This window comes from Platichthys flesus, chromosome 19 (assembly GCF_949316205.1).
Source record: "Platichthys flesus chromosome 19, fPlaFle2.1, whole genome shotgun sequence".
NCBI classification, from domain to species: Eukaryota; Metazoa; Chordata; class Actinopteri; order Pleuronectiformes; family Pleuronectidae; genus Platichthys; species Platichthys flesus.
In genome coordinates, this window is record NC_084963.1 from 10,824,612 (window position 1) to 10,968,790 (window position 144,179).

A 144,179-nucleotide genomic window follows, 5' to 3' on the forward strand; every position below is an offset into this window, starting at 1 on the left:
TCTTTCATTTATCCCCAAGTCTCAGCCTCGTTCTCTCTGCTCTGTGAATTGGTGGCCATTTAATATGCTGCACTATTGTTAAAACAGAATGAGGTAATGATAATAAACTTTATTTCAAACAATAGAACAAGCCTTAAAAGTTATGAAATATAGTGAAGAAATATCTATAGTTGGAGTTTATGAAAATACTGGTGGTGAGAACACAAAGCAAGTGAAGGTACACACTGGTCACATAATCGGCTGAAGAGATCTGACAACTGTATCTTTGTCCAAATATCATACTCATACCATTTTTAAATGTCTTTGACTAATGTTTTAAAAAAGTGACACAAATAAAGTGAACTCCAGGATGTATGCACAATATATATGCATAATATATGAAGGCTCTAAGAAATGTAAGAACTAGAAAAAGCGCCAAAGCTCCAAGAACGTATATGGAGAGAGAAAAATACGTAGTTTTTAGAGAAGCTATTTATTCTCAGGATATACATTTTGCTTTGATTTGTGAAGTTTCTGGACTTGTTTACTGCTTCTGATCAACATTTTTTTATTACCAGGTTAAACTGTGGGCAACCGAAACCATCTCCAAATACCATTAGCGTTAAGTATTAAACTCATCTCATCATTTTAGATGACTGAATGCAAATTTTACTGCTCTGCAGAAAAACCCTCATCTCATCCTCAGATGTGAACAACCTGAACAGGCAAGCACTCGCACACACACACTCAGTCATACACTCATACAGACGTGTCACATTGTGTATCCTTCAAGGCCAAAGGCTTCCAACATGTATTGTGTGCCTTGGCTCCGGTCCTGAAAATGTGATTGAATTTTGTATCTAAAACAGACGACTTGAAACCTGAGGAAAAGCTGCAGCGAGAGAAAGAAAATACCATTACGTTCATCATTGCACCCAACAATAAGGGTTACATACATATGACTCATAACACAAATGCATAATGATGTTTTCTACTCGATGAGCCCATTGTTTCAGGTTAGTCAGGAGTCAAGCTCTGCTGAATCAGATGGAAGTCATAATAAGACTTGAATTCGCGACATTATTATAACATTGGAAAAACAGGATTTCACAGAAAAAGACAGATGACACATTCATTTTTAAACTACTTCACTATTCGTGATGACAAGGAGAAATACCCACACAATAATAGGCTAGGTAATTATACTTGAGTATTTTTCATTTTATATGCGACTCCTTTGGGGAAATTATTTGAGATTCACCAACTGCTATTAGTTTATTTGCAAATGAAGCGATTATACCCAAACCTAAAATAATTTTCTAATATACAGCGCATATACAGCTGCATAAAGCTGATAAGATAAGATAAATCAATTCAGAAGGAAGTACACAGGGAATCATTTATTTAAAAAGATATACAGAGATTGTGTACATAATATTCTCCTTTCACTACGGAAATATTATATAGATGTACTTGAGTAAAGTGCTGTAACAAAGGAGGATTGCATGAAGATGTATCAGTATTTGGTAGTATATGGTATATTCTATAACTATATTGACGTATATATATATATATATACAAAGGAGGATTGCATGAAGATGTATCAGTATTTGGTAGTATATGGTATATTCTATAACTATATTGACATATATATATATATATATATGTATATACTATATAATATAATAGTATACAATATACAATATGCCAAGAATATAAAATGCTGCGCAAGTATATTAATGGTGAATTTTTTCACAGTGAGTGAAATGTGGATTAATACAATATCATATATTAGGTAGTTGTGCGGAAATTGTTCAAGACGACAGCAATGTACAAAAAAGTCTAATCTTGTTTCATCATATAGCATCAAAATCAGCGATGCTCGATGTTGCTAATATTATGAAATGTCTCTTCACATTGCCAGTACAAATGTAGAAGTGTCAAATCAAAACACAGACATGGTTATGATGGAAGTCACCAATCACATAAGACAAACCACCTACAGAATAAACACAGTATAATTCTCACTCTTCCTATAATCCACTGCTGCTATCGATGGGTTCTGGACTTTGTAGTATTTCAACAGCAACACCAGGAAACCCAAAGAGGAAGGTTTGTCATATTCACTTTATTAGGATTATTCCAGACAAATCGAATACAGTATTTGGTTCGGAGACAATATAAAAATACATGACATCAGTTGAATACTATCTCAACACATATTGGACCCATTTTAAATGGTAAAAGGCTGCACATTGGCAGAAAAATAACGCTGCATTTTATACTTTATAAAATCAAATCAGACATTCAGACTTATTGTGTGGGCTTCATAGTTTTTTTTGTTGTAAAAATTCTGGATTTCAAACATCTAGAAAAGAGACTAGGGGACGATTATTCTGACAGAAATGTTGGCATACAGTACACCTACACACAGACACTCACACAATTGAGCATGCACATAGAAACGTGGTACATATACCATGTACATGCACACAAACACACACGCATATATTTCAGTAACTCTGTGTGGATCGCCTGAGGAGGAAGCCGTGGTCAGAGGCAACGAAGGGATTTGCAGGATTAACATTTGATTTAACTGACAGCCTGATTTTATATTCATGTATACCTACTCGAATACCTGACCTTTGGAAAAAATATATAAAGAATGGGTCTAATTTGCAGCATTTTATATCTTTAATGGAAAAATCTGTACTTGCTGCATTTTCACTTAAAGTAAAAAAAACAACAACAGGATATTTAACTGCGATGCTACTTTATGGTGAAATAATCAAAATTCTCTGTCTCCATTACTTCCACTGAGGATACCACGATGCACACAACACAATGTCAGGATGTCAGCATCACCGGAGATACGCTGTGTTCTTGGGGTACGGGGGGGGGGGGGGGGGTCTGACAGGGAGGCCATAACAGGTCAAACAGGGGGTAAAAGCAACAAACCACATGTAATGTCTGTGACATGTGCTGTGACACGCACTGCCTGCTGTATAATTGGGAAAAAACACAGATCAATATGAGGATTTGAAAAAACTATACAAAACAAATCTTGTGCATTTGATAAGTGCCTTGATTTAGAGATTGTCCCACTTCTTCAAATACATAAGCGAGGGAAGCAGGTTAAGAAAAATAGGAGTATCATACAACACTTACAAAACCCCAAAAAACCTTATTAAAACTACATATAGACACTAGATACAAGTTAACCTCATCATATTGCACAAACACTCAAGTGGCATTTTGTACTGGCCCTCTTTGTTCGGTCTCTACGCGGATACACAAGACAATCTGCCGTGTACGGAGAAAACGTACACACATGCACATACGGGTGGGGGGGGCAAGCTACAGAGCTCAGATACATACAATGAGGGGACATTTCTAAAATGTCGTTGGTCTGGAAAACACTGAAATGTTTTAAGGTTAGCTTGGAAGATGAATAAATTATTCAAACAATCAAAAAAAAGAGGAGGTGATTAACTATAATGGCATGTAAATATATATCAGTATATGAAATGTATATAAAGAAAAATTTTAAATCACAATTCTGGTGCCTCTTGTATTGTAGATAGTATTTGAAAGGATGCCTGCTGAATCAAGAGGTTTGACATGTGATGGGAATATTTTCTAAGAGTGGCAGTAAAAATATGTAAAAATACATTTACACAGTGGAAGAAACAGTGGGACTCACGGATCAACGGTCACTCTAATTCCCCCATCACGCTACTATCATGCATGTAAGTGATCACATGTAGCAAGAAAAGCTGATATTTTTTACATCAAACTCATCTTTCTCAATTATTTCCATATAATTACAAAAAACTCAGTATAGCTGAAAGATAAAGCAGGAATTTCAAAGGTAGTTGTCATTGGGTTAGAGCGGTTATGTTTACTGACTTATGTATTGTTGCAAACAGAACATAAAAAATTTAGTTTTATTCTATTGTTGCTTGTGATTATACCATCGAGTGCTTATGAGCTGTATCCAGAGCTGGGGACGGACTTACAGCTTACAGAAAAGCGGGGGAAGGTTAAACTCAATATGGCAAATTTATTTATTGAAAGAAAAAAATAATTGCACAGATTCATTCTCCTAATTCATAAGAAATGCTAAATAATCAATCATAGAATATCACAGCCCTTCGTTTGTACCTATACTTTTTCCAGGAGTCGGGGTGGCGACTCTTCAGCCTGTGTCAACGTGTGCTTGTTTGTCAAAGCGAGGTGATCGATAACGTCCATTAGAGGTCTAAAAATTATTTTTCCCTTCCGCGGACTCGTCTCCGATCGCGAGACAGAGCAGAGCATTAGCGGCAATTAGTGGCACAGCGACATTGAACATGAGCAAGGAGGTTGGACGGTTTATACCACATTTAATATCAGAGTCTTTCCTTTTTAAATAAGCAGAAGAGAGATGCTTTATGTAGCATAAACAGCTGCACCTCAGAGGGCAGTTCAGGCTGGTGATTAAATTGGCCTGAAAACACTTAAACGCAACACGTAAAGCATCTATTTTTGTATTGTGTGTTGTCACAGGCTTGAGTTTTTTTACGGTTGCAACAAATCATCAGGAAGTGGTGATGGACTGATCCTGACGAGACCGGACAATGTGCAGAGGAAAAGTACTGGAATTCAACCTCCAGACAGACTATTTTAGGGAAACTCCACCCAGTGGGTGCAGCTGCATTAGTCCACATATAAACCTGAAAACCGATGTGCTAACTCCTCCTCATGGGCACATTACTCAGCTCTGAAAACAACCATACATCTCCATACTGCACATTACATGAGGGATTATTTCAAAGCTCTTTTTCCTAATGGTTTATCTCTGCCTTTTGGCCATAAACAACATTTTAGATTGGTTTTGTTGGGTGATTAGACAATCAAGACTGTTCCTCCAGCTTTCCAAAAAAAGCTATGGGGTTACTATTTCTACATGGAGGCCCCCGAGACCGCTATTGCATAGCATGAAAATGGCACCATAGCTTTTTGTTTTTGAGCTACAAATGACCCAGCGGGTCTGCTGCAAAGTTAAACAGATAAAAGACAACATGAAAAAGGCAGAGAGTAAGATTCAATTCACCAGAGAAATCCAGTGGTAAGTTTAAACTTAGCCCCGGACTTCTTAGCAATAGGAGGTAGCTGGTAACTCCGGACCTCGAACTCCAATTAGGACAAATACCCCTAAAAGTGAGCATTTAATTGGCCGAGAGATCCGAACACGTCAAGCTCCTCAGTCCCCCGAGGTGTTGTTGATAACTTTTTGGACTGACCTAACTAAAGGCCTTTGTATTTTTTGGGGTGGCTTAGATGTGAACACAAAACAGCTTTTCATCTGTTTTTCAAAGTCAATTCTTGTGACTGGTTTGTCTCCTGTCTGACTATTATTGTGCTGCCGTCACACAAGCACAATTCGTTGAAAGGAATGCGGTGAATTTCCTGTTAGCTCTTGGGGGATGTGGTTTGTTTTTCCTGTTGCTCGGAGCCTTTTTTCCTCTCTCTTGCCCTCTTTAACTTCCTGTCCAGGAGCTTGACAGAGAAGCTACAGAGGTGAGCGTCAGAAAGCACAGATTAGACTTCTGTTTATCTGTCACCTCGGCCCTGTGGGTTGTGCTTTTTTTTTTATTTATTTACGTGAATTTAAAGAGATGGTAGGATAGGGGATGAATGCTTCTCAAGCATTGTTGAAGAAAACAAAAGCACAAAACCCATGTAGGTGACTTTGAGGGGAGACGGCGGCCCTGCTGGTGGTGCAGATTAGCATAATCTCATGCCATGCTGCTGGTTGGTGTGCTTTGGGTGCTTCCGATGCTAGCGTTAGCGCTGCTGTTCTCAGAGGGGGAAGGGTTGTTCGAAACTGGTTGTCGTTTGGCTCCCGAGCAGGGGCATCCTGAAGAAAGAGGCCAGAAAGACTATGAGAACATGATAACAAGGATAGAACTGATGAAAAGACAAGAAAAGAGATTAAAAAAAATATGTCCTCACCTGAAAGACTTGCTGCAGTTGTGCTCATGTCTAGTCCAGCTGGGTATCCTGAATCAAGCGGAATCAGCAGATGGGAAATTCAGACGAATATAAAACGAGATCTGCTGCATCTTCACGAACAGACCCTTCGGAGTGAATCGTACATTTACCTGTTTTAATTTTGATGAACCACAGCGCTCCAATAAGTAAAACTCCAATCAGGAACCCTCCGAATGCAATGCCCAGGACACCAGGTAGACCGAAATCAAAGCACGGTGGGGCTGAAACATACACATAAAAAAGAACACAATGTATGCAAGCTTCAGTGACACAACCGCAACTGATAGTTACTGCTATCGACAAAATGCATTTGCAGAAACTTAAAATGATCATGATGTGGCCTGTCAATCACATCCTTTGTGTTGTGTATTAAAGTATTGTTGTGTGGTGATCCAGTTGCAATTTGTCAATGTAGGACCAAGGAAGTGTTTAGGTATAATTTCAAATACTTTCAAGAGAAATATGATTGGAGACATTTTTCCCTAATACTAGCATAACAGATTTTAAGATTATCGAACTTACTCCTGCGGAAACCTTACAATCGTTTTATGGCGGTTCTTGAGAGTAGTGGTACTTCTGCCTATGGCTTGTATTTGCTGCGTTTTAAGGAGATAAGTCCATTTCAAATCACTGCCCACATGCTTCCACGCATCTCTCATGTTGACATGGTTGCTAAGCAATATTGCCACTAGAGGGCAGCGCACAGTCGACAGTTTACAACAGAACAGCTAGTGGAGGTGGAGATAATACATCTCTTACGAAAGAGGCGAAAGTGGCCACGTCGTGAATGGCAGCGGTCTGCGTTGCTTCTTTTAGACGGTGAATTCTTTGGTGAATTGATCATCTTGCTTTAACAATTAGGAACACTGCCCCCCCACCCCCCATTTTTCTGGTCAAACTGCTCCGTTGCATCAGTTTCATCCATATCCTTAAGCTTTCAGAAGACGTGCACAAATGTTCCCTCAGTTTCCCTATCAAACATTGGAAGTTGAATTCTAAAAAAAAAATGGAAATTTTCTTATTTCTGACTTTTGAGGAAATAATGCTGGACTGTGATGGACGGTTAACACCACAGCTTTACGCCCCCACAGACAGATTTTGTTGCAAGCTGAAGCCAACAGCTGCCTCCGCGGTTAGTTAAAAGATTCATGATACCGATTTTGCGAATGATGTTACGTCAAATACTATAGGATGTGTACAAGCTGGAGAGGCGGTGGACTAGTGGCAGAAAAAATTGGACTATGGGCAGAAAATTGGGAAGACATCAGACTGGAAGGTCTCTGGTTCGACTCCACAGAGTAACAACAACAAAAAAAAAAAAAACCTACCTGGACTTAGTAACAACAAAAAACTAACCTGGATGGACAAAAATCCATTCTCCCTACCCCACTGTCTAGTGCCCCTGAGCAGGGCACCTTACTCCCCAACATCTGCTCCCCGGGCGCCGTACATGGCTGCCCACTGCTCTGTGTGTCCTGCACCAGATGGGTTAAAAGCAGAGGATACATTTCCCTCAATTGCATGAGTGTGTCTGTGCATGTGTTTGGGATAAATAAATGTATCTTGTATCTTGTAAGCTGAAGCGTGGCCCTTTAACACTGCCTCCCTCCCATCTCCTCGTTACCATGACAGCACAAGCAAGGCCCTTGTAGAAAAAATATAACAGTCATTACTTTTGCAGGGTGACCTCAACCCAACAGAAATAAAAAAAAGAGTACATTTGTACTTTATCATTTCCCCTTTTCTAATTTAATGATACAAATTTCACTTTACAATCAAGTTATGCATTTGGCTATGTTCTTTGGGCTGGGCTCTGTGCTGGCTCGCCTTGCACAATGTGCTTCTCTGCTAACAGAGTTAATAGAAAGCATAAAACTCAGAGCCAGGGGCCATAAAAAAATCACTTTCCCTCGGAGCAGCTCTGAAAGAGAAAGAGAACAGGGCACCAACACTAAAACTTGATCAAGCCTCTGACATACAACACAGTGGCACAGACAGACTGTATTAGGCGGGCAAGGCCAACCCGCAATTCGGCTCCACTCATTGTGGTCCGGCGAGGCCGTGGACGGATCACCTTGAGACGCACGTCATTTCGAGAAGGCTGTACAATAGATCATTGACAGTTTTCCCCTTCACTCAGACATCACCTAAAACTGCTCCGACATCTGATCGTACAAACAAACCACTCACTTGGCACCTATTGATCGCTGCTTCCAATTTCTAAGCTGAAAAAAAAATAACATACGCACACGCCAGAAAAATTCTTTGAAAAAGTCCTTGAAAAATCATTTTCAAATAATTTCTTTGAAATAATTTTGACCAAGATCTGATCTAAACTTTGCTGCATCTGTATTCCTGTATGGAAACAGGCTGATAAATTGTCTCCAGACTTGAATCTGTACTTAAGGAGCTGCACACTCACACAACTTTTTCTCTTAGCACCCCAGCAAGCAGTCCACAGTCCCCACCGGAACATAATCCACGTGTGCATGCCATGGAATGCATGTTAAGGAAAAAAGAGATGGCATGCAAAGCTCTCTCCCCTTCTCCAGGTGCCTGTAGAGATGCTCCCACAAGTATCAGCAACGTTGGTAAGAAACTAATCATCACCTTTGCATGAGTTTCTCTCACCTGCCTCTACTGCCTCCTGCCTCCCAGTGGAAAGTGTGAGTCTAAGTACAACACTGAGCATCGCACAATAAAGCTCTCCATTACTGATAACGACAGAGGGTTTGTTTTGTAGAAACATGCCAGCGCTGTGCATCATGCACATTTGAATAACTGACGCATGTAGTGCCACAGCCACTGCTGTGTGAGTTTATAGAAAACATCATTTCATACTAATATATGAACATTCATCATTGAGAACGGAGGTACAAAGAGTAATGTTGCACATGTCACTCATTAGAAGAATTTAATTGTTTCAGTTAATTGAATAACAATAATATGCTTGTTTGATAAAAACCAATGAAAATACCAACTGCATCAAACACGACTCAGAGCACTGAAACAGGGACATCCTGTGGCCGTTGGAACTAACTACATCTCCAACCGTCAACCCGGGTTGTTGTCGTGTCAGTGAGGAACATTCCTTGACCCTGACTGGGATAAAACATCACAGATGCGTGATCGTGCTTTTCCTCTTGAGACTTTTTCTCTCCAGGCAATCAGTTGCTGTGTTAGTTTGTACAAGTGAGCCTTTGACAGCAAAGCTGAATAAACAGGAGCAGGAAGCAGAAGCTCCAGTGCAGGTGGACAGGAGGAGACAGGCAGCAGGTCTGTGCCGTGGCTCCCTGGAGCCCCCTTTATGGAAGCTACCAAACAGGAAGGATCGCTGAATGGAGCGCTCAGTCCTGCCCAGTGAAGGCAGAACACAACCCGCGTGCTCTGCTGATATAACCCTTGAATCTCTGACACCGGCAAAAGAATGAAGCCACGTAAGCAGAGCGACCGGACCAGCATTTTTCCTTAACAGCTAATTCCATTCCTGTGTTTCAGCCGCGCCAGAAAAACATTTCTTACTGTACACAACAGGACACAGGAAGGTAGGGATGAGTGGTTTAGTCAGCTTCCTCACAACACACACACACAGCAACACTGACACACCAGCCTCTGTGCGTGCAGAATAAAGAAAGCTTATAAATAAACAATCCCTTTATCATTTTTACAAAGACCAAACTCCAGGTGTTCTTCTGAGCAGCGTCGACTCTCTCGCGCTATTTTGCTTGAAATTTATTTTTCCTGGAGATTAATCACCCGTCTGGGGACTTCTGTCTTCAGTCAAAAAGCATCTCTCCCTGTTTGAGAGGACTGGGTTGAATGGTCCGACAATAGCACCAGGCCGGCTGTGTTTGGACAGCAGCGCAGTCAGGCCCCACTTGGAAACACAAAGGCCTTCACCTCCCTCCCCTGACGACCATTACTTCTGATTGTGGTCACAAGGTCATTCTGCAGACCTTCCTAAAGGACGAGGCTCTGCCCCGAAACCCCCCCTCGCCGGCTTCACCGCATATCCTGAGTCCACTGCTATGACAACCGCCATGCGCAGCGTTTGTTGTGCACCGACAGCAACAATATGCATGACAATGTAAGCAGCGGGCAGCAATGTACTGGCTGAGCATCGGACTCAGCAATTAAGTCCTGAAGGCAGGAAAGGGAAAATTCTAAAGTGTGTCTTTTTTCTTTTGAGAGTTGGGAGACTTTGTTGTTAGAGAATAAAATATGAAACATTCATCCTCATAGGGACGATTTGCCAAAAATGTGAAACTTGAACTCAAGCTCCCCATCAAGACAACATCACGTGGAGACAACATTTCACAGAGAGGAACTTTATGTATTTGTTTGGTGCAGTTTCATTATTCTGAAAGCAATTAGGTTTCTGTGTTAGTGTTTGTTCGAGAAGTACTAATTCCAAAGAAGATTATATTTATATATATAATAAATGTATAATTCATAACCCTTTAAGGTCAGTTTTAGTAAGTATGATTCTATTAGAGGAAATGTTTAGTTTTCATACAAAATATAATAGATCTAAGGAGATTATTATAAAACATACTGTATTTGATAAAACTGCTTAAGATTGAATAAAGACAGAATGCTGCCCCCAATGTGGATCAAAGTATCATCTGCTTCCAAGAGCACAATTAAAAAAGTAAGAGAAAAAATGAACTGGTTTATATTTTGGAGTTTAAACTGAACTCACTTGGTGGTTGCAGACACGGCTTCGTAACCTCCACCTTCACTTTTCCTCCTTCTCCACATGTCTAGTGAGGTGGTAAGAACAAGATGAAAACAAATTATAAAGAAATACAAACAAAAAATCACATAACAGGGGTTAGGCATATTTTTAATTGCTTTACTAATTCCAATGTAACCTTTTATTTAAGAATAAAAGTATTTTCATCTTGATGAACTCCCACCTCACTGTAGCACAGTTTGACGGAGCACTCCAGGTCCCACGTGGTGGACGTCAGCTCTTCGAGCTGATCCAGTGAGAAGCTGAGTCGAGTGCTGTTGGGGCAGGATTTCGAGGAGCAGTACTCCGGGATGAAGGGCAGTTCTTTTACTACAGGGAACGAACCCTTAGAGTACACGAAGCAGCTGATCACCTTGATGGTCCAGACGATGGTCCCAAAAGTGTGACCTGAAATCTACAGGGGGACAGAGACAACGACATAAACTGTGACAGAATGTAAATTCAAGAATCTGTAGTCTCTGAGTATAGAAACAACTGCCAAAGAGGCCATGTGTTCACATCTGTTCAATTGTCTGTTCATGGAAAGGATTACTCAAAAACTACTGGATGGAATTCTACGAAACTTGACAGTCGAATGCAGTAGAAGTCAGAGAGGAAACTATTCAATTTCCCTTTCTTCTCTGGCTTTTCCAATATTTTCACAAATCCCCAGTGAATAGTTTTGTGATAAATAGACGTTAAATGATTTCTTACCTCTGCGTAAATTCTCTTGTCGCTCTGCACCCTGGTGTTTCCGTCTAGGGGAGAGCGGTAATCTGGGGAGGTGTACAGCTGCATCAGCAGGGGCATCTGGTGAGGAGCAGTGGTTGCGATTGGGTTGATTGGTTCTAGTGTTGATTCTGCAACTGACAGAGGAAGCAAAACAAGAAAATAAACCATATAATATAAACCATTTTGTTCATATACTCTTTTGTGCTAAAAGCCTAAAGGAGTTAGAGTTGCAGCACAACACACAGGGTATGTACAATAATACACTGCATAGCAGTAATAGTGTGATAACAGTAATGATGATGGTGAAAATTACTTTGACTATTATTACAGCAGTCATTATCCTCCTGATTCTCTTCTCGCTGCAGGGATGGTGTCAGAAGTATTATATGCAGAGCCGTGACTTCTCACCATCTGCTCTCAAAACACCTCTAAAAACAATGTATACCTTTCACTGTCTCACCTGCCGGGGCGTCTTTGTTCACAAGGACCAGCAAGATTGTGGAATTCGCAGGTCTGAGCTCAGTGTAGCTGGTGAAAGTGCTGACATTAAAAACTTTTAAAGCCTTCCGTTGCACATCCCTCGCATTGTCGCTGTTCAGCGTGTGCGAGGGCGGGATTCTGATGCTGGGCAGCAGGATGTCATTGTTGGACTGTGGAAAAAGGGAAGACGCGCTCGGATTTAGAGGCAGTGTCGCACAAGCACATCTCTCCATGATTTCCACAGAGGCGGGCAAACTTATTGTGTGTGTAAGAAGTCCGTTAACTCTGTTATCAAGTGAGCGATGTAGCACGTTTGACAACAGTTTTATCACAGACAGCAGATTCTTTGTCCTCTTTATGAAACCTGTCTCACATGTGCTGTTGTGGGACAATACATGTGATAACTCTATGAGCCTTAAGTAATCTTAGTTAGGTTTGGGTAATGTTAGGTGTAGGAAAAGGTTCAGTTTAGGGTTAGGGTTAAAACAAGCATATGTAGTAACTATTGTTAAGTTAAGTTGCAGGAAATGAATGTAAAGTCAATGTTATGTCCTCTGAAGTCATGGACATAAGACGGTCTCTGTGTGTGTGTATGTGTGTGTGTGCGAGAGTGTGTGTGTTTGTGTGTGTGTATGGGTGCTTACACCAAACTGGGTGTACTGTGCATTGAGGACCGTCCACGTCGTTCCCTGAGGTCCCCTGAGGAACACCCTGATCTTCTTTTCGTCAACACGCAGCAAAACATTGCTGCAACACAGACATTACCACACATTACATGGGTGCTCACAAAACCAAACATCAGCAACAAAACAACACTGCACCTGGTGAATTTCCAGTTTTACCTAATGCTCGTATTCTCTGGGATGTTGATGATGTGAAGCTCGGCCCCATCCACTTGGTTTTTCGGCTGCTGCGGCGGCGAGCAAGACGTGAGCGAGGAAGCAAGAGATTCGGCTTTAATCTGCAGGAAGTGCTTCTCGGACGTGTCTTCATTTTCAAGTACACAATCTCGAGACCCAGGTTTGGTTCCTGTACAAAAAAAGAAAAGTTCAATTTGTCTCGTTGTTTATTTGTTGATTGAAACAGAAAAAGGACATTATGGGTAAAAAAGAAGACAACAGCTCCATAAAACTGATTTGCCAGCACTACTCTTTCCTGCGGCAGTGGAGCAGTGATTGCAATAGCTGATAAACAATTATAGCCTGTAATTTGTATTGATTTACTTCTGGTGCTCCTGGAGACCGTTTCCAGTTACACAACTGACATTTAAATTGACGGTTTTGCACTTGTTGGTCGGTGCTTGGGAGTCACAGTCCGACCTGCAGGCGAACAAACTGCTGGGGCAGGCACATAAGCACCTTGCTGCACTGTGTATGGAACAGAAGTCTCATGGGAGAACCCTGTGCTGCGCTCAACTTTTGACCTGGTACACACTCGGCGCAGTGCCCAAACTGCAGTGCTGGAAAGTTGTGGGAGATACAAGTTTCCCGCAGCAGCTCGTATAACCTCCTCACACCGGCAGCAACACACGCAGCAGCGGGAAAATACCCAACAGAATATTTGAGACTTATTCTGCCGGGTTGGGTTTTTCACATCAGAATATTTGAACTGAGTTTGGGAAGTTGTGGAATATGCGGTAGGAGCGGTTTGAGTAAATTCACCCTTCCACAAATATGTAGAAACTTTTATTTTACAGGATAAACAAGGTAGAAAAAATGTGCACTTATAGTTCTTAACTGAGATATTTATTTACATTTTATATTGATAATATAGGTTATGTGTTATGATATTTCTCGCAGTATTACCTCAAGCTCGGCCACTACATAGAAAATGGTTCTTTAAATATGGACTAGCATTTCTCAATTGCACTTAATAACATGATAGCAGTAGCATGTCAGGAATCCCAAATCAAAAGGAACCACGAGGGATATGTACATACTGTATTTTCACCCCACCTATTTTGAAAATCCTCCACTTGGCAGCACACTAGTTGTGTAATCACTGCACACACTTTTCAAACGCCCACAACATCCTACATGACTTCACCTAACACCCCAAAAGAGGCCGAGACGCATGATGAAACAGCGATGTAAACTTCTACTGCAGAAGTTTGAATTCCCCTGCGGACCGTGGGCCTGTTATAGAACGAGCTAAAGCTAAGAGTGGCAGAACAACAAAGTTTATCACAAATGCTATTTAAACAACAAAGATAAAATAGCAAAAAGAGTGATATGGCCTTCAGGGACGTAAACCCATCACCTCAGGCAGTGGTTCCCAACCTAGGGGTTTAGGACCCTGTGGGTCAAAGCTATGATGAAAGATTAATTACAACATCAGTTAAAGCAGAACAATTTACAGCAACAGAGGAAAATAGACAGATGTGCTTTATCTGGGATAATGGGGGTCTCAAGTCTCTGGCATTTTAATGTGGGTGTCAAAGGCTGAACACTTCTTAACCTCTGACCTACAGTGCATCTCTATAATATACATGGAGAAGGACAGGAAATCATGAAGACAGAGATTAAAACCAAAGAGAAACACACAATTGCAGCCTCAAACTATTCCAGCATCAATCGCAACCCATGTCAGAGCTCTGCAATGGCTTCAAACCCCTTTGAGAGGCTTTGCTTGATAATAATTGTGCTTCATGGAGCATCCTGCTGCTACTGCTGCTGGCAAAAAGCCGCCAGTAACATCTTCATGTCCAGACCTGAATGGTCAGCATTGCTGGCTCTTTGTCCATGGTTTCCCTTTTCAAATGTTTCTCATTACGCAATAAGTCTTGTCTTGATATTAACCGAGTCCTCAAACTTTTACATTTCATATACAGGAACTAAAAAAGGTCTAGTCGAGGGCCACAAAGTTTTCTCAACGATTTCATCAGATAATTTTTTTAAGCACAAGTAAGATAAAAGAAGGCAGGTGATTTTATCAAGAACCCTGGAAACCAAACCGCATCCATCCCTGATTGCTGTACAGCAGACTCCCCCGTCGAGTCGTGTAAGGAGGAGATTTATGTTTTGCCGACTGTAATTACTTTGCTCTCTTCAGCATCGAAAAATACGGTTTGAGACCAAACAAAGACGCAGATAGCGGATCCCAGATAAACATCACGGGTGGCAGGGCTGATAAATCTGAAACACTTCAAGGTAGACAAAGTCATATACAGTGATCTGATGGAAATCTATCGTGTTGTCTGGTGTGCTTCCTCATTTCATGTATGGCATGTTAACATGCAATTAACTTCCTACCAAAGACTGCATTTAAAGATAAGTGACATGGCTGATCCCATAAAGTGAAGCCAAAGTTTCTTGATAGCCCCCTGGTGGCTGGCTGCAGTATAGTTGATAAACCCAACCTCCTCCATGTTTGAAAAGGGGACGTGCTATGTACATGTTCTTTTTTTCCCTCAAATATGGTCTGTGTTTACTTACGAGAGTGGTATTCATATTCAGAGCAGGACTTCTCTGACTCGTGGGTCTTTACATGCTGCTCAGTTACTGCAGGTCGCCTTGACAGTTTCCTCACCACAGACCAAACAAACAACCCCTCCCAAACGGACATGTTTTGAACAGCAGTCATCAGCCAGGTTGCACAAACAATTCTCACCTGTTGTTCCTGTTGATGAGATGGATTCCAGGTTCCGGACGGTTGTGAAGGAAGTCACGCCGCCAAACTTCTTACTTGCCCACTTGACCAGCTCGTCATCCTGAGTGGGCATGTCGTGCTTGTAGACAGCCGTCGTGCCATTACGGTGATTAGTGTGCAGGACAATCGATGAGTTATTACTCAGCTGTAAAGCAGAAGTCCATGTCCTGTCAGTTAGTTTCATGAGAAGGCAATTTCCCCGAAAGAAACAGTCATAATCGCCTCGGCCATAAAAAGGCATGAGTGTGTGTGTGTGTCACTCATTGCTACGGTAACACAGGAATGACTGAGACAGCTTTGTTTTTGTTAATATATAAAAATCATGTCTGCGCTGAGTTTGACACATCAAAACTTCTTTACCCATCCCTCTTATTCTCTTTTTTTCCCCCTAAACCTCCACCCGACTCTCCTTCCATTCTCCAAGCGGGGTCCTGTTAAAAAGAAATGTTTATTATGGTTAAGTGTCCACGAGCCCGGTTGCACAACCCTGTTGGAGCCAAGGTCTTTCCTTTGCTTCCTGAGTGGGGCCAGGAAATGGGACCTTTTTTAAGCTTTGTGCGTCACCGCTGTCGGCCTGAAATCTGGCTCCATACATGGTATAAATATATACATCTATCCCGTCGACGAGACACTGCTGCTTCCTCGTCTGGCCCGATGGGAAATAATGGGGGTTTACATTAAGCGTTGCATGATTAAGCAGGCAGGAAAATAGGCCTCCAGACCATTAGTCCCATGTTAAAAAGAAAAAAGACTCAACAAATAACAAACCAGAGCTTTTTTTTTCTGTTTGTCCATTGACGCTCCACCATCAATGGACTTTAATCCACTTGTGTTTGGCCTTCTCTTCTGCAGCAGGGCAGAGGCTGAATTTGTACAGCTCATTTTTATGCCGGCTACTTTCATAGACAATAACAATGAGATGATCGGGCCAAAAATATCCTGTTTCCAATGAGAAGTTCTGCTAAGTTACATTTTGTATTTCATCTTCTTATATTCGTCTTTGTGCTCCCGATTGAATTATTTCATTTTTTTATTCTTGGGCTGAACAATGGGCTGAACACAGACAGTATGATTCATAATTACTGGATTCTGACTCAAATTATTCCGCCTCCTTTGTCTGTGGCAATAAGTAAGGACGGGTAGTGCGATGAGCAATTTTAGAACCTACAGTTTTTTTTGTTTTTTTTATCAAGTCAAGTGTGTGTTTAAAATGATGAGAATCACTCTCCCGACCTGTCGAGTGTGTTCAACTATTTGTGTGATTAGAATGGTGAAAGCCAAGTAAGCCTGAGGGAGTCATCGGTCCTTCTACATGAATATTTGATTGACTCTGGTTCAAAAATAGCAAGATGGAGAACTGGAGGAATAAAAGAAGGAAGGCCAGTCACGACAGGAGGAGGAGGAGGAGGAGGAGGAGGAGGAGGAGGAGGAGGAGGAGGAAGAAGAGGAGGTAAGGGCCTGAACAGCAGGATGGATAGAAGAGGGGAAATACCAATCGTAATCATTTGAGCGATTAAAGTTGAATTAAACTATCTGCAGAATTTTTTTTTTTGATATTCTGCAGGCTCATAGGAAAAGCTGAATGAACCCAGAAGATGTTGTGAGTGGAAACAAGCATCCCTATCCACTGCAGATTACACAAAGCTCTGATTCTTTCCCATCAGCCCGTCCTGGGAGTCCCTGCTGCGCTCACGCTTCATCTTCTCACCAAATCAATAACATTAGATTCATTCTATTCAATACGAATGTCTGCTGCTATTTTCCGACAAGCAAGGTGCTGCACGATGCTCTGAAATAGATGCAAGATTCACAAAACTTTACCGAGACGAAAAATCTTGCTGTCGACGTGCGTTTCATTTGGGAACAACCCCCGTGTGCTGAGGTCAGCTGTGGGAGGCTAACGAGAGCCGCGCCTGTGACAGCGAGCCGAGCTGTCAGAGGTGGTGACGAACTTTCTTTAGACGCAGAACAGATGCTGGGTCTCTCTCGGACTGCAATCTGCGCTAAAACACCATTATCCCCCAGTGATATCGCTCATCCCACGAAAACATCCTCCGGTCACAGGCAACATTGTCCAGGCCCTTGACACGAAGCAGGATGTGGTATCACATCTGCTGTCAGCGTGTCGTCGGCTCATGACATTCCTGATTTATTTTTATTGAGATGTTTTTTTTTACCCCTAAGCTAGATCTGCTGATCATAGCGGGCCTCCAGTGGCTTTAACTCATGTGACTATAGAAAAACATATTAATTCACCTTATTTAATGCCGACCCTAAATTATTTTTGTGTTTTGAAGCACTAAAAATAGGGAAAGGTTTTCCAAGTGATGCATTCAGGCTCAGGGGGAAAGCTCAGACTTATTAAAGTCAACAGCCTTGTGTGTGATGCATTTTTAGTGAACTCAAACGTGGGTTGTGAACACCCCCCTCTCAACCATAGTGAGAAATCCCATGTATTTCATTGGATCTTTTGTTTTCTTCCATTTAGCAAACTGTCAAATCTCAAGTGCACTTCAAAACCATCAATCAAACATTTGAGGAATGCACACGTTTCAAAGCACCATGGTAAAATTTGTGGAAAGAAATTAAGGTGGTAAAATGTGAACTGTAATTCTCCATCTCAGGGAAGTTATAACGTTCATTCTGCATTAATATGAAAGGACACCAGTGACTGAATACATGGTAAAGAAAGGTCGGTGGTTCGATCCCTGACTCCTCCAATCTGCAGTTGATACTGAACACTTGACAGCTGGGCCCGACAGGGTATGAATGGTGGCTGTTAGAAAAGAAGCGCTGAGTGAAGAAGAGCTGTATGAATGTTTGCGTGAATGGTTGAGAACATTGAAAGTGCTACACTCAGGGATTCAGTCATTTGTAAAAAATAAATCTAACTTTTGACATTGGAAACAGATAAATAGATTAAAACTGCTGTAGTGACACAAATGCAGCAATGATCTACCCAATTAGTTAGACAGAATAAAAAAAACAGAATCCATTTACACCTGAAGATGCTTGATTTGTTTCGTTTAATTGATTTGTTATAAATATCCCAGGAGTCGAGACAAAAACGAAAACTAATCAGTTTTGTGATAACAAGTTTGAAAGTAGAGTTTTAGAAAATCTCATTAATTTGGACCCATCAGGTCTTTTGAATAAAATGTCCTTGAAAGACTGTTTAGTTTGATTGTAAAAGAACTTGACACGTTCACATAAGATGTTCTAACAAAGTCAAACTGAAAGACAATGTTTTTAAGGTTCATCACCTACATACAAACACAATTTGACAAACCACAACAAGTGCCACCCGTTATCCTCAGAGAAGAATAATGTCTTCATTTATATAGACACTCGAGCGGCTGCATAAAACGTTTGTGTTCTATGGCCCCTGCAGATTTAATTCACAGATATAATCTGAGAACAGTGTGTTAACGTCAGAATCTCAAAGTTCATTGGGACATTAATTTTACAGCTCGGTGCCGTCAGCCCCTCTCGTCACCGGCCACGCTAAAACTCTTCTCCATTTTTATAGTATAGATAATAAAACACATACACACACAGAACGGGCTTATACAACAGCAGCAGCCAGTACTTATGGAAAAGCAGCGTGGTTCATTGTTTGTGTAAACAGGCTCACAGAGCTGCACAGCTGTGGCAGTTTGACTGTATGCAAACAGCTGGCACCAGACAAGAGCTACATGAGTGGGAAAAGATAAACTTTTATCGTCCCCCTCCGGAGAACTTTGTCCCGGACAAGTACATCTGGAGAAATCCGAAATTGAAACATTACTGACAAAAATAAACACTTACACCCCCCCCCCCCCCCCCCCAAAAAAAAAACTGTTAATTTTTCATGATTGGTTAGTACTTAGCCGCTGTAACAGCACACTGTAACGACAAATGAGCTGGAGCTATAGTGGTCTGTTGCAGGATCAGTGTCTTCGTCTGTTAGCCTGAATGTGATTATGAGGACACAGAGACATTTAACTCACATGAATGCGGACGCCAGCGTTGATGTTGTATAGACCGTAAAGTGTGACGGCCGACGTGAGGATGAGGTCCATTGGCTTGGCGTCCTCCATATTCAGAGAGAACATCGGCAAATGCTGAGGGGTTAGAAAAAAATGTAAACGTTTGTTATTTGAAATGTCACATGAGCAACAACTGACATATTGTAAGCATAGACTTTTTTTTGTCGCCAATTTATCCCACCAACTAGAAAAAACGAACTGTCTTTTGGCGGCTGAGTCTGCACCGTAGAGCCGGGACACCTAACAAGTTACCAAATATCATCTTATACCAAATAACTACTTCATACCAAACTCACCAGAACAATGAGCACTTCAACACACATATCAGAGTGAAACATGTATCATCTGTGCAGCCTTGTAAACTGGAATCATATACTGCCGTCATGGGATCAATAAACGTAGACAGAGAAACAGGCTCCATGACAGGCTCTATTAAAATGCAATATGTTCCAGAGATCCATACGTTACTGCTAGGATTAGAAAAATAAAAACAATCATAAATATGTGATTTAAGCTTTGGATAAAGTGCATGAACATGAAGACGTTTCAGCTACAAATTAACAGGAATTTTTTATGACCTTTCTGAACATATGGGGACGGAAATCCTGATTTAGAGTCAGTATTTATTGTTATACATTTTTGAATCTGCAAAGCCTCTTGATCTGGCGTGGAGCGCCTCCACATGAACAGACATCAGTGAGGGAATGTGACAATGATCCTTGTTTTTGCGTCTGCGAAACGTCAACACATGCGTCTCTCCAGAAAAAGGCAGTGCCACTCATTTGCCAAGGCTGCGAAATAGTTCGGCAGGAAGGAGCCGTCTCTGCGGTCTGTCTCCAGTTTGACACCCACATTAATGCGGTAATGCAACGCCGAGCTATTATTACACCTCCGCGCCAGAACGAAAAAACAAGGTAAACAAGTCGAGAGCAAGTCAAAAGCCATCAAAATTAATTATTAGCCTGATGTGCTAAGAAAGAGCCGTGCTTTTTAATTAAAGATGTTAGTAACATTAAAAAATTGTCTCTAAAATGCGAACAGAAGGAAGCATTGAAAACATTCACGCAAATAACCAGAGGAAGACGAATTTGGAGAAACCTATAGTGGCAGTAAGAGCAATATCAGCTACATCTTAATTTGCAACCCGGTGTATTCCCACTGTCCTGTGCATACTGTACATAAAAGCTCATTAACATCATTTAACACATAATGCAATACCTCATTAAGCACATTTTCAGCTGAGGGTAACAGATTCACTAATCACCACCGCAGTCACTCCATGAATCAGCCCCTAATTAACACGCTCCACACGTGAAAAGCTGTTTCAAGTTGAGCTTTATCCATACAAGTGGTGGTGAGCAAACCTTTTCACAGTATGATATGTTTGTGTTCTAACGACTGAATTAATTCCAATTAATCTTCGCACTAATTAATTTTACTTCCATAACAGCCCCGAAAAACTTCCAAAAGTTCCACTTTATAAATGTATTAGACAAGAACAACAGCTTGGAAATATCACGTCAAACACGTATTTTTTTCCTTTCGCTTTTGAGGATTGATTGTTTTCGGAGCAGAGCCTGTCGAGGAGACAACGAGCATGCTGGGAAAACAGTGTGAATCCCTGATATTAAATTAATTGACTCGCTACCTGATGCTGCAGGAGCCTTATGCGTGGGGATTGGGATGAGCTCTGGTCGGAGCTATGAACCATTTTCAGAGTCGTAAAGAACAACCCGGGTCTGAGTGAAACGTCCAGAGAACAGCTCGGAAAAGAGGGAGGGATCGTAAATTCCACAAATAAAAGCGATAAAAAAAAAGGGAAAGGTGGAGACACTGTGAAAGAATGAGCTACTTGGTGCATATGTTTTCCGTTTTTGTCCGAGCCTGTGCATGTCAACTTGTGTGCGACGCTGTGAACGTAGCCGCGGGTATAATCACATTTTTATAAGACCCTCGCGTTTCATCCTGAGTGCAAAACATCTATTCTAAATAAAGGATATACTGTAGCTCGATTGCCCTGAGGTCACAGGGAACATTAAAGAGACTGGGTTATTATCACAGGCAGAGACTCAGACACACGTCTTCCCAGAAAGGCTGCTTTGTTTTCACCTTGAATCATGTTGCATAGAGTAATTTAATGAATGTCAGTTTCTACAGAGTTCACTGGGAGATAACTCACTGGTGTTTTCCTTATATAATCCTCTAATGAGCTTCATTGTCTCTACTTCTCGACTTTCCCTCCCTTTTCGTTTTCGTTTGTGACTCTCATTCTTTCATTCTGAACCCTGGATCGCAACCGCGGCCGACCCCGATCACTCACCTTTGCTACTTTTGTTCCTGTGCTTACAAGATACAATTGTTTTCCGTTTCAGGCTTTTTATTTTTCTTCCCTGGGAGCAATTTTTTTTCATTTTTCGTTTGACGGGCCTTTGCTGAGGCCGTTTCCAGTTATTCTCTTTGGCTCGCCCCCTCAACTTGAGTTGGCTCCGTTTGGTGGAGTCTCCGCCTCGCGCCAAGAGCCCCGGCCGAACCCGAAGCCAGCGTGTGACATCAATGGCCCCGCGTACCAGCGGCTCCTCCCTATGAATTCTCCCGGCCTGTGCCTGCAGCCCCCTTGATGTCCGTCTATAATTCTCCACACGCTCAAACGGAGTCGACTGGCAGGTTGTAAATCAGCGTGAAAACAAAAGGTTTGGGGGGGGAAGGGGGGAAGAGGGTGATAAGAAAATTTAAAGGACAAATGGGACATGGGAAGCAAACCTCCCATCTGACTGAGCACTTTGGCAAGGGATAAAGATGTGTGTAGTCCCCCCCCCCCCCCCCCCCACACACACACACACACACACACACACACACACACACACTTCACTACCTCTGTGTTTAGAAGAGGAATCTGTTCTAAACAGTCCGGAGCAGATAAGAGGAGTCTGTGCTGAGAGATCTCGTGTCCACTATCTTCTTTCATTCGATAAAACATCTACTCATCATCCCACAGCAGAACAGGATATGCTAACTGTGCGATGTCCAATGCATCACGCAGCTCCAAAGTCAAATGCCTTTCGTGAACTCTCCCAAACCCCCGCACAGACAACTTGCTCCACTCTTCTCGTAAACTATGTGTCAAACTTTTACTGGCACTGAAATATTTATTTATCTCCCACACAGCGTAATGTTCCTGCTTCTTTCGCTTCAGGCTTAATAAGATGACTGAGAGGAGCAATTCCCTGGTAATATACTTTAAATCTATTTTGTCATCAAATAGCGTTTTTCCCTCTGATTTCCACTCCATTAAATATATGATGTAACAGTTCAGTCTATTAAATGGGAGTTAAGACTTAAGATCTCAGCAACATGTCAGTAGACCCTGTTCTCTGAGGCGACCACAGCGATCATCAGCTCGCACACCGTGTAGCTAAGTAAAGTTAGAAATCTGTGTCCATCCTACCTGGTTTATCTGCAATGACTATTTCAAAGCTATGTCAATGTTTTTCATGAAATTAAACTGAATTAGTTTCATTACTATTCATATAAGTAATATGAATCACTGATCTGGTGTCAGTTTGTTCTGTTAAGCAATCGAGAACCTCCTGACCCCAGTTCACACTGTTCCAAAATAAGAGCTCTATAATTCAGATTGATCTAAAGCATTGCAACAACTTAATAAACGTTTTGCTTTTACTTCGTAGACAACCTGTTAAAGAGAAAGTGATTGTACAGAGGTTGCTACCATGACAGAGATCAGCCCCCACACCTCTTTTGAAGGTCTGCCTGTCCAGGATGTAGAATAAAAATAATCAAACGATCTGGCAATGATTTTAGCCCATGGGCTGCAAGTTGCAGAGTCGCTGCTGTAGTTAATTTGAGGAGGTAGAAGACATTTTTTCCCCCCAGTCCGGAATGATGCAGGTTATAGTTTTATCTGGAACATAAAAATGTACCTTTAGAGTCTTAAAATGATAAATTCAGATGAGCGATTTGGCATCCATGCGGTATATGTCAGCTTTAGTTTGTCGGGGAGGTTTTCCCTTCAGAGAAAAACCCCTGACAGGATTTTATTAATTTTATAGAGGTGATGGATTCTGGCAGGCGTTACACTGGTGGGATGGGGCCTTAGCTAGAGAGTGCACACAGCACAAGTGCTTCGCTCCTCATAATCGCCGCCGAATGATTAAGAAAGACGGATGGGGCAAATATAAATAAAAAGACAAGTATACGGCAGTTGCTTAACACAAGTTGTGTGAATGCAAAGCATAAAGAACCCTAACAAACAGGGGAAGCAAACAAACCCTGATAAATAAATGACTAATGTGAGCTGACCGACAACTCTGGACAGTGAAAAATGGAGTCTGGCACAGTAATAACAACATATAGATTAAAAGTTTTCTGGAGCTACTTTTTTTGGGTGTCAGTCCTTTAAAAGTTTGTAAAAATCAAAATGGCCCTTTAGCGTAAGAAAATAATGACCCATCTTTCTGTTATTACTTGCATCTGGTAATTCGTTAGCGGGTTAAATTTTGTCGTGGAGGAAAATAAGTTTTCAGCATATTTGTTTCAGAATCAGGATTGGAGATTAAATGTACAACAATTTACTGTATAAGTCTTGACAGGAGCTTAGAGGCTACCAAGGCTAACTCCCTGTCTTTCCCTGTTAAAGGTAAGGGGGGGGGGGGTCCCCGGATCCACTCCAAAATTTAATGGGGTCTTTGTTGGGTTGTGACATAGCCCTCTACAGAATTTCATGGAAACCGGTTCAGTGGTTTTCGTGTACTCCTGCTGAATAACAAATAAACAGACAAACCCGATGAAAGCATAACCTGCTTTGCAGAGGTACTAAAGGTAAATGTACCAAAATGCTGCATGGAGAGACAGCGGTGGCCTCACAGCAAGAAGGGGTCGTGATTTGGCCGTTGCCTCTCTGTGTGGAGTTTGCTTGTAATCCCATGTGTGGGTTTTCTCTGGGTACTCCTGATTCCTCCTTCTATCCTAAGATATGCAGACTGGGGTAAGGTTGATTGAAGATTGTGTGAGTGTTAATTTTGTTTGTCTCTGTATGTTGGCTCCGAGATTTGTGACCTTTCCGGGGTGCATCCCTCCTGTCAGCTGGGATTGGCTCCAGCTTCCCCCCTCAGACGATAATCGATGACAGATGGATGGATGGACGGATGAATGTTGCTTCGTTCTTCCCTCTTTCCTCTTTCTCTGTTTCAGGTGAGATGTGCACACTAACATCTCATCCTGCCAATCTCTGATGTTAGTGGACCACATTGTACAAGTATAAAAAACACCTACTGCATTTTTTAAGAGATGTGTCATCTCCTTTGCATAGGTCGGCCTCCACAGTTGGGTTTGCTATATTTCAATGTTTGCCAACAGACAGACCCTCCTGCTGTAAAAGTAACCTCGACATAATGCTCCCGACCGATTTCCCCACGTTTGCAAAAGTGAATATCATAGACAGAAAGGTGTAAAGTGCACACAAGGTGAAAACATGTGGAATGCATAGACTTGACACACTGCTTCCTTCTGTTTGGTGTGACTGTGATGGATAAGCACTTTTAAGATGTTAGAAGAAGCTATATTACTACGTAACGGTGACTGCCCACTTTAAGAACGTCTCTTGTTCAGGAAGTACATTTACATTTCATGTCATTTAGCTGACGCTTTTATGCAAAGCGACTGCAAATTAGTGCCAAACTTGCCCAAGGACACTTCGGTATCTACTCCTCAGCAATAGCCGACCATTTATTTTCACCCACCTTGACGTTTTAGAATATCCTTTTAAAAAGAGTTTGTGTCTTGAGCCAGGCCGAGCAGCTACAAGATGAATCGAGACCATAAAACATTTAATTCGCAGCAAAATGAAAAAACTAAAAAAAAGTCGCTATTACGAATAAAACAAGATTTTCTTAAAAGACAGTTGATATCATTCAGACATGTGGCTTCTGCAGGAGCATTTCATAATTTTCACAATGTCCTATCTCATGCTCTTTCTACCTTGGATGGTTAAAATAAAATAGTTTAGATGATCAGAAAATGGGTGTTATTTTTTTTGCTTCCATAATGCCTGTTGAGATCAGCCGAGGATATTTTCCTTTCGCCTGTCGAGCAGATTTTTCACATGTTCACATTTCTCGCACAGGCTCCTCTGCATCTCGTTTGTGTGCGACGTGCTTACCATGGGGCCAAAGTTAAGGATGTGGACCTCTGTCTTGTTCTCTGTGACGAAGCTGGTCCAGCAGCCAGTTACCATCTCCCTTATGTGGAACCACGGGTTGCCGGCACCCTCTTTCGGATCACATGTCTGACTCGAGGCTGGAAGAAATAAAGTACAAATGGTTAAGCAGTGTCAGCGGCATAAATTCAAGTCGCAGTAAATAACAATTCGCGCCTCCAGCCTTAAAACTGGGGAGAACTTTTGTATTATTAAGTCCGATAGTGCAAGTAGTGCCAGATTATTCACAACAATCTGCCATACACCGACACGAGCATCCTACGAATGAAGACTTATTTGCGTGAAAGCCAATATCCGTTTACAGATAGATGAACCCAGCAACGTAACAGATTCCTTGTCTTAAAGGGGCTACGTTTGTTATAAGTCCCCATGAAAGCTGTTCCCTACTCTCAGAGGATGGATGTTAAACGTGTGGGTAGGACATTATTGTTTAAAAAAAGCGGATCATCTGGCTCACGTTTATCAGACGTGACAGGACGCCGTGCTGCAGTCATCAATCAAGCCTGCTCACTACGCTTCCTGCGCCGAGTCGGCTGTTTAACCTGGGGATCTGTGACTCAGGAGTTCTGGATTAATCGAGGTGAGGCGGCGTGGTCATGGATGAGGTTGAGAATAAATGCCTGGTGTTTGACCTGGGCTATGTGTGTGTGTGTGTGTGTGTGTGTGTGTGTTTGTATGTGTGTGTGTGTGTGTGTGTTCTATTGTGTTGGATTGCCCTGAGTGTGTGAGGCGTGTGCACACGCTCACTTTAACCTGCCGAAGGTTAGTTGCGGGGGACAAAATATGCTTCCTCTTTTCTCGGGAAGAACAGTGGAGACAGAATGCAGAGGGTCAAATGTCTTTTCCAGCTCAATCAGAGAACTCTTTCCTGGCCCACCTCCCATCTTTTACTGATTAAACACAAAAGAGTCTGACTGAGCCATTATGACTGTTCTGTGGAATTGAGGGCTTTGTAGTACCCACCGTGGCGGATGGAGGCAACATTCCATACTTCTACATTTTCGTTTGAAGAGCTTTAGAGCTGCTAAAACTGAGAGGTATGGAGATGCTGCTGTCCCCGTTTTACGCAAACACTTGCTTATTGGGTCTTTTCGGTAAAGACGTAAAGCTTTTGCTGATTCGACAGGCTCCTATCACATGACCCCCTTCTAGATGAAAACAACCAGCACTACTCTTGGCTACCAGTGTAGTACACAACATGGATAATCAATTACAAAAGCGTTGGTGACCCTGTTGTCTTTGCAAACAGCTGTTGTGCATTAAACAATATTAACATTCATAGGTGACAAGCTATTATTCAAGAAATCAGCGACAATTCCTTCGTCCTGCGACAAATCGACCAGCACACGCATTCCCAATGTACATCAATAGTCACATAACGTGCATTTTCAGGCATGTAACTGTGGATGGGAATTAAAACTGTTTGAAAACGTAGTATGTGTGTAGCCACACTCTCAAGCATTGACTTAATCCTCAGGAAGAATCTCTTTAAGCCAACCCATCTTCACGATGTACTGGGCCCTCGTGGGCTCAGTCGAAACCACTCCGTCCTGTGCCTAATCACGAGATAAGCATATCTACAGCAAGATGAATACAAGCAATATACGCCTGAGCATCCACCGTGCATGCCTCAATCACACCCAACACTGGTGAGTTATACGAGCAAAGCAAGTGTGATACCATAACAGAAGCATCTAATTTAGTGAGGAAATGCTGCATGACATAGTGCTCCACTGACTTTTATGATATATTTGGTCTGTTTACCCAGCAGGCATCAATCCCTCAGGGGGAGAGAGAGAGAGAGAGAGAGAGAGAGAGAGAGAGAGAGAGGAGGTGTGGAACATAGTGAGTGGGATGAGAGAAGAAAAGAGGAATAGAGAGGGAAGGGTTAATAGGAAATTGCAAAGTTTGGAAGGTCAACAGGATGTGCCCTATTTAGCAGCCGCACTAATCAAAAACCTTGGTCGAGGCAATGTCATCACTGGCAGTGGGGGGGGGGGGGTGGACAGATAAAGTGGGGTAGTAAGCGATGAATGCGCTGACCAACAGCAAAGAAGAGGGCGTGAGAACATGTTACATAATGTGTTCTTTTGTATTTTTCATGGTTTTATGAATATCACTGAGGGAAAGAGACTTTTAATTAGATCGCAGTCATTTGTCTGGTGGTGCTCATTGATTAACGTTTGTCCCAGTTATCACCTGACTACGTTGGCCCTGAGGTGCAGATTACAATGAAAAACAACAACAAATCACAAAACACACACGTTTGTGTACCCAGTTAGATGTTAAAGCCGTTGTGATTTGTTTCTGTGCTTTCTTATTTCTGATTGGTTTTTGTGTTTGTTGTATTCTGGGATTTGTCGTTGCATTAGCTCTTTTATCGTTGTGTTTGGTGATTTGTTGATTTCCATAGTATTTTGCACTTCAGGGCCACCGTACCCCCCTTTATTTTTCCACCATCAAATTAAGGACACATTTGGCACTGATTTGGAACAGGATGTGTGGGGGGGGAGGGGGGGCGAGGGTGTCATTTCTGTTTCTTATTCCTCGGACCACAGCTTTTCTATCGAATCACGACGGAGAGCCATCCATGCTCCTTCGCCGTCTCTCATTCCCTCCCTCACCCCAGAGGTCAAGGCTGGTTTCCTGTTATTTTGGCCCTCTGTGCTAATGTCTGTCGCTCAATATCCACATCCATGAAGTTATTTCTCTCCTGTTCTGCCGTGACAGAGTTAACGGCCCATAACTGCTGCCCGAGAGGTCTGGGCATTAATCACAACTGAATGCGTAAGACTCTGTGTGTGTGTGTTTGTGTGCGTGCATGCGTTTGTCACTAGTCTCCTTTTTACGAGACACCATAGGATATGAAGAACATTCCTTTTGCCCTCTTGACCCCGGAAATGCCAATGGCCTCTCTAAGCGGTTTGCTGGTAAATGAGGTATAGAAGAACCGTTCCATTCCCTGTCCTCTTTATCTACTTATATCAGTCGCCTCCATTTCCCATTCCATGAGAAGACATGTTTATGAATGTTGGCGATCTCCATTTAGATGTTAGGTATGAGAATAGAGACCATTAGGGAATTACAGAGCAAAGAAAATGGGCTCAATCCATGAAAAGTGGGTATTATCAGATTTTGAACTCAAAGTTTGCCTTTAATCTTAATGCAGAATCAATGTCGGCAGATACAGATGTCATGGTTATTAATAAATGTGTATTGGCACAATAGACAACTGCCATTTACCATATTCAAAAACAGCATATGGTCAAATCAAAACACTTAATTGCCACTTTTATTAAACTAGAAAAATACAAAACATATTACACCGAAATGATTGAATGCTTTTATAATTAAGACCAGCAAGTTTGCAGCCAAACTCGATAATGGCCAATTTGCTGTGACTGAAGCCGCCATCGGAGAGAGCAGGGATTTGTGGACTGTGCCAAAGTCGGAGCGTGATGAACAACTTGATGCATTTTTAAATTGCCCTCTGCAGTTCTCCTGGCTGTCTGCAGCACCCCGGAGCCACAATTAACAAGGAGAAGAAACAAAAAGAGAGAGAAACACCGCCTGGTGCCTTCATATGTCCAGGGTCTGTCTGCTCCTGCTTACCCCCGAACCATCAGGGCATTTCTGAAGAAGATAGCAGACGGGCTTGACCAAATCACAGACATCCTTTTCCCGCATCTGTTCAATTATGCATCGTGTCATCAAGCCAGAACCCACTACTGTGACCATTTTAGGACATGTCAGGGTCGGCTCCACACCAACTTTGTTCTGCTTCCATCAGTCCGTTGGCCTGTTTTGTTCAGATTAGCTGCATTTCAGCTGGCTGACGTTTCAATAGTTGTGTTTCGTTGGACCTGTTTTTATGACCATTTTGAAAAACCTGGGTGGGAAATCTTCTATAATCCCCCTAAACCTTTTCAAGTAAAATTAACAAAAGGCAAATTTAAGGCAGATCCAGGATTTTTTTTCCTTTAGTTACATTTTCATACATGCACATTTAAACGACTGATATTAATGAGTGTGTACACGTTGATAAATATCCAAATAAAAATCTGGATCTAGTGAATTTAAATCAAAAAATGGTTTGATATAAGGGAACTGTTGGGCCTTTGCAAAGGTAGGTGCTCTACTGAGGGCCATTCTAGTTGTCCATGGAGTTGTTTTCATATCTTTAATCAAGAGCAGGGTATTTCATTCAGAGGACATTCATTATTCATGTGAAGGGACTCACAATGAGCCAAAGAACATTTCATTGGGTCAATGTCAAGCGTGGCAATCTGTTTGAAGGAGAATTTGGACAGGGTCATTTCATAAAAATCCAAAAGCGAGAGCGAAAATCGGGGAGCAAAGTTGTGGGAATGAGAACAGCTTGACCATGGAGCGGAGAAGGCCTCAAACTAAAGCAATTCTGCATCAACAGCTTATCTGAGTGCAGAAAAACTGTTTTTACAGCATGAGCAGGGATTATTTGAGAGAGAGAGAGAGAGACAGAGACAGAGAGACAGAGAGACAGAGAGACAGAGAGGCAGAGAGACAGAGAGAGAGAGAGAACAGGTCTCTGCAGTCTTGAGGAAAAAGAATTACAAATAAAACCTGAACATTAACTAGAGATAGTATCCTGAGAGTGAAAAAGAGGATGGCATCCCCCATTTCATTCCCTTGCTAATTGGTTACTGATTACAATGCTAACTTTATTGTGGAAGAAGTATACGAAGCTTAGACTGACAAATTAACTACTGCAATACTGATGTTTAAATTTCAACCATTGACAGATTTTAAGAGGAAAGAGTCAAATTACAGATTTGTAGACTGCGGCTATCCGGCCTGCGACCTCCCAGTAATGGACTGTCTCTGAGTGCATTCAAGTGTTATCTCAACTGCTATCTCCATTGTTTCCAGATTTAAATTAAAACACTCAGTAAAAATGTAATTAATTGAAAATGCCAATCTCATCCACCTGCATGTTGCACGGTCCATGAGGGAATCAGTTCAACAAAGCTGAACTGAGGCCAGGAGCTGAGCCTGGGCTGTTTACTGGAGACGTCAGGTGATTTATCATTATCAGGCATCAAAGTAGCCCTAGACACTGTTGTGTTTCCATTTGGTTCTTCTTTGTCTTAATCTGAAAAATAGTTTGAACTCAAAAGCTACAAGTCCCTGATAGCTGATATTAGTGGGAGCACAAGCGCACATAACTTCAGGCTTTCCATCTGCAACCTCACCACGAGATGCCACTAAATCCTGCAGACTGAACCTTTAACCGATCATCACTCTTGTGTATTTTGGTAGAAATGCTCTGCTGGCATTATGTGTCGAGGAAATACACTGTGTCTCCTTGCTGTCCAGTGAAAAGCAGAAGCAGAAAATGTTGATGCTGAGCAAAATAAATTTAGTTACTGGACGTCTAATATCATCACTTCTTGTATCAGACAAAAAGAGTCAGCAGGTCATTTTTCGGTCAAAAGCAGAAGGAAGAAGGGGAAAACTCCTCACTACAGGACAATAATCTTCATAAAAAGTCAAAGTACTGAATGAATTCAAATAGAAGTTTCTTGGACTAACAGATTTGTGCTGAGATTGTGAGCAGAGAGTTTTTTTGAGAGTTTATATTGACACCACACTCCTGCTCATGTTACTCACCCACCTCTGCCAGTAAATTAAAGATCTCAAGAGCTGCTTACCAGTCTCCGACACCGTTCCGTTAACTTTAAGAATCTGCGCTACGCTCGGGACTGACAGGCGCCGACAGAGCCCTTGAATTTTTCATCTCTGTCAGACCTTAGCTAAACGTTGATTTAGATTCAAGGCATTGGGCGTGCCTGGGGGCCGATAACTAGCTGCCTTTTCACTCACCTGAGGCGAGCAGGCAGGCAGGCTTGATTTCATGCCCTGTCTTTCATGTCCTGCCTCATTGTCAGTCACTGTGGCAAAGAGCATCAGCTAGTCGCCTAGAGTGCTCGATGCAAAAAAACGAAACCTCGCAGAACTTTGCAGCTAGAGAGACTGGCTGCGTTTCAAAGAGAGGCAGACAGGGAAGGGGTGAAAAAAACTGGAGGGGAAACCCCCGACAGCAGACAACGTCAAGACCAACTGTCTCCCTCGGTCCCCCGGGGCTGAGTAAACTGTTTGTGTCCAGGGTCGGGCGACGGAGTCATGGTGGGGGAAGGGGGAGGGAGGGGTCAGCGGCCGTATCAGAGTTATGTCTGAGAGGGAAAGGGGAACTTCAAGCCCGGCTCGACTTTCTCTCCCCCTCTCTCTCTCTCACTCGACTCCACATACAGTACACACACATCACGCATATACACACACCTATTGTCCCGGAGTTTCCGCGACTGCAGATTGAGGCCTGACCATCCACAGGAAGGTAAACAAGGTCTTATCAGTGCTCTGCAGGGGCCCGCACTGTCCCCTGGCCTCTCACCCCTGCATACTGCACATTTTACCCACTCAGCCCAAAGCACAGGTTTCCTGACCCATCTCACCTCCCCTCTTCCGAAGTCCCCGAATTGTTCCAAAAAATACAAAATATGGCTGACTGGTCTTGTCTGTTTCATGGATTAAAAAGAGTTTTCTTTGCGTGCCTGTGCGCCAAGTGCTGCAGTGTGTTCGCTGGAGAGGAACAGAGGATGCGATAGCGGGTCTGGAGACAGCCTGTCTTCACACTCGCTCTGTTTACGCCTCTGGGAGCCATTCGCCCGCCGTCTCATCGCTGTCGGAAGCCGGTGGAACAACAAGTCCGACGCTGGCGTACAGAGGGACGGTGGCTCACTTCCTCCGTCGCGCGCCACACTCACTGTACGCCTTGTCGGCTGCTAGTCATTAGCCGTCCCGTATTAATTTCGATGCAGATTAACGGGTTGCGGTTCCCTTTGGGAAAAGCCGCAGCTTGAGTTATGAAAAATATCTCCTCATCCTCTCAGGTGATCTATTATATTACAGATGCATCCTTTCCATTCGCTAACTGTATGTGGTGAGACCCCTACCACCCCACCCCTCCCACCCCCCCCATGATGAAAGAGCAACAGCAAAACACAATTAATCATCTGAGAGTTAATTGGTGGACGGACAGACTAATTTAGCAAGTTTTAGTCCGACTGTGTGCGACGAAAGCAGACTGAAGCGTTCAGGATTCATCGCACAGTGGCTGCTCCCAATCACTCAGGGTTGATGTAGCTTCACACAACATATGGTTCGTGTAGAATCAACAGAGATTAGCTCGTTCTATTTGGCTGATTTTTGCCGGTATTTATTAACGTGTTCTAATATGAGGGTAGAATAGCGATGAAGGCGCTGAGATTTTTCTTGAACTTATTTGATTGAGCCGAAAGTACAAACCATGAAGCGTATGTAAGGAAAAGTAGAGCCCGGTCGATTTGGAGGTTTGTCATTAAGTGTGCTGATAAGAGCCTTTCATCTGCGTTAATGTTTGCCGATGTAGAAATGTATTTAACAGAAGAAACCATGTACGAACAAATTGACATTTCTGTTTATTTTCTTTATTCAGTGTCTATTTGGTGTATTTCTTTAAATCAGGGGCTATTAAAGGGGGCCCCAACTTTCATTCACAACTCCTGACTCAGTCAGGTCCACATTAAAGTCATTGAATGTTGTATTTTGTTTACAATTAATAATTTTCCTTTGTGTACTTCAAAATGAAACAAATTGTCTTTATTGTTTTAAGTGGCTGGTTTTTGTTTAATTTTTAATGAACTAGAAAACTGAGAGGATCACTTCAGGGACCAATCAGGTTTCAACTGGGGCCAGTGCCCCCCTGGCCCCGCTTCTGGATCCGTCCCTGCACCCAACATCTAAATATTGTATTATAATGCAATTAATGTTTGTTGACATATGTAAAATACACCTATATTCTATCATATACAGCTGAGGGACAATTATTTTTTTATTTTCAAGTGATACTTGAGTTAATTTGGCCACGAGGAACAAAGCCTCTAAAAACGTTAAGGTTTTGGAATCCTCTCACAGAGAGAACGATACGAGACAGCTTCTCGTTTATGATTTCATTTTCACATTTAACTTATGGAAATGTCTGGAGTGGGGAGAGTCCACCTGTCTAACCAGGTGTGCTACCAGTATAACTTCCCTCCCTCGAGCATCTGGGAGAAGATTATTAAGTATCTTGAGTTAGACTGGTGGATTTGTTGTAGCTACTGGATGTGAGCAGATTAAAATAGTCTTTGAGTCATATAGTCTGCTTATTTCAAAGAAAGGGGAGGAAATGAAAAATCCGGTGTCCAAATCCATCCCATCATCTGTAAATACAGATTGACCGGTGTGGCACCTGAATCAACAGGAAAACTACCCACCCATGTGCTTGAATGAAGAGCCTCTGCCTTTTTTAACAGCACTCAGCTGGACACTGACCACTTTAGGTTGAAAGCCGGTCTACAGTTCACAGACAGATAGTATCTTCTCCTCGGGAAAAATGCCAAGTGCTTAAAGCAATAACATTAAGTTTCTCTCAAATGCTATATCGGGTAAATATTCATTCCAACAAAGGATGACATTTGTTGGAATTTCCTTTTTATGTCGAGAGAAAAGTTCAAAGCAAAGAGCCTCCATTTGTCACAAAGCATTTTATACCATTTTACCCGGGAACATTTTGTTCAGCCAAAGAAGATTACAAGAGACTGATGCTGCCCTACAAACTAGTTCCGTCGTCAATTAAACCCACAAGAGAGATTTCAGTTCCAGTGAAATGAAGACATATGATGGAGAACGCTGTTATCTGGAGTTTATTTAACCCGACTGGGGGTCCCTGCTGCATTTCTTAAGCTTGTGCAGATCCCATGTTGGACCATGCTCAGACAGATCTGCGGATAAGAGCACATAATGCCATGCCTTATCTGCGTAGACTGCAGGCATGTTGACATGGGCACAAGCGGCCGCCATGCTGACGAGGCGTTTATCTCGCCCGCGACTAATGAGCCATTCAGCGCTCATGCAATATATGCATAAGGAAAACTTTGGGTTCTACGAGACTCGGCAGAGGGCCAGTATCTGGAATCTATACGATGAACGCTCACGATATACTTGCGTCTTCATTGGCTTAACTTGGTTAAGGCTCTGGGAGGTTGTTTGCATAGGAGATTACAATTAAGGCAATTCTGGTTTGCCATTTAGGGTTTAAGACAAGAGGGACCGGGTTGTGTAACATAGAGGTAAAGGCAAAGAGCTACACAAGTGTTTTCAGCCATTTCACTTTTTCACCCAAAAGCAAATTTACATACTTAATACTGGACAGATTACTACGAAACTTGGTGAAAAAAATAACTTTTTGGTGCAGATGCGCATCAGAAGGCAGATCCAAGGTATTATTTTTTTCACTGTCAATTATGATAGGATGTTTTTCATCCTAAGTGGAGTTAGAAACCTCAAACTACCACCAATGTGCAGCCGAGCATAATATGACCTCGGCCCTGGCGGAGGTCATATTATGACCTCCGCCAGGGCCGCTGTTGCTGTTCACGTGATGCATTCGTACATCACGTGAACAGCAACAGCCTGATTTATATTTCTGGTAATAAAAAGTAATAACAAAAATAAAAATGATGACTTGAAAGAGATGCAGAGGATGCAGAGTATGCTGCACAGATTTGTTTTTAATTCGCAAATAGTTGTTCCTTTCTCGAACCATCTTGATAACGAGTGCGAGCTGCAGTGGAGATCACGTGGGAGCTGCAGGGGATGAGAGGAACGCGGCGTTAGGCTCCCTCGCCCGGCTCTCTGCATTCAAACAGAGGAAAAGCGAGGCGGTCAGAAAATGGATTGTTATTTGGGCGGGGCATAACACTGAGGGAGATTGAAATCAGTCTGAGGCAGCGACAAGTGGTCGCGTCTCCCTGCCACCCAGTCTGACTGCAGGCAGAGCTGGCTCACTACAGTCAAACAGGGGAAGTGGACTGTTTTGACTCGCGACGCCATTTTTAACATGAGCGTTTTTTTTCCTATACTTTCTTTTTGTTTTGCCCCTGGCGTATTCTACTGCAGCATGTCTTCTGAGAAATCTTTGTCATCTCTTTCCTTTTCTTTGTTTGTTTTTTCTTATTCTCCCCACCCCCCCGACAGCCCATTTCTTTTAACTGGCAAAGTCCTTTCTTTTTGGTCTTGGTATTATATTCCTTTTTCATCCGACGACTCACAGTCTTGTATTTCCACTCTCTGTCCGACTTGTGATTTAACTCCCCGTCTTTATCTGTGTCTTGTCCTTTTTCTCCTATCTCTCTGTTTCTTTAATCCCATATTTACTTCTCTTTCCCCTGATCTCCCTTCTGAACCACTTATCTGCTCTTTGACAGTCCCAAAAAATTTGACCTCCCACTCCCTAGCTGTCTCCATGAATCAGTCTTTATGAATTCTGTTATCTCCGTCTGTCTGTCTGTCTGTCTCTCTCTCCTTCCCCGGTTGACATCCATTTTCAGACAAGCCCTCCCTCTCCCCCATGCTGCCGCGCTCAGCCTCACTCCCTCCTTCCTCTAGCGGCTCGCTAATCACTTTTGTACTTTTCCTTCAGCCCGTGGAGGGAGACTCTGGGGTAGGCAGAAATGCAAGCAGGCGGTCTGGCAGACAACATCATGATGCCTGGCTCCCACTGGGAAAGTTGTGGCAGCGGGGGGCATATTCAACACCACTTCCCAGGCAGGAAATGTCGCGCACGCAGTGGATGGATATCGCAAAATAGAAAGACTTCAGTCAGATGCGTAGATAATGGATTGTGTGTCAGACGGTTAGAGTCAAATTTAAGTGCTGGCGGTTATTGTGTGTGCCATTAAAAAGTCATCTGGAAAGTAGAAATTTTAAAAAACTTATCAGAAGGACTATACAAGTAAGCTGCTGGTGAGACGTATGCATACGAAAAAATGGGGGGAATATGTCAAACCTTGTGAAGATAAAGTCGTCCTTGTGTCTCAGAACTAAAGAGGAAATAACCCCGCTGATGTCATCCAGGTTATCTCAGCTTGTGCCCGGAATCTATAACTATAAATATATTATATAAACTACATATATAAATATACCTGAAAGCCTGTGTTACAAATTGAGGTTGCGGGGGTCTGTAAGACAAAAGGTGTTTGCCAGGCACATAATCTTTACTAAAAAGATGAGAAATGTAGGCATTTTTGGAGAATCATGCAGCAACTAGAAATTGAAGATATGATATACTTTCTGCTGCTTAATTTTTGACTAATATTGTAATATATTAAGGTCGAAACTGACCGGTACAGGCCTTTTGGTTGAGCCCACGTTTGCAGGCACTGAACCTGCAGAAATTGTTGTGTGAAGTACTCAATTTGAACATAATCGTTTATAGCAGCGGATACGTGGACATACATACCTTTTTGATAAGATGTTTTTTTAAGACATGCTGATAATAATCAAGTCTTGTAATCAATTATTTTAATACTTTTGTAAATGCACTTCATTAGTAGGCAGCGAGTGGCAATAATATAACATGTAACAGCTTAAAGAAGGACAGCAGGTCATTTTAAACAAATCAAAAATTAATACAAAGTCATTGTAGAACCACTTTAAGGGAGATGTGATATATCCTGAAAGGTCTGTGATAGGCTATATTGCCTTTGCATCATCACATCAATAAGGAAAGGTACCAAATTTATCTTCATTATATGCTTTCAAACACAGCTGTCATGACGTTTCAAAGTTTAGTAACAGTGCATAACCAGAAATGAATAAACAAGATTAAGAAAGGAGCAATGTCCAAACTCAAACTGCCGACAGGCACTGACAGAATCCAAACACACGTCCTAAGCATGTTCTGTTAAAGACAAAAGGATCAACATATAAAGGAAGAACAAATTCCACCATTGCAAAGGCATCCTGGCGAAAAACATATTCCCCCCCAGTTAAATGACTGAAAGGGATTCACAGGTGCTCAGGAGATAAACCCACAGGCTGGACCTTCAAAACAAACCACAGCATTTTAAACACAATCAACCACACAGGGAGGCAGCGTAGTGAAACTAAGACGGGGCTATAGCCGTCGGTTCTGTTGGAGCCTGACGGACGGTCTGTTCAGAGATTGTGGATGAGCCACAAACAAGAAAGCCAGGCCTGACTGATCCCAACATGTAGTGAAATTGTAATAATAAGGCTGCGAGGTGAAGGCAGGGATGATGAAACACACGGACAGGGGGTGGATTTTGTTTTTTTTTCCCCTCTATAAATAATCCAGTGAAAACAGAATCTCGTGACAGAATTTATCTGTTTTCATCAAATGTCAGGGTGAGATTAAGATTCCTGTCTGTGTTGGTTCGCCTCTAGCTCGCGAGGACACGGACAGAGAGTCAATGCTGGAACTAAGGCAGTGGAGTCGAGTGGGCTGAACGAGATAACAGTTTTTACCAGCCAGCATTTTAAATCGTCCACATACTCTTAAAAGTGTATTATTAGACAAACTCATGAGCCAATGGGAACATTTAGAATTCGATTAGCTACACAACACCAGTTAATCTGGCATTTGGCCAATCATCACACTCCATATGTCTAAAGGTAAAGTGTACATACGTAAAGATGGACGACAGGGCAGCTCCCTACAAGTGAAGCTAAATCATCTTGATTTCCCCCTGGTGGCTGTCTGCAGTATAGGTCATGAACCCTACCTCCTCCATGTTAGAGGACAGGACAGAATAACATGTCAAACTTTCTTTGTTAAAGGACGGTTCTGTCATTTTAGGTTGGTTCCAATCACACTGATCTATGATTAACAGGTGAGACTGACTCGCAATTGGGCGACAGCATGTATCAGTGGGTCATCGACACTGTGGCTCCACCCCCTGTTCCGACTCAGAAAGACATCACAAGGGCAAGATAGCGGCACATGTAGGTGACTTGGGCTTCATTTTTTTATAAAAGGGAGGAAGCTGAGACGCATTGTCTATTTTAATACAGTCTATGATGTTGATTAGTTTAATAGCTGCCGTATATTCAAACCATGCTTCAGACGTCAGGATTTAACGATCCTTGTAAGGAGTTGTCAGATTGACAAACATATACAAATTTGATATAAAGCTAAAACACATCATATCATGTCTGCCTGCAATAGGCCAGGAGTATCATGGGAATCGTTGCAGGCTTGAGGCTATTTTGGATTTACTTTGACTTTTTCTGTGTTTACTTCTTCTTTCGAGGAACTTTGGCAGTGTCTGCTTTCGCACAGTGACTTGCAGCCGGCATCGACGCTATTAAAAACAAACAGACCTCAAATCGCAGCGTAAATATTAGTTTTCACTGCGCCATATTTAGTCTGAGAAAGTGTCAATTTGATTTCATATAGAGTGTACCGCTGGCCTTAGTGTGTCACGGCTGATGTTTGTGCTTCATCTGTGCGACAACATTGCAGCGCCGAGCCCAGGAGACAGTTTCAGAGAAAATTGACAAATTAATATGACAAATAAACAATGCACCACTGTTTTGATTAATGCTACGACATTCAGCGCACAGAGTCACAGGCTGTCTGAGAACAGTGCCACAGCTCCCTCTGGGCCTCCACATAAAGCAGCTGTAGCAGAAGCAACAAAAAAAGAAAGAGGAAAAAGAAAATTCTCGCAAGCTTCTTCCAAGAAAGAAAAAATTGATAGCGAGAACAGGACTATGTGTCACCGAGGCAATTAAGGCTCCGCCAGCCGACAGCGAGACTGATCCCCTGCAGTGGAAGCTACATGAGGTCAACTCTCCGCAGGTCTGCCAGTTGGCCAAAAAATACTTCTGTTTCTCTGCCACCAGCCCCCCTGCTGAGAGGGTGTTTAGCACTTGTGGCAATATTGTGATTTGTCATACAGCAGGGTCAGCAGCGAAGCCAGATTCAGAGAACAGGCCTGTTTTTCTGGCACTTAATCTTAACGGTGCCTTATTTAAAAGGCAAATTGAAAAAGCCAGTTCATCTTTCTTTTGTGTGTGTGTTTATAGGTCCAGAGGATGAGAAAGGCTATTGGGAGCTTAAGTGTCTGTTTCACCTACAAATATGGCCTTGAATGAATAATGCAGAAGTTATTTCGCTGCGAGGTAACGTTAAAACTGTGTCACATAATGGTAGGGTGCTTTGTGATTTGCATTTGTTCTATTTTTATATGCTGCAAATAGATAAAACAATAACAGATAAAAGTGAAACCTCCAGATCATAGGGTTTAGGTGTGTAGAGATGTTCTGATACCTATATCGGAAATGCTTCCAGCCGAAAAATAGGGCACCTATGAGGACACAAATCTTTGCACCGATCCAACAGCACGTCTTTAAAGAATATAACTTCTTCTTTGTCTCTAAAAAAACAGCAGTGGCGCCCTGCTGCCACTGGCGAGTACCGTTTTTGGTGGGGCGAAGAAAATGGGATATCCGGTGGCGTAGCATTGGAAAAAGTAACTAAAACATCAGCATGATAAATAATATTTCATGCAGGAAATTAAAACAGTGACTTTATAATCGTTGGAATTCAGTTTCGACGGATGACACCAGTGTTGCGAATGACAACACCAGCAAACTCATCAACAATTAAAGAACCATCGAATGAAAGATAGACAAATATTTGTATCTGTATCTTGTTATTTTTATTAGCTATCAAACTACGACTGTCAAACAAGATAAGAAAAGAAGGTCTCTGTCATTCATTCTATGTTGGTTTTGAGTAGTACACTAAATGATATATGTACAAATATTTTCTATAAATTGTTATTAATGTGTGTCTTTCGGCTGATACGCAAAGTTCAGATATTGTGAGTGGTGTCAGAAAACAGAGGGATGTGAAACACAAACATCAGTGCAGGGCATGAAGCTGGATTGAGGCCTGGGGATAGGGGAAGAGGTTTTAGATCCCTAGTAGGGATTACATGTTTGATTTTGATATGGACATGCAGCTATTGGAGAGAGTTGTTCAAAGGAGGCCCTGGGAGGAGGACCACATCATATTTACTGGCTGCTCACATGTTTTCTTGAGTCATTGGTAGATTTTCTTTTTCTCCCTTCATCATATTTATCTCCTCTTCTAATGAAATACTGTACACTGCCGCAGTCAGCATAAACAATCTTTCAGCCCGGAGACGCCACAACAATTAGAACCTCTCTCCACAGACCCGCTGTAAAACTCTGATTTAGCTTGCAAAACATAAGACAGACACAAAAGACAAGAGACACAAGCACAAATAATGCTCTTTTATGTCCTGAGACTCAAACGATGTGAGAACACAAGACAAGATGGACGTCTGCCTTTGAGCTGTGGGCTGCAACTGTTGAAATAAACCCTAGGAGGCCCGTCTTAGGTTATACACTTATAAATAAATTCATGTTTTAGCATGAGCAGCCAGAGATTTTTTTTATTTTTCATAGATGCTGAAAACACTGAACATCGGTGGGTGAGCTTACCGGAGAATGCAGTGGTGATGCAGAGGAGCAGAGCCAGCCTCCCCGTGTGACCCTCCATGTCTGCTGAGTTTAAGTCTGAGGCGCTGGTGTGGGCTGAGTCTGGGTCCCTGGGGGGTGTGGAGGTACTCTTGGGGGGGGGGCAGAGGGTAGTTGCTGAAGCGTCCTTGTCTGGCGGCAGAGCAGAAGTGACTGTGACAGCGGAAGAGCAGACAATTTTTCAGTTTTTAAAAAAAGGTCGAAAGGTCAGAGGGAGAAATTAAAAGAGGCGTGGGATCGATGAGGTGATGTGACTGTGGATAACAAGTGTTGAATCGATCTGAAATCATGAAATAACACAAATATCTGATGCTGATTAATTAATATTAGTGACAACTCCTACATAAATATCATATTCTATGCAAGTAAATAATCAAGAAAACATTTGACACCGAGCAAAATGTTGCTTAAATGCCTTAAATTCCTTCATCGAATCCACCTCACAATATTTCTCTGCGTCTTCCCTCGAGCACAATGAGGAGTCTGAACCCACAGGGTTATCTGCTGGTCACTAGCTTCTGTTTCAGGAAGCACTACACGACATCGCTTTCTTTAAATAATATCACAATGCCCAGATCAGATAAGAGGGAGGGCTTCTCTTGTTATATGATTCATATAGCTGGAGGGGAAAGGAAGAGCCTGTGTAAACTGTTTATGCACTTCCAAAGGGAAAAGATGAAAAAAATCACATTATTTCCCTGGCCTTCAAACTGTAAGTGGGAGAAAATAGCTACAACTTGCAGTGTATTTCATAAAAGAGTACTTTAGAAATAAATGTCACAAAAGTGTGAAAAAGCAACTGTGTCCACTAGGACTGGATGATTAAACAACATCTGTAATTCTCATCATATTAGCTTCCTCAGAGGTGATATTAAAACAGGTTTATATATTCGCTTTCTGTTTTGTATTTGTCTTTGAGGATCATTAGAACCGTGATCAAAATAAAATGTATCATTATTATTATAATTATTATCATTATTATCATTATTATGTACAATTGCTGTGCGATCTTCACGTTGCTGTTACATTCTTTCTTATTATTTGATTTATAACTGTTTAGTATTGTAAAGCACATTGTGACTGTATACAATTATGTAACTTTAAAATAAAAAAGTTGTTATTATTTAATATTATAATCATCTGTATAATGCTTTTGCATAACCTAGCCACAGTGAGGACAACATAACACATTCACTCAGGAACATTATTCAGTCTTTAAACTTTTAACGAGCAATAATTTCACATGTATCGTGATGATTATCGATATCGACCAGTGATGGAATGTATTATTTTTAAATAAATCGAGCAGACCCTGCGTCCTTTTGTAGTAAACTGCTAATTCAATCAATGAGGGGAAATAATCCGCTAAAACGAACAGGAAATATCCCTTAAATAAGAAGAATAGCCTCTTTAGAAACAATCGGGACTTTCTACAACTTTATGACTTCATCAGTAACGGTGCTGATGATTTCATGACGCTCATAGTAAAGTTGAGTGGTCGAGCAGAGAGTTTTCTTACTGTCGTCTCTTCTATCAGAGAAATGCAACAGCCCCCCCCCCCCCCCCCGTCCTCTGGGCTCAGAACGAGTGAAACACACAGTGAAGAATCACACGCACTCACCTTTTCGTGCTTGCAGTATAAGTTGTCGTTGTGGAGTAAGTCAGGCTGAGTAATCCACAGGAGAGGAGGTGACAGCTCTCGGAGGTTTCACGGTGTCAGGACTTGGGCAAAACTTTTTCACTGCAGCCCTGGGCGGCGCACATTTGATTTTATACTCCTCCCACCACCGGCCTCCTCCTCCTCCTGCTGCTCTAGCTGGGGGGGGGGGTCTTGCTGCCCACTGTCGCGCATCGTCCTGTCTGCTCCACAGAGTCCACTGGCTGCGAGTAAATCTGTCAACTTGAACTCAACGACTGATTTGCACTTTTCATCCCTGAAAGTTAGAGGTGTCACAAATATATTGAGCTGCTCCTCGACCTCCAGGCACCGGGCTGCAGAGAGAAGAGAGAACAACACGTGCAACTATTCTGGTAAACCCCCCAAAACACACACAGCTCTGAGGGGAAATCAGATTAGGTAGATGCATAACGTTAGGTAGATGGATTAGATAAGACAGATTTCATCTCGAATGGAAGAGAGAGAGAGAGAGAGAGAGAGAGAGAGAGAGAGAGAGAGAGAGAGAGAGAGGGAGAGTAACATATTAATAGATATGCATGAACACAATCTATAAATCAATATACATACACACATATATATATGTACACACATGCATATGCACACATACATGCCTATAAAAAGCAATGTTCGTCAATATAAGGAAACAAATCATTAAAAAGGAGAAAAGTACTGAATTTAAAATTAAGACTCAAAATGACACATTGATGATGATGATTATTATGGCTGGTTTTACTTTCCCATTATAACATGCATTGAAACTGGTTAATTGTTGTTGCACTCTCCAGATCACAGGAAGAGGGAGGATGAGGGTTTGATCCACAAAGGATCGGATTTGAAACACTTCATAATCACAGTTTTATCTGGCATCTTTTAATCAGTTATCAGGCCGCACCTAGTCTGAATCCCACACCGGTTGCCCAGGAGCTGCTGCAGTCCTTCCAGTGAAGGATGAACCCAGTTTAATGACTCTTGGAGGGGTGATAGTCTTTAATACTAGCAGTTACACCTTTTTTATATGTCACTGTTTGCTGTAAAACAGGTTTATAGATGGATGTGAAAGTGGATTTCAGCCGCCCCTTTTCAGCGATAAGGCCTCTTTGCAGTTTTCATGTTCTCCCTGTGCCTACGTGAGATTTCCTTCCTTGTTTGCGTCTATATGTCCAAACGGATGAGCCGTATAGCGGATGAAAGCATGGAATCCAGACATCGTTTGTTTTCTTGTTTATATCCCTGTGCCTTTCTGAGTGCGACGTGGCGGAATGTTTTCCTTGCAGTGGAGGACGTGCAATAGATTAAAAATAAGTTTGAAAAAAACACTTGTATGTGGAATGTAGACCAACCATTGTGTCTGACTTTCAGTTTCTGGTCAGCAGACAGGAGACCAAAATGGCGAGGCAGGTATGCTTTGTGGATTTTTAAACAAAGGAAACAAGCCAGACAACCTGAAACAGAGAGTAATCCAGGGAAGGCAACTCAACCAAAGGACGAGGAAATCCAGGATGTGATGTGAACAGACCGGCAGAATGGAACCACGAGGAGATGGAGGGATGCTCATAGAGACATTGAGAGAGAAAGACACATTGACTAAAAGAGGCAGCGGTTATTGGACTCAGGTGACACATGACAGCAGGAGCAGATCATGAAGGAGGGAGAGAGGAAGTTAAGCGAGAGAGGACAAAAAAAATCAAAGTAAAAAACAGGCATTGATTAACCCAAAGTGTAAAGAGAGATATAATTAAAAAAATATATATATATATAATGAACCAAAGTCCAAGTCCCAAAATTCCACCAAGATTCCATCTGAAAGTGCTTTTAATTCCTCTTGATCCAGAAACTTAACCTTGAAATGTTAAAGGAGGTGAAACTAAAATTGCATTGGCTTGTTTTGGTCCATGTCCCATTCCTCCACCAAGTTTTGTGGGAATCTACTCAGTAGTTTTGGTGTAATCCTGCAGAACAACAAACAACAAACAAACAGACAGGGGCAGTAACGTCTTTTGGCAGCCGTAAAAAAAAAAGTCACATATTCCGTTTGAATTTGAATCATTTTATCAGTGATTTGTGATTCGATCATTACAACCTGCCAAACCTGAGACGCACTGGGAGGTTTTGAAATCAAATTTGATTTGTATATGCATTTCCTATCATCGTTTGTATCTACTTATTAAATATTGGATATATCTATTTTAGTTTTGTTTAGAGGAGCATTTAATTCTGGCTGGTGCTCCACCACCATCTAATAATTGAAAAATAAACAGGGGAAAGAAAGAGTAGACACAACATCCCTCTGTACAGAGCGGACCCAGATGAGTCATGATCCCATCAAATCAACTCTATGCACAGGAGCAGCAGAGGAGAAAAAAAACAGATCTAGTACAGACTTCAAAAAGGCCACAGACGCATTTAGAATAATTACAGAACGGCCGTAGCAAACAAAATAAATACAAACAGCAAATGTGTCTGTGTCTCTCTCTCTGTGCCTCATGTGTAGATGTCATTTTGTTACCTTTACCAAGGAGGTTATGTTTTCACCCCGGTCTGTTTGTTTCTTGATTTGTTTGTTTGTAAGAAAGATAAATCTAAAAGTGCCAGACGGATTACCAGGGAACTTAGTGAAAGGATGTTAAATGGAAAGGAACTCATTCAATCCTGGTGCAGCGGGATTGAATTCATGGTGACTATGGGTCCTTGGCGGAGGAAGAACTAGAGCAACTTCTTCCTAATTCTGATATTTCAAAAAACAAATAAGTAAACATTGAAATGAAATGATCGATATGACTCATGCAGCATCATCCAATGTTAAGGTGCTCTATGGAGCCTTGAGCTCAGGTCTAACCTTGAGTGCAGATCACAAGCACTGAATGACTAATGGACGTGTTAGTGTATTAAAAAAAACAAGCAGTGGATGTGTCCAAAATCCCTCATTCACTAACACTTACTCACTGTCTAGTGGACTTGTATGAGGAGGACTGCACAGTGAGCTCACTGGCAAAAGGATAAATCACTTTAGGACACTTCTGGCGCAGCAGTTATGTCGTTGTCACAGGATGATGATGCACAAAAATGCACACGTAATATAATACTTAAAAATCAAGTCCAAAGACCATGCTGTGATAAGCTGCTCTCCTCCAATCGCACATTTTTACCGCCACAACTCACAGATCTGTCTCTTGCTGGCCATAAAAAAAATAAAATATGCCATCAAAATATTAGGGACAGCCGCTAAAACAGACCGGTCTGTTAAAATGACGGCAAACATAAACCTGTCTGTCTTTATCCTCACGATAATTCAGATGGTTTTGAGAAGTGAAAGAGGGACTGGAATCCCCAGAGAGACGAGGCCGGTACGACACCTTGAATGCAATGCAGAGAGATACATCGAGTCCACTGTATAGGGTATGAAAAGTGTCTCGTAAATATAAGCCTTGTTTTCTAGGACTCGTTGATATTCTGCGTAGTGACTATGAACTCGCCTCGACCTCCTTCCTTCAGGCAGCGTGAACAAAGAGAAACTGTCTCTAAAAAAAATAAAGACAGTTTTACGCTCCCTGCTTTCTTTGTTAATTAAATACAGCAATCCTCACTTCTGCTTAATGGCCATATGTCATCATTTGGCATTCGTTTTTAGGTGCTGCGTCACATCTCAGGTTGGACAGAGGACGCTGGGTTCCACTGAAGCACTTCTCCTCCTTCAATGGCCTTTCCTTTTCCTTTTTTTCCCCTTTTTTTTTTTTTAAATGGAGCCTGAACCCAGCTCTCCATCCCCGCCCATGAGTGGTGTTTCAATAACAGGAAACAATCGGCCATCGTCTTTCATCGTAAGTTGACGTTGGTTCCCGCACGGTGCCACTGGGTCTCTGTGGTGCCAGCCGGCCGGCCGGCCAGCCAGCCAGCCAGCCAGCCAGCGCGCCACAGTCCGCAGCAGAGGAGAGACAGAGAGAATAAAGTATACGCGCCGGCTCACTTGTTTCCTTATTGTCCTCCAAGGGGATCTGACGCATGGCCCTCGCGGCGGCAATATCCGAGACTGATACAGGGCCGAAGGAGTCCTGTCAGCCTCACAAAACTGTTAAATGTACACACATGGTCCCATAAGGCGACTGATTGAGAGACATTTATTATTCTATTGGTGAAATCACTTTGAAATGTAATTATAGGTTTTTGGCTCAGAGTGAGGAAGTTAGGATTTAATGGAATGAGCAATCCTGGTTGTTTTTACCCCCACCAGGGAAACTATGTTTTCCATTGCGTTCTTTAGTTAGGAGGTTAATGCAAAACATATTTAATGCATTGGTGGGCCCAAGAAAAAACATATTCAATTCTGCAGCGGAATCCCGATCCAGATTATTTTTATTTATTTAATCTACGGCGGTAGCGGAGATGTACACAAAGGTCAAACTTCCGTGCAACAAGTTAAACTACAAACAAAACTGCAGCTGAAACTATGAGGTTGAACTGTCTGCTTGGACAGCGACAACTTTATGGACGATAGCCCGGGGTGGAATGAGGCAAATAGCGCCGAACACGCAATCGTTTCCTTATGAAACAATTAGAATATGGTGGACCAGATAATTCAGTCTAGATAATCAATGGGAAACAATGCTTTGACAGGGCGAGATAGAGCATTAGCCTCTGCAGAGGAGCAAGCTTTGTGACAGGTGCGATATGGGCCTATGAAATACATGTACAATGTTGGAGTGGGTTTGGTTCAGTGTGAAGAATTCAGTGACTTCTAGTGGTGAAGTCGTATATTGCAGCTGAATACCCCTCACTTCACCCTCCCCTTCCAAACACGAAGGAGAACCTGTGGTAGCCTCAAGTTGTCATAAAAACTCAAAAGGTTTAATTCGTCCAGTTTGGACGACCATAAAAAACATGGCCACCTCCGTAGAGAGGAGCCGCTCCCAATGTAAATATAAAGTATTTAAATATGAAGGGCTCATTCTAGGGTAAAGAAAACAACAATTCATACAATTTAAATGATCACACACTGGTGAAAACATCACTAGGAATATTTTATATGAAATTTCTGCAGACTCTTTCACCTAAATCCTATGCGGCCAAAGTTTTTGTGAAATTTTGTGAAGGTTTTGTGAACTAATAACACAGGGAGAAGGATGGTTGCACATGTTGTGCATTTATATATTATTCAGCCTTGCTCGCAGTATTCATGCATTCAGTTTGTCTGTGGCAACCTTTGATTTTCTTTTTGCAGAGGCTGCAGTATGTTTTCCACCTCATCCATTTCTGTTGATACCAAACTGAAATGTGATATTAATAACTGCTCTCCTTGCAATAATGTCACACTCTGCAGCAGCAGCCGCAGCATGAAGAGACCACTGTTATACAAAGTGCACATATTTTTAAGGTTCATCAGGAGGGAGCCTCACGCAGACAGTCACATTTGTGGATATGCAACTTGATTATTAACCCCTCTGAATAATCATTAAGTATCTGTCAAGGACTTAAAACCATGTCTTCTGCAAGAGGGTTAAAAATAAACGATTTACTTAACACCAATCTGCAGGTAAATGAATAAGTGATCCTCACCAGGCTTTTCCCTTTGGGATGTATTTACCTAAAAGTGGTGCACTATATTTGAGGGAACCAAAAATATATATACTTGCACATTCCTTCCTGTATTGTAGGGTTTTGGATTAATTGCCCGGGTTGGCTCGGGTTTGAGAGGAGTATTTATATCAAACATTTTTGGTACAATTCTTTTAAATCCTACCACTGGAGGGCGTCTGAAATTAAAAAATGTTCAAATCCTCCACATAGCGACTTTAAGTGAATTGCCAGCTGTCTTGTCTGCTCCAGTGTTCTGTACTTTAAACATCGAGAGGTGGCCCTTCAAATCCTCATCCTGGGTTCTGATCCTCCAACATGCAGAGCACAGCGACACACGGGCTCACAGTGTCCCTCACGTGTCTCTGCTGTACGTGCTGAGCTCCACCCGCCACCCCCTTTCTTCCACCTTTGTTTTGTACCTTTATTAGGTAAGAGCAGCATTCCCAGCATTCCGGCAGCATCCTCGATGACTTCATGAAAGTGCTTACAGACGCCTTCACTTGATTGACTTTCCGACAGACACATCCTGTCCCGCGCCTCCTCCTTTCAGAAGCCGTTTTCCTCTTCCTCATCCCGACAGCGCACAGTCATGATCAGAGCTCCCCCTGGAGAGTAGTCCGGATACCTGTTGCGCCGTTTGCTCGGCCAGCTGGAAGTGTGTGTGTGTGTGCGTGTGTGTCTGTGTGCGTGTGTGTGGAAGGTGAGAGGTAAAGGGAGACCTGGAGGAGCTGTGACCGTGATGAACTATGGCTGCAGCAGCCTGTCCTGTATCCTGTTGTGTCTACATGATTTCTGAAAAGCGTTTCCTTTTTCAACTTGGAAGGGCTGTTGTGTGTGTGTGTGTGTGTGTGTGTGTGTGTGTGTGTGTGTGTGTGTGTGTGTGTGTGTGTGTGTGTGTGTGTGTGTGTGTGTGTGTGTGTGTGTGTGTGTGTGTGTGTGTGTGTCAGGGTTAAGTATGTCTTTGTTCGTGGTTGCTCACATTGTCAGCAATATGCAGTAGATTGCACGTCACTGGTAACCACAACTAACAAATTAACAAATCCAAATTCTACGTATTTTTCCTATACTTTAATTGTCTTCTTTTACATTCACCACTTTAAAGTTACACATGTACATCTTCATGAAAAACTACAATGTTTCTGTGTTTTAAATACCGGAACAATAAAAATCCACAGTGGCTGCCATCGCTCAACGGCCTGATCTCAGTTCTTTTCCCATGATCTCTTGACACTGGACGAGAGAAGACACAGAGAAAGACACTGTGTGACGTGCACGTTGGCTCCACAGTGAGCAACTTAAAGGTCAGGAGGCGTCTGACCTCCTGCGCACAAGGCGTCACTTAGTTACAGAATGGAGGCGAGACTCTTATGAAGAAACAAATGGATTTTATAGATGCAGCTTTAAGCGGACTCATCGTCGCGTGAGCTCAAAATTGTAGATTCTTATTGCTGGAGTAGAAGTGGAGTTAAGGCATCTTTTCACCCGTCCTGGCCTCCTGTTGTGTTTCGTCAGGTTTTCATGGTTTGTCCTCATGATGTCGACACGGATGGAATAAAAGGAATAAAAAACAACAACCAGACACGGCTCGTCTAGTCGCGTCGTTCTACTACAGTGCATCAACAGCCTTGGACACTTGGCTGAAGACCTCGTCCACGGGCAGCTCAGAGTCAACCTGAGGCGAAACGAGAAGAGATGTAGAAGATAAAGAGCAGTTTATGTCAGATTCTACCATACTTATTTTGTTTTTTTTTAAGATTTCACTGTGACATGGCGGCCACACTCACCTTCCTCACGATACCACGGCTCTCGTAGAAGGAAATGACCGGCTCTGTCGCCTTGTAGTACAGGTCCAGACGCTTCTTGATGGTCTCCTCGTTGTCGTCGGAGCGGCCGCTGGTCTCGCCGCGCTTCAGGAGCCTCTTGACCATCGTCTCGCCTTTGGCGTCGACGTACAGCAGCAGGCAGGGTTTGCCGATCTGGGAATCCAAACAGTTGACTCATTCATGCTCGTTCTTTTTCCTTTGTGCAGTGATTGATTAAAGACAAAACACCTCACGCCCTCCTCCTACCTTCTTCTCGAACTCCTCGCCCTGCTTCACCTCACGGGGGTAGCCATCGATGAGGAAGCCCTTGGAGACGTCAGCCTTGGCGATCATGGCGTCCTTGATCATGTCCAAAACTGTGTCCTGCAAGTAGGCCCGGAATATCATCACAAGCCCTCACAAAGGTATCACAACCCCTTTGACCTATCAATATTATCGAACTAAAGTATTGGTTCCTCACTCACCAGGGGCACGAGCTCTCCCTTCTGCATGATGGCCTGGAGCTGCTTGCCCCTCTCGGAGCCGGAGGCCACCTCAGCCCGGAGCAGGTCCCCAGATGACAGGTGGGTGTAGCCGTACTTTGCCACTATCTTCTCACACTGGGTGCCCTTTCCAGAGCCAGGCCCACCTGAAGAAGAAGAAGAAGAGCAGGAAGCGTTAGTTTAGTGATTTATTGTGGTGCTGCTAAAAAAACGGAGACAAAGCTAATGTCACGTGAACTCACCCACAACGAAGATGATCTTGGCATCTTTAATTTTGTCTGAAAAGAGCAGGTACAGAAGAGGTTGAGTCAAAACTTGTGAACAAACCAGGTTGGGTGAGTCCAGGAGGAAAGTTCCTTTTGAAACGAACCCTCTCGACGGTGAGACGTGGAATCAGTGGTGCAGGTAGTCCCCATGTCTGTCTGTGCTATAGTGCAGGTTTGTGCTATAGCTCAAACAGTGTTGCCATGGCAACTGTTGTCACCTGAGTTACTGCTTACGTGAAACTAAAGGAAAAGTCTGAGCTACATAAAGATCAAATAAATGTTGATAGTGATAGATATATGTATTATATTTAGATTGTTTTTAAATGAAAACACAGAATTATGACTTCTGAGTATTTTTAAAACGATATCCTACCTAGTATTTTACAAGTCTAGAATTCTGAAAGAATACTGTGTCATAATAAAATAACTATGTTGCTAATGAAATGTGATATCATCATTTATTTCTCAGTATAAATGATATAACATATCCAAGTGCAGGATCTTTAAATGTAATATGAGGACAGTGGCAGTGTGGCCTAGTGGGTAAGGTGGGCGTTCCCCAACATGAAGGTTGCTGGTTCAAACCCCATTCTTCCCCATCTGCATGCCGAAGTGTCCTTGGCAAGATACTGTACCCCTAAATGGCCCTTCATAAATGTTGAGTGTTCTAAAAATGTAACTCGCTTTAGACAAAAGCGTCAGCTAAATGACATGCAAAGACAGTCACTGTATTCTCAAAAACGACCAGGAGAGGGCAGTAGAGTCTAAGAAACGAGAGCACTTCAGCTCGTATTACCACTAATAAAAAGCGAAACATTTTCCACACCAGTGAATCTTCATGAACGGAAAATCATTTGAACCAAGCGTGTATTAGTTACCTGCCATTTTGTTGCGTTATCAGAGGACGTTCCTTCAACTAAAAGACACAAAAAGACACAATTAATTTCATTGAGGCAAAAATAATAATTAACATTGGTCACAATTTTGGGGGGTTAGTCCATTATTGTACAGTAAACTGACACAAACAGTATACTATGTGACAGTTGGTATCAGCAAGTGGCCCAATTTTAAGGCTTTACACACTCTCTCTCACACACGCACACCCACCCACACACACACACACACAGCACCACCGAGGGAAGTTACCCGTTTAATCCGGATAATCAGAGAATTGTGAAATGAGAAATACTATCACTTACATCATAATGCAGTGGTCGCCAACCAGTGTCCGCTACTGGCGAAGGAGCTGCTGGTTTGTCGATAACCATCAAAGCCCCGTCAGAACAGACAAAACAGAAAGTGAAAGGCTGGAGGGCTTTTATTTTTAAAATGGGTTCGGGAACTGTTGTTAATACGTAAGTGTCACAGACAGATAAACACGTTTTATCGCATTTCAAATATAACTCCAGCGTTTCTGTCGACGGAATCCTTTTTTTTGTTAAGAAAGTTTTTTTTATTGTGAAGTTTTTGCATGAGCGATGCAACCTTTGATTTTCTTTTTGCAGAGGCTGCAGTATGTTTAAATACAGCCTCTGCAAAAAGGTACTACACATACTGTGTAGTACCTGTATTTATTTGAGTACAGTGGAGTTCTTTCAGACAAGGAAGTAGTCCCATTCATGGCCATATATATTAAAGTCATAGTCCATGTAAAAAACATTGTGCAACTTTCTTTGTGTATGTGTATGCTCGTACATTCAGCCTTTAACAGATATTGCAAAAACTAATAAATCCTTGAATTTAGTAAAAGACCCTCCTCATGGGATTTCTTGGAAGATATCAGGGTGGTAGTTCTCGGCTTACCATTGGATTTAAAAAGTGATCTTGGGCTCGAAAAGGTTGTTGACAACTGATCCAATGTATCAAGAAACACATTTCTTTGACGTATCACCCTTTGGATGATGTAGCACTAGCAGTATTAATAATGTTGATAATGTTATGTCAGTAAGTGCATGAACATAACTAACTATTCTAAGCAGCATTTACAGAGAGTCTCAACACTTATCACGCTTCGCCAGTTTAAAACCTATTAAAATAATCAATAAAAATCTATTATTAAAGCTATGTTCGAATAGAGAAAGACACAGGGGTGGTACATTTAGATATAAAAGAGAAAATAAATAAAAGGCGCTCTTGCTGTGGAACAACTAAACAGCCTTTATTAGTGCAGCTGTAATATGGCAAGGAGGAAAAACCAGGAAACTATTCAGGATGTCTACATACATTTTATTGACTTGCCAATCTTTCCTATTTTTCACGTATTTTGAAAAATAATGTCATTCTTAACCTGATTGGTGTAAATGGTATTTATTTCATGCTCCTAATCCAGAATAAGATCTAGTCCCTTCAACATTTGATCAGCACCGGAGTGTAGTCATGTATTGTTAGTACTGACTTTTTCTCCAGAAACTGTAGCTTCCTGTTTACACGTTTCTTTCAGACTTGGAGACAGAAATGAGGGGAAGGAGGAAGGAGGAAGGCGGCTGGCAGAGTGTAAAAAGATATTGGATCTTCAAGTGGCTGCCCGTGCCTGTGTCATGTGCTCGGGTTGAAAATGAGTGGGTTTGACTTTAAATAACTTGCTTCGACAGGTGCTGCCTGGGCCAAAATAGTTTCTCCACAGGCCGAACACCCCACACCCTGTCATAGAGACTTTCACCTTTCCATTCTGGCACGCTTACCCCAGTTTTGGTTGCTGTGTTAGTTACATCATTTACAGACACGTGTGTACTAATCAAGTAACAAGAGAAGTTGCTGCTCGGACTTTTTGTGAAACCAGAATTGTAACGAGAAGCAAACGGGTGATTTCTTAGTTTAAATGTTAGGGAGAAAAGTTCTTATCGTAATCAAAAATAAATTTGTAGGTTTTGTGTGACAAGAGTTGAATTTGAGCTCGCAGGAATCTGGCTGTTTACTCACTGGCACCTGCCTGCTATACAAACAAATCTGTAACTGCGGTGCCAGACTGATTAATAAGCTGTTACAGTGTTAGAAAGGTGATATGATCCGTGTATGGCTCTACACTGCAGCATAGGACATAAATATGAATTACTGTTGTATTGCACGTGGTCCAGCTGACAGATCTTCTTATAACTCAAACTAATACGTGTTCCCTGGTTTACTGTAATGACACATCACACCAAATGCTCTCCTCTTGTTCTCTGGTTCTCACTCGCTCTGCTCCTCAGCTCTACCGCTGCCACTTCTCAGGTGTCCGGTTCTAATGCGAGCGCCCATTAACCCCGTGGTTCTGTAAATGTCACTCGGAGGCCGGCGTCTGAGTCAGCACAGAGCTGGTTTGGGAATCCCACTCTGGCCTATTATGGTGCCATCTTTTGAGTCCTCCCCTACTTCTTTGGCACTTGAACCCAATACTGGGCTGTGAATTATGGAAGTGAAAACTAGATGCAGTGAAATTGCCCTCATCGGTTTCACAGCTGAGGCCGTATCAGTGCTGGATGCGGGATTTTGTGACATGTGGCCAAAGCCGTTTGAATTTTAGACGGCTATGGCTGAGGGGTTAGAGGGGTCGTCCTCCAACCAGAAGGTCAGCAGTTCGATCCTCAGCTTTTCCCACCTGCATGCCAAAGTGTCCTTGGGCAAGATACTGAACCTTTAAACGGCCCTTCATAGATGTCGCTTTTGATAACAGCTTCCGCCAAATGACATGTAGTAATGTAATAAATACAAGGACTGGCTCTATATTGTTTCCCTTCAAAGTCTTACGGCTGCAGAAATAATGCAATACCATGCAACTGCAGAAAAAGTAACAGAAAGATAAAGTCACACGCTTGATATTTCATCTAAAGATGTAATACATTTTCACCCAAATGTCAAGTGCGTCCCACCCTCATGTCTTATTACACTTTTTTAAACATGCAGCCTGGCTAAAAAAAGACCCTGCCAGTCTGCAGCTGTTCAGGGATAGGGTGTCAAGACGGCTGCATGGAGATGAAGCTCTCACTCACAGCGCCCAGGAAGTACAGAGACAGCAATGTACTGAGCGGTTCAGGTATTTGTACATTCTTCCCATACACCGCTTAGTTACTTAGGAACTCTGCACATTAATTGGGCGCACTGTCTCTTTAAGGGAGAACAGGGGAACCTTTGACGTCAGTGCAGTGGGAGATATTCCATGTTGTTTGTGAAAGGATGGAGCGACATTAATTCATTGTGTGTGTGTGTGTTTGTGTATGTGTGTGTGTGTTGATGTGTGTGCCTTCTAAATTGCAAACTTCCTCTCCCAGGAATCAATAGCACTCAGCCGCCTATCAGCTGTTCATGACCCTTACTGAGGCTAAACGGCATGACAGTGGAATTAGAGTGTGAGAGCAGCTAGTGTGGACTTGTCCTCTAATGTGTGGAGGTGAAGAAGAATGTTTAAATGACATCAGGGTGGAGGCGGAGCGAATAAACAAATGTCTGGAGATGAAAATCCTGTTTTGTATTTTGCATAGCTGTTATGAGTGTAATAACTGTACATGAATCACACACACACAAACACACACACACACACACACACACACACACACACACACACACACACACACACACACACACACACACACACACACACACACACACACACACACACACACACACACACAGACACAAGCTACATGCTCTTCCCTGCACAGAACAATTTGATCCTCTGGCAGTGTCGACCATCTTTAAACAGTGTGACTGGTTAGAGTTTGTCGAGAAGCCAGACGACAGTTTGCCATTACAGTCTTGTGTTATTCTCCGTCCCATCACACAGCTCTGCCCACTCTCACTCCCTCTCCCTGACATCTCTCCATTCCTCTCCTCTCCCTCTGACAGTGTTCACACCCAGCCCCTGCCATTTGCCTGCCGGTTCTTCCTCAGTGGAGCCTTTGTCCTCTGTACTGACCTCTCTCTCGACGTGTGGCTCTAGATCCCAGTGCAAAGGGCTGCTATCCCTGGATCCCCGTGAGTGTGTGTCTGCACAGTTCCTGCTGCACGGCAGCCCTCCCTCCCCCTAGCCATGCCTTTTTATAGCTCAGCTGAGCCTGATCAGGCTGCGTTGCATTCTGGGTGAGAGGGAGGAAGAACTGGCAAAGGGAGGGAGGGAGGCACGGGGACGAGAGGATGAATGACAGGAGGCTGAAATAGTAAGCAGCGGGAGAAGAGGAGAGGGGCTGTGGTAGAGGGTTTTGTTTCAGGTCATTAGGTAATAAATGTCCACATGACTGTATCCCAGCAGCTTCCTTTTGAGAAATGTGATTTTTTTTGGTTGGATTATTATTCGATTGTGTGAACAGAGGATCATAGATGGGGAATCAAACTTCAAGGGAAACAATAATCTGCTGCGACACCACTATGATTTCGCTTGAAACTGGAAATATTATGCAGCAGCTTTGGAGTAGGTGCAATAGGGGAAGAAAAATAAATCACAACAAAGAAAAACAGAAGCTGAATAAAAATCAGTGTGGTTTGACAAATTCTTTACATCCCCTCTCACTCTTGGTCGTGCAAACGGGAAGCTTTGTGGCACTTTGTGCTTTGTTCCACTGGAGACTGTGCTTGAGAAATCCAGTCCAGTGATTTTGGTGCTCTCAGTAGACCCAGGACTTATTTTCTAATACAATGAATGGGATAAAATTCTGTGCCAGTGTTACTCATGTGATTTTCCTAACCTCAAAAAAAGAGGAATTTATACGTAGAGACTTTGCAACCCAAGCACTTGTGGTCTCCATTTTGCGTGCATTTTGTTGATTGCAGGAAGGATAAACATCACTTCCTGTATCCGTCACGCAGCGCTGGACCACACCGACTAATCATGCATTACGGTCTACACCGTCTACACAATGAAAATTATATGTAAATCTTATTAAAGTTGTAAAACAGAGCTTACCTCTTTTGGGCAGGGTGCTATCACTATCACTACATACAGATAAACAGATCTGTTCAGGTCAAAAACACTTGTTTCACTTGAGATCTTATAAATTGTTCATCTCTAACAGATCAAAGGAATCTATGACCACTGGCACTGTGACATTAAAACAAACGGACAAGAAATTCTTTGCTGAATGAATCCCTTGAATTGTTCTTTTATTTAAAGCCTGGGGACATAATTAGTAAGTCACAAACCAGTGTTATTCTTTCATCTTGACCCTGATGAATTTCATCAACCACTATCTTGTTTTTAATTCCACAAATCTTTATTTTCCTTTATCCTTTCTTCCTTTATTAATAAACCTAAACATTTTTATATTTCTACATCACTTTTACACTCAAAAATGACCCATACAGTATGTATTCACTACGGAACACATGTCATTATTTCACACAGCTTCTTTTGCACATCTGATGCATTCAAGTCTTATTTTACAATCCATGATCCAAGAAAGAGAAATATATTCGATACTAACTAGCTGTTAGCTAGCTAGCTTCTTTTCTGGTTGGCTAACCATTGCTAGATCAACAAAATAAAACTTGAAATATAACAGTACTGTATATACTTATTGATATGAAGAATAACCTGGGACTGTAATCATAGGTGAAATGTTGGTCCTTATTGGCAAATGCACAGTGGAGTTAAAAAACACATTTCCTGTTTCATGACAACTAAGTAAATGGACCTGTTCAGGCCGGGATACTGATCATGTGACAGAATTTTGGTGCTGATTGGACAATGCACAGTGGAGTTATGAAAACTTTGTCTCTTTTGGCGAAGGATCAACCTTTAGTGCATCTGAATGTTTAAACGATTTGAGTTAAGTTCACAATTCTGACCATTGTCTTATGACTTGTCTGAGCTCATTTGAGCGGTATATTGTAAAGCAGCCAGGAGCAGTCCATCAAAGTAGAAAACATGTCACTTCCTGTCGCTATTACGTGGCACTGTGACGATGAGTCAATATTGACATATGGATATGTTCAGGGAGGGACTGTGATCATGTGAAAGAGGTTTGATGCGGATTGGACAAAGCACAGAGGAGTTATAATAAATCCACATTTTTGGGTGAATCATCAAACTTTGACAACACGCCACCGTCACAGTGAAGAAAACTCACAATTTGACTTAGTTTTCATCTCCATGGAGTCAAGATGACACTCGCCGTATTCCATGTTAATCAGATTAAAGGATTTTGTTAAAATACACGTGTAAAACAGCAAAAATCCAAAATTGCATGACACGCTTGTGTAACGAATTCCGTCTGGTTAAGATCAGTTTAACCAGACCGAATTGCTGCGTTTTAGGGGGCGCAGTTAGGGCCATTTTGCCACGCCCATTTTGAATCACCCCAGAATATGTACATTTTAATCAGGCCTGACGACTCAAAGTTTGGTGAGTTTTTTCGAGTATGTTCAAACCTTCAAAAATGTGATTCACTTTCCTGAATAATAAAGCGAAAAGCAATAGGTCTTCACACTTTTAGGTGCTCGGGACCAAATCTCTGCCCAGAAGTTGTACGCCTCCATTGACCAGTCCAGTCTCAGCCCACTTACATTTCTTATCCAGACTCATATTAGGTCACCATGACCTTCAACCACTGAAATGTAATCTAGAGTGCAAGTGACAACTGGTAAAAATTTGAGGAGGCAAACTTGAGATACCATGTTCACGAGGCAAAAAATGGGATTTGTGAGGTCACGGTGGCCTTGACCTTTGACCAACTTCACAAAAACAGAGACCAACAAAACATCTGTAACATTTTATTAAAAGCATGAAAGGACATATTCACGTCCTCGAAAAAGAACATAAATACAAAATATATTTATATATACAAATGATGGCAAAGACAAACAGAAGCGTACCGAGTACTTTCTAAAAATGTTAATTCACAAAAAACAGAAAGGAGGACATATTAAATGTATCTCCCAATGTGTTGTTTATCAAAGAGAGGTGAATCAAGTGATGCGTTCTGGTTCAGAACTCAGCAACCCTAAAAGGATTGAGGTACAAAAATGAGGTAAGCACTAACTCTGGGTAAAAAGATTAATTTTTTTTGCTCTGTACATTACATTTTAAAAATGCTATGCAGTTTTCACGTCACTTGCTTTCATAACAACAAATGGATAGAAAGGAAAATGGACTACCTCATTTTGCCTATGTTACTAAGTTACAAGGTAGAAGTTTGCAAAACCTTGCAGCTGAAACCAGATGGAAGTTTTCACAGTTGTCGTACCTGGAGCAGAATATATGCGTTAAAGTGCGGCCCTGCAAACATTCAGGAAAGGAAATGTCCTTCTTCCCCAACACTCTGTAGCTCAACAGAGGTAATACAACATTCAGACCACAGGGGGGCACTGTGCCAGCACCACAAACGAGAACTCAATAATGTTCATGGCATTAGCACCCACCTTTTGCATCAGCTTTTGTTTCTATGTTAGTAAATGCTGAAATAATAACAATGGCAGTAAGTAGTAGTCTGTTATCAGATGTTCAGAACAGTTGGGACATCACTTTTTTGTTTTAAACAAGTAGAGATACGAACCGGATGTTGAATTATCGCACAACTCTAAATCTTAAAATCTATGAAATAAGCAGCTTCTTTCAATCATTTGGCCAGTAACCTTGGTTACTGCATACTGTGTGAAGAGGCTGATGCATTAAAAAAAAAAAATGCATGAATTCACATCATGAACATCGACGTGGATCTTAATCGAGTCCGTCTTGACTTTGTTGGCGGAAGTGAAATGTCGCTTATCGATCCTGTTCACGCTTAGAGAAACAGTTTGTTTTAACACTGGGAGGCCAAGTTTAATACTGTTACTGCTCAAATAACACTAGTTCTCTGGGAGCACTGGGAACCGGACAAATGAAATGATAAAAGCAGCATTGATCTGAGGGATGGAATTGACACAATTTGTTAGAAATCCTCATGTTTCAGTGCAAATCTACATTTTTTCCTCGAAATTTCCCTAAAATCGGCTCAGCTGATTCTCTGTGATTTCCACGACTTGATAAGATACTGCATGTCCGTCATGGGCTTCTAAAAACCACAGCTTACACCAGTGAATACAATCGTGAGTCTGAAGAATGCTGATTAAGGCATTAGATTGAAGACACATTTGCACATTTCAAACTTAACCTTGTGTTGTGTTCATCCCTCAACCACCTCGCATCGTTGTTGTCTCTCTGCTTATATTTACACACATTTAGAGCATAACACACTGAGCAACATTTCATAGGTTACCGCCTATTGCACATGGAATTTTGTCTTGTTGTTAAAAAAAAAACGTGTTAGTTCAGCCTTGGGTGTTGAATGTCGGCCTGTCCTTCTTTGCGTTTTTTCTCCCGCTTTTATTTTTATTATTTTTTTACTTTCTTCGACATAGAGTTGTATAGAGTTATTCACCGAGTCCTAGCTGGCAAACCCGCCAGGCGGCTCCGGATCAGGGGACTCCGGGTCGTCCTGGTCCTCTGAGGGCAGGTGGACGCGCTGCTCGTCCATCCGCTTGGCCTGCACCCTCTGGATCAGACTGAAGAAGTCTTCGTCGGGCACCGTGGGCGCGTGGGGGCCGGCTTCTGGCGCGGAGCAACGCTGGTCATCAATCCTGGAGGACTGCGGGCAGAAAGATCAATACATTTAGGGAGCCGAGTGAAAAATGTGACATAACCCTACAGAGTCCATGTTTGACCTCAACACAAGACCCACTGTTTCCATTGCAACCTTCTCAAAAGTCTATGTAGCTAATAATAAAGAATACAGGAGGATCTTAAACTTGAATTCTTCTCATATGCGAGTGGTGTTCTCACCTGGCACTTGATAAGCATGTTGAAGAAGTCGTCGCTGGGCTCTTGATGATCTCCCTCGCCCACCAGGTGTCCCAGGTTGTTGTGGGTAATCCTCAGGCCCGGGAGGTTACCAACATTTACACGCTGGTCATCGAGGCGGCGGCTCTGGGAGCTGGCGATCAAATCGAACAGCTCCTCAGTCTGGGGGGAGGTGGTGAATGCAGGATCTAATAGGAGAGGGAGGAGCCTGGTTAGTGTTAATCATATACTGCTTATAAAAATTGACCCAGATTCCAAGTCCGAAAAGTGAAACTAATGCAGTAGGGCCTGAAACCTGTGTTCTCTTGAATGCAAACAATTACTCCACAGTTCATGGGTTATGTTGGTTTCATGTTTACTTCACAAAATTCTTTGTCCCATTTTGAGTATAATAGACATAAAGTGCGATATGCATTGGGGCATGGATACCATGTGATTGACAGCTAGTAACATCCAATGGGTAGAGGTCGTAGATGTGGGAGGCCAAAATTCCAAACTCAAGGCTTCAAAACAGCACATAACAATTGGTGACATCACAGGGATTTCAACATGGTGCAAATGAGTTCATGTAACTAAAATTCTAAATGAATTCTAAGTGTTTAACTTAAATTAAAGCTCCACTGACCGATCATGTCGTTCAGCACGGCGTTCCCAGCATCCTCGCCGTTCTGTGCCTCATCAAGGTGGCAGCGCTGGTCGTCCATGCGGCTGCTCTGGAACTTGCTGAGGAGGTCAAAGAAGCAGTCTTCATCGGAGGGGTCACGGCCCAACTTCTAGGAGGAAATCAAAACCATCAGGTGAGCAGAGCCGTCTTTGCGACCATCTTGAAACCCTGTCATTACCTCCTGTTGGTTAGCAGGTGGCACAAAAACTACTGAACGAATTACCACGAAACCGTGTGGAAGGATGTGGTTTTGTATCCAGTTCCAGATTTTATTTCACTTTCTTTACACTTTCAATAGCTCCATTGATTTCTCATAGATTGATCTTGACTGCTATCTGTGAGTGTGAAGAATTTGGTGCAGAAAAGCTAAGAAGTGACACTTGTGTGTACTTCACTCTGCAGCAGGAGCCATTCCCAACTGACTTGGTTTATAAAAAAAAATAAGAATGTGGTTCACCAAATGTTTCCTGGATGACATTGTTATGTCAAAACTTTGCCTTTATCCAAGAAACTAGATCCGCAGGTGAAATCATTAAACTCAATTCCATTACGAGTTGCATAATGAAGATCATGAAGACGGCCAGCTTGTGTGGAGGTGATTAACTCATGAGGGGATGGTTCTTCCTGGTGAGACTACCTTGACCTAGATACTGAAGCTGGGAAATATCCCAACCCATTTACATTTACATTTAAAAAAGGTTCACATGGGGGTAACTTGGAAAATCAGGTGGAAATAGCAAGAGATACAGCTGTAGCTGCTTTTTGAGGTCATGCATGTTGATAAGCAAGAACTTAATATGATGGAAAATTGTGTGTGTTTTCCATCAGAGCTCTGCAGCTGTCGAGCATCCTGCCTGAGGAACTTAAATGAATGAAGTGTATGTCATCTTTTAAATCACGCCTCATACCTTCTGTTTATAGTGAATATAATGTTTGTTGTTCTTATCTTGACTGCAAGTTACATTTTTCACATTTTGTTGTTTTATGAATGGCTGTGTGCTCATCATTCTATATAGACTTTATTTTATGTAACTAATAATAAGTAGTATAAAATAATAAAATATAATATATTGTCATATTTAACTGTTACAATTAAATATTTATATTTAGTTGGGATTTTTTTACAACGATACAACATAAAAGGCTTCCTTTGGTTTTAACTTCCACACATGAGCAGCGAAGCTGTTAAACTCCACCTGTTGTCTTCAGATAAGTTGGCAGAGCCCGTAATGTGCGTGTAACTCTAATTAATGATCAGCTGATCAATTATTCAATCACTGTCAAGCCAAGTAATTAAAGTCCACTTTGTGTTAGTGATGCTCTCACCCACTGTCACGGTCCAAATTATTGTGTTGCAGCTTTGCAACTGAAGGGGATTATTAATTTATCAACAATGATTTGGATTCAAAACACTGAGCTAGAAATGTTGATTTAAAAAAAAATTATGTTCGACCAGGTGATCTGGCAATCAGGTGGCCTGGTCCCATGATGCCGACGGAAAAAACTGCCAACAGAGATCAGATAACAGAGAAAACAATACAATATAAAAATCTTGAATTAAATAATGGTCAATAATACAACAGCAGGTTGAATTATAATGTTAAAAGCTTCTCTTAGAAATCCCTGAGGTCTGTTCCAAGGACCAGGTTTAGTCTCTGGAAAACTGAAGAGTAAAAAGTGGAATATCCTCAAATCTTGAACATGAGCCGTTGACAACAGGAGAGAACCTGTGGCCAGAACATTTGAAAAATATTCAATAAAATCCCCAAAAAAATTGTTCAATCAGTTACAATAATGCAGCATTTGCTAGAATTAAAAGAAAAGTCTTACAATTAGTAAGAAACAAATAACAAATAATCAACTTCTTAGATTCCCTCCAGATTATTTTAAACTATTAGTTACACCCCAGTAACACAGGACGTTTGACAGTGAAATGTTATGAATATAGTTCCATTGTTTTGAAACGGATGACGTGTCTTCTCGTGCATTTCAATTAATTTAGTCCCTCTTTAGCTCAACATATTCCACAAAACAACCTACATCTCGGTGATAACTAACAAACCCACGACACCGTGTTGCAGAGTTGAACAGAAGCAGAAGAGGTTGTGACAGGCTGATCCTCATTAAAAAGACTTTCGGAACGATACCGTCCCTCCCGACCACGCCTCAACAAACTGAACCCGATAACAATGAGGCTATATTGACTCGTTAAAGTGTTCAAATGTGTACGACCAAAACAAAAGAAGATTTAACGGCGACTAGTTGATAAATTGAAAACCACTTTGCCTGGAGCAAAATGTGTCAGCAGACTCCTGATATCAGGCAGCAGAATCTCTGCTTCTCCACGGCTATACGCTTTCTATTCCAAAAATCCCACCATGGTTCAACATTTATTTTACTTATTAAAACAGTGAAATTCCTCTCGACGCAACACACTGTTACTCCACAGAATTAAACGTCTACGGGAGAAAAGTTAGTAACCCCCGGTGTCCTTTGCACCGTCTTGTAATTCAAGCTGTAAAACATAATTGAATCATCTTACCAGCAGCACTTTGTCTTTGTCCTCTATCTTTCCGACTCGCTCTCTCTCTCTCTCCCCCTCGCTCTGTCCGCACACACACACACCTCGCTCACACTCCCCCTGTCTCCCACCACTTTACTCTCTCTCTCTCTCTCTCTGCTCTCCTGCTGTACTCAACTCCCTCCCTCCAATTTCCTCTCCTTGTATATCCCTCTATTTTATCCTTCTTTTGAATCTCTACCATCCCCTCACTCCTCCTCTCCCTCTCCCTCTCTCTCTCTCTGCGGCTCTAGTGCGGGCCATTTTTGTCCCGTCCCGTTCACTGTGGGAAAACAACTCATTATGGGAAGCAAATGAGAGGGGGTGGGGTGGGGGGGGGGGGCTGACCCTGTGGGGAGGTTGGCGGTTCTGTGATCAAGGTCACATTATCAGGAGAGAGGGAGAGCTGCTGGTGGTTGGCGAAAGGGAGAACTGGGGTGTAAAGACGGCTCCATCGATGAGTACACGCCGGAATCGGCCGCCAGCAAGAGACAGTGGCGCCGCATTGAAAAGGCGACACTGTGGTTATTTATTTATTTGGATCAGGTGTGACTTATAGCAGTTGTGTCCTTGTCCCCCCCCCCCCCCCCCACCGGCCTCCGTGCAGATCAACTCACTTTCGTTTTCTGCATTGTCCAATTAATCAAGTAGGCCACAGGGAGAGAACAAGGGGGAGAGGAACACGTGATGATGAGAGAGAAAAGAGACAGGAAGACAGTGACAGAAGAAATATTGCTGTGTGTATGTGTGTGTATGTGTTTCACAGCTACAGTCCTGTGAGGTGATGCCATCATGGATGACAACGGAAGTCATAAGACATTTTTGCTTCTTCTGTGTATTTCTAGCTTTATTCAAAAATTATTTTAAAGTTATTAGATTGTATAATTTAATTTGCAATATTGTCCTTGGCTTAAAACGGCTTAAAATGTCTTGTGATTCAAACACTCTTTGTAGGGCTTCCTTTATTTATCTAAGTCAATATTAAAACTGTAACCTCTTTAACACAAAGATGAACGGGTAAATGCAGGTTTTATAAAAAGTCTCTTTTCCCATTGCCAGTGGAGGACTTCGCCTTTTTCCCCCCGTGAGCCGTGTTCAACATCACAAATGTGTCTGGAATTGAAAAGCACCCCGCTGTCTTGCCAGTGTTGCATCTTGCACGATAGAGAGAAGAAAGAAAATAAAAAGAAATCGCTGTTGTTTGTTCCTCTCAAGATGTAAAAAAACAACATTTCAAATCTAGGCTAGTCAGATCGTTGGATTCTACAAAATCTAGACTGCCAAGATAAAGAAGAAATTAGCCTTTTCATCCAGGTGTCATGTTTCCATCACTGCTGATTGAAGCCAGAGCCGATAAAAAACTAATTTGACCAGGGACCGAACGGTGATTGTCTCCATTCTCACAGCAGACAAAAGCCAGACATTAGTGTGTGTTAGTGGTTTTTTAACCAATGGAAAAGAGGCTTCGGAAAAAACAAGCTCACTTAACTTTTAAGTTGACAAACTTGACAACATAAAGTAAATAAAAAATAAAAATCCTAGAATGTGAACCTAACTTAATCATGATCAAACCTAATCCTCATTTGATGGCTCCACAAAGTTGGTTTACCATTTATTTTAAAAAATATAATTTGATTAGATCTATTTATATGAGGATACAGTAAATCTTGTTGTCATCCAAAGGTGGATTTCTCTGACTTATAGCTTCAGGGAAGAGCAGCCAAAGTTCACAGACCCACAGCTGCTTTTAGAAAATTGGCAGATAAAAAAAAGCGTATACTTCAATTTCCCCTGTGTCCCCCTTGATGAACTATCATCATGCAGCCCAGTAATGTTCTCTCTCTCTCTTCTAGGACGTCAGCCTCCTGATTACAACAATTTGCTTTGTCACAGAAACAGCCATAAGATGCTGTGGGCAACGCTGAATATCAGGGATATAGCAGCTGTGAAACCACATCTTCATTAAGAATCTAGTTCAGAGCGAACAGATCACCGTTGGGCATTTAATAAGACACCTACATAGCCCACATCTTATACAAGCTCATGGGAAATTAAAGGAAACGGTCCCAATTTAAACTCTAATGTCTAATTTTTTTCCTCGCAATTTCTTCAATGCAGAAGCCCTGAAGACGAGTCAGAGAGGGGACGAAGAACAGAGAAAGCGGAAAAGGGAATTCAGCAGTCAGCGTGTCAGATCCCCTCGATACCATCTCCTGTATTTTCTCAGGTGGGCTCTCATGGCTCAAGGATAAATGGCTGGAATATGTTAGATTAAAATGAATTATTATGGTTGCAGATGTTGGTGAGCTGCTACATATTGACTTTGGTCCATGGCTTATCGGCTAACACGGCGGAGGCAGGGTTTATGACCTATACCGCAGCCGGCCACAAGGAGGCGATCATTCATCTTAATGTAGATCTTGTATGATGCTTATAATATGTAATAACTACAACGCTAAAGCCCAAAATAGATTAATATGAAGTTACTGTGAGAAGTGGGTTAGCTTAACTTAGCATAAAGATCAGAGTGACCTGAGAATGAGAGCGTCGCAATGCATCGCAGTAAAGACATGAACAGCCACTCACTGGCACCGGAGGCGGAACTTGCACAGTGATGTCGTCAGAGTCTAGCGGAGAGTCGAACCACGGCCTTTCGTCCGACGACTGACTGTCGGGGTAGCCTTTCCTTTTGCCGGGCTGTGACAGCTGACTCTTGGATCTCCTGGGTATACTCTCCAAGTCGTGGTTCTCACCGTTCTGCAGTAAAAAGGACACATTGTTTTCCGTGAGGGGTCGAGGGCGGTTTGGTTGAGCGGTGCGGGCATCACACGATATACACACAGCTCGCTCCGGACTGAAATGTGAGGGAGAGGAGTCACCTTGTCTGACGAGTACTTCCACAGCTCTACACTGTCCATGCTGTTTCTCTTGGTGAATTTGGGTCTTGCTCCTATTGAAAAAAAAGTAGATGGGTAATTAAACGTTTCAATATCCCACAGCTTTAGAATCTGTCATAGAGTTTATTCTAAAATTGTTCCACTTGCTGATTCAAGCATGCAAGGGGCTCTTTTTTTCTGCAGTGGTCGGTAATGTCAGTAGTGGTCCTGTGACGTGCACGCAGACTGTGAGGTTTAGGGAGAAAAGCGAGCAAACAATCTGAATCAGAGTCTGTTTGCCAGCCTTGCACCAGGGAGGGAAATGTGAGCCATGGGTGTGAGTTTCTGCCTGGAGAAGGGTTCATGAAAGCAAACATCATACAAAAGCCAGGCTGACTGCAGAGATAAAGACCGTTCAGCTCCTCCACGCTTTCACTGTGCAAGTTCTCTCAATTCTGTGAGTGAGTGGATCGCTTGAGGTAGATTTATAATAATCTGCTTTATTTGAGGATAAATATTAGTAGGATGTGTCTCTATGTTGCCTTGAAAATGTGAAAACCACTGTGACACAGAGCTCACATTTACTGTAGTCAAAACACAACATGTGTTAGGTCAGTCTCACCTAAAGTCAGCCCTATATGACAGACACTGACACACACACACACACACACACACACACACACACACACACACACACACACACACACACACACACACACACACACACACACACACACACACACACACACACACACACACACACACACACACACACACACACACACACACACACACACACACACACACACACACACACACACACACACACACATACACACACACACACACACACACACACACACACACACACACACACACACACAGACAGAGTTTGTTATGATTAAGGAAGCTGAGTAACTCGCTTTCATGGCGGTTAAGAAGTCAAGTCACATGAAACACTGACGCAGAGGACAACAGTGGCTGAGTGTATGGGTAATTCCACCTTCAGAGTAAGAGCGGCATGTGATTCTTTTGTTTCCTTATTTGACTGAACATTTTTCATTGTGCAAACATCTACAGCTGAATAAGGCACAAGGAGAAACACAACCACAAAGGTCGTCACAGAATTCAATCTAAAGTAAATTGTTGGAACCTTTAATGCTGAAGGTGACCAGATTCAAGTTTACATTATGACCATATAAGGGTCTAAACATAATTTGTACTGTACCATGATTAAAGAAATTCAAATTTTATTTAATTCAATTGTACAATAGTTATAATTAATACAACTTAAGAACAGGGACCTTCACACTTAAACATGTAAATTAAACTGAACGTCTGCATATCTCATTATATGAACAACTTAAATTAGTGGGAACAGTATTGCAATGTCTCAATGACAAACTAAATAAGTGGTATTAAGTCATTCCATTTATAGCATTCACTAGGTGTACATGACAAAGATTTTTTAAGTTTCTCTTAAATCAAACTCTCTGTGATTTATTATATTCATATGTATACACTCCTGTTTAAAAGGAAAAGTTCCACATTTTGAGAGATACGCTTATTTTGGTTTGGCAGAGTTCAATTAGGATATTAATACCACTATTACGGCTATCCTTAAAATACAAAGCTACGGCCACCTAGCTTATCATTATGACTGGGTATAGTTAAAGCTTGGCTCTGTCCAGAGGTGATCTGCCAGCCCCTCACTTATAAAATACAAATAAGGTAGGAAGAACTTGAAGTGTTACCTTGCATCTCAAACTCGGAGCTGGAGGGCGAGAGGTCGCTCTCATTGACGCCCAGAACCTCCATCAGCTGCTCCACGTTCATCCTGGCTGTCAGTTCCCCATTCCTGTCTCCAATCTGAGGGAGAAATACAAAGACGGGGACGAGGATTAAACTAACTAGCGCAAACACAAGAAGACTTAACTTTTAACTTTTAACGAATACTGTGTCGCACCTCCTTCGAGATGTCCAGGTGCTTTCGTGCATAGTGAAGAGCTTGTTTGTGGTTCGCTAAAGACACGTATGCATTTCCCAGACTCCAGCAGGCACGGCCTTCACCGACCCTATTGAACCACAAACACACATATACACATTCAAAAAACTATTCCAACACTGATGCGTGTTAGTGTATGAGTGCATTAGATGTAGTTTACACAAACTCTACCTGTCCGTCAGCTCCTGGGCGATATACAGGTGTTTCAGGTGGTAGTCTATGGCCTTCTCATACTCCTGCAGAAGAGTGTAGGTGTTTCCCAGGCTGTAGCAGGCCTGAGCCTCCATCACCTGGTCCCTCAGCTGCCTGGACAGCTGCAAAGTTTTCCTGAAGAAAAATAAAAAATTATGATAAAGAGTGAAATGAAAGGAAGTCTTCAAAGTATTTTTCTTCTCTTGTGTTTTAAGAGTTCAAATAACGCATCAGAATCAATTATATTTCATGTTCAATTTAATGTCAGTCCCTTTTCCTTTTTTGCATTTCCTCCAACCTCCACTAGAGGTCACACTGCCCTCTTCCCTCACCTGTAGTATTCAGTGGCTGTGTTGAACTGGCCCAGGAAGATCAGGGCATTGCCCAGGTTACTGTACGCCCGCCGCTCTGCTGCCTTGTCCCCAAATTCTTTGGCAATGGATAATCGCTGTGAACAACACAGCAGCAAGGGTCAAGTCAAACCACAATAACACAATATTATATATCCATTCTGTTTCTTAATTCTGTAAAACACAAAACAGGTAGGTACAACCAATTCACGTCATTTTAATTTTCTTAAGACTAATTTGTAGACTCAATGTACAAGCACAGGCTGTTACGCAAGTTCATGCTGTGAGCTCTGCCGGGCACATCATTTCATCACCAGAGGTGCTGCTGCAGCAGTGGTGCATCAAATCAGCCCCTCTGCTAGGGAAGCAGTATGCTCTCCTCTGTCGCACACTGATAGATCTGTGATGTGGCAACGAGAGCGCCTTCTCCCATGAGCAAACAAGTGGTTTACAAAGCAGGGTGACAGGAAACACATGCGGGGAAGCCTGAAGACATTCTTACCAATGATTCACCAGAAACCAATTTCCTCCTTTTTTGTCCTTTCTACCAGGGGCTATCAATCTCTGCACACAGTGTGATGGTACAGCACGAGATGGATCAGGTTCCACTTACAACCCCGGGAGGTGAAAATCATGGTAGGAGTAGCGGAGCCTGCTATCTTATATTAGCACTGCACTAGGAAATGACACATATTTTGATGAAACACTATGTTGTATTCACACTCTATCCCTGTTCTTGCATTCGCTGCATAGCTGGCAGCAAGCACAAGGACAGTTATTCTCTTATGTAGTTTGCATAAAAATGGATTCAGTAAAATGAAAGTAATCAACACTTTCTATACAAGAGGTCAGTTCCTCCATCTCTCTGGGAACTGAACATTTTGCATGTAGAATCTTATCCAGCTTTGTCAACATGGAGCAAATACATTCAGTCTGCTGCTTCACTGAAACCTTTTCAGTTTAATATGACTTTAGCTTCATCACAAGTGGACTGTGTAAAGTGGAGAGCAGTCATCTTTATAAAAAGGGGCTATTTTATTATTATTATGAAATGCTGATGCTGCGCATCTTCATCATCAAATAAACACGTCATAAAGGATAAAACTCAACTTTTGATCACAAACGCAATCCTCCATCTTTGATCAAAAACTGATTTGAGTAAGTCATAACCTTCTGTTGCTTGGTGGTAGTTATCACTAGTTCAATTCAGTGGGAACCACTTCTGGTCTGCATATGACAGAAGTGAAAGAAGAGAGGGGACAGGTTGATGAACGACACAACGCAAATTAATATGGGATGCTGTGGCTGAAGGAACGACACTTAAAACATCCATGGCCAAGAGGTTTATACAAACCTGCTCAGCATTGTGATATTAAGTTTAAGATTCAATTATCTTTTATTAATATTTTGATGAATACTATGCACTAAAGACAATTCCCCTCTGATCAAGTCCATTTTATACACAATCTGCTGCAGATAATAACACAGCATCTACAAAGACACTGAACAGCTGCAGGATGAACAACCTTGTGTCACTTATAAAAGTTAGGGTGCTGTCCTGCTGACACAGGGTCCCCCGTTCTGTTTTGGCCCATTAACAAGGCAGATATATATCACATGGGGATGCTGCAGTGACATGAACACGATGCTGGTGAACATTGTGTGGGTTTCTCACCTGCCGATGGAACTTGATCGCTTCGACAAAGTTCCCCAGCAGGTAGTGGGTGTTTCCCAGGTTCCCGTAGGCCCTCCCCTGAGCAGCTCGGTCTCCAAGTTCCTTCACCAGACACAAGTTCATCCTGCAGAGGAATGGACACACCACTTAAGTAGCTGAATGTAAATGATAAGTCAATTTAGGATCTTAAATATATGTAGTCAATGTACTTGTCCTATAGATAATCATGCCGTCATTGGAAAGTGATTTAAATGGCAAATTCATGTTCTGCATAAAAAAATGCAAGATGTTAGAGAATAGAAGGGGCAAATCAGCAGTTAAATTAAGAGAAAAACTGAAATCCTGATGTGGTGGACAGTCACAGACGTTAAAGAGTTAAAGTAGTTACCCTCGCCTAATTAAGTGATAATTCACAAAATGCAGTAAAACTCAATTTTCTATGCTGCGACTGCCATTTTCTGTTTTCTGCATATTCTACACACTGTCAGCTTAACTTACTCATAAAATCCAGTGGCCCTTTGCAGTGTGTCTCTGACTTCAGCAGGCAGGTCCCCCGGTTCCTGGGTGCAGCCCCATAACTGCTGTTTGCCCTTTGCATGAAACACATTTCCTATGTTGTAGAGAGCTCGGGCTTCTCCAACCTACAGCCAGAAAATAGAGAGATAAGGAAGAGAAAGATTAAAGTTAGTCGGGTCGGAGCAGATAAACATGCAAAATGTCTCAATGTATTGGTGTGTCCGAAGAGCTTTTAAGGACATGCTATTGAAACAAAATAAAAAATCTGCATGTTACCTTGTCCCCCTGCTCTTGAGAAATATCCAAATGTCTCTGACAGCAAACAACAGCCTCATCGTAGCGCCCCAACACTTTCAACGTGTTCCCGAGGTTCCCACTGGCTTTGCCTTCTCCGATCCTGTCTCCTATTGTTCTGAGAAAGCAAACGAAGACCCCCTGGGTGTTAGGTAACAAAGACCACAGTCGTTTGGTTAAACAGCAGCCATTAAGAAGAGATGCTGTGTAGCATTATTTTTAATTGGAGGCTCACTTCCGAGGACCAGGTCCCAGTGGCCCTGGTGAGACCATAACTTAACAAGATAAATCTCCCCCGGGTCTTTAATCACTTCCTTGCTGAAACACCAGCTGCACTCACTGCAGGAGGGGGGGGGGGGGGGGGGGGGGGGGGGTCAGATAACTCATATGAGCTTAATACCCAGCTGCTCCTTGTTTACTCTTACTGTATGAAAGTCCCCTCACTTTTCTTAGAATATTCATCATCTGAATCAAAACAAAATTAAATCAGCTGATGATCCTTTCTGCATTTGAGACTTTACATCAAATCTGTTGGAGACAGTGACCTGGTTCTTCAACGTCTGACAACGTCTATAATAGAAGAGTCATAAATACATAATTCATAATTATATACATAATTAGGCAAAGGCAAACTTCTCTTTCTATTTATCTCTTATTATTTATCATTGATTATTGTATCAGATCACAACTAAGAATTTTTGTTAATTTAATTGTTGCAGCTCATTTGTTCATTTATTAGCTGATGACTCAAAAACCTTTATAACTGAAAATCCATAATTTTCTAAATAAAATCTGGTCAAAATGGCACCTTCATATTACAGGGTATATTAATTCCATTTCATCTGAACTATATTTTGTGTGATTCATCTGGGTTGGTTTGCTGGAATAAATAATTGCATCTTATTACTTTTCTTTCAAGCCTGGGACTTACAACAGATAAATATTAATGCAATAATCAAATAATAGAAACTCAAGCCTCTATTACACATGATTTTCTGGTTGTTTTTTTATGAATATATCTCATCTGATGGATCAGTATTGGAAATGTTGGTCTTTAATAATAGCAGGGTTGGCAGCGGCCCCCAAAATTTGACATCATTCAGGCTCATTTAAAGAGTTCACAACTTACCTGGCCAAGGTCAGGTCATGTCTGTGGTACTCCAGGGCTTTGCCATACTCCTTGAGGTAGAAGTAAGCATTGCCCAGCTGGCTGTAGATGGCACTGAGGGTCTTCAGGTCTTCTGTGCCGACCTGAACAGCTGCCTCGAAGAACGCTGTCCCGCCTTTAAAGTCTCCAGCCTTGCACAGCCGCTCTCCTTCCAAGGCCAACTCCAAGCAAGAGGCCTCCATCCTAAATGTTGCAAAAACCAACAGGTAACTATTGTTAACACACGAGCATGGTCAGTGATGTCAGTGATATGGCCCCTTAGTACTGAGGCAGCTCAACTTCTTCTCAGGCCAAGGCACAAATTGGCAGTATCACCATGACAACAAGGTCTAGCCATATCCGTGGACTGTTGCCTTAGCAACTGAGTTTAAGCTCTAAGATGAGCACCTTGAAACACGTGATGCACTTTCCGTTCATTACTGCTCATATGAGCCTGATCTTTTACATAACGCTTTTATAAAGACAGTTTTTTTCTTTCCGTATAAAGCGATGATGCCTGTCAACACTCTGAGAGTAATAGTATTTTATAGTATGTATGGTAAGTGCCTTCTATGACTTGGATAAAAGAGGAAACCAACATGGTAAAAGAGATGTCAAATTTGTGTCTATTGAGAAGATCCTTGTTTATTGACTTTTCAATCAAATTATAATTATTATAAGATAAGTGTGGTATTGTGTAGCATGTACAAAATATTAATGAATCTAAATATCTGTCCCAAACTGAGTGCAGTAACAATCAGTGCAATGAGGGGTTTCATCCGTGAGTTGTATCCAAAAGTATACTGTACATCCCTGATTAATTGCATAATCCAGGATAAACTAAATACCAGCCAATCTGGTTGCAGCTCCAAATTCCAGATAAGGCACTAGAATGTATAGCTAAGCAAGGATTATTCTCGATCTAATCAGTTTTTACAAAAGTCACCACTACAGTTTGCCAAAAATGTTCACTAATACCAGAGCGATTCATTGTAACGAATATTATTATTTTACAAGAGTAGTAACCATTGGTCACTAGGTTTGCAAAACCAAGCACACAAGATGAACACAGTTCTGAGCAGTACCTGGGCTTTTGCTTGGTTCGGACTCTGTCCACGTACACCTGAAGCTCCAAGTGTAAAGGCTTTAGCATGGCCTGAGGTCGGGGTCCCCGGTGGACGAGTCGACATGTCGCACTCTCTGCCCCGGTCAGAGGGCAGCGCAAATGCCATGAGGGTTACAGGCAAGAGCTACGTCAAAAACTCTACACAGAGATTGCAGTCCGTTCAAGTAGTACACTTACCACTTAAAATTCAATGACACTGAGTGATAGGATATACATAGGTGGGATTTCCAGCTACAAAAACAGGTCCATATGAAGTCAGTATTGTCCACTGAATAACTCCTGTAGAATCTACAATGTCAGCAACATTGAATCAAACCTGGACAAATTCCAGCTGAAAGCTCTACACGCAGTCCGAGAACAGCCAAGAATCACATCTGCTTTTCAAGTCCAGTCCTCGAGAACGTTCCAGAAAACCAAATGTTGGACCCTCCACTCTTCAAGCCGAGACAGTCATGAGGGGATTGTAGAAATTTCCACAAAAGACCAGTTCCAGTTACAAATGTTTTTCGAAGCAAAAACATGTTGGTCAAGAGTATACGAAGGGCATGTTTCACATATCCAAGTGGACTTCAAGCAAAAGGTTCAGATGTTCAGTTCTTATGCCCTGAGAAGAAGTGTTGTCTCTTTTGACCCTCGTCAACCTGCCCTGAACTGTGACAGCAGTATCTACGGTTTTGTCTTGCTACACTTTAAAAGAGGGAAGGTATACTATAGGGGATCATATTGGGTAAAACCAGGAGGGGGGGGGGGGGGGCCAGTGACGACAAAGCCAGTGCCATTCATCTAAGCTTGACCAGTGCTCCAGTGAGAGACAGAGAGGAAGGCTGAGAGACAGAAAGAGTGGATCGCTAATCCAGTGAGCGGCAACTCGTTGCTGGAGACCACACAGCCCAGTGAGCGACCCAGACTAATCCAACTCTCTGCTGACACCGGCAGAAACTTCAGTAGGTCACCGGGCAGGGCTTATAAGACTGTGAGTTAAGGGGATGCGAGGATATGAAGGAAAACACTGGACTTGTACAACATATAACAAACATTCTCAGCTGAAAAACTGAATTTGGAAACAAAACTTACACAAGATTAAAAAAAACTGTTCTTTTCAATAGAATATAATTAAGATAATAAAACGCATGACTCAGTGCCCTCAGACACACCCTTAGACAAGTATGTGGAAACAGGCGACCTCTGTCTGTACACGTTTGTTATCGCATATGTTTTTGCACGTCTTCTGAAGGTTACCAGATATGGACCAAAGAGAAGAAATTGTACCACAATAAAAACGTGGGGGGCAGTGTCGCCGATAGTTCTGGCAAGACAACCATAAGACACAAGGATGACATTTCACCATCCACAAGAATTTAATTTCCTCAATAACCCTAACGTGGCTGCTTAAGCCTCATTCCTAAGAGGCTGAGATAATCACAACCGTCTCCACCATCACCATGTTTGTTTTGTTAGAAACTCGACTCTGTTCTTCCCTCTAGTGGATGCATTGCTTAACAACCATGACAACGTACAGGACGCATGGAAATATATGGGCAGTGACGGTTACGTTGTTTTAAAAACAAATGTGTCTTGTTTATGGCAGCATAAATGAGCCTTCAGAGCAGAGAAAAGGACTTTTTTCCATGTCAGACATTCAACTTGTAATGAACAGGAAGATCCCATGTGCTAAATATAGCATCAACAAAAACTGCTTTTGTCCTATTCATGTGTCCCAGTGAGCTGTGTCATTACCAGGACCCTGGAACTAAAGCGGCTAAATGGAATTCAGCCATCATTAATTTTATGATTGATGCGCTTTGGGTTCTCGTCTTTTTAAAACAAAGGTAATGCAGTGACCCCTCCAAGAAACCAGACTGACACCATATGAAGTATCCATGCATATCCTCATTGAGCTCGAAACATAGTTTGACCCTGTGTAACTCACCTAGGGAGTATCCAACAAAGAGTTCTTCCTTCTCTTCCTATGTATATGAAATGTTACATTGTGGTACAGATATATATTGTGATAGATTACATCTCCCAAATATTCAGCTGAAAAACGTCTCATGGATTAATTCTAACCATAAAGATGTTTTTGGCTGTCCTGGCAAAGTTTGAACTAACCACATTTATACCTGACACATGATGGTACCTCAAGTATAATCATAAATTATGATAATTAGAAACACTTCCAACAGTTCCAATCATTAAAATGTAAGACAGCCCACAATAACGTAAGACAGACTTTTTAAGAAGGAAACATACCTGAATGACAAAAGGTGAGACGCGAGAAGAAGCTGCCGTCATTTCACTCTACCCCAACACCCTCTCAGTCGTCATTGATACAATATAATCAGCCCTAGAACTACTGCTACAACAACAGCAGCTCAGTTTTAACCAGAGGCTCTTTGAGGGCAATAAACATCTAAAATAAAAAGTTCTGTTTCCAAAAGGTGAAATGAAACGTCCCAACTGCCTTCATCATAACAAATGATGCAATGTGATGAGTGCTGTTGTGGGGGAAAACACAACCAGGCCCTCGGGCAAAGGCACTCCAAAAATCTTTTGGCAATAACATCACTCTGTAAAAAGGCAGACAGAGGTAATTACCAAGGTAGAAAACAGTCAATAAAAATGTGCAAGGTCGGGTCCTCTGTATTCAATAAATGGAAAAGCAGCAGTCTGGGTTTTTATGGGGGGGGAGACTCTACAGCTCTGAGAACCAGAATGAAACGGGGGGGAATACAGGATGGAGGTCGACTATAAAAGCAGATGAAATATTTCACTCACAACAAGCCTGAAAACTTCAGTCAACTGTAGACACAGAGGCTTTGGAAATATATATCAATGCAGTGTCTTCAAGTAAAGTTGATCCAAGTAGCTACAGGGCTGTTACCAGACCAAGGGCAGCAGATGTCCAGGTGCAGACGGTGATGTTAATTACCACCAAGTTGTAAAACCTTGAGTTTGCATGGTTTGTGGAAAATGGGTGTAGCCTTAAAAAGGCCTGGCCACTTGGTTAAAGAACTTCAGCTGTGCAGTTGTAAAGTCAGAGGCAAATATATCATTCCTTATCTAGGTCAAAAATCGGTAAATGAAAAGTACAGCTTGATGGCTAGCCTGTCGGTTAAACGACAGACGGAACGAGGATAACAGACTGAGACAGAGGCCTTCACGGACTTGTCAGAAAAAAATAGGACGAGAAATAAAAGAGCAACAAGGGATTTGTCTTTGAGAGATGGTTTTCACAAAGTGCCTTTCATTCTTCTCATCTTTGTGGTTGGCAGAAGAATGGATCTGTGCAGTGTGGTCTGCCTTTTCTCTCCTCTGATTACCACTCTAATTGGTCTGTTTGAGAGACACTCATCCCATAATAGCCTGTTTGTGGTCTCAGAGATTCAGTCTCCCAGTGCTGTTGCCATGGCAGCAGAGAGCACATGTAATGTATTGGTCAGGTTTCAGGGAGGAAGTTACAAGGTGAAACGGAGGTTTGTGTGTGAGCCAAACTACACAGAGTCTCAGGTTAGCCCTGTCACTGGGAAAAAGAACAAGGTGAACGATATTTCACAATGCACCTTCTACCTCTTGTATCACCCTTTTCTTTGGTCTTTTTTGAATTCATATCCATGGTTCCTTCTTACCATGATAGTGCAACGGCGTTGAATCATATTCAAACAATCAGCATTTGCACAAACAGTCTAAAACAACCTTTTTCTATATTTCTATATTCATTCATACGTGATCAAAACTGTGTCTCAGCGAGCAATAACACGGCCATGACCGGAACTGCACAAAATCAGAATAGAGTAAGACCCAGGAGGTCGACCCAGAAATCTCTGGAGGGATAACATATCCCGTCTGGCCTGGGAACACCTCGATATTACCCATGAAGAGCAGGAAAGCATTGCTGGGGAGAGAAGGATGTCTGGAATACCCTAATTGACTGGGTACCTCTGCGACTTGAGCTTAAACTTCGTGGGAGACAATTGAGGGTTTTTCACGCCCTCCATCAAACCACAGTGTTTCGACATGTCACAATGAAAGTGCGTCAGAATAGTTTTTTGGAAGCAGTCCTTTGTATTCACCTCAGAAAGTGCAAGTTAACAAGTAAATGTCGACTCCAGATTACTGTCGAATATGGAGAAGATCAATCCATAAAGGCAACTAAAATATATAGTGCAATAGTGAATGCTCATATATGAAAACACAACATGAATTTGAATTCTATATAAGACAAGTTCAGTTATGTTTTTGTTGATGCAGCTTTTATTTGATCTATAGATCCTGTTGCAAATTCTGTTCCCATGAGTTCTGGCTTAGCTAAGAAACTCTGCGCTCTAATCCAGCCATAATTACAGAGTGCCATGGCTGGTTGTCACAGAAACCAAAGAGAAACTCTCTAGGAATGTTTTTTTCCTCTTGCAGATCACGTCTCTTCCAGCTCGACCAGAGCTTTCTCTAGCTTACTTCTTTTGTCTGATTCTTCTGTTAAACTGCTTTTTCATTCTGTTTCCCTGAGCTCAAAAAACATTCTGTCAGTGTGTGATATTAACTGAGCAGTAACATCAACTGTGGACCTAGAATAAGCTGAGATATTTAAAAAAGTTACAATATCACATTTTTTATATTTGGCAGCAGGGTTTTCAGATTCCCTGCAATAAATGATGTCAGAATTAAACTGAAATTTTCAATATACTGCATTATATCCATAAGCATTCAAAGATCTACGATATGGTCTCTGAAGGGCATGACAAGGATTCTTTGATATCCTTTCAGAATAAGGTGACATTTAAAGACACCTCCACTTAGGCACATGATGTGTAAAAAAGGACATGAAACTGTTTGGCTTTCAGTCAGTACGAGGATGACAGGGTATAATCTAATACAGTTGTGGGCACTGATCGTCAACCACTGTACAAGACTGCAAAGACTAATGTGATACCACTCCGGATAAGTAATGAAATCTCAAAGACCAAAGACCGAACTTTCCGGAGGTCTTGAAGATATTATAAACTGACTTTGAAAACTTGACCAATTTCAAATATATATATCTATCTATATATATATATAGATAGATATATATATTTGAATTTCAACTTAACTTTTGTGATCACTCTGAATGCTTTTAATCTTTAAAATATCATACTGCTGAGTCAAATATGGATAAGAGCTTTAAAATGATATGGAACCATTTCAATGTGACATATAGTGTATAAGTACAATATGGCCAGAGACCCCCGAAAAGTTCAAACTTAGTTAGCCCCGATTCTCTTTATGATCCAAGACACATAGAATTTAAGTTCCATGGGTTTATCATGTGACCAAATCATCACACCAAAAAAAAAAAATGTATTTTAAATAGATCAATATTTCCATTAGACACACTGAGCCTGACCAACACATAGGTTGCGTCCTCCCAACATGACCACAGGAGCTGTTTGGTGACAAAGACCCCACATGTAATACGTATACCCACAACCCTCATGGTGGAAAAGGTCATGTATTGACTTTATCTGTTTGTAAAATAGAGGGAGCGCGATCACACAGGGTAGATCCGACCATCTGACCGTAAGCAGCAATGTGACGCACTCTTTGTATTTATCTTTGTGTGTGTTCAAGTGTGTGTGTGTTTGTGTGAGAGAGTGTTTGTGTGCGAGTGCCCGGGACGTGACAACCCTGCAGGGCTTATGAATGTCACTGTGCAGCTCAACAGTTAAAAACTCGCCCCAGCAGCTCATTAAGGTTCCGCTCAATAGACAGTGACAGTCTGTAAGGTCTGAAAGTTAAATATGTAGGTACATTACAATAAAGTACATTACAGTTTTAACACAATTGCCTTAATGTTTTTGCATATTCCATCTGTGATATGACTCATTAAACAACACTGGATCGAAAACTTAAAAGTGGATGCCCTTGATAAGCTCAGTGTTATAAGAGATAAGAGAGAGAAGCAGTGACGCATTCAGTTTTACCATTTGCCAGGTAACACATGACATGATTGGTAGGGTGACCCATGAGCAAATGATGGGGGAAACCAGTTAGACCTTAAATGAGATTAAATCGAACAACCGATTAGTCGCTCAACAGAAAATTTACCTTTTTGATTTTGTAAAATTTATCATTTCAAAAGTGAGACTTTGACACTTTTTACGTTATTATTATGATTTGGTTGAATAATATGATTATTCTGAGCTTTATTGTCATTCCTGAAGTTATAGGGAAACTTTTGATTTGTTTGTAAATGATAAAAAATTTAGATAATAATAGTTGTAGACCTGGTAATAACAAGTTAACACATTGCCGATAAGTCCTCAGATTGGACTTCCATCGACAGACAGTGTGAAGCTCAGGTTAAAAATGTTTTAAAACGTGCAAATATACAGACAGTGAGACAAGATGAGACAGACAATGTGCAAATAAGAGGGAACGTGGTCATCACATATTCACAGAGTATGAAAAACATGTCAACTGCTACCGACCACAAGCACCTAATAGGCCTCATTCAGGTTTTCAATAGAACTATGTAGCTGCAATAAAATGTGTTTATACCATCCGTGCAATGTCAGTATCACGTGTATAAAACTTTTACACTGTATATATACTGTTTAGATTGTACATACTACTTTCAATTGTGTTATTATTGTATTTAATCAATTCTAATGAGTGCATATTGTCGCTGTACACTTTTGCTGCTGGTAAATTTTCCAATAGTGGGACTAATTAAGGATTATCTTATCTTAACTTATCTTTTCATCTATTATCTTATCTTTTAGACTCAGAGCATCCTGTGTTACCTGCTCTGTTTAATCAAATCTGAGCCATGTGCACTGTCAAAGGTTGTCCAACCTGTGCATACACACAAAACACACACACACACACACACACACACATACACACACATACACACACTGTGTGTATCTTCCCCCTACGTGCACATCTTATGAGGCTCCTCTCAGTCTGGCACATTCCAGCCGCAGCAGCTCTATGACCCGGGCCAGGAATGAGGCTTGGATCCGGGCTCTGGCTGCAGCTGTGACCGGCTCCTGGGCTTTAATCATAATATTAAAAAAATAAAAATCACAGGGAGCTGGCTGGTCAACCCCCCCCCCCCCCCCCCCCCTTCCTGCCTGACTCCTCCTTCCGAGGAGAACAGGAGCGGGCTGGTATAACCCTCCTCTTTACCTCCCATTCAGCCGCTCCCTGTTGTTGTGTCTCCCCCTAACAGACCAACCCCCCTGTCCCCCTGTCCCCCTGTCCCCCCGCGGTCCTCCGCTTCCTACCTGGAGTGCAGCCTCTTACTGGCCAGATCCTGGACCACACCGTTAGCTGCCGACTGAGCCATAGCCCCGCTGCTCAGCTGCCTTGCTCCCGCTGCGGAGCCTCCTCTTCACGGCGGCTTCCTCCACAGGCAGCTCCAACTTTCCTCCTTCTCCTCTGCTGCGTGTCTCCCTCTGTCTCTTCCTCTTCTTCCTCCTCACCTTTCTCTTCCTTCCTTCCCTCTCTCTTCCTCTCCCTCACTCAGCAGCAGCGATGGCAGCCGCTCAGGAAGTGAGGAAGTGAGGTGTCAGGCTGAAGACACCAGAAAGGCACGAGGCCCCGCCCCTTTGCGTGACGTCACGGACAGAGGGCGCTGCTTAGGAGTGTGCGTGTTGTCGAACGAGGCCAAAGTGTGTTTACACTTCATCGACTCAATTCATGTACACACACACTGTGTCATGCTGCTGCCAGTCTGATGCTCTGTGAGTCCGAAACAACAGATAGCATAAGATAAGATACAATAAGACAGGATAAGATAAGTCAAAGTAAACTTTATGTTAATTCGGGCCATATGTTCAGGTCAGGACATGGACATGATTAAAATTTTCTCTGATCACCAGTGTAAATATATAAGTAGACAGAACATATAAGTACGCAGCATATTAAGTACTCAAACTTAGTACAAAGTACGACATAGTATGCAGCCCCAAGGCACATGATGGATAGGATGAAGAAGCGTAGTGCAAATCAGAATAGGTCAAAAGTGCCCATTGATAATATACAACTATACAACAATTAAAATGAATGAAACACAATAAAAACAAAATAGTAAGTAACATGCAGAATATATATAGTGTAAAGGTTTTGCATATGTGATACTGACATTGCACAGATAGTTTAAAGAGAAGAGGAGCCCTGCACACTTTCCTGTACTTGCAGAACAACTTAAACCTCTTGTTTTGGTCCTGTGGCCCTTCATCAGGTAAACAAATTCATCAGGTAAACAAATTTGTCAGGTAAACACACCCTGTTTTTTCTCCTCCGCACCTTTCCACTATATTTTTTAGGATGTGCATTGGCCTTTACAGTTTTTTTTTACGGATGGTCTAAATACATTTTAGTGCAGTTACACAAAAATCTGAGTGAGGCATATTAGCTGCATGTGGACGGAAGCAGTTTGACACATGTTTTTCATACTCTGTGAATATGTGATGACCACGTTCCCTCTCATTTGCACATTGTCTGTCTCATCTTGTCTCCCTCTCTGTATATTTGCATGTTTTAAAACAGTTTTAACCGGAGCTTCACACTGTCTGTGGATGGACGTCCCATCTGAGGACAATCCAACGAAAAGAAAAAACCTAATAATAACTATCATAATAATCATAATATTTTTTATTTGTGTTGCACTTTTAACAATGTTCTTAACATAATCTTGACATCATCGTAGACGAACATTACATTTTGGCCATAATGTTTATTCTTCTTTTTACCAGGGCTGCAGCTGCTGCAACTACTGCTGACTTGGCTGTTCAGAAAAAAAACTCTATCATGTTCATAGATAGATTTGTAAAATTTCTGTTATGGGTAAAATAACATAAATCTGTCATCTAACAAACCTTGTATGTGCCCAGGTTAGACTCCATTTAAAGGGGAAAATAGTTTTTTAGAGCTTTGAAAACGAGAATTCAATGTGTTGCCAGAACGGTTCATCCCAGTGAGAATCAGCCCACCAGCCACTTAGCTCTCAATGTGTTCTTTGTCAGGTTACGTTTCCCTCCAGCCCCCTGAGAGGCAGTGAGCTGACACTCACCCACATCTACCTGAGGGTTGGTTACATAACAAGCAAAAGAGAAACAAGGCTCCTCACAAGGTCCTCCCTTTGCAATAGACAGGAGGGAAAAGTGCGTCTTTACTCTACTGCTGCCACTACGAGCTGAACAAGGATACGCTCTAAGAAAAGAGATGGAAGAACGTTCCCTTACAAATCACTGAATTCACCACGTTTAAAATGCGTGAGTTTCATAAAATCAAACAAATTTCAAATCAACTTTGTTTAAATGCTACAGATATACTCAACATATGCTGACATGGCATGTTGCACAGTTACCATCTGATTTGTCGTCACCACCGTCATCGGCCACATTTGGTCCAAACAGCAAACCACAGCATCTTTCCACTCACCTGTCAGTGCTGAACTTTATCTTCTTGCTCCAGCGTCTCACAGACCTGTGCCTTGTCACCAGGCACGTGCACAGACATTTTAGGGGGCAGGGGCTCAAACCAAAAAATGGGCACCCATCGCCAAAATTGTTTATGAAATTAAAAATAATAATAATAAATAAATAAAAAACACAGTAGGATATTTTCAACTTATACATTTATTTTTGTTAACAAACTAACTCAAATTATCAATTTGAATAAATAAATGAATAACAGCTCAACTTAACTTAACTTAACTTAAGACCTACCTTTCATTTCAATAATTAGGATTTTAAATTAAACAAAACTAGTGAACTTGTCTAATTTGTAGAACAGTAAAACTGCCTTTAAATTATCTGCCTGTCTGTCTGTATCTCTCTCCCTCTCTCTCTTCATTAAACATGACAAACGTCAGTAAACAGCTGGACAAGGCTTTGAAATCAAGGAGTTTTTTGTTTGTTTATTTTTTAGGAAACGTCGGACCAGTTACGACGTAATGTTTTCAGTGGCGCTAATGTTGTGGTTCATTTATCACCAAACAACGTCGGGGGATTGCACAAACACTGTCATTACCTGTTTGTCTGATGCTGCGGGCATTGTTGTGCAAGTTCACACCTCTCATGAACTAGTTCATAGTTCAGTTCATTTCATAGTTTTAAGGTGGAAAGTGAGAATGAAAGACTTAACTTGTTAAAGAAAACCTTATCCATCACTACCCCTTGTCTTTACTGTCGGAATCTTTATCAGACTGTGTAAAAATCCCTCTGTGCTTTCTCTTGCCATCTGTATATGAGACCGAGAGCTGTTTCGCAGGTATGGCCTGCCCCTTTAAAGAAAGTTTGTAGTGTGTGACGTAGTGCACCTGGGTATTGTGGGAAAATACGCTAAAAGTGTTAGTATATAACAAGAAGTGACGGACCACCTAGAGGTGATGCAAGTGTTGCTCCTGCTGTATATCCGAGAAATAAAGTTTTCGCATTCCAAGTAAAGAAACATCTCCTCCTCCTTATTCACAAAGCGGTCGGACGGCTGGTTACCGGCCAGACAGCGAGCCAAGATAACCAGTGACTGGGGCGGCTCCTGGTACAGGCGACATAGGAGACTGACTTATGAAGACGTGACACATGCAATGTAAAACAATACATTAACGTCAAACCTTCATCCTCTAACTCCAGGGACGCACCTGAGGTAGAAGCGCTGTGAAAAGCTGTCCGCCTCCTTTCCTTGCCCATGTCAAATATTTGGGCTGTTCGCACCGGCAGCGTAGTGCCGGGAAGAACCGGGAAGCGCCGGGGCCACACACACAAGCACATAATCTCCTGTGGGGGGGTGGCGGCTACGGTCTTGCTTAGGTCAGTCACCTGTGAAGACCAGCATCATTTACCCCTGAACCAGCGAGGAGAAATGATGATGATGAATAATTAAATATAAAAAAATATATAAAACTAAATATAAAAAAATTAAATTAAATTAAATTAAATTAAATTAAATTTAAAAAAAAACTGCGCACGCACATCCTGCGCAGAAGCCCATTGCGCACATTCTGTGCAGAAGTCCATTGCGCACATCCTGCGCGGAACCGAACTGCGCACATCATGCGCAGAAGCCTACTGCGCAGGAAATGTGCACGCTGTTTTTTGTTTTTTTTATTACATTTTCCCTGTTTTTATATTTTATTAATTTAAATTTACATAGTGTAACATGTTTTGCAATTAATAGGAGAATCCTGCCAATTTTAAGAGTTCAGTATATTGCCAGCTAGAAGATGGGAAAGGGTGGGATTCATACCCGGGTCTCTCTTGTTGGAAAGCGAACGCCCTGCCGACGAGACCACACCGCCTGATGATTGCTAGGAGGAATTAAGCAAATTAATAAAATTGACAAATTATCAATAAAACTTCAGAGGAAATATTTTCTGCTTTACTACATATATTTGACAGCTTGACTTAAAAGCTACTTTTATATTTTTGGCTTTTACTGGATGATTTAACATACTTTAAAAACCTATTGTAAGAGAATAACCAAGTACTTTTCCAACCTTGTCTTCGGACGCCCTACAACTTTTTACAGTCTCGTACCCCTTCAGACATTCAATCTCCAGCTACGTACCCCCCCGACGCACGTATACAGCATATAACACTTGAAACTTTGAAATTGTCAGGGATTTCAGGACTCGGATGGAAGTTTAGATCAAACAGAGTTTATCTATCAATTGTCAGTTATCAATCAGTTGTTAACCATGATTGTCAGTTCCTAATCGATTGTCGGGAGAATTAACGATCGATTTTTGATTAATCGTTAATATTTTATATTAAAATGCACTATTTATAGGCTCTGTCAAAATGCAGTGAAAATATAGATCTTTATTACAAGGTGAACAACTCTTGTGGCAGTTAAACGGGATCCGCTCACTGGTTACACTTGAAAATATGCGCTGCTGTTCTCTTAAGCCCAGATGAGAGTGCAGCTAGCCGCTGTGAGCTAGCTGGATTTGACGGTTCTCGACCTCTCAGTCCGGTGGTTGTCACCCCTCACTCAGAGCCAGCTCTGTCTGGGTCCGAAGGGGCTAGCTTTGGAGCTAGACCTCCTACTTGAAGAGAGCAGTGGACTCCTCAGGCGCTCATGGAGACGTATAGCTTCGCAGTGTTGGCAGTGAACGCAACAGAATTAAGTCTATGACAAAATGTCATCTAGGAAATTCTTAAGGATCAATTAATCATTTGTCGATTAATTATGCCCATCCCTCGTTTTTACTAACGGTCACTAACCTACCTGTAACTTTTATTGGCAGTGTAATTATTTTGCTGAATATGGGTATACATGAGTATTTTTGGCAATGCGACTTGGCTATTTAGACTATTTAATATTGCATGATTATTTATAACTCAGTTTGATAATGTAAAATTTTCTCCCCATGTACCCCCTGAACCACTTCGCGTACCCCTGGGGGTACATGTACCCCAGTTTGGTAACCGAGGCCCTACAAGAATCACAGTCTGCTGTGATGTCCTCAGGCTGCCCCCTGCTGGCTGCTGGGTTCCTCTGCTGCTGCTGTAATTAACCAAAGTTGTCCATAAAAGAAAATCTTTAATATCCTTCAAGGGCAATTTGATGTACAACCAACAATCATCAATTGATGACAGAGAGAGTAATTTTTATTCTTAAATATTGATGAATGAAGAAAAAATTGGGCTCCAGCAAAGGGCACTTTTCTCATCCAGGGCAAAAGGGCCAGTGCTTGAGCACGACTAGGGGTTTATCTGTGCACGTGCTTGCTTGTCACTCAGATTTGTGTTACGCCACATCCCCGGGTCTATGACAGGTGTCTGTAGATGCGAAGGCTTGACAATGTTTGAGTAAAATGTTGGTGACACAAATCTTGATATTTTAAGCATGCCAGTATATGTGCTGGGTTCATAACTGAATAAGGAAATGTAACAAATATATTACATATACAGTAAATTATGTACAGTGTATGTGTGTGTGTGGGGGGGGGGCAGTGTGTGACTCTGTTTAGATTTTTCTCGTGTTACACTGGTTATGCTTGTGCTGTCACTGCAAGAAGAAATGGAGAAAATGGAGAGGCCTATCTGTTAGTGTTTTTTATTCCATACTGATAAGTAACCTAGGAGTGTATGGCATATAGAGTGTATATAATATTGTATATGTCATGTATAGTATATAAAGTATGGTATTTGCTACTTAGAGCGTATATTGTACATTTCATTTAGAACATATACACAGTTTGATATATGTCATTGAGCCTTTAGGAGACCTTTTAAGAGTTTGATCAGAGGTCTATGCAGAACCCAAAGTTTACCATAAGATGGCAGCAAAGCACCAGTCGATGACAAGGTTGACAGAACTATTTCTTGTTTCTGGATCTTCACAGGAAAACAGGTCCAGTATATATAAAAATTATAATAATATTAAAATGAAATCAACACAATTCAATGAAATACAGCTAAATAACAATGTACAGCATTAAAATAAGTAAATAAGGTAGTTTGTCTGCTGTTTAGGCAGCAGAGGTTCGAAAATAAGTAAAAAAAAAATGACTGAATGTTGTGAGGCCACTTGTTCCACTCTACTGGAACAATCTGTCTGAAGACATTATTCATTCATGCGTTCTTACTTTTAATGTAACTGCTTGTTTGAATGAACTTTGCATTTAGCCGTTAACATTTCATTGTGTTATTAAATACCAGAGACCCTTATGTAATAGTCTGTTTCTCTGAATCTTATCATATTTCACTTGTTGCATAATTTCTTCTTTATTTGTTAATTTTGTTTTCATTACTGCTCTACATCATTTGTCCATTACTTTATTGGTTTTAAAATGCTTACATTTTGCTATAGCACCTTATGTGAATGTGGACCAACAGTGATGAACATGAATACATATTTTTTCCATTGTTTTTGCATATATTTTAAAGTGAATACATTTTACATATTACAAAGTACGCAGTGTGTGTCAATACGTTTTTATACAACGTGTAAAAGTTGTATTAATTGTGCTGTCCTGTTGTTTTGGCAGCAGCATCTCTGGTTGAAGGTTTTTCTCTGCTCCTTATTGTTCCTCGTCACTCGCCCTAAGGTGTCGGCAGCAGCCTGACAAATGTATAATGAGATAAACATACAGAGGCCGACACACTTCCACTTCCAACCCCCTTCAGCCACCAAGCCGGGAAATCAAGTGTCCCTTAAAAAACAGAGGATAAGACAGAATAAATATTAAATATGTCTGATAAGCTTAACGGATCAGTGCCTGCTGGTGAATGCGGGTCTGCTGTGAATTTAATAATTTGATGCAGGAAAAGTCATGAAAAGAAAACAGCTGTTGTTGTTTTAAAACAAAAACTCCTCATCTTGCACTGTCCCAGATGACTTTGCTATTATGAATAATCCAATTTATTCAGTTTCTATTCATCATTTCAGTGAAATAATTTATTTATATTATTCCAAAATATTAATGATATAGCTTTATTGTACCGTTTAGCTCTCATTTTGTAAGCGTGCTGCATACATAAACTAAATTAATGTCATATGTTTCTGTGTTATTCAAAACTCCTGGTTTATAAACTGAGGATGATCAGAAAAATATCCCTGGAGGACAAAGGATCAGCCATTAATCTTTAGAGTATGTTCCTATTTGTTTTGGTGCAATATTATATCATTGCATTGGGAACCACTCATATTAATGAAATGCCATTTGTATACTCAGAATAATAAGCCCCACCAGGGAGCTACTTTATATTCCTAAATTCTGTGTTTCTTTTTCCCTGTTTTTCTCCTTTGCTTTATATTATTGTTGTTTTATTGCCTTAATCCTCAGGCAGTGTACCGGTCGGATCTCCTGTAAAAGGCAGCGAGAGCGATGGCTCATTACAGAAAACAAGGAGCAACCAAAAAGCTAAATGAGATTGAAGTAAGCTGATTTCAGATTTAAACTGAGCAACTGAAATATGTTTCTCTTCTACGAGGCAGCAGCGCATTTCACGAAAAACAAAACCATCTGCCCTCCACATATCAGATGGGTTGTATACTGTTCCATCACTGTTTTGAGAGTGTAAAAATACACAAGGGATTAAAAATCGTCAGCGGTGACGTGTGTTTGGTCCAAAGAAAACAAGTTGGTCAACGTAAAGAAGCATCAAAAAGGTCATTCCACCCTGACGCCACCAGTCCAATCAAGACACGAACATGTGTATTTTGCTAAATCCATGAGCCAATCACAAATGGAGCAGGAAAGGTTTGAAATAAATCTCCAGGATTTTAGACATTCGGTTGTGTATCTGTGGCAGCGTTTGTGCGACTTGTTGTCCTAGTTGATGTTTTCTGTTGTTGTATCAGCATCGAGGGATTAGTTTGTGCCAGAGAAGCTTTTGTAGTTTCCAGCTTTATTTCCTTAGCAATGATAAAGATATTAGAGATGTATAAAAAATATTATACAGATAAACAAACCATGTGTTCAAATTAGTATAAGTTTTTTGTATTGTTTCCCTCAAAGAAACAAAGGATCTATCTGGTGAGACAATTGTGTGACTGCTGGGAACATGTTGTTGGACAGAATGAAGCTCATTCGGCTTTAAACACTAACAGGATTGTTTTTAAGTTGGTTTTGCTTGACTTTAATCACTTTGACCAGAACGCTATTGATAAAACCTCTGTGAAAATATTTGTGACTTGGATTCTGAGTTCAGTCCAGGGTGAGGCTGCTGTTGTCGACTCTGGCTTCACTTGTTTTGCCCCTTGAACTCAGTTCTTTTGGCTCGTTAGTAAATTTTCTTTCCAATCAAACCAATGACCTCTGGAAAGAAAGTAAATTCAAAACCTCTGTTGGAATTACCTGTACCAGGCTGGGTAGTTGAAGGGAGCTGTTTATTATTATTGATGTTTTTGTTGTTGTTAGTAGTAGTAGAAGTAGTATTGTTTTTATTATTATTATCATTATTATTATTTGTATTATTATGTTTACCATATAAATAACACATTATACAAAATGTATACAAAAAATCTATTGCCGCAAAACTTTATACAACAAACTTGAATTTGTAATATTTTTTTTTACCTCCAATTAAAAGTGGATATAAAACTTAGTGAACTAAATTTAACTGTGTACTGCTTCCATTACAGTTTTACAGTCGTCATCCATTTACAATTTTCCAACTATGAGAACTACTTCAATCACTTCTTCATGCAAATTCAAGGCAGCAACACAGTTTAGCTTCAGCTTGTGTACACTTGGGCCCCTCAGGACGTGCAGGAGGTTAAATATGTAAAGCTTGAGCTTATTTACTATACATACAGTATGTGGACTAAGCCTGTTTAAAACACTTGACCTCTCATGTGAGACAATCTGAAGATTACCTTCAATCTGTGACCTCACTGATTTAATCAGTGGGATTAACAGTTTTCTAAAGATGCGCTCATAAACTTTGCAACTTTATGAAGTGATTTGATGTTGTTTTTGTTCTACGGGTCATTCTCTTATCAATCCACGCCACATTCGACACCATGGATGTGTGTTGTCACCTTTGACAAAAATGTACAGAAATAAAAGTAGTAACCAACCAGGTATTGCCAAAGAATAAAAATGCAATGTTTTACTCAGGTATGTACCAGAAATACACTACATCAGGGAAAACAGATGCCAGGAAGTGTTCATTGCTGACACACTGTGTGTCATGACACTTACGTCACAACATAATATGTCATGTCAAAGTATACGTCATTGACAATCCAATCATATGTATAAATTCATCAGTGGTGGAGAAAGTACTCATATAGTTTTACGTAAGTACACAAAAATCTACTTAAGTAAAAATAAATTTACCACATCAGCTTTCCAGCTTAATGCTTTTTGCTCCCGTTCAAGGAGGAAGGGTCCATGGTTACTTTTTGATCTCGGTAATGATAACATTTTAATATGGAATGTGAACATGTGACGCAATATATATTGTAAAAATGTAGCGGAGTAGTGAGTTAAAAGTTGCTGATATACGTCATGAAAGTGAAAATTACTAGAAAATAAATCTACTTAAGTAAAGATTCATGAAACATGTACCTAAGTGCAGTAACAAAGTAAATGTACTTGGTTACATTCAATCAATGAACTACATTTTTATTCGAATCATTTAAGAAAGTCCACTTCGATAGCATGGTTTCTCTTCCTGTGTTGTTTTGTCTTGGTCGTTTCATTACCTATAAAACATCTGGGCTCTCTGAGTGCCGAGCATCAGGCCTACAGCAGCTCATTGTATCACACTATATCAAAACTGTCCTCTTTTCTGTGCTGTTTGGAATGATAAAGCAATCTCTCAACAAAACTAAGTGATGTCAGCGGGCCAGGAGGGAGAAAACAATTTGCGTAATGGGAAAATCAGAGCTAATCTTCTGCCGAACTGAGGAGCTTCGAGCGTAGATAAAGGGAGCGAGAGAGAAGGGGAACAACGATGGATGAGCCTTTAAATCTGAGAGTCCAATGTGAGCTGGTGTGTCTCAGACACATCTTTAAACCTTGTTGTCTCAAAGCAGTCGCTGAGACAATGCTTCAGTCTGCAACAATCCCTTATTATGGCATCACAGTTTTCCTCTTTCTCCCCAACATCATACTCACACACATTTCCAAGTGCATCATCTTACAAATGGCTGCATCTTTAAAGTGAGCATCAAATTCTCTGTGTGTGAATTAGAGTTAGCGCAGAATGTTGACAGTGATCGGAAGTTCAGAAGAGTTTTTTATTGAAATTCCAGTAGTTTATAACCTTAGATTTGACAAAGGAATAAAAGGTCGAGGTCCCCAAGAAAGTTTATATTTTCATAAATAAACATTTAAATTTGATCATAAATTACAAATGTATCTATCTATTGGCCTTTATACAGTACATTAGTATGCATTGATTATTCACAATGTTAAAACAGGTCACTGGTTTTCCATGTTGTGGCTGCTGGTGAAGTTTTTAACATATTCATGTCAGAATGAAGACTATGAATATACAACAATCAGCCTGACCATTATAACCATTTATCTGTTTCAGTGTTGACTGGTATGATTTTCCTCTTTTGGAACATCAAGATGTATGGATATGGGTTGATGTTCTCCTGACAACCAAGGGGTGGCAGTGTTGTTTATTCCTCTGTGGTGGGTATAGGTAAAGATGGACAGATGCATATAAGAGATCAGCATAAAGTTCACAACAATTTTGGTCGAATTAAAATAAATGTAAAAAACAATAGTCACATTCCCACATGTACACTGATATTTGCCTTAAAAAAGAATCCTTCCATTCTGATTTTTATGTAAGTGATCAGTCCATAGTTAGTTTTTTTCTAAGTTTGAGTTAAAATAAGTATGAGGCTGCTGCAGGCTGCATTAGTCAAACAGAGTGGATGTACTATAATATTGAAGTTTATATATGAAAGTGGATTTCCAAATTCAATATTTCTGTCTTCAACTGAAGCAGATCTGACTTTTGAAGAAAGTGTCGACAAAACTAATCAGATTTCATCAGATCTGGGCCTCTCTCGTATGTGATCCTAGAGGTGATATATATCCCATCAGGTCAGATTAGAATCCATGTTGGTTTCACCCTGAGCGCCCTTCGTCATCTTTCAGTGTCTGTACCTCAGTACCTCCAAATGAACACAGAGGAGAGCAACAGCAGCAGCAGCAGGGGTCTATGGAGAGACAAGGACGTTCAAGATCTGTTGGATATTCTCATCCAGCTTAGGTTTTTTGACTGTTGTACAAATTACCTATTACTATTGTTGTTCTTCTTGTACTTACCTGGCTGGTGTTTCAGTTTAATCTGTGCATGAGTGGCAGTTTAAGATGCATCAGCCCAAAAATCAGATGTGAACAAAAACCTTTTGTTCATGTGCTTTCCATGCTAAGCCACTCGTCTAAAAATGAAACCAAGTTGTCATGAGTAGAAACATCCGTGCTTGGTTGTGTTTTCAAATGAGGGTGAGAACCTGAAATTAACAAAATTGGCAGGGCGTCTCGGGACCCTCAGCAAACTAGTGCCTATGCGTGTTAATGCACAGGTATTGGCTTCTTATTGACGTCTGATAAAATTTGACTGTGTATTTTTATCACCACTTTGTCTTTTTATCAGGAAGGTCTACATCCACACTGTCCAAGGCTGACAGGACAGTAATGACACCTGTCAGTATCTGCTGTCAACAATAGTTTCCATGGGACTAAGTGCTAAGTGCAACATTCCTCACCTTCACTAAGCGTCTTAATCTTGACATGTTCGCTTGTCCCGTTATTGAGTTCTAGATTAAACTAATTTGGAAACGTATTAGTGATCTTTTGAGAGAACGATTTGCTGAGGACTGCATGTGGGGATGAGATCTCTCAAGTTATTGATTTGTGTTCACAGCTAATACCCAGCCCCTCCCTCTGTACTGAGCGTTATCTCCTATTAAGCCGCTGTACACCCAAAGAAAGTTATTATCCAGTTGGGAGAAATGGAGAATCCACACTCAGGAGTGTGGAGCTGATCTTTTTCCCCTTCCAGAGGCATAGTGAAGATTGACTGCTGGAGAACAGGGAAGGTGGCTATGACTAAAAAACAAGCACTGCACTGCAGTGTGTGTGTGTCTGTGTGTGTGGGTGGGTGTGTCTGTGTGTTACTAAGCATCGTATAAGGACTGCAAGAGAGAAACCATGGAATCTGCCTCTCCGTCCGTCTGTCTGTCTGGCTGTGTGATAATGCTGCGCCTTATGACGCTGCTTGCCTCTCTGTTGTGGCTCCTTGTTCTTGGCCTACTTTGGGAGAGGTGAATTGAGGGCAACTCGAGTCTGTGGGTAAGGGGATTAGGTCTCCCAACACGCTCCTCTCCAGTTTGGGATTTTGCCCCGATGCCAGACACTTAAAGTCTGCCAGGGATTAAGATAAAGAGAGAAGTAAGAGCGGCGTGCATTGTGGTGCGCGTGGGTCGCATGTTTTCAACAACAAAAAAGGAGGAGGAAGAGGAGGGGCGGGTGGTGCTTGATGAAAAAGAAATAAGATGTATCGTGGTGATATGAGCTAATATGCAACATTTGCTGACCTATTTGCCTGCGGCTCGTGCCACGATGTCGGTCAGTATGTTTTTAGGGGATAAGACATAATAATGAAGAGGCTGTTCTTTTCATTTCCTTTGTATTAGTGGATGATCTCTTCTCAATTCAGTGATTTAATTAGGAAAATGGCTTAAATCCTTCCTCAATATTGTTGCTAGCACAGTTTCCTGGTTTAGCAAACAAACAGTCTGCGCATCACATGGAGGCACGTTGCTGAGGAGAACACCAGGAAGAACGATGACCCATCTGAAATCAAGGCCATCCATTGCCTCTATCCTGCTGACTGCCTGATTTGTCATTGTTGTTATAAAACAGAGCATCATCTGCTTAAAGTGACATTTGCTAAAAGTCCAAGATTTACCTAAATACTGTGAAATCAATTTGGAATCTAGAGAACAGGTGAATTCAAGGATAAATGAAGCCACCCTTTAACAGGTATGTTCAACTGAAAACAAACCCGCAAGTCACATGAATTATTTATTAGATTAAATGATAAGCAAATGAGATTGACAAATTAATGCCCCTGAACCTCTTATACTTGGCTTTCAGGAGTCTTCATTAGAGTCTTTTCCTTTGTCTTGACAGAGGGTGTGTTTGTGCGGGGGGGTTGTCTGGAGGCTCCTCCTGGGCAAGAGGCCGCTGCTCCATCAGGCTCCTCCAAGAAAGTGGGTCATGAGTCTGAGACTGTTGGATTACCGACCATCAGGCAGGCGTGTGCCGGGCCACCTCTTATCCGCAATGTTTAGGACCCCCCCCCCCCCCCCCCCCACACACACACACACACACACACACTCATCCCCCCCGCTCCCCCACACTCGTCCCCTCAGTGGAAAAGAAAGGCAAAAAACAAGCCCTCCACCACCCAATGGGTACACAAACATCTTCAGCCATAGGCTCTGTCTTAACGATCTAAGCGGGTGGTGTAAACCACATGGTGTGAGTGCATTGAGGGCGTGTCCAAAACAAAGAGATGCTGCACCAGGCATTGTGAACCTGCGTACTTACATATAATAATAATGACCATCTTGATGATCTCTATAAAAAAGATTCTGCACATGAACATGTAGAAATCTAGAGGTGGGTGACAAGATTTTGGGGCCAGAAACATGTTTCCATTTCTACCATGACCTCTCACGTTTGGAGAGCAAAGGAGGGCAGATCACATTGAACCAAATGCATCGGCCTTAAGCATTTCAATGTATCTGCACTCGTATGCAGATAGCTGTTAATTCAGATTAGCATAGATGTTATCTGGATGTAAAACACCTGCAAAAAGTGGCAGATATCCACTGTCTACATGGGAAGCCGCAGAATACTGGCCATTGCACCCAGAGTCTAAAATATTATCAGACGGAAGCATATGCATAAGGTTTGACATTGCTTTCCAGGTAACGCTGAAACCAGATTTTTGTGGGTCAAAATCATAAACTCTTTCAATGGCCTCAAGATAGCAACGGACCAACAATGAACCTAACAGCATATACACACTAACACCCCTGTGGGCCCTCAGAGGTAAAAAGCATTTGCTTTTTAAGCAGTATGGGCACTGGATGGTAAAGTGTCATTGGTCTAAAACTGGTACTCGCGTCTCGCTTGGCGCCACTTAGTGCTGGTCATTCTCACAAACAGGAGAACAAACAAACCAAGTGGAATGTCTGAGGGAAGAGGACATCATGTTTCAACTTCTTAAGTCATGGAAATGCATATTCACAACAGTGTCAGTGGAAAACTTACACAAATACAAAAAAAAAGGGTCAGCGCATCACCCGAGGGTGTGAGATCTGTACAGTGTTCCCAATGAATAATTTACAGAAACCCAGCCGGCTCAGCAATAATGAAATCTAATGGCGACACAATGATGAATGCAAGCTTTTAAACAGCTGACCCCCGTGATACTAATGGCAGGCCGGTTGTCTGGTAGGCTCTGACGTGGAGTATGATTAATCAGCAAATAAATTACTAATAAGAATTACATTCATTTTGCAGTGGCATGATTACATCCATCATCCGAGGTCACCGTTGCCATGTACAGTCGCTAATCAGTGTCGCTCTCTCTGCTTTCTGCGTGGTGATGGCAAAAGAAAGGGATACATCACCGGCGGTGAGCGGGGACTTTGAGAGATGCCTGCAAAGTAAATGTTGGGGAATTGGAAGATGGGAGGGGGTGTTCAGAACTTAGTTAAAATGAAACAGATTAGAAAAGTTTATTGTGTTGCATGCCGTAGAGAGAAAACTCATCTGCTCATTTCATTGTTTTGGTTCAGATTTGGTAAGGGGGCGGGGGCTGGGAGGGATACTGTGTCTGGCTGGGAGAGAGAGAAAGAGTGAGAGAGAAAGAGAGATCAGGGATTTCAATCAAAGCTCATTACTATGACCTCCTTAAAACGCAAACAGAATTGTTGACGTGTGTACATGAGTGTACTATATATACAAAGCAGCATGTTACAAGAGAGTAGCCCTTATTTCTATGGTTGCGATTTTGCTGCGATTAAACCACACACTGAACATTTTTGCATTTGTTTGAATGATGGTAAAAGCTCTGTATTGATATTGAGCTTTTCTAGTCTTGATGAACACTCTGCCGCTTTACAGCATAGATTTTGCCAGTAACCCACACATTCATGTAGTGCAAAACTTACTTGAATGGCACAGTGGTATCCCAAGGACACTTCGGCAAGCAGAATAGGGGATCAAACCACGACATATTGGTTAGTGGACGACCCACAGCTCATATTCATATAATCTTATTTTGTTTGTCTGGTTAACTGAAGTGTATTTTTCAACGTCTGTTTTATTCTCCACTTGTGCTTCTTTGAAATATTAGATTCGATAATATAACACTGTACAACTTTGACAATAGAATACATCTCAGAGTGTAAAACAGGGAATATTGTGTATGGTCTTTTATGTCTATATTTATGAAATAAGATTTTTCATCAAATATGTACAGTACATAATAGAAATCTAATGGTATCACTCAAAAGATGTGTTTTTAGGCTGAGGAAATCTATAGAATTCCCACAGAAGACAATACGAAAACAAAAACAACTAAATGAACTTGTGTAAACTGAGCATAAGATTTTAAACCAGCAGCAGAATCCAACAAGGCAAAAACCGTATTGAGGAAAAGAGATGTATTAAAACAACATAGATATGACATTGCTTTATGGACCACAATAATAAAGAAATCTCATCAAGGCTTCAAAAGCCCATTAGGTCTTTATAATAGCATTTATATATGTCTATATAATTCCAGCCGCTCTATGGACATAAAGCTCAAATCACCAGTGAGTGTCTTAGCATTCCTTATTATCCCTTTGTTATTTTTTCCACTGAGATGTACCACCTAGAAACCAGACAGACCCCACGGCAGGCCAACATCTGTAATGACAAGCCCTGCCTGAAAGGTTTGAACCCTGACCTCCCGGGCATTATGTCTGCCTCCAGGGTGGCTTATCATTGCTCTAAAAAGCTGATAGTTCCCACCCCGGACAAAGACGGGTAAAACACACCACCGGGTCAAACGTAACCAGTCGGGGTCCCCAGACACTGCGTCGGAACTGACTTAACAGCAACCCCCCCTGCCTGCATGTACGTAAATGGATGGACAGTTGTTGGCCTTCATTGTCTGAGCATGAATCCGGGGACACATGTTGGGTGGTAAAAGTGTCAAGGCCTGACTGAGGAGCCATTGTGCCGGTTTCCAGTGGTAGCACTCAGGCTTTGTTCCCTGTGTTGTTCATCATTAGCATATCAATATTCAAAGGGGCTGATGGCGGGCAGAGGTGGCAGCCTTTTGAGCCTGGAGTACACCCTCGTGCACAAATAATGCAACCTGCATTCAACTCTTGAGGGCCAGCTGCTGAGCTGAACCAATACGTGGTGAGAGGATTGATGGAACATATCTGCAATAAAAACGGAGCTGGGTTTGGGAGAATTTTGTCTCGGGATGTTCGAGGATCATTTTAAATGTCCGACTGTGCATATGCAACACTTTTGACCCATTTCTCCACTTCTCTCAGGCCGACTAACAAAAGGGGCTAAATGGTGCTGGTCGCCTGACCCTGCAACAACACCCCCCCTTCTTCAACTCCAGCCAGCTGACCCCAAGACTGGCAGGGCGGGGGACAGTTAGCCCCTGTGTGGGTGTGTGTGTGTGTGTGTGAGTGTGCATTTGTGTGTGTTTGAGGGGCACAGCCACCAGAGTGTCGGTTACTCCGACGGCCAAGCGGAATAGCGGTTGGGCAGTTTAGCCAGCTGCTGAGGGAGCAGGCCGCGGCTGGCCTGGTCAGTGAAACCTTGCCAGATGGAGCCATTTCAAAACAATGAGTGCTCCTCGCTAGGGTTTGAAACATGGGAGCCGGTTGCTGCAGGGACGTCCAGGCTGGACCTGCGAGGGATCGTGGCTGATGTTTACGATATCCTGCAATGTTCTTTGGATCAGAAACGTTTGGTTTCCAGTTTCGTCAAAATACCTTTTTTTTGACTGATGCAATCCTAAGTAAGAAGCATCTGAACACACTCTCATTCAGTTGTCATGTCTCGCTAAGTATTTCCCCCCCTCTTTCTCTCTTTCACACACATTTACTCTCTTCCTCCTTCCCCTCAGACAGCAACAGGCAGAGGTGTCCTGGGACCACTCCGCTTAGGAGTAACCAAGCCTGGGTAATGAGGCGTGTGATTGGTCCCCTCCCTCCCGGACAAGGCCAGTCTTCGGAGGACATGATTGATAATGACAGGAGCACAATGGCCGCCCGGTGTCAGAGGGGTGGCACGGCCGCACATGGACCCCCTGCAGAAAGACTCGGCCATCCAGCTCAGCTGTGCTTAAGCAGTTAAACACACACACGCACACACACACATGCACATACATGTCCACAATGCAGGACACAGAGCCACTTGTGGACATATGCAAGCATGTACAATGTACACACAAAGACAGACCACATGTCCCAGTATGGGCTTGTAAAAACCGCAGTCAGATTAAATATTTGAACAATTACTGAAAGACTAAACTTTCTAAATATTTCATTAATCTAATGATTTTGCCAGATTCTGCAGTGAAAAGCCGAATTCTTCCTGATTTAATTTCCAAAATCACTATTAAATTGAAATCAAATGAAAAATGTGCTGAAAGAATTTGGTTATTATATTTTTATAGAATGTATATTTTGTCTCCTTTATCATCAGACAGTGAGTGCACATTGAAATAATTGTTTCATTTTTATTTACACCTCCTAAAAAAGGGGGGGAGAGGATTTTTTTAGTTTTCCACTGGCGTCATTTCAGTGCAAAAATGCAAATAAAAGCTGGGACCCCTCTCTGTCATGTATGAAGCACGACTGATCTGAATAAAGATTTGTATTCATAAACCTGCTCCTTTCTCTTTGTGAGCGAGTGCCCCCACTTGAGCGAGAGCAGTGGTTTCATCCGCGGCCCAGCCATTTGTTCTTCTGAAGCGACCCTCATCCACCGAGCCCTCGACAGCCTGTTGAACCTGCTCATATTCAATGTCAAAAATCAACTTGTAATAGGTGCAACAGGCTGAGTCTTTACATGGAGGACCATTAGGGACTGATTGCAGCTGCTTGCTCGAGTGGGACCCAGGTGTATTAACACTTTACCAATTCCCTGCGATGATGCTCGAAGATTTCAAAGAGGACAGACAAAAACAGGATAAAAGCATTGGCATGTTCCTTTGGTGGGGGGGGGGGGGGGGGGGGGTAGCTTATTGTAATATTTATGAGAGGCAAGAAAAACAATTTTTTTTCTTATTGAAAAAAAAATAAAGAGACTTAAGAGAAGAAATCTTAAGAGCGGAAATATCTTTCATCCATTTTATTTGTTTCTCCGACATGAGCAAACATTTTAAGGATATTGTACATTTCTGATCTACTGCTACATTATGAGGTCTGAGTCTTCTTTCTGTTCCCAGAGTCCGAACTAAACATGGAATTCAGTTTTCATGATCCGCAAACGAGAACTGCAGTTTGGTTGGAACTTTTTGTCCCTTTAATTCAATGCTAAAGACTTTCCAGTTGGCCGCTGCCTTTTATCAAACCAAATAATTGCTCATTTCTTACACTGCTCTGTTTTATTGTTCTCCATGTAGCTCGTTTAATGCGAATTTTTGTTTTTTCTAATGATTCTTTACAGTTTATAATATTGCCTCTTTTATTTTATGCAAAGCACTTTCAACTGACTTGTTGATATGTGCTATAAAAATGAATGTGCCTTGTCTTGCCTATCAAAATCAAAACGACTGTGACGCTCCATGATTCATCACCAGTGTTACGACGGCATCACAAACACAATCCGAAGAGACACAGCGGATGAGAGGGAGAAGAAAAGCACTTCTGTTGTTTTGCTTCTTAGCTCTTGTGTTGCTGCGCTGGCTTTAGGATCCCCAGTCACTGTGCACGGCTCCTTCCAGATTTTCAAACTATTCTCCCTTAATTTGTCTAAAGATCCACACTGGCTTGTTGACCAGAGATTACTGGCCAGAAAAACACAAACATCCATGAAAACAACCATCCACTGGACATTGACTTTTTTTTTTTGGGTGTGTGCAGTGGAATTGCTGGATGGACGGATGAGAGGGTGTCAAGTGAGAGGTGTAATGAGAAAAGAAAAGGAAAGAAAGATGAGATGGTTGATTTCCAAGTTTGGGAGGCTAATTGTCCTGAGTGGACTAATGAACAGCAGAGGTCTAATTGGCTTACACCGCTCGTGGGCCCGTGTGCGTGCTGGGCGAGTACAATTGAATCAAAGCTGTAGGACTAAGTCAGAGGAGTTTGGTGCGGTGTGTTGGTAATTGGCACAGTGTCAGAGGGACGGGGGCGCATGGCACGTAGCCAAAAGAGTGCGCCCCGCCTGTGCGCAAGCGCGTGTTGGAGATGCAAATTTACAAGAAACACATATAAGATTTAGATTTTTTGGCCTTTATGCATTTGACCGTTTTTTTTTCTCTACCGTGATCAATTATAGTCTAAACATAAATGATATTATTTTCTGCGTAATGGCAGTCATGTCATATTCCTGAATCTAGAATTTAAATAAAATTGTGAACTTTTCTATTTTCATTTATAACAGGACCTCAAACAATCAAAAACCACTTGAAGCTATTTTACAATATGTGGTTGTCATTTGTTTGTGTTTATTAGTTTAATTATTATAACTTATGGCTTATATTATTGTCTGCGCAATGGTCATATTCCTAAATCTAGGTAGACCCTTCTGAAAATCTTGATGGAGAAAACACAATTTTTCTTCTGAACTCTCCTCTTTTTAACGTAAAACAGCATTTTAAACGAATATATGTCAATAAACACATTTATCATCTTCAGCGTACCCTTTATAACACCAGCTCAACTAACGTAACGGCACGCACGCTCCGTCCCCTTGTGTCATTAATGCGAGGCTGTCTATTTTTACCCCAAACAAAAGAGAGACGCAGCGATGGAAACGCAGGACAACAATGTCCCGTGAGCGAAGCCCAATTGCCCCATTGTGCGCCTTGAAAGACGGACACGTGCACCACAGCACAAGATAAGGAGCAAAGAGGGGGAGGGTGCGCGTGTGTTTGTGTGTGTGTATACGCGGGATATAGGAGCAGCACACACGCCTCCAGCCCGTTTAGAGACCCCCCTCCTCCTCCTCCTCCTCCTCCTCCTCTTCCGTTCAGCACCCTGGACAGAGGCAGCGCTGACCGTCGCTTTACTTCAAGTCGAGGTGAAGACGCAGGCTGCCGGACTCAGACAGTCAGTCAGTCAGACAGTCAGTCAGTCAGTCAGTCAGTCAGGTGGTCAATGGACACACACTTCTCCCTCCACCTCATCTCGACCAGCTTCATCGACACGGAATCAAAGAATCAAACTTCATGAATATTCAAAGTTTGCGTCCTGGGCGGCTGACAAGAGGAGGGAGGTCCACGGAGGTGCTTTCCTGCGTTTTCCACAAATCCAGCTTCCATCGAACAGAGGTCGACTCACTCTCCAGAGGATAAATCACCGGGCTGGTGCGGCTTCTAAATCCGTCTCCTCGATTCAGTAGCTGGTTAGATTTTTTTTTTTTTCATTAAATTTTTAGTAAAGTCGTGCCTCTCTACCTCTTGGATCATCGGAACATCTCCAAAAATGTTGCTCGAACACCCGGGGTCAAGTTGTCAGAGCACCGGGAATTTCTCTCGGTACAGTTCGGGCCAAGGTAAGATCCGCAGTTTGACTCATTATACTGTGTGTTATTATTTGGGGAAAGAGAGCAATGCGCTTTAATTGACGCCCCGGGGTTCGTGAATGGGCAACAATAAGGCGTGAAATAGAGGATAATGGGCCACAGGCGGAGCGCTGCACGACGGGAGGTGGCTCTTGTTTTGCTGTGTGAACTCTTGACAAGCGTGAAACGGACACACGGGAGTGCTTGTAATATATTGTGGGAAACCACACACAGCCCAGCAAAAAAGCTTTCACCCATATGATGTTGAGTTGGTGGCCTGGAGATGTCCAAATGGGGGAAATGCAGGGTTAGAAGTTGGATGAACCCCCCCCCCTGTATCATTTAACCCAGGCTGTTTGGATGCGCTTCTTTTGCGCTGCGTGTGGGAGACGTTATGAATCTGTAATGAGCCTTCATTGTCGCAAAAGAGTCACACCAACAGATGCTATGCGCGTGCTGTCATTTCGCACATGCTGCCCCGCGGTTGTCACGGGAGCGCACGCAGCCAGGGCGCACAGAGGGCGGTTCTGTGGAGGGGAGACCGCGCACCTGACCGGACGGAGGGATCCACCCGCGAACGACAGGCTGCAAGCATGCGAGCAGGAGCAGCTCCCCCACCCACAGGTGTCACATTCCTGCCCTGACAGGTGGGACACCTGAGGGAAGAGGTGGAGGTGGTGGGGCCTGGAATAGTGACGCCATTTTACGCTTCCGATAAAGAGCCAACTTGTCGATCTAAATATTTAGTGGCATTCAAGGATGAAAGGGAGGATTCCTTTTTCATAAGTTTGGCTTTTTTCTGGAATAAGCTTTTTCGCAATTCTGCTTAACAGGCTGAGGTCACTTTACGCAAAATAAGACATATTTTAATTCAATGGTAGATTGACTTTGAAAAAACTTCTCAGAGTTAAATTATAATTCAAAATTAATTTAGTTTACTATTTCATATGGGAAAAAAACGAGATTTGCTGCTGCGTCTTTCTCTAACGCGCTGACCATTACTCTGATGGTCATTTTATCGCTTTGTTGTCGCATTACTGTCGGCCTCTCCCCCCTCAAAAGTAAAGCGATCAATACGACATAAAAATTATTACAAAGCTGAGAAGTAAAGAGGGGGCACCCGTGGACCCCAGCAGCCTTCTCCAAAACGCTTTTCATATACTCCTGAAATACAGGCAAATAGGACATTGATTTTAGATTCATCAGCGGCGCGCGTGGCTGTGGCACTACCCGTGATTTCCCCAGACGCTCTTTTGTGCCAAGGATCAGTGTCAATAAAATTTATTGGGGTGTTGGCCCGATCAACATGTTATTGAACAGCCAATCTCTCCCCTAAATAAACACTTGTCTTTGAGCACTCTGCTGCAACACTTCAGACGTGTGTACGTGTGGGCGTGTGTGTGAGTCTATGGGTGTGTGTAGGTGTGTGTGTGTGAGATAGATATAAAGTAAGTTCCTTGTCATTCGAACAATAATAATGGAATTATAAGTTGTACCGAGTGTGAAAATACGAGCAATTATATTATAAAATAGAGCATTTATAAAATAATAGGAATCCGAGGCTCGATGCTATTTTCATTTTTCAAAGAAACGCCATCAATAAATATATTCATGACAGAAAAGAACAAACCAAACAAGCTTCGAAACAAGATGTAGCGTTTTCCCCAAGCCCCAGTCTTTACGCACGACACTACTAAAATCGATATGAAAATGGATTGCCATGAAAATACTACTTTACAGAATAAACCAACGACATCACTGGGCCCAGTTTTTTCTGGTTTGTAATTTGTAATTTTAGTCGTGTCCATCATGGTGCAGTTTCCACACGGGGGTCATTGATATCAGCATGTTGGTGTTGTGCCTAACGGGGCAGGGGTTGCTTGGTTTCTAACTCGAGACAATTTACGTCCTCCCAGATAAAGAAATATAGAAACAGCTGATATAGTCTGATGCGTGGAAATGTGTCTTCTCCTTTTCCAAAAGCAATGTGAGGTGTGTGGCTCTTGTAGTTTACAAAACCGTGAATGCACAAACGGGCCTTTTTAAGAAGTAAAAAAGTAATTCCCCCATGTGCTCAATAAAACGAAGAGAATAACGTAAAATTATGACTACAACGTTAGTTGAAGAAAAGTGGATTTGTAATCATTCAAATTCAGGCAACAAATGAAAAGTGAATGGAAAGACACTAAACATATTTTTGGACGTCCCCTTGTTTGACAGGTAATGGGATACAATATAGTAACGAATCCTTGAGTAACGTTACCACCCAGCCCTGAACCTCCTATTTGCCTCCCCCTCCTCAGCTCCTGTGTTTTCCTCTTCCGGGTAAGGTAGCCCTCGGTAGGCAGGTGATGTTAATCTATCGCCCTGTCGCCCATGGAAACACTGCAGCTCGTATAATCCTGATCAGAGCTCCAACAGCCCGGCGTTGCAAAACTCCACCGGCGACCTTTATTCTCGCTCTACGACCAAAATACTGACGGCTTGTGTTTGTGGGTGAACCGTCCAGAGACGAGGGGGATTTGCGCGAATGTGAGCGTAAAATCATGCGCGATGGACGGACACGGTGAGCGCAACTGTCCAAAAGAGGCACAGCACAACACGGAGATGCTCCTCGCTCTGCTGTCCCAAAGTGAGCAGCTACGGAAAGGTAACCGAGAGCAAAGATATTGTCGAATCATCCTTTTTTTTTTTTTTTTTTGCATTGTTTATCTTTCCCGTTATTGATTTGTACAGAGTCATCATACATGACCATACATGTTGGAGCATGGCGTCTTTCAGTGGGCCTTCAAAGTGCTGTCTGTTGGACTCGTTCACTCTCCTGCTGATGTTCCATGCGCGTGTCCGTATCATCAGTGCTGTGTGGATAATGGATGCTACAGCTGTGCATTTGTGTTGATTTGGGGGAAATTGTCCTGTCACCCGGAACAGTCTTCGCCATGTGCAAATTTCGCTGGTCGAAATCTTCTTGAATGCAATTTCTAGGCTTTTAAATTTTGTTTATTCAATGTGTCCGGTTAAATTTCGATCTATTTATATTTTGGTTTTGGAGGATAAATCAGCCTCTATTCCGCTTCCCCAGCGTTTTGAACTGGTAAATTAGTTTTACGCAATTTTACGCATTTGTTATATGGATGCAGAAGGTCGTGCATGTTGAAGAATTACACATGCACATTACAGTTTTGTATGTTCACGATCAATACAATCACGACCCTACCTTTATTTACCAATACACCGTTTTTTCTGGACAGACAGGTTATTGGAGTGACCTGCTCCAAAGGTACACATAAACGTTTAGATTTCGATTCGGATCAAGCATCTCCAACTTCGACTTATCTGGCTTTAACCGTTGTTTATCCATATGATCGGCTAAGTGACGACATATTTCGATATTTGATTTGGAGGATGGCTCAGGCTAAACTCCAGCACTAAGGAGTAAAATGGAAAATTGGTTTTACGCATTTTACGCACTGGTTTAGAGGGTTGTTCATACTGAGGAGTAACAGGAACACAAGTTGTGGTGTGTGTTTATGATCACTACAATCATGATTCCATCTCCACTGCCATTTTTGAACAGGCAGGCTGTGAGCAGAGTATTCGATTGACCTGGGAATTCACGTCTGAAGATATTTCTATTGAGATTATGCACCTACATTTTTGGATCTTCCACGTGGGGCCCTGCACCGAGAGATCGCCTCGGAAGCGTTTGTCGTTCTGTACCTTTGGAGACTATAGGCCGCGGTTTTCTAGTTGTACAGAGCGCGTTGAATAAGTGATGAGCTGGGTACACCTGTTTCTTGACGTGGCTCCCTGTGCAGGGCTCGCCGGCGATGCCAGAAGAAATGGTTCGTTAATGTTGCATGAATTGTCCACAACAGAACATTGGGAACGCGATTCCTTCGGACGGAATAAGAAGTGGTTGAGCTTCGTTTAATTAGTAATAAAGAGGCCTGATAACGTCTTTCTCCACAAGCCAGCAGCTGCTTCTCCTTATTTTTTTTACTTTGGCTGTTTGTTACGTTGAGTGAATATTGTTAGACAGCCTCATAGATCCGTAATATAACTGCAGACATGTTCACAATGAATGAGCTGTTAATTCGTCAAGACGGTTATTTACACCTCGATTAGAAAAGCTTCTCATAATTTAAACCCCGCGATATACAGTACGCTTCCCTCCATCTGATTTACACAGAAAATAAATGTCGTATATATCCTTCACGTTTTGTATTTATACCACGATGGCTGCCTGCATCGTAGTGAACTAATGCCCATGTTTATTTTTAATAATTCTATAACAGGCTTTTAAACTAATCGATTGAATGTGGGAATGTGACTATTTTAATTATATCTTATTGAAGCCTAAATACAACAGTGTTTGCAAATTGAATGCAATCGTTAAATAAATAAAGCTCCTAATGTTGTTTATGTCTACATTTACCTAGTCAATGCTTGTGGTGGTTATATGGAATAATATGGACAGTGAGATTGAAATAATATTTTAGGTACATAAGACAAATATGTGTATCTTGTATAAAGGCATTTATCCATATACTAAACAAGGCTAATAAAGAATGTGTTTGATTGTATTTGCAATCGGACCCCACGCCTTGCTTAACACCATTATGCTTTATTTTGGTTTATACATTTATACGTTTATTAATTGATAAATAACAGACATTTTATTGGGTGAAAATGTGTACATTATTTTAAAGATTGTTTTAAGATAAAAACGGCCAAATGTTCAAATATTTAAAGAGAAGAAAAGGCAAATTTAAGACATTTTGTGTCCATCTGATAAGGAATATCATTACGCATTTCTTTGTACAGAATATTAACGCTGCTGATGTTTATTTTTAGCTACAAAGCTTATTGAGGGTCTTGCATAATTTAACAGGTCCAACCATCAGCAGATTAGTATGTTAAGTGTCCGCACATTACGCACAGGACGCTGGGTTCAGATGTCATTCGGCGCGTCGGGGCCACATTCACCCAACGACGACATTTTTGACTGAAAACTGATGTCGTGATTCCCTCGTGTCTCCTGCAGAGATCCCAGTGTGCGCGGGCTGCAGTCAGCACATCGTGGACCGCTTCATCCTCAAGGTGCTGGACCGCCAGTGGCACAGCAAGTGCCTGAAATGCAGCGACTGCCAGGCTCAGCTGGCGGACAAGTGCTTCAGCAGGGGCGACAGCGTCTACTGCAAAGAGGATTTCTTCAAGTGAGTACATCCCAGGACTCGTTTCAACATGGTTTTCGTTGATTATCCTGTTTCAAAAATATCCCTTTTTATAGCTTTACAATTTATGTTTATGGTTTTATTGATGTCGACTTTCTGATTTTCCAAAAGGAGATTCGGGACCAAGTGCGCCGCGTGTCAGCAGGGGATACCGCCCACACAGGTGGTGAGGAGGGCGCAGGACTTCGTCTACCACCTGCACTGCTTCGCCTGCATCGTGTGCAAGAGGCAACTGGCCACAGGGGATGAGTACTACCTGATGGAGGACAGCAGGCTGGTCTGCAAGGGCGACTACGAGACCGCCAAACAGAGAGGTGTGTGTGTGCGTCCGGTCTGGAAAAGAACAACAAACGCAATGTTTTACGCATGAGGAGGGGTGGGTGGAAAAAAAAGTCTGCATGGCCTGTTAGTGCGTCACGTTAAATACATGACGTGACAATGAGGTCACCCATAAACTCTGACCCACCTGTGCTAATTGCATCGTTGCCCGCAACCCAATCGATGGGGAGCTGCGTAAAGAGGAGGCCCGGAGGCTTTACACTCTGCTCCTGAATGGATCCGTTTACAATAACTCTTCATATTGTTCCCGTGTGCACAGGAGACACACACACACATACACACAGAATGAAGGTCTTTGTGTCTGTGCTCCTATTATTTACAACACACAACATTACATCATGATAATTATATCATACTTCTAAATGCTATTGGTGCATTAATTGTTCAATTACACATGGTATATTTTTACATTTTGAGTGCATGCACATTTTGGTTGTTTATAGGCTTAAGCCACATTCATGTATTAGTGTAAAGGTAGAAGCAGTAACATGTACAGTATGTGGCTCAAACAGCAGTGTACCAGTTGTGTACTAAAACTGACTGCACATGACACTAATTACAATAATAACTCAGATATGGTTCTGGATCTTTTTTTTAAATTATGCAACATTTAATTTGGGTCATCTCTTAAAGGGAAAATATTCCAGATATACGATAGATTGCAAAAGAAGATGTTCAGTGACGACAGTACAATTTTATACATAATACTATATCCACCTACAAGTTAGTAATATTTGTGTTTTACATGTTCCTTTACGTTCACGTGGGCCTGGTTAATGCTACAGATTCTCAATTTGTGTTTTTCTTTCAGTGGATTTATGGATGTCAAATATACCAGAATGTGTGCTTTCATGAAATAGTTAACAGATGCTCATGTTTTTTGCCACACACTGTTTACACACCTACAACACACATTTTCATCAGATCCGCAGTTTAATACCAACACCATTAACTTTACAGAAAAAAATCCCAGCAGCCTCTGCTCCTCGCAGGACAGCCCGGCCATGGTCAAGTTTTATCTCCCATCTGTTTGTTTGAATTTACTGCTCGACACCATGCACTGATTTACGCTGCAACTTTTCGCAAAAAACACACACGTTTATTTTGCTAATGAGAGGGCGCAATTACTTGGGCAGCATCCATTTGGGTGATGGTTTTTTCTTTTTTATTTTGCTGTGCTGGCAAACAGATGTGCAGACATGATGCAATTAGGCATAGGATGCCAGAGTTTAGTTTATAGGCAGAAGAGCATTAACCCATTAATGATGAATTAGAAAGTTGTGTATTTAAGAGGCTGCTCTATATCATCTGTTCCTATAGAGTAAACATAATTTTTTTGTTTTATTACCATTGATTGAATAGATAAAGTACACTTCACTATTAACTATGCAATATTCATTTCTGTTGGTGCAATTCAATGGCTAATGGGCTGTTTCACTGTATTCTCACACTGTATACATTTAGTTTTCATTCTATATATTATATCCTGTTCTATTTATATTTTATAATTCATTGGTTTTATTGGGCATTCATTCATTATTACTTTCCTCTCTATTTTTAATTGCCTCCTATGCTGTTGCAAATTTCCCCATTATGGGACTAATACAGGATTATCTTATTTTAGCTTATAGGCTCTTTCTCTACATGGGACACTTTATTCTCTATACTAGCGACAACAAATAATCCAAATACTGACATTGAAGTAAAATATCACAGAAAAAAAATCATTATTTGACCATTATTTGATCAAAAATTGATCTTATGAACAGAATATGTTCAGTCCCAGCTCACATTGTGTATCGTCCTCTCATTGTTTCAGAAGCAGACTCGACCGCAAAAAGGCCACGAACAACCATCACAGCCAAGCAGCTGGAGACACTGAAGAACGCCTACAACAACTCTCCCAAACCTGCACGCCATGTTCGAGAGCAGCTATCGTCCGAGACAGGCCTGGACATGCGAGTTGTGCAGGTAAAAAGCTGCACATTATTATCCATTAAAGGCTATTCCATTAGTGTCCAGACTTCATTATCAAGGGACAATCGCAGTTGAACTGGCACAAGCTCACGTACGACAGAGTGCGTTGTGTGGGGGGAATTTACGGCCAGATTGAGTAAAATGAAGTCCGAGCGAAAGTCAGTGTGGTTTAAGTGCAAGCTCGTTAACAATGCTAAGAGGCACCCTTTCGCATATTGTCCACTGCTGAGGAGCCGCACACTGGTCGCTGGGTGGTGGTCATATATATTGTTTTATTTGCAAGGACAAAAGTAGAGACGGAAGCCACTAAATTGCTTCTCGTTATTCAGTAAAATGGAAGGGGGGAAGGGGGATGGGGTTCACTCAGGGCGGAATATCATTAAGGAGAATGTAAAACTGCTCTTTGTGCCGGTGACTGAAATGGATACATTTTGTGTGCAAGATGAAATTAAACAGAAATGGGTCGTTCATGCATTTTGTATCAGAAACTGTAAACGACAGCACGGGGAGATTTTAGACACTTTCCAGTCAGACCATATATGTGTATTTTACTTTTTTCGAATGTGAAAGCAAGAAAACTATACAGTACACACATGTACTGACTAATTGAAGTCAGCTGCACACTAACCTGTCTGCCCCCCGGAGGTGATTACAACTTGTAGCTGTTGTGAAGTTCATTAAGTGAGTGATAAATCTAGTGCAGGGGAAGCTGCATAGTCCCAGGATTACTGTTCAGTGTCACTGCTTTAGTTCCCCCCACTTGAACTCATCAAAGTGGGAAGTCGTGTCCAGAAAGTCCTTGAAAGTTCACTTCTTTTTTTCTTTTTATGCGTAAAAGCAGGATATGTGCATCAAGGAAAGAGGACTTTGATGTAGCAGACTTTGGCTTGTGTGTAAGAAACATTAGGGCTAAAAACTAAAAGGGTATATTTATAGTCAAGGTCTTTCACAAAACCTGTTATCTGACCTAACGTATCGCTTTTCAGACATTTGTTTTAGATAGTGAAATGTATTTAAGAAAGAAATCACAGTCATTACATGATTATAAATCTTGTATTTCTCCTCATCAGGTTTGGTTTCAGAACAGACGGGCTAAAGAGAAAAGGCTGAAGAAAGACGCCGGTCGGCAGAGGTGGGGCCAGTACTTCCGCAACATGAAGCGTTCGCGGGGGAGCTCCAAATCTGATAAGGACAGCATCCAGGAGGAGGGAATGGACAGCGACGCAGAGGTGTCCTTCACAGGTAAAGACCCCACAGCACTCATTGAGCCGAATCACAGGGGCCATCGCGGTAATTATGGCTTTGTTTGATTCAAGGCCAAGACCTTGAAAGAACCTGAACAAGATAAATGGATCGTTGGAGAACCAACAAATGTTTTACACTACTCATAACATACTAGATCACTAACTTGCAGTGTGCATTGCTATTTGCAGCACTATTTGCCATGTTCACTACCGTGTGTGGTATGGTCAATTACATTTTTACCATCCACGCAGTCAGACCTCGTAGTCTGGATAACTGCCACTTGGAATCTGATGCACGTGAGAGAGATCTTTGTGCTCGAGCTAGCGCATTAAAGCCATCAATTTAATTAACTGTGTGGTAAACGCTGATTCAAAAGTACTTACCAAACTGCACCCTGTCTCGTGTCTGGTTCAGGGCTCTCTGGACAGTTATTGGTCAAATCAAATTTTGCATTTCATTCACAAAAGTTAAACATGATGTGAGATTGGCTCTTAGTTCAGATTACCTTGCTGCCATACTTGTCCGGAATACATTGAAATAAGACAGTTATGTTTCACTGGAATAAAATAAATATGCAAAATGTCTTACGCAATATATTAATTTTGCCTTCTTGTCCTCTTTGCACAGACGAACCACCCATGTCAGAGCTTGGCCACACCAACGGCATCTACAGCAGCCTCAGCGAGTCTTCTCCGGGCTTGGGCAGCCGCCAAGGGGGCAACAACCACGGCTCCTTCCCCCTTGAGCACGGCATCCTGCCCTCTCAGGACCAGTTCCACGACATTCGCTCCAACAGCCCGTACGGCCTTCCTCAGTCGCCAGGGTCACTGCAGGCGCTACCCAGGCACCAGCCTCTCATCTCCAGCCTGGTCTACCCTGAATCTGGCCTTTCTATCATGACGCAGGGCAGCGGGCCAGGGATCAACCCTGCCGTGAGAGTCTCCATGGGGGCAGCCAACGGACCCAGCTCGGACCTCTCGACAGGCAGCAGCGGGGGATACCCAGACTTTCCTGCCAGTCCTGCCTCCTGGTTAGACGAAGTGGACCACGGGCAGTTTTGATTGGTCATGGACAAGACATTGGACATTTTTTTCTTGGTTTTCTCTGTGTCTTCTGTTGGATTTTAGGAAATGGGCAGTGATCGTGTTAAGGACTAGTCTGCTATCCTTGACTTGGATCTCACCAACATCTGATTTACAGGTATTAGCGTTCAATATCTGGATAGAATGGGGGAGAGAGATGCCCCTCCTCAAAGCACTTACAGTCTAACAGCCTAACAGTCGTCCGTCACTAGTGGAAGTGTAGAAAAAGAAAGGAAATCTGTCAAAATTGTTCCACTTTGCAGATACCACAATAAGCTTTTTTCAGAACAATGTACAGACTCAATCATTTGGATCTTCACACCCTCTTATTCTCATCTCCTCCCACTGCTATCTGTTTTCGACAGTGAGTTCAGGTGCAGAAATCCGTTCTAAGATCAGAGTCTTTAAATGTCTGGTTGTTGCCAAATGTCTACATATATATATAAATATAATGGTTTATCATTGTGGAGACTTTATTTTTATACAAACCCCTTCTTGGACATGAATAAGAACCCAGATGTGAGGACTTTGTACATTCTTAAACAGGGACATAGACAAAAATGTAGATGTTGTCTTAAATGGTACCTAGGGGTCCAATTACTTCTATGCATTTGTGTGTTCTCAGATGTATCTTGTTCGTTTTGTTCTACTGAAAACAACCCCCCAGAGGACCAACTGCTATGGCACCCGGGGTCTGATGTATATGTTTGTTTATGTGGGGAAATGTTTTATGTCTTATTTATTCCTTCTGGTGATGATAATGATGATGATTCCTGATTAAATGGCAGGACTTTAATAAATTTGTCACCTTAAGCAAGATGGAGTTCTATCCTTTTTTGCTGGATTACTCAACTGTGCATCACATAAGCCAAAATAAGTAAGATGCATGTTTAAAGAATAACCTTTTGAACATAGGGAAAGTTTTGGACGCATTTTAATTCTTTACAATTTGGATATTTCGCATAAAAGCAACGAAACCCGTGCCAACAAACCACGTAGGGTAATCCTTCATATTTATCTTATGTCTTATGTGCAGCATCTAACCCATACATTTAATTTGTAGCATACCCCAGCGCTGGCAGTGAAACCATAGCGAGCCCACCGTTCGGCTGCGTCTGCAAATTGAGTCCCTGGCTAACTACCAACAGTGTATCAGGGGTTCAACAGCTCTTTAGTGCAGAAATGTGATGCAGACAGAGTCAACTCATCAATTCAGAGATTACTGGGTCTTGTTTGCCCAAATGCCGCCATGGGAAAGGAATCTCCAATCCATTAGCCGAGAAGGGATCAAGTGCCCCTTGTGAATTTCCTCATTTGTTTAGTTAATTCAAAGTCAGGTTCAATTAAATAGATTAAACTGTAAACGTGTGTGTGGGGTTGAGTGTGTGTGGGCGTGGTATGTGCGCGAGGATGCATGTTTATGTATCTGGTTCGGGAATGGCTTGTGATATCATACAGACACTTAAGGTTTTGAGCTGTGCTTTACATCATTTGTCACATTTTAAACCTTTGGCACTCCTTTACAACATTTTATTATTTATCGGGGTGGTACGTCACAGAGAGTGAACCTCAAATCTCTCATCTGAGTCATCCTAGTAGTTTAAAATTTGTTTATTTTATCGAACCAAGGTGGAAAGTAGCTCTGAACATTTACTCATCTATTGTAGTTAACTGCAGTTTTGAAGGAATCTTATTTTAAACGGGTATTTCGATTTTATATCAAGCTTATTCAATTTCTGTAGTTTCAAGTTTACAAAATTAAATATAAAAACGTCAATTAAAAAATCTGACATTTTCCTATGGATCAAACTGTTAAAAGAACTGAATTAGCCACATTATTAAAATGCAGTTTACACATCAATGCATAAACTATTACAAAATACGAATTATATTTGCATTCATAACTGCTACATTAAATACACACTTTTTTAATGCAGAATCAATACATTAAAAAAAGTTCAAAAAAAAATATTTAAGACAAAGCATTTAAAAGGCTCAGTGTGTCTGAAACAGATCTATTAGGAATATACAAATAATCCCAGTACTTACAGTCTTACAGCCTAACAGTCATCAGTCACTATTAGAAGTGTAGAAAAAGAAAGGAATCTGTCAAAATTGTTTCACTTTGCAGATACACAATAAGCTTTTTTCAGAACAATGCACAGACTCAATCATTTGGATCTTCCCACCCTCTTGTTCTCATTTCCTCTCACTGCTATCTGTTTTCGACAGTGAGTTCAGGTGCAGAAATCCGTTCTAAGATCAGAGTCTTCAAATGTCTGGTTGTTGCCAAATGTCTACAGATATATAAATATAATGGTTTATCATAGTGGAGACTTTATTTTTATACAAACCCCTCCTTGGACATGAATAAGAACCCAGATGTGAGGACTTAATGCAAAAAAAGTAACAAATAAACAATATTTAAGACAAAGCATTTAAAAGGTTCAGTGTGTCTGAAACGGATCTATTAGGAATATAAAAATAATCCTAGTGATGTTTACACTAGCGTGTTTCATCTAAATTACATTTTTCTATACCTTAGAATGGGCCCTTTATTTTGACATCTCTTCGGAGCCTGGCATGTTTTCTTACAGTAACCCAGACTGGATTTTAATAATTGTGTTTCCTAAATTCATGCACACGTATCGGTCTGCATGATTGTGCAACTTTGTTTGTCTGTGCATGCGTGTTTGGGCAGAGCTGTACACAATCACATGCATGACGGTGATACCCAGCTGTCCTCCAACCTTTTCTCTGAGAAGCATTATCCCCAGCGTCCCCTGCCATTAACGGCTCCTCAGTTTCCCTGAACAAGAAAAGGAACACCAGACAGGATCCTCGGCTGAATCCTTCCAGGTGAGTGGCAGGTATCACTGTTGCCTCTCAAAAGCGGCAGGTGCGTAACCCGAGCCAGAGAGTGTTTGGCGAAGACAGGACAGGGGGTGAGAGTGAAGTGTCGAAGGCTGTGTTAAGCTCCTGCGTTATCCGCCCCCGTCAATTTACCTGCCCGGGTGTTTTTGGGGTCAAACAAGTTGATTTGTCGCAGACTCAGAGCAAACAGGAAGTGCTTGGCTTAAACGTCTAAGCTGTTAATTGTGGTTCTGTTTAACAACGGAGGACCTAATGCCTGCATGTGTACCTGTAGGATTCAAAACTATCTTCGGATTTGTTGACCGCATGACAATTGAAGTCAAGCCATTTCTTAGTGAATGATCCCACTTTCTCTCACCTTGAGCTCCGGCTCGCAGCAGGTGTGAGAGTTTGGTGACCATGGGATGAACTCTCCTATAACAAATAACTGGGATTATCCCACCCCACTCTTCCAGATTGAGTTGGAAACCCAGCATTTACGGAGGAAAGAATTAGATTAAGATGCAATTTGTGAGATGGGTTGTATAAGACCGGCAGAAGGTGAGAGGTGTCAGCGAAGCGTTAGCTTTAACAATCCAAACACAGGCTGCTTCACCATGAGTAAATAAGTAAATGGTGGGAAAACAATGAGAGAAAAATGAAAATCATGGGAAAGAGCTCTAGATGCTCCTGGGGTTAATTGTTTATCGTTGTTTTCAAAATAAAGTCTGTCCTGGGGTTAAAGTGTAAAGCTGCTAAAGATGACAATGCTGATATACAATACTGCGGTATCTTATCTGGTATTGTAATGGTACCGTATGTGCCAAGTTGAATATTTTGGGGTAAAATATTCGTTCCTTTTCACACTGGGATTAAATGATGCTTCGGCAGCAGCGCGTTACTGTCGCTCGGCGCCAAGATTTAAACAGGAAACAGTTATCCTTCTAAAAGACTCGGCCATTCGTTTTGGGTTATGTTTTGGCCTTGATTTGGTTTTGATTGGTCTAAAAAGGTAATCATTTATGAGCAATAAAATCTGACATGTAATTTCAGAGATGGACCTTTAATTTCAAATCTTTCACCAGTGAATTGTTGAAGAATACTGTGATTTAATATAATTAAAACTAATTATATACAGCCGTAAAATTACTGATTCGTTTTGAATTTTATTGTTTCATCTTCATCACATCTTTGGTGTAACGGGGTGTTTTATTACAAGCAAGAAATGTTTAAGGATTTTTTATTCAAATATCTTTTTAAATACAAAACAAAAAATATGATGTGACTTGGTCTCAAAATATAACAATTCAAAGGTTTAGACTATAAGGTGTACATTTTAAACAATGAAACAAACAGCTAAGGGTTGCCTATTGCTTACAGTGACTGTTAAACTGTTGCTTTTAACTGTCCTTTCTGTAAAGGACTCTAAGCCTGGCAATACGCCTGTTGTCACACACACACACACACACACACACACACACACACACACACACACACACACACACACACACACACACACACACACACACACACACACACACACACACACACACACACACACACACACACACACACACACACACACACACACACACACACACACACACACACACACACACACACACACACACACACACACACACACACACGCCCCCCAGTCCTATGTCAGATGGTGCTGAGTAAATCAGGTCTGACAATAACACCTCCCCTGGGTCGTACACATCACAGCTACAATTCAGACCTAATGGAGCAGTAAAGGAGGAGAGGCTGCGCGTGTGTGTGTGTGTTTGCAAATGTATGCATGGTAGCAGCGGCACGCTCTTTTTTCATTTTGGGACTCAGGGGAAGGATGAAGAGAGGAGGTGTTGGGGGGGGGGGGGCAGTGGATTATCCATGTTACAGATATCAATCAATTAAGTGTTAATGAATAAGATCCTCCAGTGGTTGAGGCCTCGTGGTTGTGCAGAGGCAGAGATTGGAAAAGTAAAGGAAGATACAGAGAACTAAGATGAAGGAAAGATTAGTTGGACTAGTTGACTGCATCATATCTAGACATTTAACATTTAAGAGTAATAAGCATACACATGTTTAATTTCAGTTCCTTAAATATAGTCTATATAGACAATATAACGTTTTCATGTAATTAAATATTCATATTTTCAAATGGGAGAGAAAGTACACATTGCATATAGCATGGTGTGTTCTTGATGGTGCACGGAGGAGCAAACAAACTGCAAACTCAGCACTTGACCAACAGAATACTTTTGTTTATGCCCGAGATTAATGGCGGCCGCATTAAAGCAATCTAACTAATCAACACGGTCATTAGCGTGTGTTTTCCCTGACAACTTTAATCAAGTCCATCACGGCTCCGCCTCGCCATTAGCCGCCGGCCGCATAATTATCTCTTCATTTCGTTTTGCGATGGGATTGCAATATCCAGTAATCTGTCTGTGATGCTTGACTGAAATGCATTCGGGGGGAACATTCATATCAGGAGTCTCATTGTAGTAGCTCTTCTTCTCGTCGCTGCGTTCAAACGTTTGTCATTTTTTATGAGAGCATTTCATACAAGCTTTAACTGCGGAGTGTGTGCGCATGAGACACATACAGATTTCCAGCTTCATGTTTTGTTTTTTTTTAACTATTTTCACTTAATGCTATTAGAAAATCACAAATGTATGAACAATTACAAATCCCATGTTCTACAGATTTGTAAATGATAAAAAAACAAGGAAAACCAAGCAGCTCCTTTTGATAAACGACCCAAACGCCCAATTACTGAATCTGGATTTAATTAATTTTCTGTGTATCAGCTGAGTAATTGAGTCATCATTGCAGCATTAATTGTTTTTTTATAGGTTATAAATCTTCCATCGAACAATCCTGCTTGGTTTGTGGATGGAGGATAACAACAATGAAGTAGCTTTAGAAAATGTGTGTTGTGGCACCGGCAGATACTTTTTTATCATATTCATCTCATCGTATTTAAAAATTGTGATGCTCTATTCCCTCTGTGTTTTGCCTTTTTATTACGGTTGTCAGGATTCATAACAGCACGTGCTTATAGTGGCCTCACAGCGGGATAATCACCCCGTTTCTCATTAGGAGCCTTGGCTCTGCAGAGGGCCATCGCGAGGCCCTTTGGCATCTAAGAGGTGTTAACAGCTCCCCACGGGAGGCTGTCTGGCTCCCACATAACCCTCGACCTCCCCGCCCACGACCGCAACACTCACCAAACCACTCAGACTCACAGATGGTCGCTTCACCAGCAGCCAGCCATCATGCTTTTCAATTATCGCTGCGCCGGGGAAGGCCATTGCTCAGCTGTCACCGCTAAAGGGACGCGGGGGACAGGAGAGGAGCCAGTGAGCGGGAGACGGAGAATTCCTGCATCCAAAACTTAGAAAAACACAAAGAAGAGATATTAAATATACTGGAGGAGTTACACGCATGGTTCTAGATGACTAACAGAAAACCAACCAGGGGAGCTGATATACGTCTGACCATCAAAGAGGGTCCGGTCCTCCTTGTGCCCACTCTACTGTGATCTCTGGCTAAAGGAGCTGATGAATCACTTAGTATAATTATGGTATTTGAAGTCAGCAGTTGAGGGGAGCTGACGCATGTGAGCACGGATCACATTTGTTGAGATGGGGGGACATGGAGGGCAAATCCTACATGTTTGTCAGTGTTTTAATTTGAAACTTGCAAGAAAGAAAGAAAGAATCCCCATAGGCAATTATTCTGTATGAGCGTGAACAATTAAGACTTTTAGGTCTTCATATGTTACAAGTGCCATCTCCCTTTAAAATACTTTAGTAGAAGTGCTTCTACAACATTTAATCCATAATTAATCCATAACCAATTGCTTTAATAGGTTACTCATTTGCGCTCAACTTTGACTAAAGCACCGCCACCCGCTGCTTACCAAACTCTGGAGAAACTAGAAATGCAATGCCACACCGGGCTGCTTTCGGTCAAAGTGTCTGGTCAAATGGAAACAAAGTGATGTAAGTTGTCACGCTGAAGTGTCTGCGCTAAATTAAGCCAACACCTGTATGGTGTCATATTTCCTTACAAGAAAAGAAATGAGCAAATTTCGCATAATTACAAGACCTAAATTGAGCATATGATTATTTGGTGACATTTAATAACTTAATTGACACTTTAAAGATCAACTAATCCCCTTCCTATAAATGCTATTGTAGTGTTTAGGGAGCAACAAATAATAAATGAGGTCTGAGCCACTTCTGCTCTCATTCAAAGGCAAGTTTTTGTTTCCAGTTGTTATACCATTACCATGCGATTTTTGGTAAATATCTTCTCAAAGCACAATTAAGTTGTATTTAAAGTTTTATTTCAAAGAAAATGTATAAATGTGTTGAATCCGTGATTTAGGATTGTTTTATGTATAAATCGGACAAATCGCAAATGTCTGTAAATCTATTTGCTGCATTTATCCTTAACACGCGGCCTCAGATTTCTATTGGACTATTTCCGACCAAAGGCACGCCATTTGTCTTTTCCCAGCGAGAGGAAGTAATCCCGCTTCAGTCCGAGGGCGCCCCAAGGTCACCGCCATCAGTTGGCAACGCTCAATCCAGGTTGGAACATTTGTTCTCGGCCCCTCTCAACCCCTTTGCTTGTTGTTTTCTTTCCCTTTTTTTTTTTTTCATAATTCATGTCAAAGGATCTCTGGAGAGATGAGTGAGGGTGGTGTGTGTTGGGGTAGGAGGGGCGGGGGTGGAGAGGACAAGGGGGTGGAGAGGGCACACACTTAATCCCCGGGTCAAGATGTATTTATTGAAGATTAATAACCGAGCAGCAATCTCATCATGCTCTCGATGATTTTATAATTTGGTTTCTGGGGGGGTTGAGTGGGGAGGGGCGGGGTGGGGAAGGATCAGGGGACAAAAAACAAGAGGGAGCTGCGGAACTATTGTTAACTCAGGAGAATGGATGCACTACAGTTATTTCCATGATGCGTTTTTAGGCTTAAGCACTGTATCTGTGATGGTTTATGCATTACAGGGTACAACTTGTACAAAACACAAAGACAAACACACACACATCCATCCAATCCTTCCTGTCGTGCATGTTTCAATTACACCGAAAGGAATCTTTCTCCCATAAGACAAGTTAAAACACAACAACTTCTCGTTTGACATGTCGTAACTAACCTTTGTTTCAAACAGTACACTGTTTGCAGTGTAATAGGGATTGTGGATTTACCATAAGCCCTGATTTTACCATAACCATTATTTTCTGAAAATGCCACGCTTACATTTCTGTGACACATTTAGTATTTCATTCTTTTATGACGGTTATTTCTAAGTTTTTCATAGTAGGTTTTTCTATTTGTTAACCATGCAATCGGTAACTTTGCTGTATGAGTAAAAAACATCCCATCTTACCACAAATAACCGTATGTTTTCATTTGGAAGTACCTGAACTTGAGGGAGAGGTATAGAAGTTATGGTTATTATACTGATATTCAAGCAAATACTAAGAATTGAATGAAATTGTTAATGCAGATGTTGAACCTTGGTGCACTTCACTGATAAACTGTCCACTCTACCTCTACATCTATAGCTCTAAACCAGGCTCCTCTCCTGTGGAACCAGGTCCCACCCTCGATTAGGGAGGCAGAGATTTTCTACATTTAAGGCTAAACTTAATCCATTCCTTTTTGGATAAAGCCTAGAGTTAGGGGTGGATCAAGTGTGTCCTGAACCATCCCTTAGATATGCTGCTATGCTGGGGGAACTCCCATCTCTCTCTCTGTATCTGTATCTCCACATTCATGTATTCATTTTAATACACGTCACTAACTGGGTGTATTTTTCCTCCCAGTCACTCTCTCTCTCTTTCTCTCCCTCTTTGCAGGTATCTCTGACTCCAGAGCTGCAGGATAAGACCTATTATAATTATTATTATTGTGAATAATAATAATTCCTAACTGATTAATTAATTAATCAATTAATCCAATATATAAATTGTTTCTGCTATCATGAATAATCAGTAACATCTTAACACTGTTTTAATTATAACTGGTCAGAGCTGATAACTGATGGTGCACAAGTGTTCCTGGTCTCTCTACCCCTCTCCTCCCCCTCCATCTCTCTTTCTCTCCCGTCTCTCCCCTCTTTTCCACCCATCTCTCGTCTCCTCCCCATGTTTCCCTGTTCACCCCAACCGGTCGCAGCAGATGGTCGCCCACATTGAGTCTGGTTCTAGAGGTTTCTTCCAGTTAATGAGGGAGTTTTTCCTGTTGGGTTTCTCTATAAAAAAAATTTAAATGTTAGGTCTTGACCTTCTGTGTAAAGTGCCTTGATATAATGAATATCATAATTTGGCACTAAACAAATACAATTGGATTGAATTATAGTGCAACCCGATATTTTCAATTTGGTTGAAATCAAGTAAACAGTTTGTCTGAACATTGCATATGTAGAGTAGCAGCGTGCGTCTCATTCGCCTAATGGACGTGTTGCATATTATCGGATCAAACACCGCAGGAGAGGGAGAGGTGGAGGAAGAGATGCCCTTCGTCACCAAGCAACACAGGGAGAAAAATGGTAAAAAGATAAATTTCAGCCGAGGGTAAAGGTTCAAAGTTCAAGGTGCAGTCTCCCATCCAAATTTATTTATACCCCTAATAATCATGAGTGGATTGAATAGATTGTTTGTCCCTGACCTTGGTGATCAAGCGAACCTTACGCCACTATATCAACACGGACAGGTAGACATGTCTGTGCGGCGTGATGGCTGCCACAGTCGGCACAGAGACAGAGAAGGAAGGAAGGATGGAGGGGAGGGAGGGAGGCATGTATGTAGACTGGAAGCGATGGGAGGTGAAGGGGCACCGCGTTTGCATTTTGTACGGAATGAGGAGCAATACTGAAGGATGTGTGAAGGACGCAGAGGCCAAAATGTGCAGTGTGTTTTTGAGTGCGTGTGCGTGTGTGCGTGCGTTTGTGTGCGTGTGTCTATAAAGAGGCCTCGACATTCTTGAAGAGTAACAACACTGGGCTCACTGGTCTGTGCAGGCTGGAATAGACCAGGTTACAGGGGCGCTGCAACAGGATAGACAAGGCAGGCCCTTACCTGGGGCCCCGGGGCGAGAGGGGGACCCTCATAATTGCTGATCAGGATACTCCACAGCAACGACAATTTGTAAAATTCTTTAATTGGCTACATACAGAATACTGCAACAACACCATGGTTGAAAAAACACTAAAAAGGCCCCATCCTACTTTCTGCTGAAAGCTTTGTAATGGAGACTTGGTGAAGGTCTAGAAATGCACGAGCTATTATGTGTCAGAGAGGGAGATTTACTCCTTTACAATCATTATTTATGTGTGTGCACAGTCTGCACTTTGGCATCATGTGTTTTTTTTTCTGTTTTGGGGAGGTCAGTTTCTGCGGTTGTGGCTAAGGAGACGAGGTAGAGCGGGTTGTCCACTAGCTAGAAGACCGGCGGTTCAATCCCAATCTTCCATCTTGCCTGGGGACCCCAAATGGTCCTGGAAAATGTCAACAAATGTGCACCTTTAGTAAATGTATTAGCTTTACCTTTGACCAATGGGGAGTGTAAAAGCTCATAGATTAAGGGTTCAGTCATGGTCGAGTATAAAAGTGTCACCATCTCACTGATTACAACATCAAAACCCCGTTCTGAACTTTCTCCCCCGCTCAGCACGTCCCTCCCGAGGCGAGGCCATCGCTTGAATCTCCGAGCATTAGCCATCAACCGGCCATCCCTGGTTACATTAAATGTATTTAGATCTTACAAAGTGCTCCCCCTTGACTCCATCACTTCTTTAAATGACTCAAGAAGCAAAGAAAAGGAGGATGGAGAGGAGGAGGGGGGGGGGGCAGTGGCGAACAGGAGAAAAGGGTTGCTCAGGGATTTACGGTGACTCAATGCAGGGGTCAGGCTGGGTGTGTGGCGGCGGTATTGATCAGCGAGCCATGCAGCGCACACGTGGCCCGAACCCTGACCCTTAAACAGCGAATGAATCTCAATCCAATAGACTGGAGTGTCTGGTGCAGCGTGGACACACACACACACACGCAGCACAAATACATATGTACAAATACACTTGTGATCTCACTGCCATTGCTACTAAACAACACACTGCCCCCTCTGTCCCCGATCGATATCAGCAGAGCATGATTTCCACATTATGGATTGGCAGTTCCTTAATAAAAGAAAAGATGTGGGTGTGTGTGTGAGTGCTGATGTTTGTGTGTGGGCAGTGTTTCTCCTAAGATACTGAAATAAACGAGATTGATGCCATAATTCCAGCAGCAGGTTTCCGTAGCTGAAAGGCCTTTTTTTTATTTTTTTTTATCCCATATGCAAAACACACAAACACCGACTGGGCCTATCCAGTCAGCCCTTAAAGAGCGGGCTGTTTCACAAACATGCATGGAAAACATCTCCAGATAAGGAAAAAAGATTAATGGGTAAAAAATAAAGCAGGAAACGATCAAACGTCCGGCTCCCACCTCTAATTACACTAATAGGATGAAATCCACACAAGGACACGTTGATGAGAATTATGGCATCAGCAGAGATGATCACATGCACCTACAAGGACAGAGCGAATGATACACAGTGAAATATTGTGGGGAAAATTCCTGTACAAAAACAAATGTGAATTTTCCCCACATATTCAGTGTGTTACATTTTCATTATCATTTTTAATTATTTATTGAAAAAGCAGCTGTCACATGTCCAAATATGATATTATCATTTAGATATTACTTAACAGTAAGTTATTTTTATTTTTTTTGAGTTTATAAAATAAAATCAAATGGAATGATTTAATTAGTATTCGGCATTGCTTGGTTTCAACTTGAAAGAAAGTATAAATTTGATTGTGTACTTTAAAAATCGATATTGATCCATATTTTTTATTGATTCATCAAAATTCATCAATAGTGTTTCAATATTTTGTCTACATAAATGGGGCCACTTTCTTAATTATTTCTTACAGCACACTTGTTTTTTCAGTTCCTATTTTGGAATCATGTAATTCATTGTGCGTCTTTGTTTTGTTTGACAAACACTACTATGTGACTATGTCACAGAGAGCGGATTAAATCCTCACATCCAGAGTTCACAGTATAAATCTAAAGCAAAAAAATAAGGCCTTATATAAAACACAATATTGTATTTTTTACAATGTGATTGTATTGGGATTACAGTAAATTTAAATGCTGGTTTTATACACCCATAATAAAATATAGTTACTGCAACAAAATAAAGCACGTTTCTAATCTGCATTATGTTTCTTATGAGGTTTATGGAGGTTGAGATCAGCCTCTGTTTTACAGTACTTACAATATTGCATTCATTTTGATCGGACCTGTTTCGAACTCAGTCCCATATGTAGATTGCCTACCTTCATAAGTGCACAGTAAAATCTCCAAACAAAAAAAAACCCTGCTGGGATCATTCTAATGTCAATGAAAGGCTCTGCTCTTTATTTAATGCCCGCGTCCACTTTGCATCTCTGAGATCTTGACGCTGACACACATCTCCCCCCCCCCGATCCTGCCCAGTCCGCACAGGCATGACACAAACATAAGGCTTTACTAATAATCACTTCTTCTATCTTCTTAACTCCCCCTACAACATGCATGTGCCCATACACACCAGAAAGAAACACACACACGCACATACACACACACACACACACACACACACACACATACCTGCTCTCCAACAAACAGGCAACCCTTTTACATAATGAAATTACATAGAGTCATATGTTACATCGTCCACTAGAGTTATGGGTGCGTTTTACATAAAATTCACATCGAGGACATTGTCCGAGATGCATGTGTGCATACGGATTTACATTTTAGAGGGTATTAAAGAAATGAGCGGGGTGCAGTAAAATAGGAAGGAGGGGAAAAAATGAAAAAGCGGCCCAATTTCCTGTTCTATCATCTCAAATCCTGGCAGCCATAAATAACGCAAACACACACACACTTTCTCTGTCGACCACCCTCATAGGCCCACTCTCACTCGCACAGGAAATAAAATCAAAGACACATCTGTGCATAGGGTGATTTACTCGCACAATAAAATAAAACATTTGTTTCACTGAACCCCCCCCAAAAAAAACGTACCTCCTCCTGCAATGATTTAATCACTGCTAAAGACCAATAAATATTTTATATCTAAATAGTGAACATCTTCACCAACTGGAACCCAACTTGTGCTTTTCTCACTTTTTCCCTCCCCATCTCTTCATTCATTCAGATCACCAGGGAATCCAGTCCTTCCTTAATCCAACAGGGCTCCACAAATTCCAACGAGGCAAATCTCATATTTCTAAACACTGGATTATGCTTTTCTTTTATTACTGCTGAAGCTGCAGGAGAGTCGCGGGGGTTAGGGGGGGGTAAGGCCGAACTGATAGGATTACCAGAAAAGCCTGCTGACTTAAACAAGAAGGGGGGGAATAATAAAAATGAAAAAAAAGAAAATACAGATATGCGTTCATTAGGATGATGACTGAATAAAAGAAGGGCTAAAAATACTGGTAAAAGGTAAAAGTAGGTCTGACACAGAGCCGTAATCCCGACATAAGCTCAAAAGCAATTCAACAATGACACAGAAGAAGCAAACACACATGATTACATGTGGTGAGTGGAAATTTGGTGCACAAACACACACACACACAAACGCACACATACAGACATTTACTTTAAAGAAATGTGCCTACCAGCTGAGTTAAAGGAAACAAACTATGCCGCCAGTGCACAAACAGAAACATGCAGATAAAACCACCTCTTGTGTGAATGTGGGCCGGATGCTGCAGATGACCTTGTCACGACACTGACCCCGGCTATTACCTACATGTGTGCATTTTCCACCAGTCGCACCTTTATGGGCATAATAACACCATCACGCCTCTGCGTCTCGTCGCGGTGAGAACGGCCAAGAAGGGGACGATGGGAGCGAGGGAGAGGGACGGTGGCGCAGGCCGGAAGACGCAGTGGGGGGGGGGGGGGGGGTAAAAATGACCTTGCTGGAAAATAACAACAGCAACCCTTAATGTGTTGCATTACAAGATGTGTGATAAAACACTTTTATGGGGAGGGCCGTAAACGCTGCGGTCTCATCCCCGCACTGTGCCCACTCAGCGGCCCATTTGGTCAATGTGGGTGTGTGTGTGAGTGGGGAGGGGGGGTGGAGGTGGTGGTGGTGTCCAGTGTCCAGGCCCGGTGATCTGGACTCTGCTCATGATGGTGGGGAATCAGCAGCACAGACTAATTGTCTTTGTTCTCACCTTGGTGCAGGTTTACTCTGCATCCCCCTCTCTGAATTCACAGACACACTCGTGTGTTCTGTCTGTGGACCGTTTCTTGAGGAAAAGCTCTGATCACCTTTATGAATATCTCTAACGTCTTGTATCGTAATGACATCTTCGTTTCACCGAACAGACACACAACACTCGGACGTGGCTTCTTCAGGTTGCCTTTAAGAAGTTGTTTTTCATCTTTCTCTTACCAGTGCCGGGTGTATGTTGGTTGTTAGAGCAGCATACTGTATATGGAGTATGAGGACTCAGCATTGCCCCCTATTGGACATACCTCAGAATAAAAACATCCTGGTGTGTAAGGTGTTTTTAGACAAAAGACTTCATCAAACTACAATGGTTTAATTATTGATTAATCTGATAGTTTATAAAATAAACTAATAATTCGGTCAATAAAATGTAAGACATTTTTTAAGTCTGAGGTGATATCTTAATATTTCATGTTTTTGTTTAAGCAACAGCCACAACCCAAAGCTATTCAGTTTGCTACTACATGAGAGAAAAAAAATGAAATGTTTCCTGCTTGAAAAACGACTTAATCAGGTCGATTAATTATCTGTCAATTGACTAATCGATAAACTGATTGATTGTTCCAGCTCTAAAATACTGTTTTATAACTTCAGATAAAATTAGATAATCCTTTATTAGTCTGGGAAATTTGCAGTAAAGGTATATACTCAGTAAAACTAATAAATAGGTAAAGATACACAGAAATATGAAAGATGACAGTAAAGCACATGTTTGTAATTGAAATTGGACATTACTTTGTAAAAAATAAAGCTCAAAAGCTTCTGCACAACAGTGATTAGTTACAATTGATGCCAGTATTAGGATGATAGTATTATTTTAAGTTTATTATGTTAGAAGAAAAATTTGGAATTTGTGCCAAGACCTTCTTTTTCTGGCATATCAATGATTATGTTTATCCTAATAATCACTTTTGTTTCGTTATCTATGTTATTGCTTGAAGGTCACACACATTTTCGCCTACATGTACTAGTGCTTACATGCAGGTTTCTCGATCCTTTCTCTACTTGCCGTTTTTTCAGTCTTTGAAAATATGATGTCTTTACTGCTCTCTCTCTCTTTCTGTGGCACTTTCCTCATTCCTGTCTTTGTCTGCTTCCCTCAATCCCTCTCCCTCTCTTTCTCCCTCCCTCTCTCTCTGTCACTCTTTCCCTTTTTCGCCGCTTCACCTTCTAACCCGCTTGTGGACCCTGACAGTCCTTCCAGCCCTCGTACCCAGGCGGTGTAGATGTTAGGCCAGGACTTATCGATCAGACTATAAATTACCCATGCATCACCTCTCCTTTCCTCTGCTCTCCCCGTCGCGTGTCTCACAAGCTGCCTGAGACGAAAAGGAAAGGGTGGGTAGGGGGGGTAGAGACAGTCTCCGGCAAATTGTTAATTAAATACGAATCAATCCTCTGCCATTTATCAGGCCATGCGTCCACCTCACCTTTAAGAGGGGGGAGGACGGGGTGGGGGGGAATCAATAAGGCAGACTGAGGGGAGGGATAAGTGTTTAATCCACCAATCAAACTATATCATGGTCATTATAGAGTGACAACTGGACATTATGGGGTGAACGGGGTGGGTTAACAATTTAGCATCTTTTAGCCTCCTGTACGTAGCATTCAGTAAGTATTGCATTAGGTTATATCATGTACAGATCAAATATAAAAGGTAAACGGACTGTATTGATAAAGTGCTTTTCCAGTCAGTACAAGTAGCATTCACCCCCACACACACCACGGGGATCGAACCAACAATCCTTCCGGTTAGTGGACAACACTCGAGATAGTATATATGTACGTGGGCCACTTCAGGCAATGATGCAGCACTTCCAGCCTTCTTGTGGCCTAACATTACATTCAAAAAACATGAGTTGCTCTAGTACAGATGTATCTTGATGTGAACCAAAAGAGGCCCATGTGGTAAATGGTAAATACCTTTTGTCCTTTGGTTGACATGCGGTAATGCAATGGCTTAGTTGTGGCCCAGATCTGACAAATGGGAGCAGATTACCCAACTGCATCATTCTGCATGTGGGCCACATGTGGGCCAATTCTGGCCCAAAACAATTACTTCCTGAGTAACAGCCGTCCCCAAAATGATGAACTTAAAGTAAATATTAGTCCCCTTAACAGGTCTCATTTTTTAAATCCATGATTTATTCTCTTAGAAATCAATCAATATTTTCAAAATCACTAGATCTCACAAAATTAGTGAAAGTAAATACCAATCCTGGCTTCTCCCCCTGATCCGGATCTGCACCAAAATTGTATGGGTTCTTCATCGGGTTATGTTTTGTAGAGGAAACACAACATCCCGGCGACAACTAGCATTCATATCTACATGCTAGTGTGTGTGTGTCTGGGTGCGTGCGTGCATGCGTGTTTCGTTCTCAGTGATGTGTTAATTATTTCAGCGCCGGCTGACCAGAGAGAGACTCACCCAAAGTCTATAAATCTGCGCAGACTGAGAATAACAAGAGATCTGACCCCCTCAGCTGTAAATCTGAGGCGCAGACTAAAGTTAGCAGAGGCAGGGAAACGATCCTGATAGGAGTTTTAGCACATTTACATCGACAGAAATGTCTCACACAGTAGCTCATTTTGTGGTTAGAAAACAGCCAGCGGATGTCGACGTGGTTCTGAAGTCCTGTGACCTTTGATTCTTCTAATACTGAGATGTACCATGTGTCTTCTGTTGACTAAACTAATTCAATTTCTTATAAATTCATGTGAAAGCAGCAAAATACTTAAAAAATGTATCAAGAGAAATCGGTTAGAAAAAGAAAATTATTAAAATGCTCAACATGTTAGCGGTTGATTTACGACCCATACTGCAGCCAGCCAGCAGGGGGCTACCATCGTTATATGCAGTGTGTTCACCATGTTCATGCCAATGTTAGCACATCTCAGTCTGGGACCCCGTTGCTTCTGCTGCTACTTGCTTGTAAACCAAAGAAATTGTATCCAAAGATGGCGCTAAATGAATAGTCAGGGGTTCAAGTTCATTCTGAGGGGAGTAATAATGTCTGCAATAAATATTATAGTAATGCATCCAATAATTGAGATATTTTAATTGAAACAATTAAACCTCCAAGTGGAGAGGAGATCAGTTAAGAGAAAAAAAGAATGACCTCCTGAGCTTACAGGAATTTTTAAACAATTATTAAATTATATTTAATAAAATCCCTGTAAAATTGTTCAATAGATAGATATGCATGATAAAGAAAATCCTCAGTAACAAACATTTTGTCTTAACATGCCGGACTGGCACAGTGTTTTTATAACCACTGTTAGACCACGGCCAACTCTCACATCTCCTTCCCTAAGAACCCTGGGAGCTTAACAATCATCCAACATCTGTCTGAAGCCCAGAGAAAGGCAGAGGCCCAGATGTCAGAGAGATTGGTCTTATGGGAGTAGGCTTCTTGGCCCCTTCACTGGGCAGCCCAGTCAGTGAACTAGGATTAAAGTTACGACACAAACCCCGGAGCCAAACACGACTCAAACCTCAGATTCAAAGTGTGCATGTGCGTATATATTTTTTGTTTGGATGTAGATTGGCCTTTTTTGTATCTCTATGTCCGTTTCTTTTCTTTTCTTTAGCCCGTGTGTTTCCCTGGGTGGGCGGCAGAGCTGGCTCCAGGCAGCTGGATTGTCCTCTATTAGTTTTGCTTCTGTTTCGCAGCTGTAATCCCCTGCGCTGGAGCCTCGCCTCACTCCTAATCTGGGGCACAATCTCTCCTGCAGATGGTTCTCTCCTTAAGCACCGCAAAAGAAGTGAGCTCATCCCCATCTCTCCTGTTATCTCTCAACTCTCTCATCCCTTTCTCCCAACATTACTCTCTCATTTCTCATCCCCAACACTTGATTTCCCCCAGAACTGTTGAGGCCTGGAACACGTTCACATGTGCCATCGGAGTGTTTGGAGGTTTCAACACAACGCTATGTTTTTTGTTTTAAATCCACTGGGACTAAGATAGAATCTGGCACAAACATGAACATTATAAATATACCAGACAATGGAGGAAAAAAATCTGCTCATTTTCAATTAAGATCTTATTTTTGTAATTTTTCCCCCCATTGTTCTTCCAGTTAACCTTACAGATTTCAATTTCAACTTGATCAGGAGATAAAAAGGAAGAATACTATTGCAAAATAACACCTGACATGTCAGTAATGGCCCAGCACTGAAAAGTTCATGCAGATGATACATTTGTAGTTATAGATTACATAACTTTTTTCATAATGCAAAAGATATGAAGGGTGCATGGCACTACGGTGGCCATGGGAGTCAAAACACGACATCAATTTGGAAAATATAAAAACTACAAAACATTTTACAAAACGCAACATTTCAGGAAACAACCCTTCATAAAATGAAAACAACATTTAACAAAACAATACTTCGAAAGAAACATTTCACATCACAAAAAATGTGTGTGTTGAATTAGTTGTTAGAGAAATAAAATATATGGTATTTAAAATCCATCTTATTAATTTTCTTCAGAATGACAAGACCATTAGGTCATTTCCTGACATTTGATCATTTGTTGTAAAAGGTTTTTCTTCTCTTAAAGAATCACATGAAAATCTGCACTGCGTAGCCTTTTCTCAACTGTGTGGCTCTGTTACTAAACACTCACATCATCCCACTCAATTAGAGAATCAGCTGACCTCTCCCTGGAGGACCTTTACTCCCACCAATAGCCACAGTAATAGCCCACAATTGATAGTCCACTCTGATAGGCAGCTTTCTCTAAATGCTGTTCCAGGAGGGGCAAGTCAAAGAAGGAGATGAGGGATGAGGGGGGGGTGACGAACATTAATCCAGGGCAAGTTTCTATGGCAACTTGGAAATGAGAGCCAGGTACACAATGTGAGCAGAAAGCCGGGAGGCCCGGTGCCTTGATCTGGTGTTATCAGAATGGCAGGGAACGAGAAGTCAAGCTTTTGGTGTAGGAAATGGATTACGGAGCATGATTCACTGCGGAGAGAGAGCGAAGCCCGAGGAGAGACCGGTGAGGGGGGGGGGGAGAGAGATGAGAGTTGCGGCACCATTTTTCACAGCAGACAAAAACATTTGCTGGGATATCAATTTGAAGCGGAGAAGCAGTCTTCTCCTCCTGCCCCATCATCCATCATCTTTTCGTACTAACCACCACTTGGGCACTCCAGCCCTCCCCCCAGCCACCCACCCACGCTGCAGCCACCCACACTTACAAACCATTACCTCGGTTTTCCTCCCACTCTTACGTACGAGAACACACGAAAAACGTTCTGCTACCTCATGCAATTACAAACATGCAGAGCCACGCACTGGATGCAATGCAAGGCCTGTCACAGACAGGATATAGCAGTGTGACCCGCGGGTTCTGCGAGTGGGAAGAAAATGCAAAGTGGAGCTGAAAATGCAGAGCCTCGCGTGGTTTGTGTTGCGAAGGCGGGACCGAGCGGGGTGCCGCGGCCGCCGGCTCCCTAGTCTTCTCTCATTAGCGCCAGTAGGGGAGACCCCACCCTCTGGCTGCCCCCTTATTGGCACCTTTGCCTGCACCCCATCACTCATCTCCCAGCCATCATCCATCACCCATCGCGATCAATAGGAGGCCACGCATTCATCAGCCCCTGGGTGCTGATGGGAAAGAGGAGGGTCGGCGAGGGGAAGCAGGGGGGGATGGAGTGAGGGATCACATGGTACAGAGAGGAGAGGGGAAAGAAGCGGCGAGAATATTTGAAAGTGAGAAAAAACAAAAAAGGAACAGGAGGAGAAATGAAGGAGGAGGAGTCATGCAGGAGGAAATTCGAGGATTAGGAGCTAACGAGAGAGGGGTGTACCAAGATGGCAGCAGAATTTTAACTTGTTTATGGGTCTCAGTGTCACCGAGATGAAATTTAAAATGTTTATGGACGCGAGATATGAAAACGTAAAACAAAACTATAGCAGTCTGGGGAATGAATGAATGTCATTAATGTAGCGATGAGGAGAGAAGGCTTGTCTAATTCACCACAGTCACATTCCCAGGTGACAGTGATGAAGCCATCATAATGATAAGTGGTGATTCTGTGCAGCTCGTCGCTACGGGAAGGCTGGCATGAAAAACCTGAAAGATCCTTAAGGGCAAAGAGAGAAATGCAAACTGAGGGGAGGTTTAATGTGCACGATTACACACACACACACACACACACATACACACCGAGAACATAATGGTGCAATGTCACTGTCAGTCATTCAGTGGTTGTCAGTTTCCGGCAAGGCTCTGCACTTTGTGCTGACAGCCCATAAGTTGTGCCGACACACACACACGCTGGCTCAGGCCTTTCCCTTCCGTGACTGAAGGTGGACCGGAATAGATCGCACTTTAAGATGATGGATGCTCCCTCTGCCCAGAAAGGTTAGGGTTGGGGCGATAAGTTACTGAGCACCACGTTCAGGGCGACTTGTAGAGGTTGCCAACAAATATACAGTAATTGTGATTGCTTGACAGACATGAACCTCTGTGCCGGCTGAACCACAACATGGTGCACTTTGGTGGAAAATGGGAAAAAAAAAAAAAAGAGCAATTATTTATCACACAAAGTTATGTTTTCACTCCAGAAACATGGATTAAGGACGGATTACCACAACATTTGGTGGAAAAACCTGGATGGGTCACGGTGAAACCCATTCACTTTTGTGCGGATCCTGAATCAGACGCTGGATCTGTTAAAAAAAAAAAGAAGTCAAATGTTCTTTAACGAGATTCTAAATTTAAACAATTTCCCAGGAAATAATTCATGAATAAGATGAGATGAATCTGGCATTCTGATATAACTGATTCAGTTCATTTTTCCATTGCAGCTCCTTTCATCTCTATCAGACATTTTCTAATGTACAAAATTTTCAATTTCCTGTGTCCGAGTGTTTTTTGGTAGTTTTTCCTTACCCTTCTTGAGGGTTCAGAACAGACGATATCCGACCTTGTTAAGCCCCATGAGACAAATTGTGATTTGTGAATAATGGCTTTATAATTAAAAGTTGATTGATTGATATCTATGAGTGTGTGAAATGTGGCCGGTGTACGGCTTAGTCAAATAAACAGAACAAAGGAGAAGACGTTTTTGGTACTACATAGAAAACACTTATGGCGGTAATGCACCTTGATGCTGGTTAGCACCCAACATAAAACCGTGCAAAGAAGAAGAGGAAGCTTGATTGAATTTAAAGGGACTGTTGTGCCTTGGCAGAGGTACACACTCACAGATGGTAAAGTTAAACTCAATAAGGAGACTTTTAGGAAGTCACAATCCCATCTATTCCCTTCATTTGCAAAATTAAATACTGAAGTGCACCTCGGAGAAGAGGAAAAATATCAAACCAGACCATGAGACATCTAAATGAGTCCTTCTGGTGGAAACTGGACCTTCTAAGGCCAGATGAAAGAGTGTTTATCCAAACCACTCTGCCCCATTTAGGCATCACCAAGGGAGCAGAGCAAAAAGAGCTGCAGGTTAGGTGACATGTCCAGAGGGCACACCACCACCACCACCACCACCAACCACCTGAAGTCATCCAGTCCCCAGGTCCCCTCTGGGCCCATGTGTCAGATGTCACTCTCAGGTTACGAACACCGGGTCTCCATCTGCCGGATGCTCTCACTGGGTTATTCAGGAGAGGCTAAACGCTCTTTGTAGTGAGCTGACGGGGACAAAACCCCACCTGGGCCGGATAAGCCAGCACAAGCTCCGCAGCAAGTCTGCCCTTGTGGCATGGAAATGTTGTTACATGCTGGGAATCGTGGAGAAACTAATTATCAAGTGGGGAAACATTTACGGTGTGGAATTAATGGATAAAAGATTCTACAAAGCATATAAAATTTAGCTTGCGTTATTAATCTACAGGACTAATTTAAAATAATATTTCAGTCTGAGGATAGCAGAGACTCTGAATCTGATCTTGAAACTCAGAAGATAATTTTAACAAAATCATGAAGCATTTCAAATAAACACGAGTTTTCGAAGTGAGAAGTTAACAATAAGACAGCACTTCCTTGTCCAAGGCCCACAGATCCCCTTCGATGCATTTAACCTGCACCAGATTGTAGACTGTGCTCTAAATATGCCTTTTTCTAAATATGATTGTTTTCATCAGGATCCATGAATTATTCTCTAGGAAATTAATGAAATGTCCCCCAAAAAAAACAACACACAATTTCAAAATGGTCAGGACAGTGACAAAAAGCATTCAGCTGCAAATATAAGGAGTTCTTTCTTGGCCGACATCCCATCCTAAGAAAGTTTTTTTTTTGCAGAATCCTTGTTCGAGGTTATAAACACATATGTTTCAAAAGTCATAGTTACCAACAGGGTGGTAAACAACTTTTCAGTCCGAAGCCAATAAGCGTTAAGCTGGAAGTTTCTCTTTCAGCTCTTTCTCCTGATGATGTGACCCTTTACACCTTACATGCTGTGTGTGGCTCTAGTCATGTATTTTTCACATTTCATTGCGAAACCAATCCTTTGTACAGCTAAGATAAACAATTGTGCAGCACGTGCTTGTGTACTTACGTACGTTGGTGTGTCTGCGTGTGTAACCCGTGTAAAGGGAGACCAGTTGCAGTTTACGTCTGTGTTTAATATTGGAGGAGTTTTGGGTAACCGCAAACCTGCAAAGCTGGGGTCACCGTGTGTGAAGATGGACACCTGATCCGCAGCACTGCTGAACACGGCTATTGTTAAAACAGAAAAAAAAGAGACTGGCGGACTGATAGCCACCTCCCTGATTTTGTTCCGTTTGCATCACTCATTTATACACTTTATACGTGTAAGAGGACTTCGATGTTAAGTTTTCATTTGTTTCAAGACAAATAAGATAATTCAATAGCAGTTTTAGAGTTTCTGATGTTAAATCAACTAGAATCGGATTTGACATTTTAACTCTGTGTTGTAACTCTCCTTCCTTCTTTGCTGCGGACAATCAAACTTTTCAGTTTAGTCTCAACCAAAATAGGCCATGGTCCAGACCAACAGAACAATTTTCAAATCTAAAGCCACAGCAGCAGCACTTCCGTTTCCATTTGCCCTACAATGTAGCTTCAATGTCTGCATTAGCCCTTTCTATTCTTATTGTAACTCATTTCTTCCCATTAGCTAATTAACTCACACACAAAAGTTAATGGCCTAATTCAAAACTGTATAAAACAGAGAAGTTACATCTAAATAATTCTGCTGAAATAGAAAGTAGAAGTCCCAGCTGGACCAACGTCTTCTATACAGAAAATACAAAACAATTTAGGTAAAATAATTTATAGTCTAACCCCACCTCACCTTTCTTTACTGTGTTGATGCAGTGAGGTTAGGTCACCTGCTCTCCTGACCCTTGAACCTTTGACCCCTGACATCATGTCGCTCCGAGCAGCATGCGGAGGTATTTCTTTTTGTGGCTCGGGCAGATCTGGAATTGGCAGGTGGAAGGAAGAGTGGTATCGGAGCTGGGGTACTTGTGTACTAACTGTATCATTCATGGGGCTCTGATAAAGATACCAGATCATCCTGGTGCTTTGCTGCAGATTAGGAGACGGGCTTCGAAAACCGATGCGTTTATCTTGTGTTTTCTATCTAGGCCACGTTTTGGTTCAACTCACATGTGGGTCTTGCTGTTTTCTTTTTAATTGATGGCCGTAACTGATACAAGGGCAGTGACAATAGTGATATGTGTGTGTGCGTGTGTGTGCATGCGTGTGTGTGCATGCATGTGTGTTCAACAAGTGAAGCTAAGTGAAAAATCTTTTGCGAAATAGATTTTTAAACATGAGATAGACCAAAGATCAGATTTTTATATCTTAGTCGGCCTGGTTTGAAAAATCCAACACACCATTCAAACGTCACAGCTCATGCACTCATACTTTACCACTGTGAAGTCATTTGCAGCATAAATCTCCTTGCATTAAAATGTTCTCTTGAGCTGGTCAAGAGGGTTGACGGGGCAGCGCGGTTCAAACGTAAATCAGCATAAGTGATCGGATAGATTTTTCTGTGTTAATGTAACGTGCGCCTTGGCATGCGCAATAAGTCAAGCGACGGGAGGGAGAGTGAAGGGGGCCAGCGTCCAGCCTTCTATTTGCCAAACCAATGTGGTAGGGTCATCAAATCGACAATGTGATTGACCCATCATTTGACCCCTGCCGACCTCTCAGGCCAATCAGGCTAATGGCGGCCAGTGGCTCGAGCTGTAGCTCACGAGTATCCTTTCACTCGCGCCGGTTATTGGTGTAGCCACAAGCACACAAACGGACATGCAGGTCTATCTCACACCCTGGGTTACTAAGCCATCTCAATTTTAACTGCCTGTATTGGCACTCCCTTCACGGTTGACTCTTGTTCAGACTGACCTCTGTCACACCGCATACTTGTTTTTTATCAACAGGCCCTGGAAACATTTAACTTAATGATGCCATACCACAAAATGCCTGCCAGCCCGTTTTTGGAATTTCAACTTTTGGCTAGAGAAGTAGACGTGTCATGATATCTCAAATTTATCTAAATGAAAATGTTGCCCTTTGCTGATTGGATCGCCTTTCAACACCCTCAAGTTGGTCACATACTGCATTCATCTGCAGAAAAGCGAAACACCTCAGAGTCAAGTCTGCAACTAGCGTTAGCAGCAAGTTACCAGTTATCTGCAGGTGCACCTCCGAGACTTCATGGCCCCTGCTGGAGGCAAAGATAACACAAACACACCAACTGAACTAGGAAATTCTCCCACTACACTTGAATCACTGGTGTAGAAATGACAACAGCAATAATAAGAAAGGCACTTGCTGTTCTCTGATGTGAAGAGTGTACATCGCAGTTTCAAGAAAGGTCACTAGAGGGCAGAAGGGGGACGTCTATGGCATCTTCAAGTTTTCGTTTTTGCTGTGTGTTTTGACCAATGCACTAAATTATTGTTACATTTCAGTTTTCTTTGTTTTTATTTAACTACATAGCCTTTCTGCTGTAGATTTGAAACACCATCAGACTTGATAACATGTACCCTGTCCTGTTAAAGATTCACTTAAAAAAGCTCTTGTCCAAGCATGAAACACTTAATCTGTTGATCCTTACAATGAAGACTGAGTAGCCGAACACAGAGTGGCTGTTTTGTTTAATTTCTTAAAACCAAATTGTAAAGTTGATGTCAAGAGTCAAATTGAATCATTGATTCGGAGAATTATCCCGCTCGTAATTCACAGTCTTGTGTAAACCGCAAAAAAATACAACCAATCATAAAAATGCAGAATCATCATATTCCATCTGAACTATGTCACACAATCGATGTGCTTCCGCAGACTGAACCTCCACAGATCAATGGGGTGAGGGGTGCGTGCGTGTATTGATCTGATCCAGTATGTGGCATCTGGATCATGTTTCCACTTATTTGATGTAATAGTAGTGTATGGATCCTTAATTGACAAGGGGTGTCGTCCCAGACTTAACAAAGAGCTCGCCGACAACAAATACTTGTGATGTCCCAGGATAAGCAGAGCTCATAGTCACGTTTTCTTCCTGAAAACCTTCAACGCCATTCTTTAAGTGGAACACAGCATCATTATAACAACATCCATACCTCACACTGAACCTGCTTTAGACAGAGATAGAAGTCAGGGCACACAAACCAACGTGTCAAAATGTATACCTGCTTAATGACTGGACAAGATAATGTTACTTAGACAGCCACATTTCAAGTTACACCCATCGGAAGACGAAACTGACCCTCTCATAACTCTTTGGATCCAACCAATCAACAGAGGTGCCTTATTTTTCACAAGAAATGTCGAATTTGCAGCCCTGTGTGAAATCCTCATCGTAGCTATCTAGTTTCATTATGTAAGTATCATTCCACATGATCATGGAACACCAAGTATGTATTGATGTGGCCAGAGAATCGTGAAAAATGCGTCACATTTTCACTTCATCCCACTGAGGTATGGTCAAGTGTTTTCTGATGAGTTAGCTTTTAATTAGTTATTTGATGCTATAGCAAAGAGGTGAACACCATGATTGACAGCTGAGACTCACATTTGGAAACCTCCCCTACTGGAAATCCACACACACACACACACACACACACACTACTGCGCAGACTGGTTTCAAATGACGTCATCGGCAACAAGATGGCCGTGTTCAACTTGTGCCGGGTAACCCACTTTCAGACATGAATATCTGCACAATTGGGTCCAGGCTTTCACACAGGAACAACGCAGCAGGTGATACTCCGCTCAGACGCAACATTGAAATCTCTGGAGCGCTCAGGTGAGGGAAGGAACCTGCTGCTTTCTCTCATTGGCTCATTCAGGAGATCTCCGTCCTCATAGAGGAGCTCAACGGAGAAACTGAAACAGGAAATCTGCCATTTTTGCCAGTTTTTCCATATGACATTAAGTTGAGTTCAATGCAGCCTCGTGTCTCTGCAGCAATCAATCTCTCTCTCTCCTTCTCTGGGTCTCTCCCGCCACAATATCAACCGAAATGAATTGCACATCTTCTCCAAACAGAGCAATTTCTCCGCCATCTGTTCACCGACTCAGGGCTTGTTGATGTAAACCTCCTCCTTCGTCAAACCCCCCAGGGAGGACTGAAACAGGCCTAATCCCTTCGTCTCCCCAGCCCTCTAAATCATCCCTGCATATTAATCGCTCTATGCATCAACGACAAGATAGAAATACGTCTGTATGTTAAATATGCGCGCGCAAAAAGGTGGAAAGGCCTCATTGGAGGCTCGTAATTAAGAAGAAGAGAAGAGAACTTAAGTTTAAAAAAAGATATGCAGAGCATTACTTTGTAACTGAATATCAGTCTTTTAATCCCTTCAGTTGGAATTATTTAAAGCCTTAAAATGGACATATGCCCTTTTTGTACCAATGCAATTATATATTTTAAACCCTGCGTCCTGACTTTCACTAACCTCTCATTGTCATATAGTGAACATCTGACAGTGGCCTCACTTCAATGCGCTTCCCTCACAGTCCTCCCCAAACACCTCATCTTTCATCCTTCGGTTGGAGCTTCACAACCCCGTCATCTGCCCATACAGATGTTTCCGCATCAGTCAATAATCCAGCCTAGCCCCAATTTATGCCAAGGATTAACACTCGCCGGGGCCCAATCCAGCCACATGGGTCTGGAGAAAGGAGAAGCAGACAAGAAAAAGGATTTTTCTGCCCCGACGATGCCAGTGAACCGTTTAGCGGTTCATCCCGTTATTTCCACTTTCGAGGCAAATTTTAAGAGGCAAAACGTAATCTTGGATTATTGGAATTATGAAAAAACAGGATAATATTCCAAAATTGTAGAATTTCCCCACGGTTAACTCATCTCTATGTACGACAGAAACCACTATTGACACATGTGAACTTGTTTGGCGCGCTGTTAAAATTATGGAGGTCGTCCAAAAAACAACCTGTAAAACTTTGCATTTCAGAAGTTCAAAGTAACATGTGGCCAGATTAATACTTGGGGAACTATTGCGCAGTAGAAGCAGGTTTTAATGACAACAGATGGCTTGAGGGGATTATGAAACACACCACCACACGCACACAAGATAATGAATGTGTGTGAAAAAAAAAAAAAAAAAAGTAGGACTGAAAGTGTTTGAACAGTCTTGGGTCTATTTCCTTCATAATTCAACTTTATATAGCAAAGCAACTTGGGCGTCACCGTCTGACCTGACTGCTTGCATCATGTTTTACTTTAATTAGTTTAATTGGGTACTTAATTTGCTCTCCGGGGCTTGGCATCCTCGGCGCACCTAACTGCCCTGGCCGTGGATCAGTGTTAGGCCCTTTTCCCATCTTTTAATTTTATTTATTTAGCTTCTTTTTTTTTTCAAGTTTCTCATGAATAATTTGACTCCCCAACAGAAAAACAGGCTCACGCGGAGGGACAACTTGGCAGCCGCACGCTCCACATTCCTTGGGATCAAATAAAAGTGGGCAGAAGCTTCTATTACCAAGATGAAACTAATACATGAGAACATAAAAGCGGATACAGTATATTTTCATATATGTTCAAAGTTTTGCTAGACGGGCCTAATGGATCTTTCTATAGGAGATCCACAGAGCCGCTTTATAACACGGCCCAGCGCAAACATGGCTTTGATTAAACTTTCACTAATTAAAGCCTCCCCCATCTTATTAGCCCGAATAATTGATTTAATTTGTCTTAGCTCAACTATTGGCTGTGACCTCTACTTAGTTAATGAATTAATTGATTGAGCTCAAGTGTGTTTGGAGGAGTCAAAGAGGATTTTGACATGTTGCCCCTTTAATCTTGCTCACTCCAGACGCTCTTTGGGTCATGATGGCGATGCATTGGCAACAGCTCTTGTTTTTGGGAGGGGGGGGAGCAGGAGGCGAAGCTTTAGCTGCGGATTGCAGAAACGCCAAGAGCGCGGGGCCGATTTGTCCTTCTGCAGTTTGTCAGCGAAAGAAGAAATAGCCTTGGCAATGACATTTTTAAAGCACCATTCCTCAGCTGCTCTCAAACTTGGAAAGAAACTTGAAACCGCAGCACAGAATATACTTCCTAACACTTATCCCCGGCCAAGCTCCACCTTCAGCCAGATGAGGCGATACACTAAAAGTCCTCATGTTTTGGAGGGGAAAGATATGAGTCGATAATATTGCCATAATGCATGATTAGAACCAGTATACATCCTTTACAAGGGCACTTGGATGCCTAAATTACGATGCTCCACTTTACTGGCATCGTTTTTCTTGGTAATAGTACAAGACAGAGGAGCATCCTCGGCTCGGATGCAGTTATTAACCAGATGCACGGGAAGGCAACGTTTTATTTTGGCCCCATTTAGCTGGAATGGTGCTGTATATGTCAATTTGTCAAGGGATGCAATAATGCTGGAAATTGATTTTTTTTTTTTTTTTTTCGTCAAAGGGGCTCAAGAAGAGAGGAAGAGAGACAACCTAGTGCTGGGAAACTGAATGCTGTTCTTAAAGCAGAAACCTGAACAAACATCTCCCTCTAGTGGTAGAAAATAAAATGGTCTCTTTGGTGTGCTAAAGCAAACCACAAGCATGTCATCAAGCTTGTTCTAATGAATAGGTAAAAATCTAATCAAATGTTTAAGGCAAATACAAACACATTTTTACAAATTCTTGTCTGCAAACACATCTCAGTACATTCACAGTCAATCTGAAAATAACTCCTCCCGTTGTAGGCCTGCGTTCCTGTGAAGCAGATTAGACGATTATGAAACATCCAATTTGGGACTTGGCATCGCAGCTAATTTCAAACATTGCTTTGTTCGGTTGTATCAGTGAAATAGGTCAACTCATGTGATTAGGACTAATTAAAGAGAACGCGAGCAGCTGATCTGTGTTGGATAACAGAAGGTTGAGGCCTTTGTCCATTTTGGCAAGATTGATTTGTCTTACATACTTGAATAAAATTAAAGTATAACCAAACTAATAATACTGATTTCATGTTTCCCAAAAAAAAATTGTAATGGAACCTGTTTTAAAAAGAAGGAGAGATCAGTAATAGAATAGATGGGTTGTTATGGGGTGATTCAGGTGTGGAGAGACGTATTTAATTTGAAAATAATGCTCTATTCATTTTCATAATATTGTTGAATTATGTTTGGTTTATTTTCTCTTTAGATGATGTTTGTGGTATTAATTGTTTTTATAGTTTTTACTTGGTTTGGTTGTTTCTGTGTGTGTGTTACATTTGTCTTGGTTCATATTGTTCTCAAATGCTCCTGCAATGTACTTTTGTTAGATGTCACAATGTTGATGCTCATTTTAGAAAAATAAAGTTACTGAAAAAGGGGGGGGGAGTTATATATCTTCTGACATATATGACAATTTCTTGCAGGTTTCTTTTTAAATAACTGAGCTAAACTTAACTTAAATATAAACTTGCACAGAGCTTGTTTCACCATCATGTCGTTTACGCTTGAACTCTGTATCCTGTCCTACAGTGCCAACTTTATTTATACCCGAGAAAAGACTTTGGTTCCTCACACCGCGACAAGTGAAGTCAACCTTCAGGGTATTTCTTTTCCTAAATAACCACCATTAATCTTCTAACCAGAAAATAGTGCAGGCCATTACAGGTACACAACTCAAGGGAGTTACAGAGGAAGATACAGAAAAAAGTTTCTTTCTAAACGGATTAAACTCAACAAACTGGGCAGCAGCCTTTGGCTCATTCAAAGTCCAAAGAAATCAACTTATGGGCCAAGATAGAGAAACGTTTACTGGATCGGATCTGAAGTCTGTGATTTACAGCTGAGGTTCTTAAAATGTTCAGCCCCTGACCCCCAAAATAAAAAAGCCAAGGACTTGAGGGTCTATCAACTACTCGCACATGTCACAACGTTTCCTGTGTTGCTGCAAACCGACCTTAATACAACTGATTCTGTCGCTAATCTGTCACAATCACCTCAAGGGTCAGGTGACACTGAGAATCAGAAGGCAGTTTAAACATTTTCTGATTTGCAGTTTTATTTTACATTTTAACTTTTGCAGCACAAACGCATATATGAGAGCTTGAATGAGTTTCTGAACTGCTATTATTTTTTCAGACATGGGGGGGCAGCGTGGTTACAAGGCCAAGTTGAACACATCCCTTCCATGTCTTCTGATGAACTACACACAGACGTTTACGGAATTAACCTTATTTTTATTTTCTAACAATCATGGGGTCAGATATTTTATTTGTAATCCCCAGGGGTCCTAAACCGAAGTTTGGGAACCACAGATTCAAAGTATAGAACATTTTGGAGGACTTTTTGTCTGACTTCAAAATGTCCATGTGAGCTTTAAATCATTTTGGAAGTTTCCAAGCAGAATTGATTCATATGACAACATAATCCTCTCCGCATAACAATGCAGTGATGTGGTTAACTAGTCGACCATGATGGATTTTCAGCTTGTACCTTAAACTGAATCACATTTGGGTGAGACCTCGGATCAGTTAGCACCTTAACATTAATTCAACTTGAGCCCTATGAAAATATCCTCATGTAACACTTATGTATTAATATTGAAAGTGAAGACATCTCTTTGTCTGAAGCAAGACTTGGTTAAATGTTGTTTGTCACAGTTTGACACTGATAAGCCAAAGCCAAGTTTCAGCAGATAAAATATGAATCAGACTGCATGAGAAAAGTGATAATGAAAGAGAAGAAGAGTCTGCAGCTCCTCCAGGGAATTCAACAGCCACTGCATTGACGTGACCTGAGCACGTCTTTAAAAACTGGGAATCGGGAAGACTTAATGGGAAATGCTTCACAAAGAGAAGCCTCTTAGTCAAAACTGCATTATACACCGAGATGTAGGATTTAAAGGCTGGAGCCCATTACATCTGACCAACACATGATTGTCATCACTGAGGTCGAAGATTACACCTCTGAAATTTAGTTTTGAATGAAAATAGATTAGATATGACGATCACAGTATTGTCAGAATAAAGGCCGGTCCTCATCTAGACCTTTTGACCTCTGTTGTTGAGGTCCCAAGATTAAATAACTCACCACACACATCAATATCAAAAGTCCTTCTCGGCGACAGTGAGCGCTCTCAAGTGGACATAGAAAATA

General features: G+C 41.8%; 4 protein-coding genes and 1 long non-coding RNA gene across 9 annotated transcripts in view; 1 reads left to right on the forward strand and 4 right to left on the reverse strand.

The window, feature by feature from the left end:
• Positions 1 to 2,087: 2,087 nt before the first annotated feature.
• Positions 2,088 to 43,034, reverse strand: eng (endoglin). 2 transcript variants are annotated; one of them, XM_062412471.1, is made up of 14 exons: positions 42,924 to 43,034; positions 41,267 to 41,455; positions 25,814 to 25,950; positions 19,600 to 19,713; positions 15,572 to 15,755; positions 12,805 to 12,991; positions 12,607 to 12,709; positions 11,943 to 12,132; positions 11,465 to 11,616; positions 10,935 to 11,165; positions 10,718 to 10,778; positions 6,126 to 6,236; positions 5,977 to 6,024; positions 2,088 to 5,881 (listed from the first exon to the last, which is right to left on the reverse strand). In XM_062412471.1, the coding sequence occupies exons 2-14, from the start codon at positions 41,322 to 41,324 to the stop codon at positions 5,760 to 5,762; spliced, it is 1,698 nt and encodes a 565-aa protein (XP_062268455.1). In that variant the 5' UTR covers positions 41,325 to 41,455; positions 42,924 to 43,034; the 3' UTR covers positions 2,088 to 5,759. The 2 variants fall into 2 exon arrangements, with proteins under 2 accessions (XP_062268455.1, XP_062268456.1); XM_062412472.1 differs by having other exon boundaries at positions 2,088 to 5,903.
• Positions 43,035 to 49,916: 6,882 nt separating this feature from the next.
• Positions 49,917 to 56,127, reverse strand: ak1 (adenylate kinase 1). 2 transcript variants are annotated; one of them, XM_062413329.1, is made up of 7 exons: positions 56,014 to 56,127; positions 52,001 to 52,038; positions 51,099 to 51,134; positions 50,839 to 51,002; positions 50,621 to 50,737; positions 50,336 to 50,527; positions 49,917 to 50,223 (listed from the first exon to the last, which is right to left on the reverse strand). In XM_062413329.1, the coding sequence occupies exons 2-7, from the start codon at positions 52,005 to 52,007 to the stop codon at positions 50,158 to 50,160; spliced, it is 582 nt and encodes a 193-aa protein (XP_062269313.1). In that variant the 5' UTR covers positions 52,008 to 52,038; positions 56,014 to 56,127; the 3' UTR covers positions 49,917 to 50,157. The 2 variants fall into 2 exon arrangements, with proteins under 2 accessions (XP_062269313.1, XP_062269314.1); XM_062413330.1 differs by lacking the exon at positions 56,014 to 56,127 and adding an exon at positions 52,322 to 52,389.
• Positions 56,128 to 58,788: 2,661 nt separating this feature from the next.
• On the reverse strand, positions 58,789 to 81,812 carry gpsm1b (G protein signaling modulator 1b). Of its 2 annotated transcripts, none has more exons than XM_062412883.1 (14): positions 81,538 to 81,812; positions 73,129 to 73,350; positions 71,982 to 72,117; positions 71,688 to 71,830; positions 71,190 to 71,313; positions 69,497 to 69,612; positions 69,144 to 69,299; positions 68,934 to 69,042; positions 68,722 to 68,836; positions 66,971 to 67,041; positions 66,678 to 66,848; positions 61,493 to 61,637; positions 60,850 to 61,055; positions 58,789 to 60,655 (listed from the first exon to the last, which is right to left on the reverse strand). In XM_062412883.1, the coding sequence occupies exons 1-14, from the start codon at positions 81,597 to 81,599 to the stop codon at positions 60,455 to 60,457; spliced, it is 1,977 nt and encodes a 658-aa protein (XP_062268867.1). In that variant the 5' UTR covers positions 81,600 to 81,812; the 3' UTR covers positions 58,789 to 60,454. The 2 variants fall into 2 exon arrangements, with proteins under 2 accessions (XP_062268867.1, XP_062268866.1); XM_062412882.1 differs by having other exon boundaries at positions 61,493 to 61,640.
• Positions 81,813 to 102,098: 20,286 nt separating this feature from the next.
• Positions 102,099 to 113,168, forward strand: lhx3 (LIM homeobox 3). 2 transcript variants are annotated; one of them, XM_062413498.1, is made up of 6 exons: positions 102,099 to 102,497; positions 107,554 to 107,725; positions 107,855 to 108,057; positions 109,902 to 110,053; positions 111,130 to 111,301; positions 111,932 to 113,168. In XM_062413498.1, the coding sequence occupies exons 1-6, from the start codon at positions 102,428 to 102,430 to the stop codon at positions 112,363 to 112,365; spliced, it is 1,203 nt and encodes a 400-aa protein (XP_062269482.1). In that variant the 5' UTR covers positions 102,099 to 102,427; the 3' UTR covers positions 112,366 to 113,168. The 2 variants fall into 2 exon arrangements, with proteins under 2 accessions (XP_062269482.1, XP_062269483.1); XM_062413499.1 differs by lacking the exon at positions 102,099 to 102,497 and adding an exon at positions 105,008 to 105,156.
• The window catches only part of LOC133975529 (uncharacterized), a 38,105-nt gene continuing 1,127 nt past the window's right edge, over positions 107,202 to 144,179 (reverse strand). The window contains exons 2-3 of the long non-coding RNA XR_009924760.1: positions 118,476 to 118,641; positions 107,202 to 108,076 (exon numbers count right to left, since the gene is read on the reverse strand). This is a non-coding gene — a long non-coding RNA (uncharacterized LOC133975529). The remainder of the gene's footprint in view (positions 108,077 to 118,475; positions 118,642 to 144,179) is intronic.

Coding starts and splice junctions, on each gene's coding strand:
- eng (XM_062412471.1), bottom strand. CDS start 41,324: ATGGAGGGTCACACGGGGAGGCTGGCTCTGCTCCTCTGCATCACCACT. Junction 12,992..15,571: donor CTCATCAACAGGAACAACAG/GTGAGAATTGTT, acceptor TTTTTTGTACAG/GAACCAAACCTGGGTCTCGA. Junction 10,779..10,934: donor TCAAACTGTGCTACAGTGAG/GTGGGAGTTCAT, acceptor CCACCTCACTAG/ACATGTGGAGAAGGAGGAAA.
- gpsm1b (XM_062412882.1), bottom strand. CDS start 81,599: ATGGCTCAGTCGGCAGCTAACGGTGTGGTCCAGGATCTGGCCAGTAAG. Junction 71,831..71,981: donor CTCAAGAGCAGGGGGACAAG/GTAACATGCAGA, acceptor TTCTGGCTGTAG/GTTGGAGAAGCCCGAGCTCT. Junction 66,849..66,970: donor GGAAGTACTCGTCAGACAAG/GTGACTCCTCTC, acceptor TTTTTACTGCAG/AACGGTGAGAACCACGACTT.
- ak1 (XM_062413329.1), bottom strand. Junction 51,003..51,098: donor CAAGATCATCTTCGTTGTGG/GTGAGTTCACGT, acceptor CTTCTTCTTCAG/GTGGGCCTGGCTCTGGAAAG. Junction 50,528..50,620: donor GCGAGGAGTTCGAGAAGAAG/GTAGGAGGAGGG, acceptor TTGGATTCCCAG/ATCGGCAAACCCTGCCTGCT.
- lhx3 (XM_062413499.1), top strand. CDS start 105,060: ATGGACGGACACGGTGAGCGCAACTGTCCAAAAGAGGCACAGCACAAC. Junction 107,726..107,854: donor TGCAAAGAGGATTTCTTCAA/GTGAGTACATCC, acceptor ATTTTCCAAAAG/GAGATTCGGGACCAAGTGCG. Junction 110,054..111,129: donor TGGACATGCGAGTTGTGCAG/GTAAAAAGCTGC, acceptor TCTCCTCATCAG/GTTTGGTTTCAGAACAGACG.